This window comes from Furipterus horrens, unplaced genomic scaffold (genome assembly GCF_987537825.1).
Source record: "Furipterus horrens unplaced genomic scaffold, mFurHor1.1.pri manual_scaffold_13, whole genome shotgun sequence".
In the NCBI taxonomy this organism is placed as follows: domain Eukaryota; kingdom Metazoa; phylum Chordata; class Mammalia; order Chiroptera; family Furipteridae; genus Furipterus; species Furipterus horrens.
Genome location: NW_028327183.1, coordinates 56,014,148 through 56,146,313, shown reverse-complemented (window position 1 = coordinate 56,146,313; position 132,166 = coordinate 56,014,148). Strand labels below are relative to the sequence as shown.

Sequence of the window (132,166 nt, the reverse complement as noted above, 5' to 3'; positions counted from 1 at the left end):
CAACTCCCACGAGGCTCCGGGAGGGTAATAGTGTCACTCCCATCAGTCCCCGGGAAACAAAAGCTCAATTTCTATGTGCCCTTGGAAGGACGAGAGCCCTCTGGGAAGCCGAACTCCCATTGAGTGGGCGTGATAGCACCTGCAGCCACAGCAATACCTGGAGTAGCCCCAGGACTACAATTCCCATGAGCACCTGGGGCCACAGCAGCTTTCTACCTGGGAAACCCACCCCAGCATCTGATGGGTGTTGGAGCCAGTTCATCCTGGAGACTGTGTGGTGGTGGTGGGGGGGGGGGGGGGGGGCAGCGGGGCTGTCCCTCTCCAGCAGCCCAGCTGTCCCTTGGGTCACCAGAGTCCAGACAAAGGTCTATTGTCTGAAGCCTGGAGAGCTGGACCCCACCCCCACCCTTCCTGGGGGGTAATTGACTTTGAGATAGGGACTCCAAACTCCTAAGGAGTCCCATTGTTGGGGGGTCCACTCATAGGGCTCAAAGTCACGCTGGGGGCCGAGGGGGCCTCCAGTGCTTCAGAGCAGAGGTTGGGAGGAGGCAGGAGTCCGGGACCCCCATTGCCTTAGCAAATGGGGGAATCTGCTCTTAGCAAGTTGGGTCTGGCTGAGTGCTTCCACATTATCCAGGATAGAGTGTCTCCTGCAGTTGGGCTGTTCTCAGCCTCTGTCCCCACTCAGGGGTGGCTCAGACTTGGCAGTCCTGTTGCTGGGGCACATTCGACCCTCAGCATCACGCCAGGGAACAATGAGGGTTCAGTGTGTTCAGGGGGTGTCCCTGTGCAGTGGGGAAGGGACTGGGCCTTCAGTGGCCCAGCCAAAAGACCTCAAATTTCGGCAGGCCCCTCCAGGCCTTGCTTCCAGAAGGGTCCCACCCGAGGAACTTGGGGAGGGCACATGGGAGGGCCGGGTGTCTATAAATACCTACAAATATTTCTTGTTCTCGTAGACGTCATGAAGCTTGAGGACGTGTGGGTGTTCAATGAGCTTCAGGATGGCGATCTCCCGTTCCACCTGGGGGGTGGGGGTGGTGATGGCAATGGTAACAGAGGAATTGAGGTCAGAAAGGTCTCCCTCCCTCCCATCCCATTCCCGAAGGGCCCCCCACCCGAAACACACACACACACACACACACCTTCATCAGCACCGATTCTGACAGCTTCTCCCGGTTCACGATCTTGATGGCGACCTTCTGGCCCGTGATGCAGTGGACCCCAAGTTTAACCAGCCCTAGGGAGCAGAAATAAAAATGTGGGGTGTGCCCTGATGGTGCGGCTCAGTGGGTCAAGTGCCGACTCGTGAACCCTAGGGTCACCGGTTGGATTTGCAGTCAGGGCACATGCCTGGGTTGCGGGCCACGTCCCCAGCCGGGGGGGTGGGGGTGTGTGCCAGAGGCAACCCTGTCTTTCTCCCTCCTTTTTCCTTTCTCTAAAAATATAAATAAAATCTTTTTTAAACTGTGGGGTGTGCTCCCAGAGCACCCTCCCCTGTTCTGGCCGCTGAGACCCGCTTGCCACCTCCTTCCCTTCTCCTTCCCCTGCCAGCTGTTTCCCAGTGGCCCTGATCACCCTGACCTGAAGTCCTGGGGCCAAAAGCCGCCCTGCCCACAGCGCAGCGCTTGCCCCAGTCCCTGGCGCCCAACTCCGTTCCTCCACCCACAGCCGCCCTTGAGTCTCACCCTGATTCCCTGTACGTTCATCTGTCCACCATGTCTGTACAGTTCGGTCTCCCTCATCCGCCTCCCCAGCCCTCTGTCTCTCCTTCAACCCGTCAGTTCCTTGAATTTCATGTTTGTGCCCCTTTCCAAACCATCCTCTCCACTTTCTCCCAAACCCTGACCTTCCAATCCCCTTCTTTGATCTGCTGCTCATTGCAGCTGTAGCTGGGAGCCTGCAAACCGTGAGGGTGTACCCACTCTCCAGGGAAACCCCAAAGCCCCAAACCCAGGAGTCCAGGCCCCAGCTCCCCCTCCCTGGGACCCAGGGGTCCAGGCCCCCAGCCCCTCCCCCCTCAGACCCAGGGGTCGAGGCCCCCAGCCCCTCCCGCCTCACACCCAGGGGTCCTGGTTTCTGGCCCCCTCCCGTCAGACCCCAAGCCCATGGCCCCTTCTCCCCCATCACTCTGGAATTCAGGTCAGGAACCCCTTCACACTCTCATAACCAGGATCTGGAGGTCTGCCTCTCTCCCCACCTACCTCACACCCTGGCCCTCAGTTTCATAGACACCCTGGACCCATCCCCAGGACACAGGTGTTCAGCCACCACCACCCCCCCCCCGGAGGAAAGAGGCCGTGGCTGGTGGCCAGTGTTCAGCCACAGCAAAGGATGACCCCTCCACAGCCACTGCTGGGGGACCTGCCTCTCACTTCCACCTCCCGCCTCTCTTCCCGGTCCCCACACTGAGCCAGCAGGCTGGAGAAGGGGGAGGATTCTGAAGACGCTGTGGCCCCAGCCTCACTCCCTGTGACCCCACGGCCTTGGGAGGCCAGGGGGCAGCGCAGAGGGGAGAGCTTCCCGGGCAGCACCCCGTCCCTCCAGCGTGTCACCCCAGCCTGCGGCTGTACTGCACCAACTCCCTCTGCTCCCAACACCTCCCAACGCCGCTGTCCCCGCTGCAGGCTGGCCTCCCTTCCCCACAGCGGCCACAGCCCTTCCAACCCCTGCCCCAACCAGGAGGGAGCCCGTGGGCCGCAGCACCCTCCAGGAGCCCAGGCCCCTAGCCCCTTGTCCCCAGGACCCCAGAGCCTGAGACCCCTCTCCACCCTCCATCCTGGGGACCAGGCAGTCTGGACCCCAAGTCCCGTCTGTGTGAGAGACCCAGGGGTCTGGGCAGCCATCCCCTGCCCTTTGAAGACCCGAGTCTGCCCTCTGCCCCCAGTCCCCCCTGCCCTCGCCCCAAGTGCCCCCCTCCCCTGGCTCACCTGTCTGTCCTTTGCCCAGCGTCTTCTCCAGCCGATAGGGGCCCACATACTGGGCGTGCTGGGGTGGGTGTGGGTGTGGGTGCGGGAGGTGGTAGGCGGGGGAGCCCCCGCCTCCCTCCTTGGCCCCGGACGACATGGTGCCCTTGGTCCCGGCCCGACCGGCCCCCCGGCCGCCCCCCCTACGGCCGGTCGCCCCGTCTCTCCGGTGGGGGCCGGCGACCGCTCCGTCCCGGCCCCCCCGGCTGCCCCCCACTTCTCCGGGGGTCCCCAGGGGGCTGGGCTGGCCCCCCCCCAGTCGGCGGGCCGCGGAGCTGGGGGAGGGGGGGCGGGCCCGGGGGGGTCAGGCCCCGGGAGTCAGCATGGCCCGGGGGGGCTGCGCGGCCCCCCCTCCCCAGCGCGTCCCTGGCTGGCCCCCCCTTCCTGCGCCTCCCCCCGTCGGGGGGGTCTGAGGTGCGGGCCGGCGGACGCTGCAGGCCGAGGTCCCCCCCGCCCCCCCACGCGCCCTCTCTCCTCCGCCTCCTCCTCCTCTCCGCCTCCCCCCGCCACCTCGTCCTTTCTCTCCGGCACGCTGACATCACCATCCGGGGACTCCGGGCCCTTCCCCAAAGTTAACCCTTTCGGTTGGGGGGGACGGGGCAGGGGGCGGGCCTGGGAGCGGAGGGAGGGCGCGGAGGCGGGAGGATGCAGGGATGGAGGGAGGGATGCAGGCGCGCAGGATGGAGAGATGCCGAGCGGGCGGACGGGCAGGGTGGTCACTGCGCACAAAGGGAGACGGAGCCCCGCGCGCAGACCGAGGCGGCAGCGACAGAGATGGGGCCGGGCCGGGCCGGGCCGGGCCGGGGCAGAACGGAGACGGGCAGAGATGGGCAGAAGCGGAGGAGAAGGAGGGCACGGAGGGCCGAGGAGCAAGAGGATGGGGAGCGGGAGGAAAGCAGTCAGAGGCAGGGAGAGACGGAGAGGCGTGAAAAAAGCCAGCCCGAGTGGGGCCAGAAAAACCGGGAGAGGTTCCGAAAAATGGCCGGAGAGGAACAGGGAGGTGTAGAAAGAGCCGTGGAGAGAGAGGAACAAAGACAGGAATGGAGGGCCAGATGCCGGGGAAGATGGGGCTGGACCGAGGGGCAGAGGCAGAGGGGAGGAAGGCATGTGGAGAGCGGCTGACCGGACGCACCTCTGTCTCCCAGGCCCCCGAGCCCACCCGCCAGGGTCCCCTTTCTGACCCAAATCCACCCACAGCCCAGGGCAGGTGCTTTCAGCTCAGCTTGGTTCCAGACCTCCATTGAGGATCCTCTGTGTTCCTACAGAGAATCTTCCAGAACCCCTTGAGGATAGTCCTGTGTATTTTTTTCAGACCCATGTGTATTGTCCGTGCCCACCACAGGGTCCCCTAGAGAGCACATCCACGGATCTGCTCTGCTAGATTTACACGCCATTCAGGACTCCCCTATAATAGGTACCCAAAGGTGTGAGGCACCCATTTAACACCCCCAGCCCCCTACAGAGTGTACCCAGGAGCCTCCAGTCTCCTAGTCAAGCACCTTCCTTCCATGAGCCACCCCTGGGGGCCAAGTCTGAGCGAGGCGAGTTTGCAAGGGGTGAGCGCCAACAAAGACCCCTGCCCTGTGGCGCTCCCATTCTAAGGCACGAGGAAAATGAGAAAACAAGATAAACAGGGAAAATATATGGTCGTTAGATAGTCGCGATCAGCGCCAAAGAGGGGACTGAAGCAGGGAAGGGGGACAGGAAGTGCTCGCTGAGTGCGGTATTTTAGGTACAGTGCTAACAGGAAACAGGACGTGTGAAGGTTCTGGGTGGGATTGTACTTGGTGGGAACACTGAAGGGGTCAGTGTGGCTGAAGGGGAGTGGGAGTAGGGAGTGAGAGCAGAAGAGGAAGGAAACATGTTGTACGACCTCAGAAGTCCTGCTTTACTCCTGGTGTTCTGTAACTATTAATAGGATCCATTTTCTGTCTTTCTTCCTTCCTTTCTTTTTTCTTTTTAGATTTTATTTATTTATTGTTAGAGACAGGGGCAGGGAGGGAGAAAGAGAGCAAGCAAGAGAGAAACATCAATGTGTTGCTGCCTCTTGTACGCCCCCAACTGGGAACTTGACCTGTCAACCAGGCATGTGCCCTGACTGGGAATCGAACCATCAACCCTTTGGGTCGCTGGCCAGCGCTCAATCCACTGAGCCACACCAGCCAGGGCGGGTCCATCTTCATTCTCAAGTATCTTGCCATAACTGGAAAATTATATGATCACCGTACTTGGAGGTCGTTGTAAAGGCTATGGCTTTATTTTACTTATTTTTAAAGATTTTATTTATTTTGAGAGAGAGAGGAAGGGAGGAAGAAAGAGAGGGAGAGAAACATCAATTGGTTGCCTCTCGCATGCTCCTAACTGGGGACCTGGCCCACAACCCAGGCATGTGCCCTGACCAGGAATCGAACTGGTGCCCTTCCAGTTCACAGGATGATGACCAACCCACTGAACCACACCCATCAGGGGCATAAAGGCTATGGATTTTATACAGTACCTAGGACCATCATTGAGGCCACCATCGTCGTCGGCAGCCGTCCGTCTCGAGAGACGATGGTGTAGCTTCTTAAGAGTCTATCTGCACCGCCGAGAATGGCTGTGCAGTCCGACTCGGGAGTGACACGGTATCTGTCTCCTCCCGTGTTGAATCGACATCTTACGATGACGCTGGAGTGTCCTCTCCAGTGAAGCTGAAGCTACAGAGCCTGGGCAGGGTGATATGGAGGGTCTGCTGTTGCCCATGCAGCAGACCCCCCCTCTCTTCGCAGCTGAAGGGTCCAAGGGAAAGACGGAGTCAATACAACTTGGCTTCAGGTGCGCCGCAGGAGTTGCCGGTGTTGACTACAACGTCAAACCGCCTTAGGGACTCCGGCTCCGGATTTTCTGTCGGGGTTTACTCCCTTAGCCTTTCCCCTGAAGAGGTATGCCGCAAGGCAGCGGAGGTTTTTTGGAGTCAGAGTTTTCCTTCTCTGATGTGCCCTGACTGGAAGATCGAACCAGCGACACTTAGCTCGCAGGCCGACGCTCAATCCACTGAGCCAAACCAGCCAGGGCCACCATCGTACTATACCTATATTCATATATATAATGTTATATTACAGTTACACATTACATGTGCATATATACTCTATAGTATTATGTCAAATTTTATATGTACATAAATATATATTATAGAGTCATGCATAGGTGTATGTAGGTATGGTAGACTGAATAAGGGCCTTCAAAGATGTCACATCCACATTCCCAGAACCTGTGGATATGTCACCTTACATGGCAAAAGAGACTTTGCAGGTGTGATTTGAGCAGAGATGGTCCTGGTTTGCTGAGTGGGCCCTAGATGTAATCACAAGAGTCCGTAGGAGAGGGAGGTAGGAGGTTCCGAGTCAGAAGACGTGTAACTACAGAAGCAGAAGCCAGGATGACATTGGCCACAGTCTAAGCAATGAATGCAGGTGGTCTCTACAAGCTGGACAAGGCGAGAAAAGAGATTCTCTCCTGGGACCTCCGGAAGGAACACAGTCCTGCCGACACCTTGCTTTTAGGCCAGTACAAGTCTACAGGCCCAAATCCCATTTAGGACTTCTGTCCTCCAGAACTGTAAGATAATACATCTGCATTGTTTTAAGCCATTGTTTTTTTTTTTTGTTTTTTTTTTTTGTCATTTGTTGATGGCAGACATAGAAAATTAATACAATAGGGTACCCAAGGGCCCAGTTAATCCTGCACAGTACTAAAAAAACATACACCCAAACACAGGGCCTGTGTCTGTCTTCCCATCTCTGCCCAGGACATTGCCCTGCACACCCCAGGCCCAGCAGCTTAATACAGCTGAAACAGTGGGCCCCAACTAAAGCTGACTACAACCTTTTCCTGGAGGGGGGGTGCTCTTTTAGAATTTTTAAAAAAGATTTAATTAATTTACTTTTAGAGAGAGGGAGGCAGAAAGAGGAAGAGAAACATCTGTGTATGGTTGCCTCTTGCACGCCCCCATCTGGGGACCTGGCTCAGAACCCAGGCATGTGTCCTGACTGGGAATCGAGCCCACAGCCCGCTGGTTTGCAGGCAATATATGTAAATATACATTATAGATAGATAGGAAACCACGGTTTTCTTAAGCCCAGCCCGAAGGAAACACCTCAGCAGACCAGACCTGCAGGGACACAGTCCCAGCCCCGAGCTCCGAACCGGGTGCGCGGAGACTGTGAGCTTCCCAAACAACCTTGCCCGGGCATTTTGCTTCAAAAATCCCCCTCCTCTGCACCTGGTGGGACCCAAGGAAGATTCTACGAGACCGAGGGGGTGATGAAAGGGGTCTGCCACGTGGAGAACGGGTAAATGGGGAAGCCGAGGACAAGGCTGGGAAAGTCAGAGATGAGGAGTGGGAACCCAGCGCTCCAGTGAACGAAGGGGAAGAGGCCGGCAGGTGCGGGACCAGCTAGCACACGCTGCAATGACAGGGTGGGTGGGACCAGGAAAGGGGCGGGGCCCTGGCGGGGAGGGGGCGGGGCCTAACCGGGAGCGGCCGGCGCGCGGGCACGGGGGCGGGGCTTAGTTGGGAGAGGCCGAAAGACCTAGAACAGGGGCGGAGCCTGAAGTGGCGGGAAGGGGCAGAGTATAGAAGAGGGCGGGGGAACATGGCTGTGGGCGGGGTCCGTTGGAACCGGAGCCGGACCTGGGAGGGAAGAGGCGCACGTGAGAGGCGGGGCCGAGCGCGGTGGGAAGGGCTTAAGAGCCGGGCAAACGCTATAGCCCCAGGTACGAAGTTGGGTGGGTGCGCCGGAAGTTTCCGGAAGAGACATGCGCATTTCCGGTCAAGATGGCGGCGCCCACTAGAGTCAGGTGCGGGCGACTCTGTCATCAGTAACTGCGGCGACTGGAGGCCTGGGGAGGTGAGATCCGCCCGGCTCTCGCTCCCTTCTTCGAAGAGGAGGGAGGAGATTCGTTGATGTGACGACCCAAGGAGGGGCTAGTTGCTTTGGAGACGGGACAGTGGTGTTGCTAAGAGACGGAGATGCAAACACTGGAGATAGGGGAGGGGGTTGCTAGGGAGAGTGGGTGGGGCCTGTTGCTAGGGAGGAAGGCGGGGCTTGTGGCTTTGGGGAAGGGTCCGGTTGGTTTGAGAGAAGGAAAGAGGGACATGGTTAAGGTGGGTGTGGGCAGAGTGGCTAGGTACCATGGCGGGGCGCCGAACTCCCCTAAAACGTCACCTTCTCAGCAGACCCTCAGGAGTCGACCCGGCAGGACGCCAGAGCTACTTCCGCGGTGACCACCTCCTACCCCCGTCACATTCTCCCCTTCTTCACAAACAGCCCATGGCGGACCACGGCTCGGGGGGCAGCCGCCTTCCGCTGGCGCTGCCCGCAGCCCCCCAGGGTTGCGCGTCAGGGGGCAGCGGCTCCTCGGCGGGGGGCTCGGGCAATCCCCCGCCTCCGCGCAACCTCCAAGGTCTGCTGCAGATGGCCATCACGGCAGGCTCTGAAGATCCAGACCCCCCTCCAGAACCCATGAGCGACGAGGTAAAGGGCGGGGCGCACGAAGCTGGGTGAGGGGTGTGAGGACAGCTACATCTTGGGAAGCCCGGTTTGGGGAACTAGAAGTCGGAGTTGTCCTAGGTGGGGGGCGGGAGTCCGGGTGTGAGGGTCCGTATGCTATCATTTGTGCCACTTGGGGTTATTGTAGAGTGAATGGAGGTCAGACCTCGGAACTGTCTGAGGGGGCAGATCCCTGGGTCCCGGGCTGGGAAGCATAATAGCCTCGTGGTAGAAAGAAATGCAAGGGCCCTCCAGAGCTAGACGAAACTGAATTCCACATTGTCCCACTGTGTGACCTTGGCTGTATCACTGGGTCTTTCTGAGCCTCAGGCTCCCCATTTGCAAGTTGATGATAAGGAGAATAACGGCACTGCCCAGGGCAGGTCTCAGGATCTAGTGTAAGTAGGGCTCCACGCAGTGTCCGGCACATAGGCAGCTGGGTGTTCATTTTCATGACGAGCACAGACTCTGTGGACAGACTGCTTAGGTCTCACAACAGGCTTTGCGGATGGCTGACGGTGTGGGGTTGGGTAAGGCACAACCTTCTGGTGCTTCAGATGTCACCTCTGTGAAGTGGGGATAATAATTCTGCATAGGGTGGTTTTGGAGATTCATAGCAATATTTGCTATAAATGACCTTTCGTTAATGATCATGATGACCCTTATAGGCACACCTCGTTTTCCTGTGCTTCACGGATGTTGCCTTCTTTACAGACTGAAGGCAAGACCCTCCAGCAGCAAAAAGATTAGGACCCACTTTATTGTGATACTTGCTCTGTTGCCGTGGTCTGGATCCAAACCCGCAATCTCTGAGGTCTGCCTGTATATGAAAACAGGCATAGAAAAATTAGCCTCTTGCCCAAATTTATCCAGGACTGTGAGTCCAGAGCCCTCAGGCGAGCAGTTAACACAGGGACTGGCAAAAAAAAAGAATGAAAGAAAGAAAAAAAATTGCAGCAGCCAGTCCTTAGCTCTTACTATATCTGATGGAATAACAGCATGTGGTTACTGTCCCCTCCTTGATCTCTTTCTTCATTTGGCTGCTAGAGCGGCACAGTGTCTTGGTCTTCGTCCTACTCGTGGGCCCCTCCTTGTTCCCCAGCCTCTGCGTGAGGGAGGCACCCATACTGTGCCCTTTTTTGCTCTCCCTTCCTGTGCTGTCTCATGTCCTGTTGGGCCTTCACTCTGGGGATTTGCAAATGTGTATCTCTAGGCCAGTGGTTCTCCACCGGGGGTGGTTTTATCCACCAGGGGACATTGGGCAGGGTGTGGAGACCTTCTTGATTGTTACAAATGGGAGTGGGCGTGGTCAGTGCTACTGGCATTTAGCAGATGGCAGTCAGGGATGCTGCTCAACCTCTGACAGGGCCCGGGACAGCCCCCACCACAGACTGGTCCCGCACAATGTGTCAATAGAGCCGAGACCAAGAAGGTCAGATCTCAGAACTGCCTGAGAGGGCAGATCCCTGGGTCCCAGGTGTAGGCCGGCCCTCCTCTCAGAGCTTCAGGCTGCCTGAAGTCCACATTTGACCTCGGGTGTATAATAGATCCCTCAATCATAACACGTTAAAAAACGAGTACTCGTCTCCTGCTGCCCCACACCTGCTTCTCCGCCATCGTCCTCCCCAACTCCTTCTAGTGACAAAAACGGAGGAGTCGCCCTGGCTGGTGTGGCTCAGTGGATTGAGCGCCAGCCTGCGAACCAAAAGGTCTCTGGTTTGGTACCCAGTGAGGGCACAGGCCTGGGTTGCGGGCCTGGTCCCTGGGTGGTGGCATGCGAGAGGCAACCGATTGATGTATGTCTCACCCTCTTCTTCCCTCCCTCCCCCTTTCTCTAAAAATAAATCTGAAAAAACAAACAAACAAAAAAATAACAAAAATAAACGAGGAGTCCTGCTCTCTCCCCGTCCCCCACCCCACAGCCTGGCTTCCCGTAGACCTGGTGACTAGACAAGAGCCTGTCAGTAGAAGTGAAGCTCAGCAGATCATGTGTTGACTGAAGGAACAGTCAGCTCTCAGATATTGGCAGTTATTATTAATGACTATTTAAAAAAAAAGGAAACAAAACACTGGCTTATCCACGAGTTAGGCACTAAGTTAATGGATGCATCTGCCGCACCTTGTCCCCCAGAGGCGCCAATGGCTGCAGGAGGCCATGTCGGCCGCCTGCCGGGGCCAGCGGGAGGAGGTGGAGCAGATGAAGAGCTGCCTCCGCGTGCTGTCGCAGCCCAGGCCCTCCCCGGCCGGCGAGGCCGACCTGGCCATGGACCAGCAGGAGCGCGAGGGGGCCCTGGAGCTCCTGGCCGACCTGTGCGAGAACATGGACAACGCCGCAGGTAGCGCCGGGCGCCCCCGGGGCCTGCCCCTTCTGCCCCTGCCTCCCTCTCTCCGGCCGCCTTCTCAGCCCACGTCCTGCGTGGCTCTCTCTCATCCTTCGCCTTGGCGTCCTCTCCAGCCTCCTCTCCCCCAGTAAGGCTCCAACTCCAGCCCCAGGTGGGACGGCCCTGTCCTTCCCTGTTTGGTCCCCTTGCCATCAGGAGCACAGCCAGCCTGGGGACAGGCTCAGTCCACTGCCTCCCTGATACACCCGCAAACGGGCCGTGTTGCCCTGGGCTGCTGGGAGTCCACTGTCACGGCCTGGAGCTGGAGAGAAGAGGCCTCCCTGAGGGGTGACGTTTGATCGGAGACCCGAAGGGAGGACCTGCGTTGTGGGATTAGCTCTGGCGGGAGCAGCCAGTGCAGAGGCCCCGAGGCAGGCACGTATCTGGCATGTGCAGGAGCAGCAGCGAGGCCAGCCTGGCAGCGCGGACTGCGTGAGGGCACTGGGTGGGAAGTCCATGTCGTAGCCTCGATCGGACTTCCTTCCTTCCTGCATCCAGCTCTCTGCTGTGTGGGTGGGGTGCACACTGCGTGCCATTCACCAGCTGACAGGCATCTGGGCCGCATCCCCTTTTGCCTTGTTCTGAAGAGCGCTGCTCTGAACACAGGTGCACAGGTGTGTCTGCCTGAGTCCCCGCTTCCGATGCTTCTGGGTCACTGAGTGACTCTGCGTTTAACTCTGTCACCAGTGCCAACAGGCGGTGGGCTGGGGTTTGCTGGCCATGGGCTAGTGTGAGGTTCTCCCACAGGGGAAGTGTTGATTGTCACAAAGACTGGGAGGTTCATGCTGGCATTTCATGGGCTGGAGCCTGGGACCTGAACCCCCCAAGTGCTGACATTGTTGAGACACACGGACCTTGGAGGGACCCCTGGCTGGGTGCTGGAGAGAGCCAGCACTTGCCTGCCCCTCCGGCCCTCCTGATGTATTTATTAGCCTGCTCTCGCTGCCATAACAAAGGACCACAGACTGGGCAGCTTCAACAACAGACACTGATGTTCTCACGGTCCTGGAGGCTGGAAGTCTGGGATGAAGGTGTCAGCAGGGCTGCTTGCTTCTGAGGCCGCTCTCCTTGGCTTTCACATGGCTGTCCCCTCCCTGGGTCCTCACATGGTCACCTCTGTATGTATCTGTGTCCTGATCGCCTCTTCTTATAAGGGCACCAGCCATATTGGGGCCAATCCTATCATGTCATATGTCACCTTAATTCCCTATTTTAAGGCCCCATCTCCAGATCCAGTACATTCTGGGGCACCGAAGGGTTAGGGCTTCAATCTGTGAATTTGGGGGCACACAGCTCAGCCCATAACAGTGGCTCTCCCCCTCTCTGCGGCACAGACTTCTGCCAGCTGTCGGGCATGCACCTGCTGGTGGGCCAGTACCTGGAGGCGGGGCCCGCGGAACTGCGGTGGCGGGCAGCGCAGCTCATCGGCACCTGCAGCCAGAACGTGGCGGCCATCCAGGAGCAGGTACTGGGCCTGGGCGCCCTGCGCAAGCTGCTGCGGCTGCTTGACCGGGACCCCTGCGACACGGTGCGCGTCAAGGCCCTCTTCGCCATCTCCTGTGAGTGTCCCAGGGGCCGGAGCGGGCGACGGAGGAGGGCCCTGTCGGGATCTGCTAGGGGGCAGAGGGAGAGGGTCTTCGTTTGTTCATTCACCTCCCGCTCCTGTCGGGGGTCCCTGCGGGGGGCTGAGCTCGCCCACACCTTGCTCCTCGGAGAGCCAGATCTTGGTGACACAGGAATGACTCAGCTCACGTGCTCTGCGTCCAGCAGGGCTCTCAGCCTCGGCCCTGTTGACATTCCTGGTTGTGGGGAGGCCAGGTCATTGAGCGGCATCCCGGCCTCCACCCATGAGAGATACTAGTAGCTCACACCCATGCTGCCTCCTGGGACTCGGGTGCCAGGTGGGGCCACGGATGGTGGCAGCATCTGCGGGCATTCACTCAGGGCCAGGCCTTGTGCAGGGGTCAACTTTCTGGGCCCATGTACAGGAGAGGCCAGGCCAGGGGGCCTCAGTGACAGCCCCTGGCACCCTGCCAGCACATGCGGAGCTGGGGTTAGAGCCAAGTCATGCTCCCCATGTGCTGGGCCCTCTTACCTGCGTGTGCCGTGCTGGGGGCCCCATTTTAGTGTCCCTTTGCTTTCCTCTTAAGATTTTATTTATTTTTAGAAAGAGGGAAAGAGAGGGAGAGAAACATCAATGTGTGGCTGCCTCTCACACGCCCCCAATTGGGGACCTGGCCCACAACCCAGGCGTGTGCCCTGACTGGGAATCGAACCAGCAACCCTGTGATTCACAGGCTGGTGTGCAATACACTGAGCCATGTGAGCCAGGGATCCCTTTTTATAAAAATTAAAATTTTTTTTTCCTAACAGCTTTATTGAAATATAATTCACAGACCATACGATTTATCCTTTTTAAGTGTACGATTTAGTACTTTTTATATATTTACAAGGTTATGGAGCCATCACCACTGCCTGATTCCAGAACATTTCATCAGCCCCCAAAGAAACCCTGTCTCTATTCATAGTCCTTCCCCATGCCTTCCCCCAGCCCCTGGGAACCACCAATCTGCTTATTATCTCTGTGGATTTGACTGTTCTGGATGTTTCCCTAAAATGAAATGACCAAATGTGTGTCCTGTGTGCCTGGCTTCTCTCACTCAGCCTCAGTTTTCAAGGCTCATCCACGTGGATAGCAGGTGTCAGTGCTTCGTTCCTTTTTGTGGCCGAATCGTATTCCATTTGTGGATGGACCACATGTAGTTTGTGTTGGATTTTCGGGCACGGCTGGATGTCAGGGTTGTTTCTACCCTTTGGCCACCATAAGTAATGCTGCTGTGAACATGTAAGGACAGGTTTTGGTGTGGACATGTGTTCTTATTTTCTTGGGTGTATACACCTAGGGGTGGATGGCTGGGCCATGTGGCAGCTCTGTATTTGTCTGAAGTTTAAGGAAGCCCATCTCCTCCCCTCAGAGCACTGTGACGCCAGCCATGTGGCGGTGTCCCACAGCTTGGTGTCCTGCAATTGCATTTTGTCACTATCCCGAGTTGGCGCACACCTCTCAGGCTGAGGTCTGTCCCATGAGACTGCACCTGCCTCAGATGCCCATCGCAAGGCTGGGCCTCCCGTACTTGGGAGCGACCCACAACCCTCCTCCTCGCGTTCCATCGTTTGCTAGAATGACTCGCAGAGGTCTGGGCGATCGTGACTTGCGTTAGTGGTTTATTATAAAGGACGTGATAAAGGACCCAGATGAATAGCAGAGGAAGAGGTACCTAGGGCCAGGCCTGGAAGGCTCCTAGGCATAGGAGCACGGAGTTCAGGTGCCTCACCCTCCTGGTACCTGGATGTGTTCACCAACCTGGAAGCTCTTCGGGCCCCGTCGTTTAGGGATTTTGTGGTGGCTTCATCACGTAGGCAGGATGGATCTTTAATTCCATTTCCAACCCGTCTCCCTTCTCTGGAGGATGGGGGCCGGGGATGAACATTTTTCGTTTCTAATCATGGATTGGTCTTTCTGGTGACTACTCTCCATCCAGGAGCCCACCCAGAGTCACGTCATTAGAAGAAAAGATGATCCTATCACCAGAAAGTCCCAAGGGATTTAGGAACTCAGTACCAGGAGTGGAGGACAGAAACAAAATATTATGTCACCTGGGAGAAGAATGGGGAAGGGTTGGATAAGAGGAGATTCTGGGAGGGAGGAGGGAATTCTGGGAAAGGTGAGGGAAGGAGTCTTGGAGGACAAGGCATTTGGAAAGTCACATCCAGAACTGGGGAGACAGATGGACAGACAAACCCAGGGCAACCTGGCCACAAAGGGCAGACTAAGGGAGCTGGTGCCCCAGAGGTACCAAGAGCCAGAGCTGGGTGGGGGAGGGATGGGTCAGAGTTTTCTTCAAATAGCTTGCATTAATTGTATCTCAATAAAAATATACTTAAGCCCTGGCTGGTGTGGCTCAGTGGACTGAGTGCCAGACTGCAAACGAGAGGGTCGCCAGTTTGATTCCCGGTTGGAGCACATGCCTGGGTTGTGGACCAGATCCTCAGTTGGAGGGCATGAGAGAGGCTACCACACATTGATGTTTCTCTCCCTCTTTCTCCCTCCCTTCCCCCTCTCTCTAAAAATAAATAAAATATTAAAAAAAAAAAAAACACTTAAAAAAAGATAATACACCCTGGCTGGTGTGGCTCAGTGGATTGAGTGCTGGCCTGCAGCCCAAAAGCTTGCTGGTTAGATTCCCCATCAGGTCAGATGCCTGGGTTACGGTCAGACCCCCAGTTGGGGGCATGTGAGAGGCAGCTGATCAACATTTCTCTCACACGTTGATGTTTCACTCCCCCCTCTTCCTCCCTCCTCTCCCCTCTCTCTAAAAATAAGTCTTAAAAAAGAAAAAAGAATGCCTGTGAAGCATAGGTCCATAAATATTGATGATGATGATGATGATGGGAATGCTGGTGGTGATGATGATGGTGGTGATGGTTGTGGGGGTGACAGTGATGATGATGAAGGTGACCATGACCTTTAGCCCGTCCTCTCTCCCCTCCCCAGGCCTGGTCCGGGAGCAGGAGGCTGGGTTGCTGCAGTTCCTCCGGTTGGACGGCTTCTCTGTGTTGATGCGGGCCATGCAGCAGCAGGTGCAGAAGCTCAAGGTCAAGTCAGCGTTCCTGCTGCAGAACCTGCTGGTGGGCCATCCAGAACACAAAGGTGGGGCGGCCGGGACAGAGGACTTGGGGTGGTCCTGGAGGGTGGGTGGTGGGGGAAGGGAGTACACAGAGGAGGGATGGGGCTGCCCTGTGACCCCTGAGGCTCTTCCCACAGAGACCCTGTGCTCCATGGGGATGGTCCAGCAGCTGGTGGCCCTCGTCCGGACGGAACACAGCTCCTTCCATGAGCATGTGCTGGGAGCCCTGTGCAGGTGTGCGGGCCCCAAGAGAACACATTCTGGGGTGGGAATGCCACCATTAGGCTCCAGCCCCATCTTACCTGGGACCCAGGAGTCTGGGATCCCCTCCTGTGAAACACTGGCCCGTTCTGAGCCTCAGCTCACCTGTCAGGGGAGTGACACAGCAGCCGCCGACGGGGGAGGGGGAGGGGTGCTCTTCCACACCCGCCCCAGTATAAGCAGATCAACGTGTGGAACGATGACAGGATGGAGCAGCCAAGTGAATGGGAAGCAGCCCCTGCACAGGCCAGGCACTGTGCTAAGTGCCCTGTTTTGTACAAGTCCATGTTGCAGATGGGGACACTGAAACCCGGGGTGGGAGACTGTCTTTCCTTGGCTCCCTGGTAGCACGATGGGGGGGGTGTTGTGTGGAGGCAGGTCCCAAGGACTGCTCTCCTGTCCCGGCAGCCTGGTGACAGACTTCCCCCAGGGCGTGCGGGAGTGCCGAGCTCCGGAGCTGGGCCTGGAGGAGCTCCTTCGGCACCGCTGCCAGCTGCTGCAGCAGCATGAGGAGTACCAGGTGAGGCTTGGGGGGACGCGCACTGGGACCGGCAGGCAGGCTCCCCGGCCCTGCGCACCTCTGTGCCTCTTCTCCACGCTGTGTGTTTCATTCATGTGTGCCTCTCAGCACCTACTCGGCAAACAGGACTGCCACCTCCCATGTGCTGTCGGCAGGGAGGAGGAGGGACTCTGAGTTTCTTAAAGGGTTAGTGAACTCATTTATTATCCAGATTATTTACATCATATTCAAATATTTACGAATTAAATATTAGACCAGTAACAAGCATATGAATAGCAACCAGCTAAATATTTAATGAAATAAATACATGATAAATAACTCATTTGATATTTAGATAAGTAACAATGATAAAACTCACTAGCTGGTGGAAAAGAACAAATCTGTCATAACTCATTAGACATTTAAGTATATAGATATTAAGTAACAAATAAGTGAAAAATAGCTGAGATATTCAAAATGATAACGAGCCAGAAATGAGTGATAAACAGCCTGTCCCTAGCCACCTAGTACCCCTCCCAGTTCGCGTGGCTTTTCTCAGTCTGCACAGACGAGCACATGCGCCAACAAATTTTGTTCCTCTTCCTCACTGTGTTCTGCCAAATAGCCTGTCCTGACCCCCGCTGTGCTTCCTTCCGCATCCCCTTTCCTAGCATGTCCGGAGCATGGGGGTGCATGTTCTGTCCTCTTTCCTCGTGTGGGTACACGGCGGGGAGAGCCTCGCATGTCACTGCCCTTCTTGATGGACACGCAGGCTGTTTCCTCGCTCGGGTACTCAGAACACTGCTAAAAGGATAACCTTTCACATGTTTCTCTATATGTGTGAGTACGTCTATGGAACGAGTTTCTAGAATGGGAAAGGCCGAGTTAAAGTACGATAAAGGTGAAGTCCCAGGGTTAAGGGCCATTTCGTTACCTGCTGCCCAGTTGCGCCCCCCGGAGGGTGAACTGGTCTGTAGTGCAGCAGCCACAGCGGTGCCCAGCCTCCCGGCCAGGACAGGGCGGCCTCAAATCATGTGACTTCTTTTCAGGCTGATCGCTGGATCCACTTTATTTTCGCATAAATGAAGTTGGGCATTCTCCCCCCTTTCTTGCTAACCGCTCATTGATACCCTTTGCCCCGGTATCTGTTGGGTGGGAGTTTCTGCCATTTGACTTAAGCATTAACCATTGTCATCCTTGTGTGACGAGTCACAATCATTTTTTTCCACCAACTTGTTTTTCTCTCATTTGTGCTCCTGGCATCTTTTTGCCCCGCAGATGCCTTCTGTATTTGTACGGCCCCACCCATCAGGGCTTGCTTTCCGTTTCCGGAGTGTGTAGCCATGGAAGGGGTTTTAAGGAGGGGTCAGCCATGTCTGGGAGTCAGGAAGAGCCCAAGGGAGCTGATGTGAGGACACACCAGTGGGTGTGACTAGAGGCTGGGACACCCCGGGGTCTAGTTCAGTAGTCCAGACGCGGGTGGCCAGTCATGGGTCTGAGCAGAGGTCGGAGAACCCTGGGAGGCCTCTGGGGCTGTTGGCAGGTGTCGGAGAGGGAAGAGGCGCGGTCTCCGGGCGCAGGCCGTGCTGGAGGCAGGGCCAGCCTCCGCGCTCAGGGTTCCCACTCTTGCCCTGTCCAGGAGGAGCTGGAGTTCTGCGAAAAGCTGCTCCAGACCTGTTTCTCCAGCCCGACGGACGACAGCATGGATCGGTGAACCCCGCTGGCTGCTGGCCCCTCTGTGGGAGCCCCAGGCCTCCTGCCTCCCCCTCAGCCACGAGGCCGTCGCCCAAGGCCGAGCGGAGCTTTGTTGGGGCTGGCCGGGGCGTGCCAGCCCGTCTGCTCGGCTCCCGGGGGCTGCGGAGAAAGGCACCGGCCCTTGGCCCACACCTCATGTCTCACTCCGTCCCTGTATGTGTCCACACTGTCTCCAATAAAGGTGTTTCTGCTCCTCTTCCGCTGTGGCCTTCGTCGCCTCCGGAGGGTGCCTGGGGACGGGAGGAGGGGCTCGGTCTTAGGGGGCCTAGGAGCCCCTGGAGGGGACGGCAGCGGGCGGCAGCTGAGGACAATAAAGAGTGTTGCGCTCCAAAACCCAGCGCCCTCGTCGCCTTTCATCTTCCCGCCTCTCAGGAGGCAGTGTGGGGCAGCCCCACTCCTCTTAGCCGCCCATCCTCTCGAGTTTTCCTGTTACTTGCCCTAGGGTGGAAGCCATCTTCTTTCCCAGCCTCCTGTGCGGGGCGTGTCACGTGGCCTCAGCCCCGCCAATCAGAGCTCGCCGCGCAGCCTGCTGGGGCTGCTGACGGCAGGTGCGAGCAAGGGCACGGGGGCTGACGGCGCTGCGCAGATGGCGGCCGCGGCGGAGGCTGTCGGCGCTGTCCAGGTGGTGGCTCTGCCCAGATGGTGGCGCTGACCCGATGGTGGCGCTTCGCAGATGGCGGCGGCACTGGAGGCTGTGGGTGCTGCCCAGGAGGTGGCTCTGCCCAGATGGTGGCGCTGACCCGATGGTGGCGCTGCCCAGGTGGCGGCGCTGCGCAGATGGCGGCCGCACCGGAGGCTGTCGGTACTGTCCAGGTGGTGGCGCTGACCCGATGGTGGCGCAGCCCAGATGGTGGCGTTTCGCAGATGGCGGCGGCACCGGAGGCTGTCAGCGCTGCCCAGGTGGTGGCTCTGCCCAGATGGTGGCGCTGACCCGATGGAGGCGCTACCCAAATGGTGGCACGGCCCAGATGGTGGTCGCACTGGAGGCTGTCGGTGCTGCCCAGGTGGTGACTCTGCCCAAATGGTGGCGCTGACCCGATGGTGGCGCAGCCCAGATGGTGGCGTTTCGCAGATGGCGGCGGCACCGGAGGCTGTCAGCGCTGCCCAGGTGGTGGCTCTGCCCAGATGGTGGCACTGACCCGATGGAGGCGCTACCCAAATGGTGGCACGGCCCAGATGGTGGCGGCACCAGAGGCTGTCAGCGCTGCCCAGATGGTGGCAGTTGGTTTGTAGTTGGTGTGGGTTCATTCCCAACAGGAACGTGCTGAGCCTTCTCAGAGATTGGGGGGGGGCAGGGGCGGTGGGGAGAGGGACTCCTGCACCTCCTTTAATAAATTGCTTTTCAGATTAGGTAAAGGAGGTTTTGCTGTTTGCAACCAAAGAGTCCTGGCTGTTGTTTTTCAGACAAGGAAGCTGAGCCCAGGGTGGTTAATCCGCAAGTTCACAGAGCCAGGATTCAGACCTGAGCTAATTCCAAAGCCGCTGTGACCCCCACCCCCACCCCTTATCCTGTTTTCCTAGCTCTGTTGTATGTTGGACTGATTCCTCTGATGTATTTGTATTCCTGGGATTTTGGAAGGACCGATTACTTTCACCCCTCTTCCAAAATTCAGGATAAATGGAAAGTAGTTACAGGATCCAAAAAAGGGAGGTCAAATGCTACCTTTATTACTCTTAAAGCAAGTCAGAGAAAGTGGCTATAGTCTTGCTGCTCCTTTAACCCAGCGTTAGACACTCTTGTCCATATGGTCACAGACAGCACTGGGCATGCACCGACCTCTGCTTGCCAACCCTCTTCACACCTGCAGCTCCAATCTGAACATGACACATATCACTGAGGTTGTGGTTGTCTGTCACTCAGCAGTCACCACCTGCTAAAAGGACCAGGAAAACATCACATGCCACGAACTTCCGGCCAAGATGGAGGCCTAGACAGACACGCTGCGTCTCCCTCCACAACTAAGAAGGAATACAACCCCTCAAACCTGTAGAAACCATAAGTTCCAGCAAATCGAGCTGCATAGAAGTCCAACAAACAAAGATATAAAGAAGAAATACTCATCCAGACAGGTAAGAGGGGCGGACCAGGGTGGAGATGACGCAGTGGGGTGGCAGCGGCGGCGGCGGCAGTGGCCGGCCAGAAAAAGCAGTCAAAATTTTAAAACGTAGGGAGGGAAACTTGGGGAGCGCACCCAGCACCAGACCAGACCGCACAGCTCATGGTTCCAGCGCCGGGGAAGATAAAGCCCAAGTGCTTCTGATTGCGCAAACCAGTGGGGGCTGGGGCGGAGGAAGAAACTGCGGTCTCTCAGCAGAGTCCGCTTGTTTAAAGGGCCCCCATGGTCCTAGAACGTCCGCAGACCCATCCACTCTGGGAATGATGGTCAGGACAACAGCTAGAGAGGCGCCAGTCCCATACGAAGTGGGAGAGGTGCCTGGAAAAGGGGCGAGTGCTGAGCAAGCGCCATTGTTCCCTCTCAGACCCCTCCCCCACACACAGCGCCACAGCGTGGTGAAACGCCTCGCCCTGTACTGACGAATCCCTAAAGCCCCGCCCCTTACAACGTCACAGATGCAAGAGTTCTACCTACGACACAGAGGCAAACAAACACAGGAGCCTGTCAAGATGAGACAGAGAAGTATGGCCCAAAAGAGGGAATGAATGAAGCTTCCAGTGGGAGGACTAAGAGACAAGGAGATAGCTAACCTCACAGATGAGATGGCCAACCTAACAAACAAGGAGATAGCCAACCTAATAGACCCAGAATTCCAAACACTGGTGATAAAGATGCACACAGGCTTGACAGATATGCTTGAGTAGGGCAAACGCATAAGGGAAGAAGTGAAGGCTATGCTAAGTGAAATGAAGGAAAATCTACACAAAACCAATGGTGAAAGGAAGGAAACTGGGGTTTAAATCAATGATTTGGAACATAAGGTAGAAAAAAACAGTCAACCAGTACAGAATGAGGAAACAAGAATTGAAAGAAATGAGGAGAGGCTTAGGAACCTCTGGGACAACTTTAAACGGGCCAACATCCAAACCATAGGGGTGACAGAAGAAGAGGAAGAGCATGAAAGTGAAAGCTTATGTAAAAAAATAATAAAGGGAAACGCCCCAAGTTTGGTGAAGGAAATAGACATACAAGTCCAGGAAGCACAGAAAGTCCCAAACAAGCTAGACCCAAAGGGAACCACACCAAGACACATCATAATTAAAATGCCAAAGTTGAAAGATAAAGAGAGAATCTTAAAAGCAGCAAAAGGAAAGCAGAGAGTTACCTACAAAGGGGTTCCTATAAGACTATAAGCTGATTTCTCAAAAGAACCTTTGCGGGCAAGAAGGGACTGGCAAGAAGTATTCAATGTGATGAAAAGCTAGGACCTACAGCCAAGATTACTCAATCCAGCAAAGCTATCATTTAGAATGGAAGGGCAGATGAAGTGCTTCCCAGGCAAGATAAAGCTAAAGGAGTTCATCATCACCAAGCCATTACTATATGAAATGTTAAAGGGACTTGTTTAAGAAAAAGATCAACACTGAACATTAAAATGACAACAAACTCACAACTATCAACAGCTGAATCTAAAAAATAAAAACAAAAACAAACTAAGCAAACAACCAGAATAGGAACAGAATCATAGGTGTGGGGATCATTTGGAGGGTTATCGGCTGGGAAAGGAAAGGGGGAAAAAATAGGGAAACGGTGCAGAGATTAAGCATAATTGGTTGGTACAAAATAGACAGGGGGGGGAGTTAAGAATAATATAGGAAAGAGTGAACTAAAGAACTTATATGCACGACCCATGGACATGAACTAAGCGGGGTGGGATTGTTAGAGGGAAGAAGGGAGCAAAGGGAAAAGAAATTGGGACAACTGTAACAACATAATCAGTAAAACATACTTAAAAAAAGATCCCATGCAACAAATAACACTGTAAATAGCAAGGACCAGACGAGATGCGGGTGAAAAATCAAATCAGCGACTGCAAGAGGAAATGACAAAGATTAAGGTAATTAGAAGCTAACAGATGTGAAGGACAAATGCATTATGGCATCCTTGAAAGACAGAACCCCTAGAACAGGACGATATACTCAACCATGAGCCATTAAAATGTCCCTTTAATGAAAAAGGTAACGCTGCACGTTAAAAATAAAAAGTTGAGTCCTTGCCCAAATTTACTCGTCTTACCCTTAGAGTGGACCTGTAACGTGGGCAAGGGGTGGCTGTGAAAGTTGGGGAAACTGAGGCCAGTTGGGACCTTACTGAGTATTGATACAAGCTCTGGGAGAGCGTTCCCAGTCGCTGTTGTTAGGGGATTCTTTGTGCGGCGACTGGCAACAGCAAAGACAAGGCGTGGGCACAGTGCCCGCTGGGGGACTGAGTGCCGCCTGAAGCCAGAGAAGGCATCGGGAAAACCGGGCCGGACACAGGCGCCTGGCCCCGGTTGGAGAGAAATCCGGCAAGAATTCCGCAGGAGCTGGACCCTGGAGCCAGAAAAAGGAGCATGAATGGAGGAGGGTCCTGGCGCAGGGAATACCAGGGGTGCAGTGGCGCCTGCGCATTGGTTGCCTGGGTTTATTCGGGGAGAGACTGTTGGCACCGACCCGCGCGTGCGGATCGGAGCGGGAGGCGGTCTAGGTGGGCGGGGCCGCACGCGCACGCGCGCGCGGCCGTCACGCACCGAGACGACAGCGGGGGGGCGGGGTCTGCTGCGTGCCCCTGCGCGGGGGGGATTGTGGGATAGTGGCGGACGGGCTCGGGCGTCGGAGCCGCCGAAGCCGCTTGCGAAGCCGGGAGCCCCTCAGCTGAGGAGAAGGGGCGGTGGAGGAAGTGGGCCCCGGGCTCCGCCGGCCGCCGCTCAGCCCTGCGGCCTGCTCGGACCGCGGACGAGGACGTCGTCCCCGCCCGGCCTTGACTTTGCCGCGGGGTGCAGGACCGGGGTGACCGGGGCGGTTCCCCCGCCGAGGGCCTGCGCGGGCTTCGCGACCCCGCTGACCTCCCACAGCCTCCGGTCGAAGTCGCGTCCACCTCGCCGGCGGCCCACCGAAGTCAGGAACTCGGCGCGCGAGGGCCCCCCTGCCCCGAGGCTCGAGGACGCGTGCGCGGTTCCCGGCCCCGGCCGCAGCGCCTGCGTCCTCGGGAGACCCCGCCGCCCCCCGCCCCCACGTACCGGGCCCCCGGAGCAGGGCCGAAGCCGCTGGCGGCGGGGCGGGGGGGGGCGCCCCGATGAGCCCCGAGTGCGAGGAGCCGCCGCCCCCCTGCGCAGGTGAGCGGCCCCTCCCGGGGCCCTTCCGCAGGCCGGGCACCCCGAGTCCCGCGCCCCGTCCGTGGCAGCCGCGCCTGGTATCCTCGAGTCGCCTCCGCCGATATCCCTGGACCCTCCCTCTCGGGGCTTCCCGCACCCCGACCGGGCCCCCGCCCTGTCTGTGGCTGGGACTTGGGGCGGGGGGTTCTGCAGAGCAGCCGGCGCTGGGCCCCCTCCTGGCGGACAGGCCTGCGGAGGGCCCGGCCGGTAGCCTGGCGCCGCGTGCCGAGGGAGGGGCCGCCCCGGGGGACCTGGCAGAGCCGGACCCTCGCAGCGACCCGAGCGGAGGTCACGCAGGGCGCCACGGGAGGCCCCGGTGGCAGCTCGGCCCCGAGGGTGGGCTTCCCCGCCCGGGAAGGGGGAGTAGGTGGCAGGCGGGACAGCGCGCGAATGCGAGCAGGTGCGAAGCCGGAGCGGCCGTGTTGGCGGGAGGGGCCGGGCTGTCTCCGCGGCCGCCTGTCCAGGCGCCTGGAGGGTGACCTGCCTGGGGCTGTCCCTGCGGCGTGCCTGGGCCCCGGACGGCGGGCCGGAGAAGCAGGCGGTCTCCGCAGGGGAGGATGGGGCCGGGCTGGAGCGGTAAAGCCGCGTCAGGGGGCCCGCGTCGGCGCGCCCCTCCTGGGCGGCTTCTGGGGGCCTGGGTGCGCTCCTCGTGGGGGCCTGCAGCCAAAGGCAGGCTGCCGAGGTTGGCGGCTCCCGGGCCGGCTGTTTGGTCGGGCTCATCTACTGTAGTGGTTTCCAGCTGGAGGGGACTGGGGCCCCCGGGGGACAGGACGGTGGCTGCAGACCTTTTGGTTGTCGCCACGGACGGACGGCCGCGGGGCAAGGGGATGCTATTGCGGTCAGATGAGTCCGTCCGGGGACCCTGGTCCCCGTCCCGCAGCGCCCCGGGCAGAGCGTCCGTGGGCCCGTGGCTCCACGCTGCCCTCTCGCTCCGGGGGTGAGGTCGGTTTGGCCTGTCTGCCCCGCTGCTGCCGAGCGTGGCTGTGTGTTGTGTGGCCTGATGTGCCCTCCCGGTTCCGGTCATTTCTGTTGGGCTATTTCCTGTTGGTGTCCATCAGAGGAGAAGGCTTGTCCTGCCCCTCAGCCCCCACAACTGCGTTTCGGGCTCCGGGGCCTGGCGCCCTTCCGTTTTCATTCATTCGCCCAGTGGCTCCTCTGCTAGGTCCCGGGGCAGTGGGCAGGCAGGTGGCCCGACAGGCAGACGCCGTCCCAGGGCGCTCAGACGCTGTCACAGGGCGACCACGGAAGCTGTGGAAGTGTGGAGCGGGCCCCTCGCAGTCAGGGGAGGCTTCTTGGAGGAAGTGGTGTCTGCGCTGAAGCCTGAAGGACCCAGGAGGGGCTGCTCGGGCCCGAAGAGCTGGAGGAGAGCAGAGGCCGCCGCTGCGCCGGGGCCGAGGCGGGGGCTCAGAGCGGCGGCAGGCAGGTGTGGCGGCGGATCCGCGCGCCATGCGGGTGGGAGCCAGAGAGGAGGTGAGCGAGGCCTCCAGCGTGGGCCGGGCCGCGGAGCCTTCCGTGCTCCTCGTGGGCAGGCGGCGGCGGCTCTGGGGGCGGGGACACGCCCTCCTTTCACGGCCCAGCCCCGGTTTTCCCGTTGGACGCTGGCTTTAAGGGTCGGGCCCCCACCCTGAGGTGTCACAGGTGCGGAGCTGAGGCTCCGTGGCGTTAAGGCGGCGGCGGTTTCAGTTTGGACAGGCAGGGCTGGAACCCAGGTCTCTCTGACTGGGCCACCTTGGAACACTCACGGCCACTGTGTTTTCCAGGCCTATTTGTTTGTTTGTTTGTTTTTTCTCTTTGAACCCATGCTGGAGACTGTCCCTAAGTGTGAGCTTTCAGGCCTCTTCACGGTGCCCGGCCTGGTGGCCCTCCCAGTCTCTTCTGTTTCCCAGTTACTCCAGCCCCTGGCGTGGGACCAGCACACCTACCTCCCTAGGAGAGTCTGCTCTGGGGTCAGAGGCCGAGGCACCTGCCTGGGGACTCCCCAGGCTTTCCCGAGCCACAGCGGGGTTCCAGGCTGTCACCCCATGTGGCCTTGGCCAGGTCCCTCCCTGGCCTCTTCTCCCCGCTGGGCATCCCACTGCCTCACTTGCTGGGTCTGCCTCGGGTTCTGTGGCAGCACCCACACGGGGTCCGGCTGTTACCGTCTCCCCGTCCTTGGATCAGAAGTTCCCCACCCCCTTACTAGATTTGGCCGAGAGCTGACAGTGGGTTGGGGGCAATTAGAGGGGGGTGGTCTCGCTGCCCTCTGACCCGCTGGGCCTGGCAGGGGCTGGGGGCTGGCCGGCCCGCAGTGGGCTGTCCCCACCCGGGGCTCATCTCGCAGCTGGTGGCCTGTCATGGCCGAGGGTGCCGCGGTCAGCAGGTCTCAGATGGCCTCTCCGGCCACTGGAGCCTCTGCTGAGCCCCAGGGCAGCTCCAGTGGCTGCTCTGGGTGCCCTCCCAGAGGCCTCTGTCCCCTTGACCTCCACTTCCGGGTGCCGGGGCCCAGGGCAGGTAGAAGGGGGGTCAGATAAAGGATCTGCCCTCGGGCTTCCAGCAGGCGGAGCTGTGTTTGGACTCAGGTGGCCGTAGCAGTGACAGGGGGACAGGGGCACAGCTCTGGGAGCTGCAGCCAGGCCCTGGCTGAGCCCCGCAGGAGGCCTGAGAACCTCCCAGCAGCGCCAGCCGGAGGCGATGGTGCAGAGCCGGTTGAGGGTGCTTGTGTTTAATGGCTTCCTTTCCCTCGTACAGTTTCCCCTTCTGTTTGCAGCCAGTCTTGGTTTTCAAACGGTCGCTGTGAGCCGGTGGCAGTCACTTCCGTTTTCTTGAAGATGGCTGCAAGTTGGAAAGGGGGGGTGGCGGGGAGGGCGTGCAGCTCCCGCCAGTGTTTGAATGACCCGAGTCTCTCGGGCACAGGGCGTAGAGCCTCTCCAGCCCTGCTCCTGTTCTTAGCACGGTCACCCGGCCGTATCGCTGTCCTCTGCCCTCCTGCTCCAAGTGCCCGGCCTCAGCACAGCCCAGGGACAGACAGAAAGAAGCCAGCACCTGCCTGGCTCCTGCCTATCACCTGCCCGGCCTGGCTGTCCTCACAGCACAGCTCTGGCAGGGCCCCCATTTCATAGACAGGAAGCGAGGCTCCCAGATGCCAGGTGCCTGGCCCCCAGCTCACCCGTTAGAGTGAGGAGGCCCGCCTCTGCGGCCTGGGTCCCACGCCTTCCAGCAAGTTCCATTAAGGGAGAAGATGGGGTTGACCAGCACGACTTGGGCCTGGAATGAATTGAGTTTGTGACAGAGGAGGTTTTTTTTCCTCTCACTTTTTAATTTAAAAATATTTTTCCCCTTCTGTGTCCGCATGTTCATTCTGGGTAGAGCTAAGAAGTGATGTGTCCAGGGTCCCCACCTCCACTTGGCGGCATCTGGTGCTGGCAGCCTCCTGATTTTCCGAGGGGCCACCTGGGTTGTGAGGCCTCTGGAGCAGGTGGAGTGGGGACTTGGGGGTGGGGCTCTAGCCTGCACCCTCGAACCATGTGCTTTGGAAGTGGGTGGGCCTCTCGTTGGGACGGCGGGGCAGGCAGAGTGCCGAATCTGGGGTCCGCCTCCGGGGAGTGGCAGCCAGGGCTCCTCCCCGTGGGCCTGCGCCGCTGCTTCTGTCTAATGGGGATAAAAACAGGGCCCCACCTTGTCATCTCGGTGACATCGTACATGGTGCCCCACGTGTGGACATGGTTCTATGCAGGGTTGGTTGAGCCCCGCTCTGCCCCCCACCTGGAGGGGGTGGGAAGGCTACTTAGCTTGGGACCGTGGTGGCGAGGTGGGAAGTGGGGATGTGGCGGGCTCCCCAGGGCAGAGTCCTCATGTGCGTCAGCTCAGGGGGCAGCTGGCGCCCTGTCAGCTCGGGCGCCTGGGGAGGGAAGCGAGGGCTGGCGGGGTCCCTGCACGGCAGCACACACTCGGTGGCTCTGGCTTTGTTTGTTTTGGTAACGGCTTTTGTCGGGATGTAACTCCTACACCTTGAAATCCACCCGTTGATACTGCTCAGCGGCCTCTGGTACGGTCACAGGGCTGCGCAGCCGTCACCGCAGGGGATTCCTGTAGGGAGCTGTCATCAACAGGTGCGGTTGTACAGAGTGGCTTGTAGGGCGTCTGGGAGGCTTGTTTGACACCCTCTCCTAAAAGGAGACCCAGTACCCGTCAGCGGTCATCTCCCAGCTCCTGCAACGCACCGTCCGCTTTCAGCTCTGCGCGGAGCCCCACGGTGTGCGGTGCTTGGCGGCTGGTGGCCTCTGATCCCCTCATGCAACTCGGAAGTCTCCAAGGTGGAAACAGGCGGTCCTCTTACCACGTCAGGGTCCTTGCTTCTCGTGGCCCCAGGTGGTGGCTGCCCCTCGAGCCGTTTCTGGTCCCAGGTCCACCCAGCTCAGGTTTGCGAGCCAGGTTCTGTGCTGGGTGCTGCCCCCGGGTGCTGATGGCGGCCTGGTGAGGAAGGTTCTGTGCGGCTCTGTCACCGGTCAGGGCATGCGTGGTGCACAGGTGTTGTCACCGGGACGGTGGGTGTGCGGGGCAGGGCCCTCGGGGCCTGGAATGGAGACTGGAGAGGCCTGCGGGCGGCTCTGGGCCAGGAACCAACAGGGGACACTCAGATTTGTGTCTCCCAGAAGCGGCATGAGTGGGGGCGCGTCCCCGAGTGTCTCTGCACACAAAGCTGGTCTCCCTCCGCACCTTCAGGTGGGGTCGGCCCGGGCTGAGGAACAGACACAGGGCGCGCTGGGCTTGTTGCGGATTCAGAGCCCACGTGTTCCCAGCCCCAGCCAGGAGGTCACCTGGATGGCCGAGGTGACGGAGGCTCCTGTGGAGGCTGGAAAGGCGAGCTGGGTGTAACGATGTCCTGAGTGGACCGAGGCCTAGAAAGCTGTTACCTGCGCCCACGGGCCCCGCCTGGCCCAGCCCAGCTGCTCCTGAGTCAGCGTGGTGCTCCTCAGGCTGTGGCTAAGTCCCAGCCCAGGCGCCCCGGGGCCGAGAAGGCTTGGAGGGCGTCGTCGGAGAGGGACCGGCATCTGTGAGTCTGGAGGTGCCCAGGAGGGGCGTCTTGGGCTCTTGGTCTGTTCGCAGTAGGTGGACTTCCTGAGGCAGGTGACAGGTGGGAGCTTCAGTCAGCGCCCAGGCTGTGCTGTGGGGCCCCCAACTTAGCTGGGTGTGAGTGTGAGTGCCCACCATGCAATGGGGTGGTGGCAGCCTCTGGGACGGGGCCATGGGGACAGCGCCCGGTGCATGGGGGACTCCCAGAGGGAGGACAGCAGTGCGGGAGCCTGGCTGCGAGCTCGGGACAGGTCTGCAGCTGGTGGTCTGGCCCGAGGGGCCTGGAAGCTGCTCGGGGCGGCTGGGTCCCTGCGCAGGAGGTGCGCCCGGTGCCTGATGCTGTCAGCCACCTGTGCCACGTGGGCCGGGCACGCGGGGTCAGAGCCAGGGCGCCGTCCTCCGGGCGCTGGGAGCCAGCCTGTTCTTGCCGAGCCGGTTACCCCATCCGTCCTGCTTCCGTTGGGCCTGGCAGTGGCTGTTCTGGGAGCCCCCCCCCGCCATTTCCCTCTTCCCTGTCCTGGGTGGAGAGTGGTGGTGGTGTGTGTGTGTGTGTGTGTGTGTGGCATCCAGGCAACGGCACGGACTTCCCTCTGCCGCCTCCGCCCCGTGCCCTGCCCCACATGGCGGTGTGCTGGGCTGGACAGGCACTGTGTGCTGGCTGTCGGGGCCCCGTGCCTGTGTTCAGCAAATGCAGATGGAAGCCAGCCTGGTGGCCGGGGCTCCAGGATGACCCTAGCTGTGGCCCCGCCCCAGGGGCGCCTCCAGATGTGGAGACAGAGACTCAGGTCCTAGTGGGCGGGACTGTGGTCCCTGTTTGCACAGCCTCAGGGCTTTCCCTTGAGGGCCCTGGGTGGGGGGGGCAGGACAGGTGGCCTCAGGGCTCTGGAGAAGAGGGGGCGGGGCCGGCCTGGGGTCCGGCCTTGCCAGCTCAGCCTGTGACATCCCACCTGCAGGGCGCCATGTTTTGGAAGTTTGACCTGCACAGCAGCTCGCACCTGGACACACTGCTGGAGCGGGAGGACCTGAGCCTGCCTGAGCTGCTGGACGAGGAGGACGTCCTGCAGGAGTGCAAGGTTGTCAACCGCAAGCTGCTGGACTTCCTGCTGCGTCCGGCGCACCTGCAGGCCATGGTGGCCTGGCTCACCCAGGAGCCACCTGCCAGCGGCGAGGAGCGGCTGCGCTACAAGTGAGCCCGCCCGTTCTGTCCCCGGCTCCTGGCTCCCGGCTCCCACTCCCGGTGGGGACGAGGATGCTGGGTGCAGCCTGGGGCCCCGAGCACTCACACAGCTTTCTGAAAGCGTCTTCACTGTGGGGTTCTGCCGGCAGCCTCTGTGCAGGGACGCGCGGGCCCTTGGGGGCAGTGTCTGGTCAGTCTCATTTCAGGGGCCCCACCCCCACCCCCTCTTCCTTTCCCTGGTGCTTTTTTCGATTGGATTTTTGTCGCAATGCCTGGAGCACCACTGGCAGTTGTGAGAGAGAATAGAGGTCCCGTGCACTGCCGTGTGTCCCCCGCGGGTGACGTCTGCAAAAGGCAGCCGGTCCCAGCCAGAATGATTGCACAGGACACCCGCAGGCCCGAGTCCTCTAGTTCCAGGCAGTGTCATTGTACCTGTTGTTCCCTGGTAAATGTCCCTTTGTGGAGCGTGAGCGCGGTGAGTTCTCCCTGTACCCAGCACAGTGCCAGGGGCACAGGGCCTGGCTGTGAGCGGAGTTGGCATGGGCCCTGGTGGCCGCTGTCCCCTCCTGCGTGTTCCTCTGCCCTGCTCTCCCACCCCACCCCCCAGGCACTTTATGGGTGCTTAGAGCCCTGGGGTGTGCTGAGGGCCAGCCGCCAGGGCCCCATGGGGGGCACGGTTGGACTTGTCTCCGTAACTGGGGACTTCTGTCAGGCCTGGTTTGCATGCCCTTCTCGGGCCCTGCACAGCCATACCAGTCACTGGATCCCTTCCGGCCCATCCTCCCAGTTCCCTGGTGCTGCCCACAGTTTGCCCTTTGAAAAGCGGGGATTCAGTGAGGTGGTTGCCAGGACCTCTGGCAGGGTCAGCAGAGTCCTCCATACCTCCGGTGTCCATCTGTCAGCTACCCACTCCCATGTGTGTCTCTTTCCTCCTTTGCTCTGACCTCTGTGCACTGTCCCTCTCCTACCACCCCGTCCCTTAAGTGTGTCCAGTGGCCCCGAGGGCGGGGATCTGGCCCACAGAAGCAGGGAGATGCTGAGGGGGCCTCCATTTTGAGCCCCGTGCCATCCTGACCCCTGGGGTCCCTGCCCTGCTCCGAGGAGCCCGGGGAAAAGGCACACCGGCCCCCGCATTCCACAGGGCACCTCAAGCAGGTGGCAGTCAGCCAGGACCTTGGGTGGCCGCTGGGCAGGGTTCAGGGAGCCCACGTGGCAGACTGTGTCGCGGTGACCAGGGCGGGGCCGCGTCCCGGAGGTGGCAGGCTCGGTGCGGTCGGGAGGGAGGACTTGCGTTCCGCCTCGGGGTGGTGCTGACGGAGGCGAGCGCGGCCCCCCGGCTGTCCCCCTCACCTGCGCCCCTCTCTGGATGTGACAGCCCCTGCCCGCCCCTCCCAGGTACCCCAGCGTGGCCTGCGAGATCCTGACGTCGGACGTGCCCCAGATCAACGACGCCCTGGGCGCGGACGAGTCCCTGCTGAACCGGCTCTACGGCTTCCTGCAGAGCAGCGGCTGCCTCAACCCGCTGCTGGCCAGCTTCTTCAGCAAGGTCATGGGCATCCTCATCAACCGCAAGACGGACCAGGTGCCCGCCGTCCTGGGCGCCGGGCTGCCGGGGGGTGGGCGCGCCCGGGCCTGCCGTCTGACGCGCCCCTGCCCGCAGCTCGTGTCCTTCCTGCGGAAGAAGGACGACTTCGTGGACCTGCTGCTGCAGCACATCGGCACCTCGGCCATCATGGACCTGCTGCTGCGGCTCCTCACCTGCGTGGAGCGGCCCCAGCTGAGGCAGGAAGTGGTCAACGTGAGCTGGGAGGGGCGGGGCGGGCCGGGCCGGGCGGGGGCGGGGCGGGGCGGGGCCCTGAGCGAAGCCCCGCCTTCCTTCTCCCCAAGTGGCTCAACGAGGAGAAGATTGTCCAGCGGCTCATCGAGCAGATCCACTCATCCAAAGAGGACAACGTGAGTGTCCCGACGCGAGGCCCCGCCCCTTCGGGGAGGACCTGATGCGGAGGGAGGCGCCGGGGCCCCAGTGCGCTCCCCGCCCTCCCGCTGCGGTGACGGTGACGGGGCAGAGGAGGGCCTCGCGCATCTAGGATGCCCCCTGAGCCCGGAGGGCGGCCGTTCTCCCTTCAGGGTGCAGGGGGGGGGTCCCCTGACTCCAGGCTCTGTCCCCTGCACCCTGGCCGCTGCCTTCCAGGGGGGCCGCTTGCTCACCCCGCTTCCTCTGGCGCTGGCTCTGTGCCCGGACGAGCCCTGCTTGTCCTTCAGGGAACCCACCCAAGGCCCCGTCCTCACCAACGGCTCGTGGCGCCTCAGCTCTGCCTGGCCCACGCGCGCGTAGTCGGTCCCCGGTGCCCAGCCACCCATCCCAGGAGGGTGGTAGCCATCCGGGCCTTCGTGGCAGACGGGTGAGGGTGCCTCCTGTGAGCCTGCGTGGGTCTGGGGTCTGCCCGCGGGCCCTGTTGCGTTAGACTCCGCGCCCCGCTCTCACTTTCCCCTGGCAGCAGCTCTACCGAGGACAAGGTGTGTGCCCCGCGGCCTGTTCACCTGTAGCAGGGCTGCGGTGGCTTTAGTGCGCTCAGCGTCAGGCAGCCGTCCGCGTGTTCGCTCGGGGATGAGTCTTGTCACTTCAGAAAGGAAACTCTGCGCCCATGAGCTGTTGCTCCCGCACCCCCATGGTTCCCCAGCCCCTGGCAGCCACCAGTCTGCTGTCTGTCTCTCTGGGTTTGCCTCTTCTGGGCGTCTCGTACGTGTGGAATCACACGTGTGGTCCACGACGGGCCTCCCTGCCCCAGCACCATGCTCTGTGCACCGTGTGGCAGCGTGTCAGTGCCCCAATCCTCTCTGAGGCTGATGAACGTTCTGCTATGGACAGACCGTGGTCGCTTACCGTCCACTAGTCAGCGGCAGCTGTGGTTGGTGCAGGTTTCTGTGGAGTGTCTCCTTTCCCAGGAAGCCTTCTTTGGTTTCCCCTTTTTCTGCTGTCTCTCCCCTCCCAGTGCTTGGTGCCTCGAGCTTCCTCCCTCATTACTTGTGTTCCTGCGTCTGTGCCATTGTCCTCCCTGTCGCTAAGGGCTGGGGCCAAGTAGTCAATTCTTGGCGTCCCGACACCAGGCTGTGGAGGGTCTGGTGGCCAGGCTGAGGTCCTCAGCTCTCTCTCCGCCTCCGTAGCAACATTCCAATGCATCCCAGTCCCTGTGCGACATCATCCGCCTGAGCCGAGAGCAGATGATCCAAGTCCAGGACAGCCCGGAGCCTGACCAGCTGTTGGCCACCCTGGAGAAGTGGGTTTGCTGGCGGTGCCCTGGCCCAGGGAGGGAAGCTGGCCTGGGGGCTGGGGTCTCAGGTCCTTCACCACGAAACCCCCTCGTCCCAGGCAGGAGACGATCGAGCAGCTCCTGAGCAACATGCTGGAGGGGGAGCAGAGCCCCTCCGTCCTTGTCAGCGGGATCCAGGTGCTGCTGACCCTGCTGGAGCCCAGGAGGCCACGGTGAGGGGCGGCCTCCTGGGCGGCTCTGCTACTCCCTGGGGGCACGGCCTTCTTATCGGGCCTGGGGTCACGGGACATGGCCTCCACAGGCGGGGTCCACTTCACAGTGGTCACTGTTGCCCTAAAGGGGGGGTCTACCTGTTCCCATCTGACAGCTGAGGGAATGGAGGCCAAGTCAGCTGCCCACAGCTTCCAGCTGGCCATTGGCATCCAGGGAACACAGTGGGGCTTCTGCCCTGTGGCCTGGGGCCCGCCTGCGCCCCTCCCCTGCGTCCTGGCGGGAGCAGCTTCTCACACCTCTCCAGATGTGCTCAGTTCACACGCACGCGCACAGCCTGCCCGGGTGGCTCACTCTGCCCTCTGTCCCCTGAGGCAGGTCCGAGTCTGTGATCGTGAACAACTTCTTCAGCAGCGTGGACGGGCAGCTGGAGTTCCTGGCCCAGGCCACCCTGGACAGCACCGTGTCCTGCGTGGGCGCCCTGCATGCCCTGCGCCCTCGGCTCAGCCGCTTCCACCAGCTCCTGCTCGAGCCGCTGGAGGTGGGCTGGGCGGGCGGGGGAAGGGTGTCAGGGAAGGTGGCGCCTCAGTCACCAGCAGCAGCCAGGAGTCCAACCGCCTCTCTCTTTGCAGCTGGAGCCCCTTTGCACGACATGGGGCACCCTGACCCCGCCTCTGGGCAACACACGGCTGCACGTGGTCAAGCTGCTGGCCAGCGCCCTGAGTGCCAACGACGCGGCCCTGACCCAGGAGCTCCTGGCGCTGGGTGTGCCCAACACCATGCTGGTGCGGGGGTGGGCACAGGGCGGGGGAGGAGGTGGGGGTGGGGGCAGTGGGGTGGGCCTCAGGCCTCTCCGTGCCAGCCTGTACCCCCCTCCAGGACCTCTTCTTCCACTACGTGTTCAACAACTTTCTGCACACGCAAGTGGAGGCGTGCGTGAGCGCCATGCTGAGCGCTGGGCCCCCTGCCGACAGCAGCCTCGAGGCGCCCGCCCCGAACCCCGCTGTGAAACATGTGAGCCGGGGCTGCTGGGTGCCCCCTCTTTTCCAGGGTGGGCTCTGCCCAGTGTCTGTTCCTCATCTGTCCTAGAGCCAGGATTTGGTAGGGGACTTCCATCCTGGGGGTGGGGGCTGGGACTTGTCCTTAGATCACATCTGGAAGACACAGGGTGCTGTGCAGGGAGGTGAGTCGACATGGTGGCCTCAGGAGGAAATGTGAGGTGGGGAGGGCCCTCCCAGGGTGATGCTGCTGGGGTGGGTGGGGTACTGCCCCGGGGGCAGCCTGGGGCCCAGGAGGAGCGGCTTAGCTGGGCGCTCGGGGTTTGTTGTGGGGAACTGGACAGGCTGTGGATGTTTCCCGGGGAGCAGAGCGTGGTGCGCAGGGGCGGGGCAGGGGCGTGTGTGCACTGTTGGCAGGGGTGGGCTGCGTACTCAGAGGCCACGGGGAGGAGGTGCCCCTGTCCATCCCCGGTCTGTGGGTGACCCTGGCTGGGCTCCCCCACAGCTGCTGCAGCAGTGCTGCCTGGTGGAGCGCATCCTGACGTCCTGGGAGGAGAACGACCGCGTGCAGTGAGTGCCCTGCCTTCCTTCCAGAGTGGGGGCGGGGGTGGGGGCAGGCGGCCTGTGTCCATCTACGGCCCTCCCTCACCCAGGTCTGCAGGGGGCCCTCGGAAAGGCTACATGGGCCACCTGACGCGGATGGCCAATGCCCTGGTGCAGAACACGGAGAAGGGGCCCAACGCGGAGCAGCTGAGGCAGCTGCTGAAGGGTGAGGTGGGGAGCTCCCTGCGGCTGGGGAGGTGGGGGCCGAGGGCTGCTTCCCATGCTCATGCTCGTCCCCTCCCGGAGCAGAGCTGCCGGCGGAGCAGCAGGAGCGCTGGGAGGCTTTGGTGTCGGGACCCCTGGCCGAGACCAACAAGAAGAACACCGTGGACCTGGTGAGCCCCCTGTGGTCCGGTAGCCCCGACCACCCGCCCCCACGGCCGCGGCCCTCACGCCCGCCTCCCGCCCAGGTGAGCACCCAGCACCTGCACTCCTCCAGTGAGGATGAGGACGACCGGCTCAAGGAGCTCAGCTTCCCCGAGGAGGCCGTGCTGCAGCAGGTGGGTCTCGGGCGCAGGTCCCCGCCTGCCGCGCCCACCCGCGCCCGCCCTGACTCCCACCCCGGGCCCCACAGGCCTTCGTGGACTTCCAGATGCAGCGCATGACTGCCGCTTTCATCGACCACTTCGGCTTCAACGATGAGGAGTTTGGGGAGCAGGAGGAGAGCGTGAAGTGAGTGTGCCCCTCCCTGAGGCCGCCCGCCCGGGGCCCCGGATGGCCATGCGTCTGTGTCCTCCCCGGGCCCTGGGAGTGTGTGAGGCGGCTGGGCCCGAGGTTGGCGCCTGTCCCCCCCAGAGGCCGGGGCGGTGAGACGGGTTTCTCAGTGACCAGCTCTGCTCATCTGCATTTGTTGTGGCAGCACTTCAGTGAAGGGATAAGGATGCTCTTTATCTCCCGAGTCCTGCCACGGGTGTTGGTTGCTCTTACAGTCAGAAAAGTAGTTAAAACAGAGTGGCGTTCTGTACGTTGTACAAACAGCCTGTGACAGCACCCGGTAGTGCAGGGGACCCGCCAGGGCAGGGTGGCCATCCAGGGCTGGGGAGGGCGCAGGGTGGTTTCGCCGCCACCCACCCGCCCGCCTGCCCCGGGGCCTCCGTTCTGAGCCCAGTTCTGCCACCGTCAGCCCAGCTCAGGACAGGTCGTGTGTGGGGGTCTGGTCTCCTCGCGGGCCCCTTGTGCTGAGGGCCCGGGGTTCCCTGAGGGGAGAGCCCGGGAACGGCTCCGCGTGCCTCGTTCCTGCTGAGCGGGAGAGGCCGCCTTTGGGACAGGAGCCTGTTAAGGCCGAGGCGGGTGCTGGGGAAGCAGGGGAGGCCTGGCTGGCCCCCAGGGACAGGCAGGAGGGGACCGCTGAGACGGGCTGCTGTTCCACATGGTCCCCGGGGGCACCTGTGGGCCAGGGCTAGGGCAGGAGGGCAGGGCCTCGCTGGACCTCGGCCACAAGTGACGGGAGTGCTGGCTTGGGTTACAGGAGGGGTTAGCAAGCGGGGCAGTGGTGGGCAGCCTCCCTCACCACCCCTCCCCCGCGTCTCTCCCAGCGCGCCTTTCGACAAGACGGCTAACATCACCTTCTCCCTCAACGCCGACGACGAGAACGTGAGTACTGGCCAGTGTCCTGGGGGGTGGGTGCTGCCGGCAGTGCCCCCACCCCAGCTCCCACCCTGCCCCTGCAGCCCAACGCCAACCTGCTGGAGATGTGCTACAAGGACCGGATCCAGCAGTTTGATGACGACGAGGAGGAAGAGGAGGGCCAGGGCTCTGGGGAGTCCGACGGGGAGGACGGCTCCTGGCAGGGCCGCCCGTCAGCCAGGGGCGCCCGCCCGGGCCAGCCTGCCGGCGTGCGGTGAGTCCCGCTGCTGCCCCCTTCCCCCCGTCCTGGCTTGGTGGGGGCACGGGGCCCACGTGGACCACGTCCCCTCGGCTGGCGTGCGGGAGGGCCCCGCAGGCAGTGGACTGTGTGCGTTGGTTGGGCGCTTTGAGTCCTGGGTCACAGCCTGTGCGTGTCCGGGGCATGTGGGGGCGCCTTCGGCAGAACGGTGTGACCCCGGTGTGTCTGCGGCCAGTGTCTGCTCTCGGTGGGAGCTGGCCTTCAGCTGTGCCCTTCAGCTGTGCCCCCTCGTTACAGTGAGGTGGCAGGTGGGCGTCGCCCTCCTCACAGGCCGTGGCAGGAGGCTGTGACCAGCTCTGCGCCTGCCGCCGGCCTCTGAAGGGGGGGTTCGGGCGTGTTAGCTTTCCAGTGGGCGCGTGAGACGTGCACAGGCGAGTGTGTGCGCCCTGTGTGACCGCCACACGGAACCCCTTGGCCAGAGGAGGGGTGGGGCTTCCGTGCCCCCCCACCCCCACCCCCGCTGGCGCTGCCTGCCCTCCCGAGGGTGCCGCAGCCCTGGCCACTGGCGTGTCAGGTGGGCTTTGGCGCTCTTGCTCGTGAGGCCCTCCCTGTGGCCCGTGTGGTGTGGCCATGGGCCGTCCTTCGCGTGCCGCTGTGACCAGCCCTGTCCAAGGTCGGGATTCACCCTCACCTTCAGGTTTCATCGTTCTGAGCAGCGGGAGGGGCCCAGCTTCGTTCTCCCGAGTGTGGGGCCGCGGCTGCCCCTGCAGCTCTTGGGGGGACTGTCCTCTGCTCACTGCTGGCCTGGGCACCCTTGCTGGCAGCCCTTCGGCTGCGTGCACAGCATTTCCGTCCTCCCCTGGGTGCTGGCTCCCTGCGGTGCCAGGGTGAGTTCTGAAGTTGGGAGGTGTGGGCCCAGCGGTGCTGACTCCTGCGGCCAGCTTGTCAGGTCCCATGGGACAGCTGTTGCGGCGTCAGACCGGGGTGGCCTAGGCCCCCTCCTGGTGCCGGGCGAGCCGCCGCTCCGACAGGGTCTGTCTCCTGGTCCCTGAGCCCGGGACACGTCCCGGCAACGGCGGCTTCACCCTCCGTGCCGTTCGTTGTTTTCTGAGTGCACGTTTTTTGCTGCTTCTGTCAAATTCATTCCTGAAGTGTGTTTTTTAAATATGACTTTATTTTAATATGCCTGATTTGACTTCCACGGATTCTTTTTTTATTTAGTTTTTTATATTTGTTTTTTAAACAACTTTGTTTGTTTATTTTTAGAGAGAGGGGAAAGGAGAGAGGGAGGAAACATCCCTGTGTGATTGCCTCTCACTCGCGCCCCCAACTGGGGACCTGACGTGCAACCGAGTCATGTGCCCTGACCGGGAATCGAACCTGCGACACTTGGCTCGCAGGCCTGCGCTCAATCCACTGAGCCACAGCAGCCAGGGCTTTTTTTTTTTTTTTTTTTTTTTTCTTTTTGACGCGAGTGGACTTGTTCTTTCGGTCACTTGGTTGTCACACGTGTCTGGAAGCCCAGGCATCTGGTCCTGGCCTGTGTGCCATGTCCTGGCAGAGCCATGGCATGATGGCTCCTGCGGGCTGCCAAGCGTCCACATACGAGTCTGCGTGGGGTTTCCTGGCCGCCTCCCCTTGCTGGGTGCCCGCGGGCCGCCCTCGCCCTTGCCCAGGGCGACGCTGAGCAGCTGTGGGGGAACTGGGTGTGGTGCGTGTCCGGGGAGCTCCTCAGGCCCCCATCTGCCTAGTCGTTTATTTCCAACGCTAAGCAGGTGTGGTCAGTCCTCCCCTGGAGAACAGCAGCGCGTGGTCAGCATTTGCTCAGCGGCCCCGGCACTGGGCACGTTGGCCGCTGGGCCTGTGCCTGGGGTCTCGAGTCACGTGTCAGTCGGCACTCAGCGGAGGGCACAGCAGAGACGAGAGTGTCCTCCCTCAGCCTGTCGCTGAGGGAAGAGTGTCCCCTTGAGGGCAGGTAGCAGGACCGGGTCTGTGAGGGAGACGGGCGGGCCTCCCTCCATGGACAGGACCCCGCAGCCCCCACAGCCTGGGCCCTGCCTGCCTGCCCCTCCCCCCTTTTGCCGTCCGTCCGTGGCTTCCTTCACAGATGGCTGCCCGGGGGTGGGGACAGGGCACCTTCCCACTCCGTCCCTGCCCCGGCACAGTGCTGACGTCTGGTTTCTGGGGCAGGAGTGGAGGCAGCACAGACAGCGAGGATGAGGACGAGGAGGAGGACGAGGAGGAGGAGGACGACGAGGGCGGCCAAGGGGCCCATGATGGGGCCGGGCCCCCAGCACAGCCCAGCCTGAGCCCGCAGCCTCCCGGTGGGTGCTGTGCGGGGCGGGGAGTGGCTGGGCAGGTGCGGGCATCTGCTCGTGTGCTCACCACGGCCCTGCCCTTGCCCAGGCCCCAGCTGGACAGCCACCTTTGACCCAGTGCCTACAGACACCCCGACCAGCCCCCGGGACTCCCAGGAGAAGGAGCCCTGCTCGGGGCCCCATGACCCGCAGGGGTCCTTTGGTGTCCCTGCCCCGAGCCCAGTGGGCCCCACGGCCCCTGGGCCCCTGCAGCTCAGGTGAGGCGCCCGGCGCGGGGGGCTGCAGCCCAGGGCCTGGTTCCCCGAGGCTCCCCGGGCCGACTCCAGCCACCACCGCGGGCCGTTCTCTCCTCCCAGGTCCCAGGACCCCGCACCCTCCTCTGCACCTCAGGAAGCCTCAGACGGCGGTAAAGTGGTGGGGCCCTCAGGTGAGCGGCTGCCCGCGCTGCCCCTCCGCCACCCCGCCCCGTGCCCCGGCTGCAGGCCCGTGCTGAGCCGCCCTCTCCCACCTGCTTCTGCACAGCCCCCTGTCAGGCCCTGGTCAGCGTCAGGGACCTCCAGGCCGCCCTCGGAGGGACGGGCTCCAACCCCAGCTCCTTGGACAGGTGAGCGGCTGGGGAGCAGTGCCTGGGGCCCCGGGGGGTGGCCCCGCCCCCTCGGAGGGCCCCGAGGTCTGTGCCCGTACTCCCGAGTTTCGCATGGAGTCGGGCCGCCAGCCCAGCCCTGTGGGTGGGAGGGAGGCTCCCAGGGGCCCGGAGGAGACAGGGCCCCAGGAGCCCTGGAGTTCCTGCCTGGGTTGGTTCCGGGAGCCTGCAGGGTGGGTGCTCTCTCCCTACTCACACATGGGCTCCGCCAAGAGCGTCCAGCAGGGCTTGGTGACAGGAGCCCTGTTGACCCCCCTCCCCGCCCCCCAGTGCAACCAGAGACCCTGCTACCTCTGTCTCAGCCCCGGGGGCCCATCAGCACCCCCCGACCATGGAGGGAGAGAAGACCCCAGAGCCCTTGGGGCTCCCCGAAAGCCAGAGGTGAGCATGGGGTGGCCTTGTGTCTGGGGGTGGGCCTGTCACGGGGGGAGGTGCTGACCTCTCATGTCCTCCTTTCCCGACAGTGCTCAGGCCCTCCAGCCGCCTCCAGGGCCTGGCGTCTCCGCCCAGGGAGGGCCAGTGTCCCCAGGCTCCCAGTGAGTAGCAGGGGCTGGGGGCTGGGGGGGGCCGGTGGGCCAGCAGGCTCCTCACTCCTGTCTCCCTCTCGGTTCCCAGGTAACTGCCTGGTTCCGGTGGCGGCGGCCAAATCCTCGTCCTGTGCGTGGACCCTGCCCGGGCGGGGTCAGGGTGGGTCCCATGATGGCCTGTCGCCCGTTCACCGATCCCATCTCCACCCCAACCCCATGTCCTCCCTCTGGACTCCCAGGAGGCTGGTGCCAGGGAGACAGGCCCTACCCACCCCTGTTTGCACTGAGAAAAGAGATGATGGAGTTTTGTCCCCCAGAACAAAGATATAGAGTCGAGTAGAGAGAGAGAGAGAGAGAGAGACCTATATTATATATTATATATATACGTCCAGGGAGGAGCGGGGGTGGGAGGAGAGCCAGACACAAGCCGGGCTCCGGGGCACGGTGGGTCGGGCCTTCGCTCCGTCCTAGTGGGGCCACGTCGGGGTCCCCGCGGCGCCGTTCACCCCCCTTCCTGCCGCGCCCCTCGGTGCAGCTGCCACACCCACACTCCACACGCGGCCTTTCAGCTCAGGTCCACCTGGGGGCCCGAGTGGGGGCCGTGCCTTCGCCCAGCCCCACGCCCCGGACCCTGCACTTGCCCCAGGCTGGGAACTAAAGGACCCTCTGCCTGGCCTGGCGGCCCTGGGGGCTGAGGCCCTGGTCCAGGGGTCTCTCCGGTGACATTCCCATGAGGCCCCGACACACTCAAGACACCCCTGCGCCTCCCGCACACCCTGGGGTAGAGGTTCGGCGGGGGTCCGGCTGGGGTCCCCCGCTAGTGCCTGAGGGTCTGGGGTCTAGCCCAGCTGCCAAGTGCCCTTGTCCCAGCCCCGGTGTGAGGCCGGCGTGAGTGTGTGTCCGTGCAAGCTTGTTTCACGTGCAAAAACAGATGCAAACGAATAAAGGAAGAGTTAAGACTCCTGCGCCTCAACCTCGACTCCTGGGCTGTGGGGGGAGGGGCCCGAGCGTTGCCCCGCTTTGCTGTCACCTGGTCTTGAGAGCTGTCTCCCGGGGTCCCCTTAGTCTCCCCAGCCTCGTTGGCCCCGGCCACGGCCCCTGCACCCTGTACCCTTGGGGGGAGCAGCGGGCGGTTGGAGGTGGCCAGGGAAGCCAGTCTGGGCACCCAGTAGGTCTGCCCACCCCCACCCCCAGGGAAGTGAAAAGACAGACCAGAGCACCCCCAGACCCGAGTGGAGGCCTGGTCCTGGCCTTGTAGTGGCTGTGGACCCCAGGCGGGTGGCCTCGGATGAGTCGTCACTGGTGTTTGTTTGGTCAGGAAGTGTTTGTGGGGAGGCCATGGTGGGGGGAGGCCCCAGTGCTGGAGGGACCCCCAGCCTGTCATCCTGGCCTTCCCTCTGGCAGGGGTCCTCCCAGAGGCAGAGACGGTGGTGGCGCTCTGCTTCCCGGGGGAAGGAGGGCTGTGACTGGCTGGGCACAGGACTGCGAGGGCGTTTGCACCCACGGCCCACGGCCAAGGGGGTCAGAGCCGAGGCTGCGGGCGGGAGGGACCCCTGCCTCCCGGTGGACACCTTATCATCTGGTGCCAGGCTGGGCCATCCCGGGGCGGGGGCAGCATCTCCCTGCGCTGTTATCAGTCCCAGAGTCCACAGGACGCTCCTTGGGTTAACGTGTAACTACGCACCGTCCCCTCCACCCCCAAAAGCCATCGGTGCCCACACACAGGCCACTCGGGGGGGGCCACAGGCTGACATGGACACCCGGAAAGAGAGGCTGCCCCGAAGTGCTCGCTTCTCCGTCCAAGTGAGAGCCCCTGAGTCGGGGGGGGGGGGGGGGCTGGGTGTCCCTGGGCCCCTGGGTCCCTGAGCAGGGGGAAGGCAGAAGCCCCCAGACCTGCGCTGTGGCTGGGTGGGGGCTGACTGGGACCCTGAGGTCAGGTGGGTTGTGGAGCCTCATCTCAGGGGCTGAGGGCTGGACGGCCCCCTTGTCCCCGAAGCAGCCGCACCTGGGCCGCCTGAGCCCCTTCTTCCTCAGCTGCGCTGCCTACTTCCTCGTCTGGGTCCCGGAGGACCCGCCGTCCTGGGTCGGCGCTCTGCTCAAGGGCCTGCCGGTGCTGTCCCTGGCCGGCTTCCTGCGGGCGCACCCGGGCGGGCGCCGCGGCTCTCCCCGGCAGGCCGCCCTGCTCTTCTCGGCCCTCGGGGACGTCTGTCTCATCTGGCCCCAGGCCTTTCTCTACGGTAAGCCGGGAGAGCGGGCTCCAGCCTGCCTTTTGGACCCCAGGAGGCCGAGGGGTCCTGGGTGCAGGACGGCAGCTCCGGGGTGGCCTTCAGAGGCCCTGGGCTGTGGCGGTGCCCAACACACACCCAGACCCCCGCCCCCAGGGAGTGCAGCCTGACCTTAGCAGGCGCTGGTGGCCAGCCCGGCAGAAGCAGGGTGCGGGGCCCAGGGGGCGCTTTGCAGAGGAAGGGGCGTCTCGGTGGGGGGCGGGGTGCCGGAGGGACGGGACCAGCAGGTGCAGCGGCTCTGGGGTGCGAGTGTGCCCCGAGTTTGCACCCGAACAGGCCGGGGCCCTGAGGCCATGTGGGGAGCTGAGCCGGGGGTGGCATTGGGGCAGTTCTGAGCAGAGCAAGGGTGGACCCCGCACGGCCCAAAGGCAGGGGCGCATGTGCCCGCCAAAGGGACCGGGTGGGCAGCCCGAGGCCTGTGGGGAAGTGGCCCGCGCTTACCGGTGCCCCGCCCCGCGCCCTCCAGGTGTCCTCGCCTTCACTGCGGCCCAGCTGCTGTACATCTGGGCCTTCGGCCTCCGGCCGCTGCAGCCCGGCCTCCTCCTGCCCATCCTCCTGGCCTCCCTCCCGCTCTCCGGCCTCCTGCTGTTGCACCTCCCGCCTGACATGGTCCTGCCGCTGACGGCCTACGCCCTGACCCTGGCCACCATGCTGTGGCGCGGCCTGGCCAGGGGCGGGCAGGCCCGCTGGGGCGCCCTGCTCTTTGCCATCTCGGACACCGTGCTGGCCTGGAGCACCTTCATCCAGCCCCTGGCCCACGCCCGCCTGCTGGTCATGGCCACCTACTATGCTGCTCAGTTCCTCATCACCCTGTCGGCCTTCCAGGGCCCCAGGCCCAAGACCCACTGACCGAGGGCCCAGGCCAGCCTGCGTCCGCCCACAGTGCCTGGGGCCTCCCAGCCAGGCCCGGACGGGGACATGCCCCTGGCGACGAGCCAGGCGCCCGGATTCTCGGCTGCAGGCCTCTGGCCACCCCAACACCTGTGGGAACTGTCGGCAGAATTCCGAATCCATTGCCGCGTTTCAAACACCGCCCCTCAGTTCTGATTCCGGGATCCAGGCAGCTTCCAGCGGACCCTCCCCAGGCCCCGCCCACTCCTGTGACCCCAGGTGGCCTCTGCGTCTGCTGGCCCCCTTCCTCCTGGCCCTAAACCTGTCTGTTGCTGCCTCAGTAAAAGGGACGCAGAAATGACGTTGCCTTGGTTGGGGGGTGGGGCGGGGGTGACCACAACAGCAAAAGGGTTTTTGTTTCTGGTTTTCTTTACGAGGACAGCTCAGGGACATTCAGTGCATTTGCAGTGGCGTGCGCTGACTTTTTTTTTGCCTTGTGGTGCGCGTCCCCTGCAGGCTGCGTTTTTCTGTGTCCAGTGCCGCGTGGCCAGCTGTGCACACGGTGAACTCGCCCGGGGCCTGGAGCCCGGGGCTTAGGGAACGTGGCTTCCTCACTGTCCCGTGACTTTACAGAGAACAGCCCCGGGGGAGGCTGGTCCATGGGTTAGTCCTTGTGTCCGCTGTCACAAACCACCACAAACTGGGTGCCGTAGAACAGCAGACATTCAGCCTCCCACAGTTCTGGGGGCCGGACGTCAGCAGCCGAGGTGTGCGCAGGACCGTGTTCCGGCCCAGGCTCTGGGGACTGTCCTTCCTGCCTCTTCAGCTGCTGGTGGCCCCAGCCACCCCTGGCCTCCCTCCGATCGCTGCGTCTGCTTCCCCGTGGCGTTCTCTCTGCCTCCGTCTCCTTGTCCAAGGACACCAGTCGCTGGATTTAGGCTGGACCCTAACTCCAGGATGATCTCATCTCAAGGTCCTTCACTTGCATCTCCAGGCGTGTGTCTAAGTAACGTCACATCCACAGGGACCAGGGCCTGGAACTTGGACACCTGGAGAGGAGGAGAGAGGGTTGGGGAGGTGAGACGCGAAGAGAGGGGGTGCCTTTAGGAAGAGGTTGTGATGGGGTGGAAATAGAGTAATAAGGAAGAAAGAACCCAGGTGTGGCTCTCATCCTGGCTGTGACCTTGGCCGCCCACTGCCTCTCTCTGAGCCTCAGGGTCTGCTTTTGAGAACTTGAAGCAGTCAGAGCTGCTCTCCAAACCCTACCTGACTCTTATGATGTGCTTTAAGGGCCTCTTATAGCAGAGAGGAGACTTTTCCATCCATGACATGCTTTAAGGGACTCTTAGAACAGAGGGGAGACTTTTCCATCTGTGACATGCATTAGGGGACTTTTATAGCAGAGAGGAGACTTTACATCCATAATGTGCTTATACGGACCCCCCAGAACCCACCCATGGTTTTTAGTCCCTGTTCCACCTTCAGGCAGGATCCCCACTCACTACAGAGGAGTGAGGAGTCATCCGGCCTTGGCCTGATGAGTCACGGACACTGTGGAACAGGCTGGAGCGGTTTCTGTGCAGGGCACCCTGCTCTTCACAATCAGATGTCCTGTAGGCCTGGGAGGCCTTCTTTTAGCCCCTGCCCCACGCCCACCCGGTGGTCATGCCTGACTGCTGGGCTACCCTGGCTCCCCGCCCCCCCATGGTCTTGTCCGTCAAGAGTGGGAGGTTCATGACAGACTTAAGTCCCACCCCAGTGGAGAGTGCTGGGACATGCAGGCCACTTCTGAAGCCAGTGGCCAAGGTCAAGGTGGCGGCACGTGGTTCCTTCTGAGGCTGGAGGGGGAGGGACTTCATGCCTTCCCCCCCAGCCTCTGGTGGCCTGGCAGTCTCTGGCAGTCCTTGGTTTCACCAGGGCCCAGTCCTACAGAGCAGCCATCCCCTCCTGTAGGTCACAGCCCCTTAAAAACGTGGGCCTGTGGAATATTATTTGGCCATCAACAGGACTGAAGTTCTGTTCCAGGCTACAAAACACACCAACTTTGAAAACCTTACTACGAATGCCCTGGCCGGTGTGGCTCAGTGGGCTGGATTGTCGTCCTGCACATGGAAGAAAGGTGGCCGGCTTGATTCCCGGCCGCGGCATGTGCCTGGGTTGCAGGTTAGGTCCCCGGTCGAGGCACGTATGAGAAGGCAATCGATAGACGTTTTTCTCCCTCCATTCCCTCCCCTGTCTCTAAAATCAGTAAGTGCCCTGGCTGGTGTGGCTCAGTGGATTGAGCACCAGCCTCTGAACCAAAGGGTCACTGATTCGATTCTCAGTTGGGACACATGCCTGAGTTGTGGGCCAGGTCCCAGTTGGGGACATGCAAGAGGCAACCACACGTGGATGTTCCTCTCCCTCTCTTTGTCCCATCCTTCCCCTATTTCTAAAAATAAATAAAATCTTAAAAAAAAAAAAAAAAAAAGGAAGGAAATTCTTTTCTTAAAAAAGATTTTATTTATTGCCCCGGCTGGTGTGGCTCAGTGGATTGAGTGCTGGCCTGCCAGCCAAAGGGTCGCTGGTTCAATCCCAAGTGAGACCACAGGCCTGGGCTGCGGGCCGGGTCCCCAGCTGGGGGCGCACAGGAGGCAGCCACACATGGACGCTTCTCTCCCTCCCTTCCCCTCTCTCTAAAAATAAATAAATAAAATAATAATAATAAAAAGGAGTTTGTCCCAGCTCCTGACTCGAGCTCAGCTCCCTAGCACATCTGAATCAGGTCTCAATCACTCCTCCTAGAAGCCCTCCATGTTCCCCTGACGGAAGTCCCATCTCCCGTCACGCAGCAGCCGGAAGCGGGAGAAGAAATCCCCACGTTCTGCCTCCTGCCCAGTGAAGTCCGTTCATGTCCAGGTCTTCTGAGGACATCCCGGCTGAGTATTTTGCTGACGTCAGGAGAAAGGCAGCCATGGCTTTGCCAAGGATCTCTGGGTGTGGTGGCAGTTTGGGGAACCGCGCTGGGGTCCTTGAAGCCCCAGAAGCTCCCTTGCATGGGCTCCCCGAGTTCCGCTGCATTTCCCGCTTGCGACACTGAGGGAAGGGAGCCGGGTCCCCTGTGTCCCCCTACAATGTGACAAGGCAGCTCCGTTCTTCCCCGGGGGCCCCCGACCCTGGCTCCGCACCGCATGGCTGGGAAGGACAGCAGGTCAGGGAAGATGGGGCTGGAGTGGAACATGAGACCAAACTGTGACCGAGTTGCGGATGGTGGACTCAGGTAACATGATGCAGAGTCCCATCCGGACCCAGCAACGTGTCCTGACCCTCGCTCAGTGCCCACGGCTCAATGTGGGGTCCGTGTGGCAGAGGAACAGACGGGTCTCGACCCGCCAAGGAAAGGCCACAAGCAATATCCTTTTTTTTTTTTTTTTTTTTTTAATAAAGATTTTATTCCCTTATTTTTAGAGAGAGGGGAAGGGACGGAAAAAGGGAGAGAAACATCGATGTGTGGTTGCCTCTTGCACGCCCCCAGCTGAGGACCTGGCCTGCCACCCAGGCCAGTGCCCTGACTGGGAATTGAACCAGTGACCCTTTGGTTCCTAGGCAAGGGTTCGACCCACTGAGCCACGTGAGCCAGGGCAATGGTCTGAGTATTGTAATGAGATATTTGCTTAGGTAAGCTCACTCAGGAGGGAGTGGCCGAGTACCTGGGGTCAGCCAGAACTGGAAGAGGCCTTAGGCCCTGGCTGATGGGGAAAGAAGTTGCCAGAAGAGCACGTGCAAAGCCCCCTGTGTTTGAACAGCCAGGGGTACCCACAACGAAAATGAAGAACTTCTGTGAGGCGTAAGTGAAGCTAGGAGGCCGGTGGGTACCTGTTCTGTGCTTCCCACACCCGCGGGAAGCAAGGCGCTGACCCTGGGTTTCCCCCGGGACCAAGGAGGGTCCAGAGGCCATGACCCACGCAGAGCGACCAGGCGGGGCCGGGACTCTCCCTGCAGCCTGCACTTCCTCCTCCTCCTCCCTTCCCGACCTGACCTGTGGCCTCTTGGTCTTTGTCGCCGGCCCAGAAAGGGGAAATGCTGGCATTTAAAGTCCAGCAGGTGGAAGGTCTGAGACTTGGCTACCCGGGTCCCTCAGCGTGTCTGCAGACATGACCAGGCCCAGTGGGGGCCTCAGGGCCTGGGGGAGCCTGGTGCTGCTGGTGAGTGTTCCCCGCCAGCTGTGTGGGGTCTCGGGGGCGGGGCAGGAGGGAGCCCCTGCTGGGGCTGGGGGATGAGGGAACACGGTCCCCGAATTCTGCCCCTGAGGGAGTAAGGGCTGCCAGCTCCCGGCAAGAGAAAGCAGGCATCTAGGTTGGGGAGACTCTTGGGGAGTCTTAGACCTGGGCTCTCAGATGTGGCAGCGTCTGGGAGGAGAATAAGTTCTTGTTTACCAAGATTGAGGAGTCCAGGCCCCCTGCCCCTCCCCCCTCAGACCCAGGGGTCCAGGCCCCCTGCCCCTCCCCCCTCAGACCCGAGGGTCCAGGCCCCTTGCCCCTCCCCCCTCAGACCCGGGGGTCCCAGCCCGTGGCCTTCTCTGTCACACCCAGTGTCTGGCCTCTGGTCCCCAGCCTCAGTCTCTTTCCCATTCCCAGTTTACTTTCCTTACTTCTTTTTTCTTTTATTCTAGTATTATTTTTTTAATCAGCCACACGTTGCTTACTTTCCCGCTTCTAGCCTTCTAAGGCCATACTTTTTGGGAAGTGAAACCATTAAGTTTCTCTCCTGGCCTTATCGGTAGAGCCAAGGCCAGCTCCGGCTGCGTCAATCCTGACTCTGCACCGCCCCCAACACACACCCAGAAAGACAGCAGCTTGTTGGGGTGACCTTTGTCAGAGCTCGGCCTCGGGGAGGAGCCACGGGGCAGCAGCGGTGACTGGGTGGGGGCAGAGGCCGGGAGGTGCTGGCTGCTAGGTCTCACCTGGGCCGGGAAGCCCAGACCCGCGGCTGACTCAAACTCTGGGCTCTCCCCAGGGCCTGTGCAGCTGGTCAGGAGCCCGGGCCGCTGGTGAGTGGTCCCTGCTGGTTCCCACAAAGGGGTTGCACCTCGACTCCCATGGCCTTCTGGGGGGTTCTCCACGGAGGGCGCGAAGATCCAGCAGGTGCGGTGGCAGCTGGGCAGAGTGGGGGTGCACCCCACTGACATGGGCCCCCCCTTCCTTCGTCTCAGCCCCCGACCCCGTCAGGAACCTGAGCCTGACGGACCAGAGCACCAGCTCCATCAGCCTGCGCTGGGAGGCCCCCGCCGGCCCCGACCGCAACTACACCTACGGGGTCCGGTGGGCCGGCCGGGGTGCCAACAATGAGACCCGAAAGACCACAGACAACAGCTTCACCGCGGAGGGACTTGAGCCCGGGTCCTCCTATGAGTTTTTCGTGTGGGTGGAGGAAGGTGGACTGAGCAGCACCCTGGAGACCCTCAGAGCTGCCACAGGTGAGTGGCGCCCCGGTTCACTTGTTCGTTTTCTAAAGGGCGGTGGCTGGTGGTGCTTGAGCCCCGACAGGAGAATTTGGAATTCGGCAGGTGCTGTAGACGGAAAGAACTAGAACAGGGGCCACACTCAAGTTTTCTATAGGCCACATGGAAATAAGTAAAAGGAAACAAGTAACATTCATTATAAAGACGTAGTGTATTTAGCCCAGTGGATTCAAACTACCGTCACTCTGCCCCAGCCGGCATGGCTCAGTTGGTTGGAGCATCCTCCCGTAAACCAAGAAGTTACTGGTTTGATTCTGTCAGGGCACATGACTGGGTTGGGGATTCGGTCCCCAGTCAGAACGCATATGGGAGGCAACCCATGGATGTTTCTCCTCCACATCAACGTTTCTCTCCCTCCCTTCCCATATTTTTTTTAGAAGATTTTATTTATTTATTTTTAGAGAGGGGGAAGGGAGGGAAAAAGAGAGGGAGAGAAACATCAGTGTGTGGTTGCCTCCCACACACCCCCAACCAGGGACCTGGCCCTCAAACCAGGCATGTGCCCTGACTGGGAATCGAACCAGCGACCCTTTGGTTCCCAGGCCAGTGCTCAATCCACTAAACCACACCAGCCAGGGTCCTTCTCATATTCTAAAGTCAATAAGCATGTCCTTGGGTGAGGCTAAAAAAATAAATAGAAATAAAGAAATAAAGGGAGCAAGTCCGTCCATCCAACGACGTCAGTGTGGTTTGACAAAATGTGACCATTCTGCCGTGAACTCTATCTAAGACCACCGATGAGACGTCACAGCCTTAACTTCATACCCGTTCTTCCAACTCAGGGTGCACGTTACCAGCCACCCGTGATGGCTGCCAGGTTGGACTCTCGGGCCCAGCCACAGCCCCACATGTTCTGAGTCCTGTGACAAAGGACGGTGCGGAGAATGGAAACCAGGGACCTCCGCTGATTTTCCCTCCTGTCCCCTCCTCAGCCCCCAACCCCGTCAGGAACCTGAGCGTGGAGGCTCAGAGCAGCAGCTCCATCAGCCTGCGCTGGGAGGCCCCCGCCGGCCCCGACCCTGAGAACTACACCTACTGGGTCCAGTGGCCGGCGGACGGTGACGGAACCGAGACGCGGAGCACCGCAGAGGCCAGTTACAGAGTGGAAGGACTTTCAGCGGCGTCCCCGTATGAGTTTTCCGTGTGGGCGGAAAGGCACCGGGTCCCCAGCATCGCTGTGACCCATCGGGCATCCACAGGTCAGAGGGGCGCTGTGTCGTCCCTTGGGGGTGGTAGGTGACAGCTGAGATTCCCCTGGAGGAGGTGTCAGCAGATGGTGGCCACAAGTCCTCAGGCCTCAGCAGGCCCCACGGGGGGCTTTGGAGACCTTAATACTGGGGGGTATCTCTGCTTAGCAAGTAGAGCTGGGAAAGGGGCCAGACCAGGAACTTGGAGCGTTAGAAATGCCCACTGAGTGTCCCCCTCAACCTCTCCCCCGCTGACACGGGTCCTTCTTCCTATGTCTCAGCCCCCGACCCCGTCAGGAACCTGAGCCTGACGGACCAGAGCACCAGCTCCATCAGCCTGCGCTGGGAGGCCCCCGCCGGCCCCGACCGCAACTACACCTACGGGGTCCGGTGGGCCGGCCGGGGTGCCAACAATGAGACCCGAAAGACCACAGACAACAGCTTCACCGCGGAGGGACTTGAGCCCGGGTCCTCCTATGAGTTTTTCGTGTGGGTGGAGGAAGGTGGACTGAGCAGCACCCTGGAGACCCTCAGAGCTGCCACAGGTGAGTGGCGCCCCGGTTCACTTGTTCGTTTTCTAAAGGGCGGTGGCTGGCGGTGCTTGAGCCCCGACAGGAGAATTCAGAGTTTGGCAGGTGCTGTGGACAGAGAGAACTAGAACGAGGACCACACATGTGGACTCAAGTTTTCTTTCTTTATTTAAAAAGATTAAAAAACAAACAAACAATGTATGAGTGCCTCTCATGCACCCCCCTACTGGAGACCTGGCACACAACCCAGGTATGTGACCTGACTGGGATTCGAACCAGTGACCCTTTGGTTCTCAGACCAGCATTTAATCCACTGAGCCACACGAGCCAGGGCTTACTTTTTTATTTTTCTTTCTTTCTTTTTTTAGACTAAGGGAGGGGGGAAAGAGGGGGAGAGAAACATCAATGTTCAGGAGAAACATCCATCAGTTGCCTCTCACATGCCCCCAAATTAGGTCCTGGCCCGCAGCCCAGGTCTGTGCCCTGAGACACAATAGAACAGGCGACCTTTCAGTTCGCAGGCCGGCGCTCAGCACATGGAACTGCACCGGCCAGGGCTATACTCATGTTTTCTTCAGCACATTGAAGGGAGTAAAAGGAAGCAGGGGACATTTATTGAAAAGACTTAGCGTATTTAGCTCAGAAGATACAAAGTGTGAGGGCTCTGCCCCAGCCAATGTAGCTCAGCTGGTTGGAGCAGCCCCTTGTAAACCAAAAAGTTGTGGGTTTGATTCCCAGTCAGGGCACATGCTGGGTTGGGGGTTGGGTCCCCAGTGAGGGTGCATATGGGACGCAACCCATGGAGGTTTCTCCCCCACATTAATGTTCCCCTCACTCTCTCTCCCTGCCTTCCCGTTCTCTGAAGTCAATAAGCGTGTCCTCGAGAGAGAATAAAAAAATAAATAGAAATAAAGAAATAAAGGGAGTGAGTCCGTCCATCCAACGACGTCAGTGTGGTTTGACAAAATGTGACCATTCTGCCATGAACTCGATCTAAGACCACCGATGAGACGTCACAGCCTTAACTTCATACCCGTTCTTCCAGCTCAGGGTGCACGTTACCAGCCACCTGTGATGGCTGCCAGGTTGGATTCTCAGGCCCAGCCACAGCCCCACATGTTCTGAGTCCCGTGACAAAGGACGGTGCGGAGAATGGAAACCAGGGACCTCTGCTGATTTTCCCTCCTGTCCCCTCCTCAGCCCCCAACCCCGTCAGGAACCTGAGCGTGGAGGCTCAGAGCAGCAGCTCCATCAGCCTGCGCTGGGAGGCCCCCGCCGGCCCCGACCCTGAGAACTACACCTACTGGGTCCAGTGGCCGGCAGACGGTGACGGAACCGAGACGCGGAGCACCGCAGAGGCCAGTTACAGAGTGGAAGGACTTTCAGCGGCGTCCCCGTATGAGTTTTCCGTGTGGGCGGAAAGGCACCGGGTCCCCAGCATCGCTGTGACCCATCGGGCATCCACAGGTCAGAGGGGCGCTGTGTCGTCCCTTGGGGGTGGTAGGTGACAGCTGAGATTCCCCTGGAGGAGGTGTCAGCAGATGGTGGCCACAAGTCCTCAGGCCTCAGCGGGCCCCACGGGGGGGCTTTGGAGACCTTAATACTGGGGGGTATCTCTGCTTAGCAAGTAGAGCTGGGAAAGGGGCCAGACCAGGAACTTGGAGCGTTAGAAATGCCCACTGAGTGTCCCCCTCAACCTCTCCTCTGCTGACACGGGTCCTTCTTCCTATGTCTCAGCCCCCAACCCCGTCAGGAACCTGAGCCTGACGGACCAGAGCACCAGCTCCATCAGCCTGCGCTGGGAGGCCCCCGCCGGCCCCGACCGCAACTACACCTACGGGGTCCGGTGGGCCGGCCGGGGTGCCAACAATGAGACCCGAAAGACCACAGACAACAGCTTCACCGCGGAGGGACTTGAGCCCGGGTCCTCCTATGAGTTTTTCGTGTGGGTGGAGGAAGGTGGACTGAGCAGCTCCCTGGCGACCTTCGGAGCTGCCACAGGTGAGCGACTGCCCCCCGTTCACTTGTTCGTTTTCTAAAGGGCGGTGGCTGGCGGTGCTTGAGCCCCGACAGGAGAATTTGGAATTCAGCAGGTGCTGTAGACAGAGAGAACTAGAATGGGGGCCACGCGTGTGAACTGAAGCTTGCTTCTTTAAAAAAATATGTATTTAAAATTTTTTATTTTGTATTTATTTATTTTTAATCAATGTACGGTTGCCTCTCGCACACCCCAATGGGGACCTGGCCCACAACATAGGCATTTGCCCTGACTGGGAATCAAACCAGCGACCTTTTGGTTGGTAGGCTGGTGCTTAATCCGCTGAGCCACACCAGCCAGGGTCCTTCCCACATTCTAAAATTAATAAGCATGTCCTTGGTTGAGGATAAAATAAATAAATAAAAACAAAGAAATAAAGAAAGCAAGTCCAGTCCATCCAATGACGTCAGTGTGGTTTGAGAAAATGTGATCATTCTGCTGTGAACTCCACCACTGATGAGATGTCACAGCCTTAACTTCATACCCGTTTTTCAACTCAGGGTGCACGTTACCAGCCACCCGTCCTGGGCTCAGGGTCACCTGGAAGTCATGGCTGCCAGGGTGGACTCTTGGGCCCAGCCACCGCCCCACGTTCCCCGAGTCCTGTGGCGAAGGAAGGTCTAGAGATTGGAAACCAGGGACCTTCACTCATTTTCCCTCCTGTCCCCTCCTCAGCCCCCAACCCCGTCAGGAACCTGAGCGTGGAGGCTCAGAGCAGCAGCTCCATCAGCCTGCGCTGGGAGGCCCCCGCCGGCCCCGACCCTGAGAACCACACCTACTGGGTCTCATGGACCCAGGAGGGCAGCTCTGCTATCGCCACCCACAGCACCCCGGAGACCAGGGTCACACTGAAGGAAGTGGCCGCCGGGAGCCTGTGCACCGTCACCGTCTGGGCGGAGAGGAACAGGGTCCGCAGTTACCTCGAGACCATCACTGCGGCCACTGGTACGACACAGTATTTCTGGGGGCATCATGGTGGGATGGAGGAGAGAGATGGGGGGATGTTGGGAGGTTCCCGGGCGATGAACCCCACTTGGTAACTCCTGTCCCGCCTCCTGAGACCTTGAGCCCAATCTGCTTCCTAGGGAGTGTTTGTCCTCCGCAACCAGGGTTTTCCCGTGTGACGGTCTGTCCTTGGGGACAAGGGAGACCCGGACTGTCCAGCAACCCCTCTCAGGAGTCAATAAAATCACCCACTAGACAGCCAGCCACAGCTTGTCCTAGGGAAGTGGCTGAACCCACACAGCCCGCCTCCCAGCCAGCACGGGGAAGGTCCCGAGTGTGCGCGGGACCCTGTACCGGGGGGGCAGGGCAGGGAAGGTGGGCAGGCTCCGCAGGAGGGTCCTTGGGTGTCTGTCTCAATCCTCAGCTCCCACCAAGGTGACGGCTCTGAAGAAGGAAACTCAGACCAACAACTCAATCACCCTGCGGTGGGAGGCCCCCAAAGACCTCCGCCCTCACCTCTACGTATACGGGGTCCAGTGGGCCGGTGAGGAACACCCCCAGAGGGAACAAGAACCCCGAGGATATAGAGCCTACCAGACAGACAGGACCAACGAGACGTGGTATATGGTGAGGGCCCTGGAACCCGGGACCCTGTACAGCTTCAGCGTGTGGGCAGAGAGGAGCAACGTAGCCGGTTCCCCACAGAGCCTTCACACGTCCACAGGTGAGAGGGGGCTCCCTTTTACCTGGTGGGGGCTCAGGTTCGACCTTGTGGGCAATGAGAAGTGAGTGGACTGCAAATCCCTTCAGGCCATGAGGCCATGACTATATGCTACAGAGGGCTCATGGGAGCTGTAGTTTTTAGTCCATTGAGGGAAGACAGAAAACGAGGCATAAAGTATTTTGGTTTGGGGAAGTAAAGGATAGGCTTGTTGTCACAGAATTGGCCTCCCTGGTAGCAAAGTGGGGAAGGGATAGAAAATCACCTTGGATGGCACCCACTGACTCCTCTTGTCCCCTCCGCTCAGACCCGGACCCTGTCACCGTCACCTCCTGCGTCAGCACCTCTGGGGGCTATGGAGTCACCCTGACCTGGTCCTGCCCCCTGGGAGGCTATGAGGCCTTTGAGTTGCAGGTGGGCGGGCAGCTGAGCTCCCACGACAGAGCGTCCTGCGGAACAGGTGTCTCCGTGGGGGGTCTCCAGCCAGCTCAGTCCTACCAAGCCACCGTCGGGACCATCTGGGCCGGAATGAGGGCTCCCCTTGCCTCCGTGACCTGTCGCACCGAGAGTGCAGGTGAGCAGAGTCCCAGGGGCCAGAGACCCCATCAGCGTCCTGTTGCCAGCGAGTCTTACCCTCCCACGAGGTCCTCGGTGTTTGCTTGTGTTTTGTGTTTTGCTTTATAACAGTTTTATTGAGATAGAAGTCGCATAATATACAACTCACCCATTCAAATTTTATTTATTTCTAGAGAGAGGGGAAGGGAGAAAGAGAGGGAGAGAAACATCCATGTCCAGTTGCCTCTCACACGCCCCCAACTGGGGACCTGCAGGCCTGTGCCCTGACTGGGAATCGAACCGGCGACCCTTTGGTTCGCAGGCAGGCACTCAATCCGCTGAGTCACACCAGCCACGGCACAACTCACCCATTTAAAATGTACAGTCCAATGGCTTTTAGTATATCCACAGTATTGTGCAACCATCCTCAACCTCAATTTTAGAATATTTTCCTCACCCCATAAAGAAAAACCAACTTCTTGCCCTGGCTGGGCGGCTCAGCTAGTTGGAGTGACTTCCCATGTAAAATGTAGCGGGTTTGGTTCCCAGTTGGGGTGCATATAGAGGCAACTGATGGATGTTTCTCTCTCACATCAACATTCCTCTCTCTCTCTCTCTCTCTCTCTCTCTCTCTCTCTTCTGTTCTCTCTAAAATCAAGAAACCTATCCTTGGGTGAGAATTAAAACAATGCAATGAAAAATAAAGAGAAGCTGCAGCCTAGGGCCATCATGGCTGGTGGAGGTAGGCCGTGGGCTTGAGTCTACCCGGAGACCAGGTGTCTAAGGACAGATCCTGGGCACCGCCAGCCTCTCTGGGCCCCACTGCGCGGGAGCTGTGTTCCTAGCAGACAGGACGTCTGAGAAGATGAGCCTCCGTTCTGGGGGGGACCCACCAATGCCATCAACACCGGGCAGTGGGTCCTCAACCTCGGCACTGCTGATGCTGGGGCTGCATCACTCTGCTGGGGGGGGGGGGGGCGCCCTGTGCCTTGTGGGATGTAGAGCAGCCACCCTGGCCTCCACCTACTCCGTGCCAGTGGCACCGGCACCCCAGCTGTGACAAGCCACAATGTCTCCAGGCAGTACCCGATGTCACCAGCAGGGCGAAGTCGCCTTGGCTGAGAACTGTTAGCCTAGGGAAAGAGAGGGGTGTCACTCTAGCAACCAGGTCACCTGAGAAAATGGTGCATTTGAACCAGGCTCCTGGGGAAGGAGGGGAGAGACCGAGAGGACAGGTTGGGTGGAGGTGGGCTTTATCCAGAAGGTTTCTCCTTTCCCCTCTCTGCCCCAGCAGCGGCCCTGGGGGCCCTCCCTCACAGTCTGGGGGTAAGGACGGGGATGGGGGAGTAGGGGCATCAGGCATCAGAGCCTGGGCTCTAACAGCTCCCCATGCCTCCTGCCCCCAGGGGTCATTGCGGGGGCCATCGTTGGAGTCCTCCTGTTCCTTGTCCTGGGGGGCCTGCTGATCTTCTTCCTGAGGAAGAGGTGAGACTCAGCACAGGACGGACGGACTGCATGGAGGTGGAGGCCGGGGGAGGGGTCAGGACCTCTGGTTCCAGCGTCATTCCCTGAGCCTTTCATCTCAACACCCTTGTCCCCAGGTACGGAAAGAGCCGGAAGGTGTCAGCAGTCAGGTGAGCAGACGGTTTGGGGAGCGTCCAGGAGAATCCGTGTTGGGTCCAATCAAGGGGTGTCTGGTGGTCACTGCGTGGCTCAGAGGGCAGGGTCAGTGAGCCCACGCACACAAGCCTCAGAAGGGCCTGGCCTTCCTGCCCCGCCTTCCTGCCGCGTAGCAGCACCAGTGGCTTTGGAACCAGTTTAAAGATATTACTTAATTTTCGAGAGAGGAGAAGGGAGGGTGAAAGAGAGGGAGAGAAACATCAATGTGTGGTTGCCTTTCAACAACCATCCCCCAACCCCCAGCTGGGGACCTAGCCCGCCACCCAGGCCAGTGCCCTGACTGGGAATCGAACAGGAGACCCTTTGGTTCCTAGGCCAGCACTCAATCCACTGAGCCACACCAGCCAGGGCTGAATTTCCTTCCTTTAAAGGCTGAATAACATCTCACTGTACGGACGGACCATGTATTGCTTCTCTGTTCACCCAGAAACGGACACTTGGGCTGCTTCTAGCTTTTGGTCGCTGTGAACAATGCGTGTGCACCTATCGTTCCGGCATACCGCTTCCCATTCTTCTGGGTGTGAACCTAGGAGTGGAACTGATGAATAAAAAACACCTTTGTTTTGGTCCAGTAATTCCACTTTTGCATAGTTATCTGAAGGAAACAAAATCAACATGTCAAAAGGCTATATGCACCCCCACATTCATTGCACTATTACTCACGGAAGCCAAGACATGGGAACAAGCTAGGTGCCCATCGACAGGTGAGCGGATAAAGAAAGTATGGCGTAGACATGTACAGTGGAATGTTCTTTAGCCTTAAAAAGAAGGAAATCCAGCCATTTGGGACGACATGGATGGACCCCCAGGGCATTATGCTCAGTGAGGTAAGTCAGACAAGAAACACAAATATTGTGTGATCTCCCTTATATGTGGGATCTAAAAATAATTAACAAAACAAAAACAACATGAATCCATACCTACAGAGAACAGATTGCTGGTTGCCAAAGGCTGAAGCTGAAGTCGTGGGCAAAGTGGGCGAAGGTATCAAAGGTTAAAGCTTCCTCCCTGGCTGGTGGGGCTCAGTGGACTGAGCGCAGGTCTGCAAACTGAAAGGTCGCAGGTTCAATTCCCAGTCAGGGCACATGCCTGGGTTGCAGGCCAGGTCCCCAGCTGGGGTCATGCGAGAGGCAACCACACACCGATGTTTCTCTCCCTCTCTTTCTCTCTTCCTTCCCCTCTCTGTAAAAATAAATAAATAAAATCTAAAAAAAAAAAAAAAAAAGGAAGGAAATTCTTTATATAGATAAGTAAAATAAAACAAGAGCAGTTACAAGCTTCCAGTTCCAAGATAAGTAAGTTCTGGGGATGTGAACAGCAATAAAAACACTTTTTCTTTTATCCCAAGCGCACAGCATTAAAGGAGATTAACATCTTTGCCCCTCTCCCAGCTTCCCGGGGGACATCCCGGCAGATGGCTTCGCTGACCACGTCAGGAAGAATGAGAAGGACAGCAGCTATGGCTTTGCTGAGGAGTACCAGGTGGGTGAGAACAGAGGGGCAGAGGGGACACCCACGGACATCCTCAGGTGTGCCTGCGTCTCCGCATCAGCAGAATGAGACAGTATGACGGGTCCTTGGGTCGGTGCTGGAGGCGGCTTGCGTGCCCCTGTGGTCTGCGCTGTCCCCCAGATCACCCCAGTGCTCCACAGGGGTGGTGGCACACACACACATTCCATTTCTGTGGGGGCTACAGGTCTCCAGGGCACAAGGGTGAATGGGGGCTCTGAACAAGGCGAAGGGAGCAACGGGGGTGTCCTCCGGGGCTGGTGGTGGGATCCTGACATCGCTGCCCCCCTCCTCTGCCTCTGCCCCCAGCGTCTGGCCTGGGAGGGCAACGGCCAGTCTCAGACGGTGGCTTCAGCCCCAGAAAACTGCACTAAGAATCGTTACAGAAACGTGCTGCCTTGTGAGTCGTAAGCTTCTGCTGACTTTGTCCTGAGGCGGGACTTTGTCACCACCCTGTCCACGGTGTGAGACAGGGCCCTGCCCCTTCCCCCCCCCACTCCCCTCCCCCGCTGTCCTCGGCTGAGGCCCCCGCCCCTCTCAGAGCCCCCAGCATCTGTCTGCTCCACAACGTGACTTCTGTCCCCCGCTCTCTGCACCGCGGTGCTGGCCTCCTCCCCAGACGACTGGTCCTGTGTGCCCCTGAAGCCCCTCGCGGGGGACCCAGGCTCCAGCTACATCAACGCCAGCTTCATGCCTGTAGGTGTGGCCGGGAGCTGGGAGGCGGCTGAGAGAGCCTGAGAAGAGGGGCCCCAGGGGTTACGATGTGCCTGCTTCCCTGGACCAGGGTCTCTGGAGTCCCCGGGAGTTCATCGCGGCCCAGGGCCCCCTGCCCCAGACGGTGGGTGACTTCTGGCGCCTGGTGTGGGAGCAGCAAAGCCACACCCTGGTCATGCTCACCAACTGCGTGGAGTCTGGCCGGGTGAGCAGACGCCTTCCGGGGCCCAGGGGACTGACCCTGAGCTCCGTCCCGTGACTTTGCTCTGGACATGACCCCAGTGTTGCCCTGACCCCACACCTTGCTGAGTCCCTTCCGAAGGACCCCAACCTCCTCCACTGCCCCTGTCCATCCATTGTGCACCTGTGGGGTGAGCCTGACCCCGGTGACCTAGGGACGCAGGGGCCCCCTGACCGGGGTGACCTGTGGGTTTTCGGCTGAATACAAGGGTCACCTGCAGGGAGGCCCCAGGGCAGGCTCCCTGGCATCCTGCCCTCTGACCCTGCCTCCTCCTCCAGGTGAAGTGTGAGCATTATTGGCCACTGGACACCAAGCCCTGCACCTACGGGCACATCCAAGTGACCCTGGAGGGTGAGAAGGTGACGGAGAACTGGACTGTCCGAGACCTGAAGCTGTGGCATGTATGTCCCACCACCCCGCCAGCTCCTTGGGACGTTCCAGACAGTCTCCACCCCAGAGCTCCCCAGGAAGCCTGACCCACGTCACTCCCCTGAGGGGACCACAGCGTGCCCCAGGGAAGCCCCACCCGTGAGCAACCAGTCCCCGCATCCCCGGGTCTGAGCTCTTTCTCCCCCAACCCACCCTCGGTCTAGATGCAAGAGCAGAAGATGTTGTCCGTGCGACAGTTCCACTACGTGGCCTGGCCAGACCATGGTGTCCCCCACTCCCCAGACCCCTTGCTGGCCTTCTGGAAGATATTCAGGCAGTGGCTGGACCAGAACCCTGGGGGCGGCCCCCCCATTGTGCACTGCAGGTGAGGACCGCCCCCCCCACCCCCGGCCCTGTCCTTGTGAGAGACAACCCTTAGGGACTCAGGAAATGGGGATGATCTGGGTCCAAGGGAACTCTCAGAGGAGGTAGAAGAGAGAAGGTGATGGAGGGAGAGAGGTAAGGGGGCAGTGAGGCAGCTCGAGAGTGAGGGCCCAATGAACAGATGGCAAAGAAAGAGAAGGTATCCCTGGCTGGCGTGGCTCAGTGGATTGAGCGCCAGCCTGTGAACCAAAGGGTCGCCAGTTCAATTCCCAGTCAGGGCACGTGCCTGGGTTGCAGGCCAGGTCCCCAGTTGGGAGCATGTGAGAGGCAACCACCCATGGATGTTTCTCTCGCCCTCTTTCTCCCTCCCTTCCCCTCTCTCTAAAAATAAATAAATGATATCTTTAAAAAATAAAAAAATAAAATAAACACTGGCAATAAAAATTGACAGGTAAAAATTTAAAAAAGAAAGAAGAGAAGGTAAAGGAGGAGAAGGAGAAGGGAGGAGGGGGGAAGGACGGGAGGGAGAATCCGCCTAAGGCTTTGAGAAGTGTTTGAATCCCCTCGCTCGGCCCTGGGCTGGGCCTCACCTCTCCATGGCATTCCTGTTTGACGCTAAAGCCCCACTGAATGCAACTCCGAGGAGCTTGAGGACAGGGCATACTCGGGAGTGACAGTCAGCCTCTTTGGGGAGCTCTTAACCCTGCCAAACGCTGTCCTAACACCTGCCCTGTGCCAGGAGAGCGTCCCCTGGAGGGCCCCCAGAGGACTGTGTGTCCCTTCCCCCAGTGCAGAAGGGGGGAACCATAAACAGGCAGGAAGCCGGGATCGAAGCAGCGGCCAGGTGAGCCTCGGATACAGCCGGCTGCGTGAAAGCAGCCAGACTCAGAAGGTCACAGCGGATGACTCTGTTTACGTGAAATGTCCAGAACAGGCCCATCTGCCAGAAACCAGAGTGGTGGGGTGGTTGCCAGGGACTGAGGGAGAGGAGAATGGGGGGGGGGGGGGGTGAGTGCTTCACGGGGGTGGGGCCTCCTCTGGGGGAGCTGCGTGTTTGGAAACTGGACAGAGGTGGTTGATCACAATGTCGCGAATGTCATTAATGCCACTGAATTGTTTACTTTAAAATGGTGACTTTTATGTTTGAAAGTTTTTAATTTGTAACATTTTAAATGTTATCTTTCAATGACACTTGACATCCAACATTATTTTATGTTAGTTTCAGGTGCACAGCGTTTTGATGAGACAATCCTATACTTCACAAAGTGGCCCCCGCCCCCAATATTTCAAGTGCCCACCTGGCAACATATGTAGTTATTATGATATTATTGACTGTATTCTCTGTGCTGGACTTTACATCCCTGCTATGAACACAGGGGTGCAGAGGTTCTTCTGAATTGGGGTTTCAGGATTCTTCAGGTATAGTCCTAGCAGTGGAATCGCTGGTTCAAAAGGCAGTTCCATTTTTAGTTTTTTGAGGAAATTCCATACTGTTTCCCACAGTGGCTGCACCATCTGCATTCCACCAGCAGGGCACCAGGGTTCCCGTTTCTCCACATCCTCGCCAGCACTTGTTTGTTGATTTGTTGATGATGGTCATTCTGACTGGTGTGAAGTGGTATCTCACTGCGGTTTTTATTTGCATCTCTCTGATGGCTAGTGATGTTGAGCATCCTTTCCTATGCCTACAAGCCCTCTGTATGTCCTGCTTGGAGAGGTATCTGTTCAGGTCCTTTGCCCATTTTTTAATTGGGTTGTCTGTCTTCTTGGTGTTGAGTCCTGTAAGTTCTTTATATATTTTGGAGATCAATCCCCTGTCTGAGGCATCATTGGCAAATATGTTTTCCCATGTGACTGGTTTCCTTTTCATCTTGCTGATGTTTTCTTTTGCTGAGCAGAGACTTCAGTTTGATGTGGTCCCATTTGTTTATTCTTGAGCTTGCACGCATTTTCTCAATAGACGTTTTCAGGGCCCCTCTTGTTAACTAAAACGGACGAACTGCTCCTTATGGTAGCAAAAGGCGAAAAGGAATTTTTTAAAAAATTATCGTCTTGGAAGTTTGTCTTTCCTTGTGTGAGCCTCAGCTCTGTCACATACTAGCTGAGGGACCTGGACTAAGTGACTTTACCTGGCTCAGCCCCCATTTCCCCACCTGTAACAGGGGCCTGGCAGGCAGAAAGAAGTGCACACAATCCTAGGCCATTACTTTCCCTTTCAGTAACTACCCCCTCACACTGTGTCCCCCAACACCATGTCTTGCTGAGATAATACCCTAATCGCTGGGTGCTCCAAAACCAGACCCCAGCCATCTGTCTCAAAGCCCGCTCCTTGTCCCTGACCAGCGCTGGCGTGGGCCGCACGGGCACCCTCATCGCTCTGGACGTCCTGCTGCGGCAGCTGCAATGCGAGGGAGTCGTGGGGCCCTTCAACTACGTGAGGAAGATGCGGGAAAGCCGGCCTCTGATGGTGCAGACTGAGGTGACTGGGGACTCTAGGGGGCGGGGCAGGCAGAGGTGAGGCCCTGGGGGCGAGCAGACCAAGGCTCACCCCATGTCCCCTCCCCAGGCCCAGTATGTGTTCCTGCACCAGTGCATCCTCCGCTTCCTCCAGCAGTCAGCCCCAGCGCCAGCTGAGAATGGGGCCGAGTACCAGAACCTGATCTTTGAGAACAAGGCATTCACCTAAGCCCACTAGGGGTGCTGAGCTTCAGGGTGCTATGACCCCAGCCCAGATAGACTCAACCTGGGGACCCAGACTTCAGGCCAGATTCCCGGGCCCCTGGGAGAGCAGAGGGCTGGGGTCCCAGCCTCCTGGGCTGGGAGGAGGGGCTAGCAGCCCTGGGGGAGAGAAGTCAGGAGGGAGCCAGCATCCTAGTTCCTTGAAGGAGAGGAAGGATGGGGGCTAGAATGTCCTCATTCCTAAAGGAGAAGGCCGGAGGCCCAGGCTGCAGGGTCTCGTGAAAAGAAGCTGGATCCTGAGGAAGGAAGGAAGGGAGGAGTGAGAGTCTGGGATTCTGGCTACCCAAAGGGAGTGTTTCTTCTAGCATCTCAGGTTTCCTAGCACCCACTGTCTGTACATATTTTTCCTTCTATCCTGTAATTTATTAAATCAGAGATACTTTCCCCAGTGGGTTTCTGGGTCTGCAAATACTCTCGGGGTGGAGGTGGGATCCTGGGGATGGGGTGTTTAAATACTGAGGCAGAAGTCCTAGGGAGGTAACTAGAGGGACCCACAATTTTGCACCTTAAAAAAAATGGAGGTTTGCATGGTTGAGAAGGCTGGAGGCATAGCGTTCCATGTCCATGGCAATGTGGGCGCGGTTCCCCAGAGCCAGAAACATGGGGTCTTGTTTCCTGGGCCTGGAGAGAGGGGAACTTAAGAGGGTCGGGGGGATGTCTGGCCATAATATGCTAGAGACTTGCATGCTGAGTCTGGCGTCTGCTGAGAGGGTCTCCTGGATTCTAGGACTGGGTACCCTGGCTCCGGATTCTTTGGGCAATACAGGAGGTGGGGACGGGGGGGGGGGCGTGGATACCAGGGGGCTGGACTAGAAGGCAGAAAATCCTGGGAGCTCAGGATGTATATCCCGGTGGTTCCTGGCTGGGGGCGGGACTGGGCTCTCCACCTACCCAGTATGGAACACGCACGCGCGAGCTCTCCCCCGCCCCCGTCTCTCCACACACACACACACACACACACACACACACACACGCGCGCGCGCGCGCACGGTCATCTCCACCCAGCCGCACCCCCGCCCCACCGCCCTCCTCGATCAGCACCGAGGACAGCGCCACCCGCCCGCGTCAGTTAGGGCTGGCGCCTCCGTGTCTCCTGGGGAGGGTCTCGTGCATCTGCTGAGCAGGTAAGAAGCTGCGGGGACCCCCTCCCTAAGCACCATCTTCGTTCCCATTCCTAGACGGCCGGGGGTGGGGTGGGCATGGGGTTACCCTGGGAGAGACCAACAGAGGGAGTGGGAGGGCTGGCGCCTGAACCGGGGGACAGGTGTGGGGACAAAGAGCCGGAGGGAGAGAGGAGCAGGCAGGAGCAGGTAGAGGGAGAGAGCGAGCGACCCCGGGAGACAGAGACCAGACGACAGGCGAGGGCAAGGGATACACAAGGGGGAGCGGCGAGAGGCTGATGGGGGCACGGACAGGAGTAGGGAGACCAGAAGGAGGGGTGGGGGCCGCGGCGGTCTCGAGGACAGGTGTGAAGACAGAGCTCGGGATGCGCGGGAGGGAGGAACAGGCCGAGAGAGTGTGGGGCCCAGCACAGGCAGCAGGGCAGCCCCCAGACCCCCACATTCCCCCCAAGAATTGAAGAGGAAGAGACTCAGTCTCCGCCCCCAAGGGCCAGCTGTGGAGGAGGGGCCAGCTGTGGGCGCTGCGACCAAGAAGAAAGGCCGCCCCTCCCACCCTCGCTAGTGCTGGGATCCGGGTCTGGGGTCCCAGGCTGGACAGTGATCTGAGCCAGACCGCTCAGCGGGGGCTTGGCGTCGGTGCGTAAGCCCCGCCCGTAGTCGTGGCAACAGGCCGTTGCCAGGGCAACCAGCCGGGCTCCTACCCTGCCCCAGAGGAGCCAGGCATTGCTGTGGGCACCCGGGGGCGCTGGTTCCCACGCTCGCCTTCGGCCACTTCCGACTCAGACCCTAGAGAGGTGCAAGGAAAGGGTAAAAGTCAGCGGGATTCCTGCGGGGACCTCGGAGTAAGGAGTGTCCCTTTGGGATGGAACTAGATGATGGAATGCACCCGCAGCGCGCTCCCTCCGGCGCGGGGCGGCTGAAACTACAACCCCCAACATGCCTCGCGGCGGCTGGCCGTTTTCTGTACGACCGGTCGCCCAGGGCGCCTATGGGAATTGGAGTTCTTTGTTGTTGGGAGGGCTCAAGGGTTGCACGAGGTGGGCGTGTGGGACTAGAGCGCTTGGGTGCCTCCGCAGAAAGGATCATAGGACCCCGCCGCCATGTTTCCGGAGCCCCCAACCCCGGGGCCTCCAACGCCTGACACGCCTCCGGACTCGAGTCGCCTCAACCACGGCCCTGGTGAGCCAGACAAGGGGCTGGAGCAGAGGGAAAGGGAAAGCCCGGCCAGGATTTCCAGGGGCGGGTTTTGGACGGGTGTACTCGGCTGGCGGGCTGGAAAACCCGGGTGGAATCGCAGTCAGAGTCCAGGACTGGAATCTCAATGAAATAGGAAAAGAACGGGTTTGCAACAAAAAACAAGAACCAGACCATGGGGCTTGGAATGGAATGGGATCTTGGATTGGTGACTTGGACAGTCCACCTGTCCCTTCTTTTAAAGAAATGGAAATAGGCCCCGGGGGGTGGGGGGTATTAAGGGTTCTAGGAACATCAGGAGTTGAGTAGAAAACTTAGAATGGTGGTGGAAGTGATAGGTAAAAAAAAATCTGAGGGTGTCTGGCTGGATTAGGGCATCGGATCGCTTTATAGGTGAGATGAGTTGGAAGGAAAACACGGGAATAAAACGGAATGGAAATGGCTGGAGGGAAAACAAGGCCAGGATTCCAGCTTCCGCGTGTCACCGGGGCTGAACCGGCCGGCTTGCTTTCCAGGGCCTCAATGTCTGTTGTGCTCATGTCCTCTGCAGTGCCCCCCTGGGCCCTGGCCACAATCCTGCTGGTCTCAGGCCTCCTCGTCTTGAGCTGCTGCGTTTGCCTGTACCGGAAGCGTTGTCGGAGGCGGCTGGGCAAGAAGAGCCAGGCCCAAGCCCAGGTCCACCTTCAGGAAGTGAAGGAGCTGGGCCGGAGCTACATAGACAAGGTGTGGCCTGGCCCAGCCCCACCGCCCTGCCCTTTCCGGTATCCCTGCTCCTCTCCATGACCCAGCAGCCTCAGTCCTTGCTCCCGTCCCTCTTGTGCCCACCATATCGCCTATCTCCTCTGCGTGTCTAGCCCAAAACTGGACCCTGGGGATCTGAGATGGACCAGACCTAGTCACTGTTCACAAGAACCTTCCTGTTTGGTGGGAAAGTCAGACACTCACAACTCACACTTCACAATGCAGGGTGGTATGTGCCACATCAGAGACCGTACCCGGCATATGGGAGCACAGAGGAAATACCTGACGGCCTAGGAGGTTACAGAAGGCCTCCCAGCAGAGGTGACTTCTGCGCTGAGATCCAGGGGACACATAGAGCCAACTGATAGCAGAGAGAAGGACATTGTAGCTCAAAGGAGGAGCATATGCTGAGGCCTGGAATCCAGGTTCTCAGGCGTATTTGAGGAACAAAGTAACTTTCACAGTGGGTGGGGCATATACTGTGTTCTGAAGTGAGGCAACTGGAGGGCCAGCAGTGTCCACGTTAGGAGGGGGATCGGGAGCCATGGAGGTTTTAAGCAGGACAGGGACAGGGTCAGATGGGTGTCAGGATGAACCCCCTGGAATCCATGTGGAGGATGGACCTGGGGCAAGGAGACCAGGGAGGAGGTCGTATGGCAGCCTGAGCAGATGAAGGAACCATGAGTTGGAAGAAACCACTGGAGTGGAAAATGAAAAGCTACAGGGGCAAGGACCTGAGTGAGCCTTAGGTCTCTGAATGCAGTGATGCTCACCTGGGAGCCAGAGAGCCCAGGTTTCCAACCAGCTGTGTGGCCTTGGGAAATTCACTGTCCCTCTCGGAGCCTCGAGTCTGTGGTCCATAACTGTATTGGACCTCCTCCCTTTTCAACAAGTAGCTGTTATCATTCTTACTCGTAGTGATGCCCTTTCGCGTTCTGGTAGCCAGTTTCCACCCCTATCCCTTAAGCCAGTGACTTCCAAAGCCCAGTGCACCAACCTCACCCTCGGTGCCTGTCGAAACGCAAATTCTGCATCTGGCACCAAACCTGCTGAGTCCGAATCTCTGACGTGAAGGCATTTTTCCAAACTAATCAGGGGAAGTCTGACTCGCGTTGAATTTTGAAAATTGGTGGCTTAGGTGAAGGAGAAATCTTCTGATTTGGCTGTTCTAGTTTAGAATGGCAACTACACAGTACACGTGCCATTTTGCCTCCATATTTTGCCATGCCACAACAGTGCAGCAATTGGCACAACCCCAACACACCCGTTAGCATGTGAAATAAAATCTCCCGCCTTGTTCCTGAAGGCAGTGAGGCACGATTACACTTGTTCTCTCGGCTGCCTGGCCCCAGTCACAGCAGACATCACTAATCAAACACTGAAAAACACGACACCGTCTGTTGCTGTGGTTAGTCCCTGCCTGTGGCAGACGTCACTAATCGAACACTGACTGCTTAGCCTGCGAGTGCTCAGGTGTAACCTAGAGAAAGCGTGAGTCTCCTTGGGCTTTGGGGCCTGGAGGATGACACTCTCAGGGGGAGAGTTCACCTGCTCTTGCCTCTGGCTCCCTTAGGTGCAACCGGAAGTGGAAGAGCTGGAGCCGGCGCTGTCCGGGCCAGGGCAGCTGGTGGCAGAGAAGCACGAGCTAGGACGACTGCAGTACTCACTGGATTATGATTTCCAGACTGGCCAAGTGGGTGTGGAGGAGGGGGAGGCTTTGAAGGGGAGGGTCCCAGCAGGGTCCAAAAAGGGAAGCTAAGACTAGGGGCCCCTTCTCACTGTACAGCTGCTGGTGGGCGTCCTGAAAGCAGAGGGCTTGGCAGCCTTGGATCTGGGGGGCTCTTCGGACCCCTATGTGCGGGTTTACCTGCTGCCAGACAAGCGGAGGCGGCATGAGACCAAGGTGCATCGGCAGACACTGAACCCACACTTTGAGGAGACGTTTGCCTTCAAGGTGAGCCCCTGGCCTCAGGGCCCCGCACTCGGCAGCCTGCCCCCAGTCCCATGGACCCCCTCAACTATCCCCTGGGCCCCTCGTTGCCTCCTTGTCGCCTTCCACCCTGATGTGCTGTGCCCGCTTCCGTCCTGATTTCTCCTCCCCACCTGTGCTTTCTCCGCGCTTCCCCACCCAGGTGCCCTACGTGGAGCTGGGAGGCAGGGTACTGGTCATGGCGGTGTACGACTTCGACCGCTTCTCCCGCAACGATGCCATCGGGGAGGTCCGGGTCCCCATGAGCTCCGTGGACTTGGGGAGACCAGTGCTCGCCTGGCGGGAGCTGCAGGCGGCTCCACGGGAGGAGGTGAGCACGGGCGGCCACGCCCTCCGCGGCCAGGCCCTCCCACCGCAAGCACGAGCCAATCAAATCACAGGCCGTCCGGACACCCCGCCCCCTTCCACCTGCTGCAGAGAAATGCCTCCAAGGACTCGACGGGCGCTCCCTTTGGATCTTTCCATTCCAAAACGAGAGGGAGGAAAGAAGCCGCAGAGAGGTGAATGTGCAGTCGGGGCTCGGGTAATAGGTTCCTCTTTGTCCTTCAGCAGGAGAAACTGGGGGACATCTGCTTCTCCCTCCGCTACGTCCCCACTGCCGGGAAGCTCACCGTCATCGTCCTGGAGGCTAAAAACCTGAAGAAAATGGACGTCGGAGGGCTGTCAGGTGTGTGGGAAGCAAGGAGATGGTGGCGGTGGTGCAGGGGGTCCCTGTGGCTAAGGTCAACAGTCTTTGGGGAGAGGGAAGTCCAGGCTGCCGTGGGAGACTATAGATCCGATTTGGGCACAGAGAGAGGAGACCTGAGAGGTGCATCTCTGTGTTGTTCTAAAGAAATCTCATACACCCTCCTCAATCGGATTCCCCCACTAAGCAGTGGGGGGCTCTAAGGCTCCTCCCCTCTCTCCCCAGATCCGTATGTCAAGGTCCACCTACTGCAGGGAGGAAAAAAGGTGCGGAAAAAGAAAACGACCATCAAGAAGAACACTCTGAATCCCTATTACAATGAGGCCTTCAGCTTCGAGGTGCCCTGTGACCAGGTCCAGGTGAGCTAGATCTGCCCTGAGCCCCTCCAGAACAGCCCCGGGCCCTTATAAACCCCGTTGCTACAGGAAGGGAGAGTCTTCAGCAACCTCCAGAAACCAAGGTATCAGGTTGTGCTTCCCATTTCTTTCTAGGAGGTGCAGGTTACCCAGCCCCATAGGCAAGACCAGGATGCCCCACCCCCTCAGGAGCCTTGCTTACTAAGAAAAAGAGACTTCTCCACAACCCCTGATGGACAGGTCCCTCTACTCATTTAAGAGTCCTGGGGGTGTGTCCCTCTTAGGAGGCTGCTACCTAAGGAAGCTCCTACCAATCCCTTAGCAGTGGGGTCCTGAGGGTTTCTTGCCTGTGGAATCTGATCATCGAGGAAGAAAGACTGCAGAGCCTCCATCTGACCACAAGGCTCTCCCCCTTCACTTCCCACACCCTCCCAGGGCCCTAACAGGGCCGCCGGTACTCTTTGAGGGAGGGGCTGTCTGTAGCCATGCTACCCAAGTCCCTTCTGGTGCCTCTGTCCCCCACTCTCCTGTCTCCTCTTCCTCTTCTGCCCACCCCAGAAGGTCCAGGTGGAGCTGACCGTGCTGGACTACGACAAGCTTAGCAAGAACGAGGCCATCGGGAGGGTGGCTGTAGGGGCAGAGGTTGGCGGGGCTGGCCTTCGGCACTGGGCGGACATGCTAGCCAACCCGCGGCGGCCCATTGCCCAGTGGCACTCGCTGCGGCCCCCTGACCGAGTGAGGCCACTGCCTGCGTCCTGATCCCACCCTAAAGCCCCTGACCCCAGACTTCTGGCCAAAGCCACGCCCAGACCCACCTTTAAGCCTTCTCTGAGCACGAATCCTCACCCCCATGCCTCCACCCCAACCGTTGGGCCCATTCCTGCATTCTCACCCCCATTATATGCCAATAATGACAACTTGCCAACTTCCCCACCACACATACCCAGAAGCCCCAGGGACCCCTGGGGGCGGGGAGCAGTTTGGCCTTTCCCCAACCCACCCAGGGTCCCACCTTCTGCTTAGACAATCAGTGATCTCATCTCAATGTCCTCTTAACCCTAACAGGGTCACCATCCTGTCCCCAGTCTCATTCCTGCACTGCTCCTAGGGACAAATAAATACTCAGAAACTTTGGTGGCCTGGCTGGGTGCTGCTTGTTGGGACTGGGCAGGGGCCAGGGTCAGGGCCCAAGAGGTAGCCTCACTTCCAGGGGTGTGGTCACATAAGAGCAGGGATAGGGCTGTCCCTCTACAAAACATACTGAAGGAAACTCACCCTCCCATCCACCCACCCACCTATCCATTCATTTCTTCATTTATTTGTTCACTCACCCCTCTGAGTACTGTGAGTAAGCAATGGGAATTTGCTCACTTATTCGGGAGTTTATCATGACTTGTCTAAGGTCATGGGGAGGAGAGGAGGCAGAGAGCCCAGGCTTCTTGGGTGCTGCACCCTGTGTGGGATGTTGGAGCTGACCTGACCTTGTGGAACTCACAGACAGGTTCTTACCTGGTCAAGGCCTCCCGGCCATCAAGTGACAGGACAACATCTAAACCCAGGCATGTCTGACACCAAAAGCCACGTTGTCAAGCGTCCTGCTGTCTGGTCCCTCAAATGTAAAGGAGCAGGAGTCATACGGTGGACTATTGTGGCGATTCAGCTGGGAAGGCAGGAGCAGACCTTAGAGGACAATCCCCAGCTGGGATTGAAAGGATGAGCTGGATTCTTCTAGAGGGGAATGGGGGAGGATGTTAGTGGGAGCAAAGCAAAGAATGCAGTCCTGGAGGCTGGGGAGGACTTGAGTGTTTCCCGTGTTGTACTGTTACCAGTTTGGTGTAGTTTGCCCATTTCTATGGTGTAAATACTCCCACTGTGGCTTGTTTCAAGCCCCAATGTGAAGTCATCAAATATGGAATCGAGAAGAGATGTCCACTATCACACCAACATATAGAATTTACCAGGGTCAGGACAGGGATCCCAAAATTGAAGGCAAAGCCAAAAAATCAACCAACCAAACAAACAAACTAACAAAAAACAAAGGAAACCCGAAATGGTAGTCAAGACAAATGTTTTAATGCCATATTTTAAAAAAAATAATGAAATCCACAATGCACAACATATAAAAAATATTTAAACACGGGATCTGATCTTACACTTGGACCATTGTGCCTCATTCAAATCCCAGCCCTGGTTTTAATAGAACTTTATTTACAACAATAGCTTGTGCTCTCAATTTACCAATTTGATTTTTTAAAAGATTATTTATTTATTTTCAGAGAGAGGGGGAGGGAGAGAGAAAGAGTGGAGAGAAACATCAATCTGTGGTTGCCTTTCACACTCCCGCAGCTGGGCACCTGGCCTGCAACCCAGGCATGTCCCCTACTGGGAATTGAACCCATGACCCTTCGGTTCACAGGCCGGCACTCAATCCACTGAGCCACACCAGCCAGGGCCCAATTTTATTTTTTTAAACTATTGTATTAAAATAGTATTTCCTTCATACAGGTACGACAGATGTAAATAATCTTAAGACGTAATAGTAAAATATAGTCAAACAAGTGATTAGTTTTGAGTATTACATTTAATGCAATGCACTTAATTAAAATTTAATTTTTAGTAATTTATTTAAGACATTATACCCAGGTCACAAAAGTCCTGGATATTTACCAACCAGGGGCCAGTGCTGGCTGGCGGGAACGCCTAGCTGTGCTTCCTACCAGAAGAAAAGCCGTGTGCGGTAGAGGCGGGGTGTGAGGGGCAAACGTCTGTTGTTTAAGGTCCAGGCCGCTTCACTTTAACTTGGATTGATCAAGATTCCCTTCAGTTTTCTAATTTGAAACAGCCCAGGTTTCACCCTTCCCAGAAATTTGGACTTCCCCAGGCTCTGCCCCAGCCTCTTCCAGCACCGTCGTCATGACAACCGCGTCCTCACGCCCTCCTTTCTCACAAGCGTGGACAGTTGCTCCTCAGCGCTTCCATTGGCCAAAAGTTTGAAGTAGGCGGGTTCCTCTCGTTGGCATTGGTGAATTGATAGAGTCGGTGCCCGCCCCTATACTCCCATTGGCTGATGGATAAAAAGGGCGGGGACTATGGGCAGCGGTTGTGGAGCAGGAGCAACACTACTACAAAGCACCGGAGGAGGAGGGAGGGGAAGTCCCGGGATATTTGGAAGGATAAAGGTGAGGGGTGTCACCTAGATAGAGGAAAGGGGTGAGAAGTCAGGCACGGTGAGAAGAGAATGGATGGAGGACGCAGAGACGAGAGACGATATCTGGGGATTCCCTGGATGTCTGTCCCGCAGGGCGATGACCACACCAGCAGGCTCGGGCTTGGGTTTCGGCTCCGTGTCCTGGTGGGGCCTGTCCCCGGCGCTGGACCTGCAGGCTGAGAGTGAGTCTCCCATCCCAGGACCACATCTGTCGCAGCGGCTACCTTCATAGCCTGGCAGACGATGCGCTAACGTTCTCCGAGCCTCCAAAGGCGGGAGGCACCCCTAAGTGGGCAGCCCAGCTGGCCTTTCTGAGGACTACGTGTCCCAGAATGCTTAGAGGCACAACTCCCTTTGAAACCTGGGCCGGCGGTGCAAGTCCTGCTGGAAGTTGTAGTCCATAGTGCTGCGGGCGGCTGCAGAGGGCGCTCTTCGGGCCACAAATCTCAGCCCGCTGTCGTCTTGCCAGGTCCTCCTATGGCCCCAGATTCGCAGGCCAATACAGAGCCCAGGACCCCCGAGCTAGATGTGCTGCTGCTGGGTTCCGTGGATGGGCGCCATCTGCTACGGACACTGGCCCAGGCGACGCTCTGGCCTCGCAGGAGGTTCCAGGTGAGCTGGGATGATTCTGGGGTGTGGAAGGAGGAGGATGAAGATGAGAGTCCAGATACCTGAGTCCTTGAGAGAGGGGGGAGCTGGAGGCCTGGACCCCTAGGTCTGAGAGAGGTGGAAGCTGGGAGCCTTCACTCGTGTGTCGTAAGGAAGGAAGTGTCTGGGGTTGGGAATTCTTCCGTTCAAGTGAGTGGAAGAACCTATGTTGGGGAGGAGGGTTCTGAGAGCCCACTTTTTTGTTTGACGTGTGTTTGTGTGTGTGGGGGGGTTGGTGTACAGAACTCTTGGTCCTGTCTCCCACTCCTGAGTCTCCTAGGAGCCAGAGACACAGATCTCAGACTCATTTTGCCCTGACCATCCTTCCAGTTCTATGTGCTGGAGAATAATCTGGAAGCTGTGGCCCGACACATGCTGTTCTTCAGCTTAGCTCTGGAGGACCCCAAGAACATGGGGCTGCAAGGTGAGTTGCAAGAACCAGGGCATTCTGGTCCCCAATCCCTTCCTCATCCCTGCAGGGATTTTGTCTTTTCAATGGTATAATTAAAAACTTTGGACATTGTTCCTTATTTTTCCATTTGCTCACTCATTTGAGAGAATTCCAAGAGAAAACACACAAAACTCTCAGAATAGTGCATGGCACACAGCGTAAGCATTCAAAACTTCCTACAGCAGGAGAATCCCAAAGAGATCAGGGACTTCCTGAGAGCTAGTGAGTCCCCAGATGTCAGGCGGTTTGGCTGAGCTGAGGTCAGTCCTGCCCCAAGCCTCCCACAGTGAGAGGTGTGAATCCCAGGAAGCCAGCCTGGTGGAAGCAGCCTCAGAAATTAGACTAAAAGGAGAAGGGAGAGAAGAAGGATGGGTGGAGTGGCAGAAAGTGATTATTTCTCAGTAACAATTTTAGCTTAGTATGTTGAACAAAGTCTGGACTCAGATAAGCTGTCTTCAAGTTCTGGCTCTGCTTGCTTTGTGACATTGGGCTATCATCAACCCCTTTCTGGGCCTCAGTTTCTATGTTTATAAAATGGGGATCCTAAAAGTTTTTGCTCCACAGAACTTTGGGTACTTTTCAAGAATTCGGTGAAAGAAAAAAAAAAAAAAGCATAGCTCTCGACTTCTGATATAGACTCAGTACATCTTAGCGATTATTGTTATCATTATTTAGAACGCCGGCTGCCATTAATAGCCCAGGATAGTCACAATACATTGCACACAATTTACCATGCACTTTGAATAGAGCTCTTGACCAAATAAAACTAAACTAACCTTTCGTATACAGTGATCCCTCACTTATTGCGGGTATCACGTTCTAGATCCCCCCGCGATAGGTGAAAATCTGCGAAGTAGGAACGTTACATTTATTTTAGTATTTACTGTACAGTACCGCAAAATCCCGCGATATAGCAAAAAATCCGCGATAAATAATTATAATATTTTTTAAAGTCCCGCGATACAGTGAGGCCGCAATAAGTGAACCGCGATATAGAGAGGGACTACTGTACATCTAACTAAAGGTACAGAGTTGTCTTTTATAAGGTTCTTAAACAAATAAGATGAAACCGTTTATAGAGATATATTGATATAGATATATATGTATATAACTAAAGGTATATAGATTTCTCTTATAAGAACCTTAACTAAAATAAAACAATTTGTACTATAACATTTTAACACACAGGTATTGGCACCTTTATCTCTAATCTTTTCTTTTTTAAAGCAAGGGAAATGTAAATGTGAAACTCAGGATCGGGGTTACCTGGGAGGGGGAAAGGAATAAGCGAGGAGACCTAGGTGAGATGTAAATTATTCTTCGCATTCTAGTTATTGGGGTAGGTGAAGAGTTTGCTGGGTTTGTTGTGCTTATTATATGACTAACAATAAGATTCTATGAAAAAAGTATGTGTCATATAGAATGGGTCATTCTATAAACAGGGTATGAGACACTGGTCTCATTTCTGGGCTCACTCTTCTGCTTCCCCCACTACTTTTCTCCCCTCTCCCCACAGAGAGGAGCGAGGCCTTCTTGGAAGTGTGGGGGAACTCGCTGCTGCGCCCCTCGGTGGCCGCCTTTGTGCGCGCCCAGGCTGAACGCCTTGCACACCTGGTTCCGGAGCCTGACCGTCTGGCGGAGCAGCTGCCCTGGCTCAGCCTGGGCGCCCTGAAGGTGCCTCCTCACCGCCTCGACCTCCTTGGCCTCCGTTTATCGCAGCCTGGGATCTGGGTGGCCACGGGAAGGATGGAGATGGGGGGTCCGAAGGGTTTGCGTTGATGGAGCAGCCTGGAGGTGCGAGAATTTGAACCCCAGCTCTTCAGTTCCCATGTAGGATTTGCTCTAGGGGGTGGCTTCTACAATCCGAGCCTCAATTTCTTCACTTGAGAATCGGGAGAACCGTGCCCACACCCTGGGATGGAAGGGAGGGTCAAGCAGAAAAGACTGCCCTCCCTGCAGCCCCTCTCCCTCGCTCTCTCCCCACGCGTGCCTGGGTGCGCAGTTCCGTGAGCGTGATGCCCTGGAAGCCGTGTTCCGCTTCTGGGCCAGCGGGGAGAAGGGGCCCGAGACCTTTCCCATGAGCCGCTTGTGGGACGTGAGGGTGCGCCACTACCTGGGCTCCCGCTACGACGCCCGGCGCGGTGTCAGCGACTGGGACCTGCACATGAAGCTTCATGACCGCGGGGTGAGCAGGCTGGGACCTCCAGTCCTGGGTGTGAAGAGGAAGGGCCGGGGACCCCTATACCGGATTCACTGAGGCCTCCTCTTCTTCCCACCCCTTTCCCAGGCCCGAGTCATCCACATCCGCGACTTCAGGCGCTGGAGGGACACAGGCGTCGCCTTTGAACTCAGAGACTCCAGCGCCTACCAGGTGCCCAACCGGACTCTGGCGTCTGGTCGCCTTCTGAGCCACGTGCGTGTCCATTCCCTGTCCTGAGCCACTCCTTCTTTGGGGGGAACCCAGGAGCTCGGGTCCCCAACGTCGCCCTCACCCACCTCCTCTCTCCCTGCTTTTCCAGCGTGGGGAGCGCGTGGCAGCGCGCGGGTACTGGGGGGACATCGCCACGGGGCCATTCGTAGCCTTCGGCATTGAAACCGACGATGAGAGCCTCCTGCGGACCACCAACGGGCAGCCGGTCAAGGTGTGTGGCCCCAGGATGGGTACACAAGGCCCCGCCCTCTGCATCCCAGGCCCCGCCCACACACTCCTGGGCTCGGCCTGCACCCGCTAGGCCCCACTCCGGGAATCCAGGCTTGCCCCCCTGAGGCGAGCTCTGGGGATGGGGGCATGGAAGGGGTCGCGTACTACCGGCACCACCACCTGGGTTTTAACCCAGCGCCTGGCCACGCCCCGTCCTCACAGACTGCGGGCGAAATCACGCAGCACAACGTGACGGAGCTGTTCCAAGCGATGGCCGCCTGGGGGCATCCGAGCGCCGCCCAAGGAGACCCCGAGCGGGTGCCAGGCGACGCTAATGGAACACCGGAGCCTGGTAAGCGAGGGACTCAGCTCCGCCCCATTGAGATGCAGGCCATGCTCGCGTAATAAAACGGACACCTCATCTCCCGGGGCGAGTGGGACCCAGACCCGGTGCCGGGCTTCAGGTGCTTCAAGTATCAGCGCGGACTGATTTGGTTCCCACTGCCTGGCCCAGTGAGCGCCCTTCCCGACAGTCGGTCTCTCTTTCTCCCTTCTCTTTGTAAATCTCTCCCTTTCCTAAGTCCTGACACCATGGTTAGCGTTCTTAGTTCCAGTGGTAGAATTCTGACCCTACCTGCAGAAGGCTGAGAGGCTGAGGACATTCTAACACCGTGCTGGGTCCCAGGTCCCTTTTGGAAAGACACCCCTCTTCCCAAATCTGGCCGTGCCTCTTTCTAACCACCCCCAAACCTGCCCATCCCCCTCCCCCGTGTCTGGGTGCTCTCTCTTGAGTCTCAGTTGCCTGGTCTGTAAAATGGGCTTCTGCCTTACCTGGGTGACCATCCCAGAATCTCCTGGGAATCCACCTAAGAGAAAGGATGAGAAGGGGCCGAGCAGTGTTACGTACGAGCTTTGCGAGCCGGCCTGACTCACTGTGCTGGTCTCCGCAGCCGCCGCCAGCCCGGAATCCTTCACCGTCCACTTCCTGCCCCTCGGGTCCGCCCCGGCCCTCCACCACAAGAGCTGCTACAAGGGTCGGTTCCAGCTTCTCTACGTGGCCTGCGGGTAAGAGGTCCTGGGGCGGCCTAGGCTTCCCCTCCCCAGCTCCGCGCCCCTCAAGACCTTGAGTCTGCGTCTCAACCCTCCCGTTTTCGTGTTCTCTCTGCAGGATGGTTCATCTTCTCAGTCCCGAGCTCGGGGCCTGCGTGGTCCCCGGAGGACACCTGGTTGTGGAATTAGCCCGGTGAGCCAGCGGAGCACAGGGCAGGGAACCAGGCTGGGGACCGAAAGCCGGGTCCCCTAACGCACCGCTTCTGGATTTCAGGTACCTTGTGGACGTGAGGCAGGAGCAGCTTCAGGAGTTCTCGGACCGGGTTGGGGAACTGGCTCGGGCAGCTGGATTCGCCCCACAGCCCGGGGCAGGGCCATCGGAGACCTTTGCACGCTTCTACAAGTCTGGGGACTCTGCTCTCGTAGACCCAGCGATGGAATCCGGGCTTCTGCCCACTGAAGTCCCGGCCCCGCCCCCTGAGTTATTGGCCCCGCCCCCTGAGGCAACAAGTCCTCCCTCTGAGGACCTGACCCAACCCCTCCAAGGTCAAATTCCACTCTCTGAACCCCTCAAACTGCCCTCAGAGCCTCAGGCTTCCCTTGAGGCTTTAGCTCCGCCCACAGGGAGTCAGACCCCCCAAACCGGAGAGTCTGCACGGATCTTCGGAGACCATGTCCCCCATCTCTAACTTCTGAAGTCAGGTCCTGGTATTAGAACCCGCCCCTAGAACACTCAGTCGACACGCTCCACATTCTCACGCAGCCCCAGCGGTGTCGCTCGATTTTTAGATTCCATTTCTGAGATTCTCTATTCTGTCCCTAGAATTCTGGACTGTTTTCTCAGATTTCTACACTCCACTCCCAAGACTCTAAATGCAGACTAGAGTTCCGGCCCAGGTCTCAGGTCCTCTGCGTGGTCCCCAAGCGTCCCGTTCCTCACTGGGTGTTGGGGACGCCTCCTCTCCCGGGGCTTGTCGGCACCCCTGTGGTCCAAACAAAGATAGCAAAATCTTCTCCCTGAGTCCTTGTGGGCAGTCTCCAAGGCTGGGAGTCGGGAGGGGCCAGGAGAGGTCAAGAGAGGAGAGCCAAGGCCAGATTTCTGGTTTTCCAAGTGGACTAGGAGTGGATCTCCCAGAGCTGTTGCCTGAGTGACCAAGCACCACACACCTGGATCTTCAAATAAATCAACAACGTTTATTGAGTGGCTAACTGATTTGGGGCATTGAAACTCACCATAAGATGACGAAAAAGACAGGCAAAGGTCCAGCCCTCATAGAGATTGCAGTTTAGTGAGGGCATGGGGCCCAGACTCCTGGTTCTGGGGACCTGGACTCCCAAGTCTGAGGGTGGAGGGGCTGGGGGCCTGGACCCCTGGGTCTGAGGCGTAAGGGGCTGGGGGCCTGGACGCTGGGTCTGAGTGAAGGGGCCGCATTCCCAGGCCGCCTCTTTAGAAGGGTGATCCAACTGGAGCAACGCCCGCCCCACCCCTCACGCGCCCCGTTATCTCGCCTCCTGGGCACAGAGAGGAGGGGGCAGCAGTATATTTAGTCTCTGCCGTCGTCCTTTATCAGTGTCCTCAGTGAGTCTTCAGCAGCCCGGACCAAGCCGAAGTCCCTGGGGCTTTCAAGGTCACCCTGGACGCCCCCTCATTGACTCTCTGAGTTTCTTGTCCCTTCTCTGCCTCCCGTCCGTAGTCTCAGCATGGCGGACGAGTGAGTGAAGCTGGTAACCCAGTCTCCTGGGGCCCAAGGCAGTGGGAGGTGGGAGGATTTCCCGGAGGGGTGAAAGCTGTGAGGCTGGACCCCTGTCCTGAGAAAGGAGGCGGGCAGGACTCCTGGGTGTCGGAATGGCGTAAGGGTTTGGAATCAGACTCCTAGGACCCGAGACGGGGAAGCTGGCGGCCCGACCTCGTGGTCAGAGGGGCTTCTGGGGTCCCTTTCCAGACGGACTGGAAAGGCCACAGGCCTAGCATTAACCCCCTTTCCTGGTTTCTCTCCCCCCAGGAGCGGCGATGCGGTGAGAGCGGGCGTGGGCCGGGCCGCCGGGCAGGGAGGGCGCTGCAGGGAGGGCTCTGGGGCGGGAGGCTGCATCCCTAGAAGAGCGCAGGCACAGGGGCTGAGGGTCCCGGTGGTGACGCGGCTCCGTTCCCCCGACCCCAGGAGGGGGAACCGCGCCCAGCTACGGCCCAGGTTCGACGCCGCTCCTCCGCCAACTACCGCGCCTATGCCACCGAGCCGCAGGTCAAGGTGAGGATGGGGCCAGCGCCGTGGGCAGGGCCGGGCGTGGCCTAGATTCAGAGTCCTAGGAGGTTACCCCACCCCTTGGGGAAAAGAGGCGGAGCCATGTCCTTAATGAAGGCGGGGCTTTGATCATGGGCGGAGCCCAAGTGGGTGAGGGGCGTTAAAGGGCGGGGTTTCACTCCGGGCCAGGCTCGGATTGGTGAGAGCTTCCTAGGCTCCGAGTCCCGTTTGTCAAGAGAACTGCGATTGCTTAGGAGGTGGTGGGCGGTGCCTAGTCAGAGCCAGGGGCTCAGATTGGTGGAGGGGACTGGGGGCGTGGTCTCCCGTACACCGAGGTATGGAGTTGGAGGCGGGCTCAAATCTGGACCCGGCTTAAGGGGGCGGGTTCTGAAGCTTCTCCCACTGCCCACCTGTGGATTCCCCCACCTTTCTGTCCCTTCCTCTCTTCCCCTCATCCCGGCAGAAGAAGTCTAAGATCTCTGCCTCGAGAAAACTGCAGCTGAAGGTGAGGACGGGTCTGGAGAGGGAGCCTAGGTGTCCTTGGGGGGCGGAGCTTGAAAGTGGGGGTGAGGCTTTGGTTGTGCCAGTGGGTGAGGCTTGGAGTGTTGGTTTTGGTCGCGTGGCTTTGCGTGGGCTGGTTGGGGGGCTGGGGCGGAGCCCCGCAACGGCAGGGCGGGGCCTTGGAACGGTGGACCTTGAAGGGGCGGGACTCTGGAAGACCGAAGACGAGGCCTGGGAATAGGGGGCGGCCCCGGCGGGACGCAGCCTCCTATCAGGTCTTCATCCAGCTCCTTAACCTCCATCCTGGACTGCGTCCGGCCTCCCCTCCGCAGACCCTGATGCTGCAGAATGCGAAGCAGGAGCTGGAGCGGGAGGCAGAGGAGCGACGCGGAGAGAAGGGGCGCGCTCTGAGCACGCGGTGCCAGCCCCTGGAGTTGGCCGGGCTGGGCTTCGAGGAGCTGCAGGTATGGCTCTAATCAGGGCCCCCTGCCCAGCCGGGGGTCCTGGGTTCCTGTGTCCGCTCTTGCATCCTTGGGTCTCAGGTACAGTCACTATCCTTCCCCTTCTGCTCAGGACTTTGGAATCCAACCTCCCAGTTTTTACCCTCATGAGTTCAGAAATATTCCTTGCAAACTGCTTACAGTCTCGAATCCCAGAGGTCGGTTTCTCCGTTTCTAATTCTGTAGATTCTCAGGATTCCTGGCTCTGGAGTTCTGCTTTGCTCGCAGTTCCCCCGAGCCTGGCTCCAGTCTACTTCAGGACCAGCTACCCAGGTCCCCAGCTCCTCCTCCCTCAGACCCGTGGGTCCCGTCCCCAGCTTTCCCCTACCACATACACCATGTTTCCGTCCCAGGACTTGTGCCGACAGCTCCATGCCCGCATCGACAAGGTGGATGAGGAGAGATACGACGTGGAGGCGAAAGTTACCAAGAACATTGCAGAGGTGGGAGGCAGGGGACATTCTGGGTCCCTGCAGGGTAGGATGCAAGGCCAGGGGCTGTGATCTCAGCCTGGCGCCTTGCAGTTGCTTGTGGTTGAAGATGCCAGGGGACCCAGTTCCACTCCGTGAGTCTGTCGGGAAGCAGGCGGAAGGATGACTACCATATGGCCTGGCAAGGCTGTCCCAGGCAGAGGGAGTGGGGCAGCAGGAAATATGTTTGTGAAAACGAGTGGCTGGGGCGTCAAGTGTTTGTAAATGAGCTCAGGCATGGACCCGGAGCCGTGAAATGCAGGTAGCTGGACTGGGATGTGTCAGTGGTTTTCAGAGAGGTGAGTCTGGGCAGATTGAGGAGGGTTTGCAGCTCAGGATGAGGAGCTAGGATTTTGTCCCAAAGGCAGTGGGAGCCGGAGGTGGGAAAAGCCCAGATGAGGCCTGGAGTGGAAGAGGAGGGCAGTGGAGGGTGGAAGAGTGGGGCAAGGGGGAAGTGGAGGGAGAGGACTCCACCTCCCCTCACCCCACCCCCCACCCCAGATAGCAGATCTGACCCAGAAGATCTTTGACCTCCGAGGCAAGTTCAAGCGGCCCACCCTGCGGAGGGTGCGGATCTCTGCAGATGCCATGATGCAGGCGCTGCTGGGGACCAGGGCTAAGGAGTCCTTAGACCTGCGGGCCCACCTCAAGCAGGTGAAGAAGGAGGACACGGAGAAGGTAAGTGTGGCTGGGCCAGGAAAGGGGGTGCCTAGAGGAGAGGGCATGGGGGCAACATTACCAGGGCCTGGCCTCAGGGCAGATGAATACTGGAATTTGGGGGAGAAGAATCTGGTAAGAAGTCCTCAAAGGGAAGTACGGGATGGGGGCACAGGAAGTGCAACAGGAAGATAGGACGTAGAAGGGGAAGACTAGAAATGCATTAGGAGAAAGGAAGTAGTGTGGAGTCGGGATGTGCGTGAGGGTTACAGGAGGTGCATGAGAGAAATGAGACAGGAATTGCAGGCGGGAGACAGGAAGTGCATGGGGCAGATTGGACGGCATTGTTGTTGGACAAAAAGCATTCCAGGACCAGATCCTTGGGCAGACATCCAGAACAGAGCAGCCCAGCAGGCTGGAAGGCAGGTGGAGGATATTTAAGGGAAGACACTCTGACCTCTGCCCCCATTTCCCCAGGAAATCCGGGAGGTGGGAGACTGGCGCAAGAACATCGACGCGCTGAGCGGCATGGAGGGCCGCAAGAAAAAGTTTGAGGGCTGAGCTGGCCTGCTTGCGCCCTGAGGAATAAACTTCTGTCATTGCTGGGAGTGGCCGCGTGTTTACTAACTGGGGGCTTAGGTGCCAGAGAAAGGGTTGAGGGCGGGGGTCCCCCAAAGCCATATTGCACATCAGGATCAGAGCTGGGTCTCTATAAAGGGAATTCTTGGCTCCTCTTCTTCATGGGGGGGGGGCACAGAAATTCTGAGACAGAGACACGGACAGAGGCTGAGTCAGAGACCCAGGGAGAGAGACACACAAAGACCCAGAGGGAGAGGGGAAAAGACAGATTCATGGGAAGAAGTGCAAAGAAAGCAGAACCGGAGAGAGAGATACCCACAGCGAGACAGACGGCAACAGAGATAGAAACGAGGACTCACGGAGGGATTACTGCAGAGACACAAAGAGAGAACCAGAAAGAGCTAAAAAGGCAGAGACTCAGACGCAGAACCAAAGAGAGACACGGGGTCACAGGCACACGGGAGACCCGAAGACACAGGCCCCAAGAGAGGCAGATGCACAGAGACACGCACAGAAATGCAGACAAGAAAGGCGGAGAGATGGGCTGAGTGAGAACACAGAGATGCAGAGAGAGACCCAAACAGAGACCCAAACGGAAACCCAGAGAAATGCATAGAAACAGAAACAGAGAGACTGCAGATAGTGAAACAGAGACCAAATGAGGGATACCAAAGGCACAGAGGGGTGAGGAATTCCTCCCAGGGGCTGGCTGCCCTGGAGGTCAAGGTCGTGGTTTGGCAGGGAAGGAAGGAGAGAGATTCCAAAAAAAGGTCCGTGGCAGATGGAGGTGTGTGTGTGTGTGTGGGGGGGTAAGGTCACGAAGGCCTGACACCTCCCCCCTCCCTCTGCGCACACCTGCTTCCCTGCTTTAGCGCCTGTTGTCACCAGGGTGGAATCCTGGTGGCAGACAAAGGGAGGGGGTGGGGAGAGAGTGACGGAAAGATGGACAGAGAAAGGCACACGCAGAGACACACAATGGAGAGTTACAGACACAAAGGAGAGACAGAGAAACGCTATAAGAGAGGGATGCCCAGACAGACACAGGAAGGGGGATGAGAGCCTTGGAAAGAGAAAACATCTCTTGTTCCCCTGTCATCAATATGCATTATCTGAGGACCTCTGTCTGCTAAGCCCAGGTACTTCAAAGCATAGAGTGCCACGTGCTATAGGGAGTGGGGAGCATGGGGGGTGCTGGTGGCGTGGAGAAGGGGTCGCAGCTGCCAGGAGGTGCCTGGATCATTAACATGGAGCCAAAGTAAGGGCGGGGCTTTCTGCTCCCGGACCAATGTTTGGGGAAAGGAATTCTCCCCCTCCCTTCCTCTTCGCTGGGGCGGGGCCACGCTCCATTATAAACTAGGGGCTTCAGCTGCCCAGCACGTTTGTGCCTCTGCTGACCCAGCCTTAGGTAAGGGCTGTGATCTCCTGGGTGGGAGGGTGGGAGACAGGACAGGTATGGAGAAGAGGTATGGATGTGGAAAGGGTATGGATGTGAGGGTTTGGGGGTTACTGAAAATGGGGGTGCCTGGACTTGGATGTTCCAGAATATAACCTTAGGACCTCAGAAGTCTGAGAATCAGGGAATCTCAGAAATTGGGGGAGGGTGTCTGGGCTTGGATGTCCAATAGTCTGGGAGTCAGGGCTGGGGGATTAGAATTGGGGGGGTCTGGGAATCGAGGACTCAGGATCTCTGGTCTTGTGATTCGAGGTTTTAGAACTTGTAGGGTCATAATTTGGGGTACCATGAATTGGACCTCAGAGTTTGGGCATCTGATTTGGGGGCCTCATTATCTTGAGGTTTCAGAATTTAGGGGGTATCAGGTTTCAGAATTTAGGGGGTGTCAAGACCTGGGGTCTCAACTCGTGTCTCAGAATCTGGACATGAGGACTCGCTGATGCATCTTAAATTGAGGGATCTCAGGATCTTTGGGTATTGGGATTTGGGGGGTACCTTGGGGCCTGGGGAATGCCAGATATTGGGGGGTCTATTGAGGGTGAGGATGAGGCTGGTGGACAGACGTTGCTCTTGAGGTGGCCTGCCTCCCCCCTGGCTGTGGGTGAAGGTGAAAGGAGAGAGGTGGGAAGATACCCAGCCAGAAGGGAGGGGTGGTTTCTGGGGGCAGGAGAGGGGAACAGGTGTGGCTAATTCTCCCAAAAGCTGCCCTCCTCCTCGAGTCCCATTTTAGATGTCCTCTGTTTTATTGTCGGTGACATCCCCCCAAAATAGCCTGTGGGGCAGCTATTGTCTTCAAGCCACTGTCCCGTCCCAAATACCTTCTCCTAATCTGACTCGGATCAGGTTCCCATGGACATGTCATAAGACAAAAGAGGACAGCTGGCGGGGTGTGTGCATGTGTGTGCAGGAGCCCCAGCTTTGGGGCTGTGCCTGGACCGCACCTCCCAAAGCCTGTCCTCACATGCCTTAGGAGTTGGACTCTGTCCCGGCTCAGACCCAGGAGTCCGGGCCCCCAGCCCCTCCCCCCTCAGACCCAGGGGTCCAGCCCCCAGCCCTTCCCCCCTCAGAGCCAGGGGTCCAGGCCCGCAGCCCCTCCCCCCTCAGACCCCTTCCACCCAGACCCAGGGGTTCAGGCCCCAGCCCCTCCCCCCTCAGACCCAGGGGTCCAGCCCCTCCCCCCTCAGACCCAGGGGTCCGGGCCCCCAGCCCTTCCCCGCTCAGACCCAGGAGTCCAGGCCCCCAGCCCTTCCTCTTGGGGCCTACACTCCACACCCTTCGTTCTCTGTGGCCCTCAGGTCGCACCACGATGTCGGACGCCGAGGAGCAAGAATGCGAGGAGTGAGTGTCGCTTGCGTGGGGACTGGGGGCTGGAGAAGCGGAGACATGCCCCCTTCTCCCACGTCTGACTCTTCCCCTTCCTCTTTCTCTCGCACCTTGTCCTCAGGGAGCAGCCCGAAGGTGAGTGGGGAGTGCGCTCCCTTGGGGGGTGGGGACCCCACGTGGATCTCTTGGGAGGGGCCCGTGCAGAGAGGCGGGTGGGCACCCGCGTCCCGACTCCCACCCCCTGGGTTTCCGGGCCGTGTTTCCAGCGCGATCTCCGCACAGCCGTCGCGAAAAGCTCACTGTGCCGGTCTGCAGCTGCGATCCAGGGGGGGCCCCGCCCCGCTGAGACTCGCACCCTGGTCTCTGCGCCCACTCCACCCCATCCCGGGCCCCCTGGGCTCCTAACGGCTTCTTTTCTCTGCCCCGATTCCTTCCAGAAGAGGAGGCTGCCGTGGAGGAGGAGGGGGAAGCTGTGGACTCCGCAGGTTGGAGCTGGACGCGGGAACGGCCTGGGGTGCAAGCCATGGCCCAGGGGTGGAGGCCGGGCTGGGGCTCCCGACGGCCTGGCTTTCAGCTCCTTTAACAGCCTCTCCACTCTCTTCCCTCTCTCCTCTCTCTTCTCCCGCACCCGGGCGTGGCCGCTCCCCCCTTCCCGCATCTCTCCCCAAATGCGCGCTTCTCCCCAGAACCCCCCCCAGCCCCCGAAGAACCGGAGCCGGTGGCAGAGCGAGGTAACCGCGGCTGCTTCGCTTCCCGAGAACGATTTCGGGGCTTTCCCGTCCCGATATCCTCGGGACCCTGACCTCCACGGGGACTCCCTTCAGTCCGCACACCCCAATCCCTGGCCTGGTCTTTGAAGCCCCGGAGAGCCCGCGTGGCCACGAAGGGAAATTGCCTCGCAGCGACGTTAACGTTTTCCCTTCTTAAAGGGACTGACACCCACGCAAGCCTTCTTCTCCCGCCTGGAAGAATAATTAATAGAAGGGTTGCATGTTTGCCCCAACCCTGTCTGTTACTTTTTTCCTCCATATACATTCAAAGGTTGGGGCCTGGGTCGCAGAAGGGGCTGGCACTGGAAGTCTGGGATTCCCGTGTCCCCCAGGGGAGTGGGCTGAGGTCAGAACTCCTGAATCACTGAATGAAGAAAGGGCTTGGGGACCCCTTGCACTTCTAGGTCTTGATGGAAGAGGTCTGGGTATGTTGAAGGGGGTGTCTGGGGTTTGCACCCCTGGGTTCCCAGAGAAGTGGGAGGAGGTTCCCACACCAGTTCTGAATGTATATCTGATGCGGCCACCCTAATTTCCCTTCTCCTTCCTTTCTCCCCCTGCCACCCCCCACCCCCCAGAGCGGCTGGAGGAGGGAAATGGGCTCCTGAGAGCCAAGACTGGGGGGGGGTTGTCATCAGCCCCCCATGAACTAACTATCTCTTTGTATCCCCCCACCAGAAGAGGAACGCCCCAAACCAAGGTGAGACCCTAGGAGGGTGGGGGATCCAAACAACACCATCCCAAGTACGTCCCCCACATCCAGAGATGGGGTGCAAGGAAGGCAGAGGAAGAGAGTGGGGAACTTGAAACAGAGGAAAGGACAGTTTGCTCCTGTAGCAAACATTTCTGGAGAACTTTCCATGGTGTTTGGGGGACAGACCCATCTACCCTGTTAGTGCAAGAGACCCAGATACAGTTATGGTAGCAGCCAGGGTTCTAGAGTAGCCCAGGTCAGTGCTCTACGTTTGCCCTAGGCAATCAAGGAGGGCTTCTTGGGGGAGGTGGTGCTTGTCTACCTGAAGGAAGTGGAAGGGGGATTGTAGGTGAGAAAGTGGTGTGGTGTACGTTAGGTCCAATGGCTGATCTAGGTCAGTCTTTCAGGGAGCAGACGCAGACACAGGTCATCCTGAGGAGGGGGAGCCTAAACTAGGGGTGGCATGGGGGGCTCATGGCAGGGAGAGGGTCCTGTAGGAGGTGACATTGTGGCCAAAGCTAGGAGGTGCAAGGAGGCAGCAATCTGAGTGTGAGAGAAAACCTAGAAGCAGAAATTCTCGGGCCTTGTGTGGGCAGTGCCGTGAATTTCAAGGTGGCTTGACTCTAGGGTACAATAAGAGGCAGGGCTGTGAAAGCCAGGGCACTAGGGAGCCACAGAATCGTTTGGAGCAGAGGAGGCATAGGGTCAGATCTGGGTGAGGAGCACAGATGTGACACAGGGTCAGGGAAGGCTTGGTGGAGGAGGAAAGGTCTCAGGGATAAAGTGTGTCAGGGGAAGGGCATTGTCAGCAGGTGAAATAGCACGTGCAAAGGCCCTGGGGCGCAAGAGCATGGGACATGGCCAAGGAGGCCAGGGAACAATGAAACGTGCTGTGTGTCTGAGTGAGGAGACAAGAGCTTAGGAGGGAGTCTGGGGCTTCAGACAGAGTTGAGGAGTCCTGAGTAATTGATAATAATTGAAGTTGAAGTCACAGGGCGAATGATATTGATCATGAGACTGTCCTATGGATGAATACAATGGCTCACTGGGGGACAAGGAGACAGATGGGACAGCCAGAGGAGTAGGAAGCAAGGCAGGAGGAGGCATTTGATGCCTCAGAAACCAAAGAGAGAAATAAGACAGAGGGCTCACCTACCCCAGCAGCCTCGCTGAATACAAATACAACAGGTGCAACTTCAAATTTTTGTAGCCAAATTAAAAAAAGACAAAACACATGCCCTGGCTGGTGTGGCTCAGTGGACTGAGTGCCGGCCTGTGAACCAAACGGTCACCGGTTCGGTTCCCAGTCAGGGCACAGGCGAGGGTTATGGGCCAGGTCCCCAGTTGGGGGTGCGCGAGAGGCAACCACACATTGATATTTCTCTCCCTTCGTTCCCCCTCTCTAAAAATAAATAAGTAAAATAATTTTAAAAAAAGACAAAACATGTAGAACTAATCTTAATATCATATTTTGTTCAATTGGTGATATCTGAAATTTCATCCGTTCAACTTGTAATTGACATAAAACGTGAGATATTTTAGATTATTTTGTTTGTAGTTAAATGCGGGTTCCACTGACAGTCCCTCTCCATTGGGACCAAGCACGTCGCAGGTGCTGAGAACCGTGTGGCCGGTGGCCGCCACGCTAGCGCGGCTGGGATTGTCAGGGACCTCACGCTGCTCGCTGTCTTTCTCTTCTGTCCATCAGCCGCCCCATGGCTCCACTGATGCCCCCAAAGATCCCAGAAGGGGAACGCGTGGACTTCGATGTAAGTAACAGGAGAGGTGGATTAAGGTCGGTTGAGGCCCCGGGCACAGAAGAAAATATTGGGCCCTTAAAAAAAAGAGAGACTGGGAAAATAAAAAGACATTTTAAATTATGCATATTTTATGCAGCGTAGTAATGAAACCAGACTTGGTGTCATTAGAAAAAAGTGTAAAGTTGGGGTTTTGCGGGGCCCTTCAGAAGTCGGGGCCCAGGGCGCGCGCCGGTGCGCCCGCCGTTAAATCCGCCTCTGAGTGACAGACATCCCGCCCCCAGCAGCGAGCAGCTGCGAGCCCTTCGTGCAAATTAGGAAAAGGTGCGTCTCATTCTGCCCCCATCGGGAAAGACGTCCTAAAGTCAAGTAGGGTCAGAACATGGTGCTTTGCTGCCACCTGCTGGACATTTCTTTCTTTCTTTAAAAAAACGATTTATTTGTTTATTTTATTTTTAGAGAGAGAGGAAGGGAAGGAGAAAGAGAAGGAGAGAGACATCACTGTGTGGTTGCCTCTCACTCACGCCCCCAACCGGGGACCTGACGTGCAACCTAGTCATGTGCCCTGACTGGGAATCGAACCAGCGACACTTGGCTCGCAGGGCAACGCTCAATCCACTGAGCCACAGCAGCCAGGGCTTTGGACATTTCTTAACAGTCAGACCCATCGATTTCCCCGGGAAAGGGCGCCCTCCCGCCCCGAGCGCCCCCAGGCGCTGCGCGGGGAGTGACCAGGCTCCCACCGTCTGTCCTGCAGGACATCCACCGGAAGCGCCAGGAGAAGGACCTCTTGGAGCTGCAGACGCTCATCGACGTGCACTTCGAGCAGCGCAAGAAGGAGGAAGAGGAGCTCATTGCACTGAAAGAGCGCATTGTGAGTCGAGGGAGGGGGGCTCCCCAAATTCTTCCCTCACCCCATGCCATCCTCTGAGTCTGGGGCATAACGGAGAGTCGTTCCCGTTCAAATCAGACCCGAGGCTGAAGCTTTAGGAAAAGGACCCAAGCCTGGCCACACTCAAAGTCGTGCATTCTTTGCTCTGGACATCATCTGGCGAGGGGTAGCGGGTGAGTGGGTGGTGGTCCTGCACCCCTAATTCTTCTCCGCTCCTCAGGAGCGGCGCCGGGCGGAGAGAGCTCAACAGCAACGCTGCAGAACCGAGAAAGAGCGCGAGCGTCAGGCCAAGCTAGCGGTGGGTGCCTTTCTCCTCTATTTTCCACGCATGATATTCTTTGTGATCCCCAAAAAGTCCCCGTGCTGTGTTGTTCAAGGATCTTTCTGTTGAAAGGAACTGAAACCGCCACCCAAGCTGGATTCAGCAGAAAGAGAATTTTATTGTCTCATCCAAAACTAAAAGTCTAGGGTGTGCTTGCTTCAGGCATGGCTGGATCAAGGGACTCAAATAACATCACAAAGACTCAGCTTTTCTCTTACCATCCCTTGGCCCATTTTCTCTGGACATTGTGGTGACCAACTCATCTCTGTTTGCCTGGGACTTTCCTGGTCTGGCTTTAGGCCTTGGAAACGTGACCTGTGGTGGCATCAAGGAAGTGCCCACCTGAACCACTTAAGGAACAGCAGTAGGGGGGCGGGGTAGGCAGGATAAGGGTCTCCCTGAGATGTTTATGTCCCCATTCCTGGAGTCTGTGATTACAGTACCTTATATAGCAAAAGAGAGTTTGTAAATGTGGTTAAGGATCCGGAGATGGGAGATGACCTTGAATTATTCTGGGGGACTCAGTGTTATCACCAGGTTCCATGTAAGAGGGAGTCAAGGGGGTCAGAGATCTTTGAAGATGGAGGAAGGGGCCACGAGCAAAGGGATGCAGGCAACCCCTAGAATGTGGAGGAGGTAAGGACATGGATCCTCACTGGAGCCTCCAAAAGGAACCAGCCCAGTTCACACCTTGGTTCTACCCAGAACCCTGTGTCAGACTTCTGACCTGCACAACTGTAAGGAAATAAATTTGTGTTGTTAAAAAAAAAAAGTCCAATCACAGCTGACATTCAATGTTATCTTAGATTCAGGTGTACAGCATAGTGGTCAGACATTTATGTCATTTACGAAGTGACGCCCTCCCCCCCCAAGTCTAGTACCTATGTGGTAGATTTGCTGTTTTAAGCCACTAAGTGTGTAAAGTACAGTGATCCCTCACTTATCGCGGATATTACGTTCTAGAACACCCCGCGATAGGTGAAAATCCGCGAGGTAGGAACTTTACATTTATTTTAGTATTTGCTGTACAGTACCTCAAGATCCCACAATATAGCGAAAAATCCGCAATAAATAATTAAATATAATATTTTTAAAAAACCCGCGATACAGTGAGGCCATGATAAGTCAAGCACAATATAGAGAGGGACTACTATATAGCAGCCATGAGAAAGTAACTCAGCCCTGGCTGGTGCGGCTCAGTGGATTGAGCACTGACCTGTGACCCAAGGGGTCGCTGGTTCGATTCCCAGTCAGGGCACAGGTCCCCAGTTGGGGGCGTGTGAGAGGCAACTGATCAATGAATCTCTCACACATTGAGGTTTCTCTCCCTCCCTTCCCCTCTCTCTAAGGAAAAAAATATATATATATATATATATATATTTAAATAAAGTAACTCAGGTGAGGAATGCTGGATGTGCAAAAACCATCAAGCCCACCTCACTGGCCCTTCCAGAGGGGAAGGCCTTCGTCTGGACAAGCTGCTGTGTCTGAAACATGCAGGGTACACGTTCTGGCTGTGACAACACCTTTGCTAGACATTCTGGAACCCCCAGAACCCCTTCTGAGGCTCAAGGCCATCAGGCTCCTTAGTGTCCCAGGCCCCCCACTGCCATCACCAGGTACCTCCTTGACCCTCTGAGGACAGTCATTCTTGTGTCATGAGACTAAGGGCGACTAAGGCCCAGAGAGGGTGAGTGTGTGCTGAGGTCACACAGCCAAGTTCACCATTGGCCACTTCATCCTGGAGGGATGCAGGACAAGCAGGCTCATCCCTCCCCCATTTACATGTTTGCTGGGTGGGGTTGCTGGGTGGGGGTGGGGGGTTACCAAGGCCCAGAGAGAAGGAGAGACCTACAGGTGGCCATACAGCAAGGCCAGGAAGGGCTGGGGTGACATCTACATGTTTGCCTGTTCCCATATTCCTAGTCTCTTATCACTCGATCTGAGCCCCTCTTCCCATCCCCATCTCAGGCCCCCTCCCCCCACAGTGGGGGGCAGGCCTTGGGGGTGAACCATTTCTCCCCCCACCCCCCAGGAGGAGAGAATGCGAAAGGAAGAGGAAGAGGCCAAGAAACGGGCTGAGGATGATGCCAAAAAGAAGAAGGTTCTGTCCAACATGGGTGGCCATTATGGGGGTTACCTGGTCAAGGTGAGTTCAGCTGGCTGGGGCCTGAGGTCTGGGTTCCCAAGGAGGAGACAGCCTAGAGCACGGACTTCTGGCTCCTGAGGGTAGGGGATGGGGGCCCGGACTCCCAGTCCGAGGGAGGAGGGCTGGGGATCTGGACTCTTGGGTCTGAGGGGGTGTCAAGGGGGTCTAGATGCCTGAGGTCCTGAGAGAGACGGTGGCTTGGATCATGGACCTCTGTGTCCTGATGTAGGGAGCCATCTGGAGGATTTGTGCTCCAACTCCAGATGCCCCCCTCCCAACCTCCAGGCAGAACAAAGGCGGGGTAAGCGCCAGACAGGGCGGGAGATGAAGCTTCGTATCCTGTCTGATCGTAAGAAGCCTCTGAACATCGACAGCATGGGAGAGGACCAGCTCCGGTAGGTGGGCGCGGGCCTGGGTGTGAGACAGGGAGATGAAGGGACCCTCATCCAGATCTGGGGGGAGGGGGTAGAAACCCTGGTGCTGTGTGACTTGGGGCAAGTGTCTCCCCCTCTCTGAGCCCCTGTAGCCTCCTTTGTGAAACATGTCACTGATATAGGACCCACTCTTGGTGGGTGCTGAGACGCAGGAGTTAAGTTCAGCTAGATAATAGCATTTCACGTTCATCGTCACATTCAACAACAGCTCAGACAGCTCAGGGCAGTAGATTTTTGTCAGGGAAGAGTAAGTTTGGTGCCTTGGCCGGTGTGGCTCAGCTAGTTGGGTGTCATCCCACAAAGTGAAAGGTCACCAGTTTGATTCCCGGTCAGGGCACAGGCTAGGTTGGAGGTTTGGTCCCTGGTTGGGACACATACAAGAGGCAAATACACATCGGTGTTTCTCTCCCTCTTTTTCTCCCTCCCTTCCCCCTCTCTTTAAAAATTAATGAATAAAATCTTAAAAAAGAAAAGAAACCTGTAGTCCAGTGTTGGTATGGAAACTACAAAACCATTACAGATAGACTCCCATTTTTCTGCTCCAGCACGTTTAGCACAATATTTCCACACTCAAAGTCACCTCGTGATCCCAAATGGCTGCGGGAGCTCCGGCCATCACATCCGAGCGATAGAAACAAGTTGCAAGGGAAGGGCCACAAAAACATCCTTGGAAGCCCCATCCACTGACCACCCCTACCTGCAAGGGAGTTGGGAAGAGTGGCTTTTCAAAAAAAATTAGATTTTATGTATTTATTTTGAGAGAGAGAGAGAGGGAGGGAGGGAGGAAGAGAGGGAGAGCAGCATCGATGTGAGAGAGACAGCAATCCGTGGCCTGAGCCACACCTGTCAGGGCGAGGAGAGTGTTTAACTGGGCCTATTACAAAGAGTTCTGTTTCTGAGGAAGAAAGGGATAAGGGATATTGGGTGGACACCCAGCCATCTCTTCCACAGTTTTAGTTCTACTTTTTTTTTGGAGAGGGAAACAGGATCCAAGTCACGCGGCCATAGTCACCAGTCAGAGAATGGGAGAGCTGGGACTTGAACCAGGGCTTTCTGAGCCTGGAGTCTGGAGTCTGGGTCCTTAGCCATGACTTCATTCTGATTTAGGGGAATATGAATCTCCATTGTCGGTAGGGAGAGAGTGAACAGAGGTTTTAAAAGCCTTTGCTTCAATTCCCATGGAATATTTCCGCCTCAAGTATTAACCAAATCGTACCAATGACACCAAATCCAGAGCCGTGCTGTGTGGCTTTGGCCGGTGCCTGCGACCTCTCTGGGCATAGGGCGTGGCCAGCCCCGTCCATGACAGGCTGTCTGTCCTGCCAGGGACAAGGCCCAGGAACTGTGGGACTGGATCCACCAGCTGGAGTCCGAGAAGTTTGACCTGATGGAGAAGATGAAGCAGCAGAAATATGACGTGAGGCCCAGCTCTGGGGGGGGTGGGGCCCGGGCTGGGCTGGGACGGGGCAGGGCAGGGTGGACAGGCCTGTCCCCCAGCTGTCTCAGCATCTCCCTCCCGCCTCCCTCCACAGATCAACGTGCTCTACAATCGCATCAGCCACGCCCAGAAGTTGTAAGTGTCACTGACTGGGCTCCACACCCTCCCTCTGACTCCCGGGGTCTCTCCCTTCTCCATCCGCTTCCCTCCCTCTTGGTGTCTGTCCCTTTCTCTTTGCCCCTCATTCTGTCATTCTTCTCTGCCCTCCATTTCTATTCTGGGGTCTCAGTCACCCCCTCCATGTCCCTCTAAGTCACTGGTTCTTAAGGTTGGGGGGGGGGGTGATCTTGCCTCCCAGGGGACATCGGGCAAAGTCCAGAACATTTTTGGTTGTCATAGCTGAGAGGCGCTCCTGGCATCTCGTGGTGGGAGGGAGGGGGGAGGCCAGGGATGCCGCTCAGCACCCTACAGTGCCCAGGACAGCGCCTCAGAACGAAGAGTGATCCGACCCAAATGTCAGCAGTGCCAGCCCCCAGTCATGAACGTGACCCATGTCACCACCCACGTGAACACCTGAACTCAGCCCAGACACCAGCCCCGCATGTGCCTGGGGTCCTTGACCCTGAACCTCACCACCTCAGTCAGTGAACCTGACTGAGAACGCATTTGCCTGGCTGTCCCTCTGGGCATGGAGGAGAGCGCGCATTTTGTGGGGGCTGGGGCAGGGGTCCCATCTCAAAGGGCCAGGAAGCCCTCTTTCCTGACCGCCCCCCACTTCTTCCACAGCCGCAAGGGGGCAGGGAAGGGCCGCGTTGGAGGCCGCTGGAAGTGAGGCGGAGGTGGTGGCCCGCCCTGAAGCACCGGAGCCCTGGGAGTGCTCGCTCCATCTGTTTCTTGAAATAAACCTTCCACTTGTGGTCACCTGGCGAGGTTGTTATTATTATCGTGAACGTGCAGCCAGCTTCTCAGAGTTAATGCAATTACTATCACCCACTCCTGTTGTTTGGAGAATCCTCATGTTATATAAAGGTAAACCCTCACACATGGCTGGAGGGAAGGCCAGAGGGGACGGCGCTTTGGAAAACTGTCGGGTCCTTAAAACGTTAAACACAGAGTTACTGGCCCAGCAATTCCACTCCTCGGCGTCTGCTCAAGAGAACTGAACACTTGGTCCTCCCGAGAACTTGCACATGAATGTGGCAGCTGCGTTATTCACAGTGGCCAATAGGGGGAGACAGCCCAAGTGTCCATCACTGATGAACAGATACAGTGGAATATTACTCAGCCATGAAAAGGAACGAAGCACTGATATGCGCCACTACATGGATGAACCTCAAAAACATGATGTTGAGTGAGAGAAGCCAGACGTGAAAGGTCACAGAGTGTATGATTCCATTTCCATAAAAATTCCAGAAGGCAAAGTCATAGAGACAGAAAGTTAGACTGGTGCTTTCCAGGGACTGGGGGGAGAAAGGGATGGGGAGGGGTGGGCTAAAGAGGGCATTTGTGAAAATGTTGTGGAATTAGTGATAGTTACACGACCTTGTGAATACACCGAAGAACCACTGAATTGGACATTGAAATGGTGAAGTTTTCAGTACGTGCATTGTATCTGATTTTAGAAATGCAAAACCAGAGCCTGCCCTAGCCCGTCGGCTCAGCTGGTCGGAGCGTCATCCCACAGACCAAAAGGTTGCAGGCTTGATCCCCAGTCAGGGCACATACAGGAGGCAAACCAATTGATGTTTCCCTCTCTCCTTTTCTTTCTCTCTAAAATTAATAATAATAATAATAGGTATGGCAGCCGTCCGTCTCGAGAGACGATGGTGTAGCTTCTTAAGAGTCTATCTGCACCGCCGAGAATGGCTGTGCAGTCCGACTCGGGAGTGACACGGTATCTGTCTCCCCCCGTGTCGAATCGACATCTTGCGATGACGCTGGAGTGTCCTCTCCAGTGAAGCTGAAGCTACAGAGCCTGGGCAGGGTGATATGGAGGGTCTGCTGTTGCCCATGGAGCAGACCCCCCCTCTCTTCGCAGCTGAAGGGTCCAAGGGAAAGACGGAGTCAATACAGCTTGGCTTCAGGTGCGCCGCAGGAGTTGCCGGTGTTGACGACAACGTCGAACCGCCTTAGGGACTCCGGCTCCAGATTTTCTGTCGGGGTTTACTCCCTTAGCCTTTCCCCTGAAGAGGTATGCCGCAAGGCAGCGGAGGTTTTTTGGAGTCAGAGTTTTCCTTCTCTGAATAATAATAATAATAGTAATAATAATAATAAAAACACATCCTTGGGTGAGGATTAAAAAAAAAAAAAGCCTAACTAAATAATTTACAAAGTTGCCCAGGGGAGAATCAGTTGAGTGACAAATTAATGTCCATCCCTTCCCAGGCTGTCTTTGTGACTTTCCAAATGGGACTTACATTAATGAGCAAGTTGGTCTGGTGACCAGGTCCCAAATCCTGAATAACAGTGGATTGAGTGAGACAGTCTATTTCTCTGACACATAAGAGTCTGAACTGAGATGGGGCTGTTTTGTGAAGTTGTCTGGGATGAGGCACCATCATTTGTGATTCTCTGTCTCTAGGGTGTCGCCTTTGTCTGAGGGGTAAGCGCTATGGACCACAGGTTTGTGTCCCCCCAAAACCACATGTTGAAGCCCTGCCCTCCAATGCAATGGGGTGCTGGGAGGTGGAGCCTTTGGGATGTGATTAGGGTTAGAGGAGGTCCTGAGAGCGGGGCCCCCATGGTGGGATTTGGGTTCTTAGAAGTAGTGGAAGAGCCCTGGCTGGTGTGGCTCAGTGGATTGAGCACTGGCCTATGAACCATAGGGCCGCCGGTTCGATTCCCAGTCAGGGCACATGCCTGGGTTGCAGGCCGGGTCCACAGTTGGGGGTGTGCGAGAGGGAACCACACATTGATGTTTCCCTCGCGGTCTTTCTCCCTCCCTTCCCCTCTCTCTGGGAATAAATAAATAATAAATACATAAATAAAATCTGAAAGAGAAAAAAGTAGAGCAAGAGACCAGCGTTTTCTCTCTCCATCAAGTGAGGACACAGAGAGAAGGTGCTTGTCTACAAGCCAGGAAGAGGGCTGTTACCAGAACCCCAGCACACTGGCACCCCCATCACAGACTTCCGGCCTTCAGAACGGAGATAATGGCTGTTGTTTGAGCCTCTGGTGTTTCTGGCATAGCAGCCCGCGTTGCCTAAGACAGAAAGTGTTCCACCAGCCTCCACAAGCAGGTCAGCCACGGGTGCCTTTCACAATATACTTTCCTCTTAAGTGTAAAATGCTTTTTCTGTGCAAATAAGTCTTGCGGGGACAGTGTTTAAATAATAGAAACTGGGACTGAGTTATAATGCCCTCAGCTCTGTTTCTACACTGGACAGGAGCATGAACTGGGTACTCTGTGAACATTCTCAGTTCATCCCTTTATCAGAACCATCTTTTAAAAACTTTTTTTAAGAAAAGATTTATTCATTTATTTTTAAAGAGAGGGAAAGGGAGGGAGAGAAACATTAACGTGTGGTTGCCTCTCACACGCCCCCACCTGGAGACCTGGCCCACAAGTCAGGCATGTGCCCTACTGGGAATCGAACTGGCAACCTATGGCGTAAAATCCACTGAACCACCCTAGCCAGGGCTGAACCATCTTTATGATGCAGACCAGCGTCTATTTTCCTGCCTATTGCAGGGGAAGAGAGAACATTTTTAAAAAAATCATTCTGAGGTTATTTTCACCAGCAGTAAGGAGGGCGAGCAGCTCCAAGGTCAAGAATCAAAATTCCAGCGCTAGCACCGAGAGAAAGCAGGACTGAAAAGTGAAGAAACCTCCCCCATGGAAAAGAAAAGAGGTGAAGAGAATTTTAACAAGTGGAATATGAAAACGTCTGGACACAGCCAGTGTCTTCTACCTACTCTATATCTGCTGTCTCAACAACTCCAGAGGTGAAGAGACTGGCCCAAGGTCCCAGAGCTAGAAAGGGGGCAGAGACGAGATTCAAACCCAGGACTGCCTAAACCACAGTTGGAATCCTTAACCATTGCAATAGAGTAGAATTTTAAAAATAGAGTAGTTAAAATCAATGCGACCATTGCTAGTAGAGCTTACGGTGGGAGCACAATCCATGGTTCCTTCTGTGGGTTGAAGAGATACCCCAAATTGCGTCTCACACACACACACACACACACACACACACACATACAAAACCAATCACAATCACAAAAATACAGGTGTATTTACACCAAAGCTTACAGACGCCATAAACAGAACCCATAAACAGCACACACCCAGCCAGACAAACTCAAAATCCACACAATTACAATGTGTCACAGTACACATAGGCACGGAAACACACACAACGATATACGGATGATTTACTGCCTACTTTCTAAGCTCCCTGGAGAGTTGCATGGGGAGGGTGGGATTGAGGACTACATGTCCCAGGTGCCACCAGGCCTGCTAGCCCCTTTGTATCTAAGGCCCGTGCTCCCAAGGCCTTGTGGGATTCGTAGTTTACTTCTTTGCACTGGCCCAAGAACTTGAGTGGGCCAGTGGAGTCTGTTGCTTCTGCTTCTGTCCGGATTTCAGCCCCTTTCTGGGGGACCTTTAAGGGTCTTTATTCTGGTGTCAAAGTGCCTGCATCTCTCTCAGTTTGGACTTAGGCGAAGGATACTTAAGGTGAGGATTGTTTTGTGCTTCATAGTGCTACGTAGAATACCACTGGCCCTCCAAGTCTATTCAAATGCCTCTCCCTGGATTACAAGTCCCAGCATGGCTTGCGGGATGTGAGGGATGGACTACATTTCCCAACGTGCTCCACGACCCTGGGTGAGACCAAGGGAAGGACTAGCCGGAAGGTTCTGCGGGCGTTCATTGTGGACCTCTCCTCATGGGTTCCTTTTCCGATGTGATCCAAGAGTTATCATCAGGGACTCTGGACTTCTCATGCCATTGGGTCTAATTTCTTAGGGTGCTCTGGGGATCTGCTTAGGACCAACTGAGCCTTTAGGGGCGTGGTCCTGCGGACTATATTTCCCAGCATGCCCCGAGGCTGTTGGCCGATTGCCGAGAACTTTGTACCGCAAACTCAATTTCCCAGCATGCGCCGGGCGGCCACCTGAGGCGACTTGGACGTGAATTGTTTTGGATGATTTAGGAGTTCTGGACTCAATTTCCCAGGGTGCCCTGGCGTTTCCCACGACCCAGGGAATTCACTCATTCATTCATTCAAAACTTTTCGATCGCGTACTATTAGGCTCAGTTCTAGACTCTGGGAACAAGGAGTGCACGCAGAAGACAAGTTCGCTGTCCTCCTGCAGCTTATTTCTCGTTGAAGGAATCAGGCAGCCCGTAATAAATAAGTTAGATTATGTGAGGAAAGCTGATGAGGCGTATGGAAAAATTTGTTCTCTATGTTTTAGGATTCCCGGGCTGTAGAGTCCCTTTCCTACCAGGTTTCGGCCCCCAGATACTATCAACTACATTTCCCAGCTTGCCCTGGGGGGGCACACCTCCAGGCTACAGCCCCATTTCCTGTCGTTCCCCGGGGCATCCCCTCAACCAGAACTCCATTTGACTCCTGAGAGCGCCGGACTTCCCCGTACGCCTGGGGCCAGATACAGGCTGGAATATCGCCATTAGCAACTTCCGCTTTATAGAGACTCCACTTCCCAGCGCTCCCCGCGGTTCTCCATGGACTGCATTTCCCAGCGAGCCCCGGGGCGACGTGGTGGCGTCAACGCCGGGCGGAGCCCGGTAGATCTTACAGCGGGCGGCGGGAGGAGGGCGGCAGTTCCCTGCGGCCCCGGGGCGGGCGGCGGCGGCGGCGGCGGCTGGGACTCGGCGCTCGCTCGCTCGCTCGCTCACGGAGCGGGCGGGCGGCGCGATGTCGGGCGAGGACGGCTCGGGGGCGGGCCCGGGGGCCGCGGCGGCGGCAGCCCGCGAGCGGCGACAGGAGCAGCTGCGGCAGTGGGGGGCGCGGGCGGGCGCGGAGCCTGGCCCCGGGGAGCGGCGCGTCCGCACCGTGCGTTTCGAGCGCGCCGCCGAGTTCCTGGCGGCCTGCGCGTGCGGCGACCTGGACGAGGCGCGCCTGATGCTGCGCGCGGCGGACCCGGGCCCCGCCGCCGAGCTCGACCCCGCCGCCCCGCCGCCCGCCCGCGCCGTGCTCGACTCCACCAACGCCGACGGCATCAGCGCCCTGCACCAGGTCAGCGCCCCCGCCCCCCGGCGGCCTCGGCCGCCCCGCTCTGCGCCGCCGCCCTCTCCCATCCAGGGCTGCGCGGCGATGCCGGCCCCGTCCCTGCCATCCTGAGCTGACCCCGTGACCGGGCCCCCCGCCCCACGTCCCATGCCACGCAGCTCGAGCCCCCCTCCCCGGGCCTGAGCCACTGGCCCTGGCCTTGGCCACGGAGCCCCGCCCTTCCCCGGACCCCGCCGTGGCTGACGGCCGCAGCCCGGTCCGCACACTGGCCCTGCTTTCGGCACGTCGCGCTGTCCTCGCCCGACCCCGGGCGCCCTTTCCCCGTGCCGACTGTGACGCCCCCGCGGGTGCCACCTCCACCCTGCCGTCCAGTGCGGCCACGTTTTCCTGAGTCCGTGCCACCTCTTGTGCCACCCCAGTGCCCCCGCGGGCCCTCTGTTGCCCGCTTCCAGGCAGGTGCCACTTCCCCGGGGGAGCCTCCGCGCTCGGGCCTGTGCTTCCTCCGCCTCTGGTGCCCGCCCTGGGCCACCTCTGGGACCCGGCCCAGACCCTTTGGAGCCTTCCAGGTAGCACTCCCTCCGTCCGTGCCGTCTGTGGCGGATCTAAGGATGCGGCTTTCTGAATGAAGGTTCGCGCTGCCCGCCAGGCTCTGCCCCTTTGGAGTGGGCGCTTCCCCGTTGGGGTCCCCCGCCGCCCCCCACTCCCGCGCCCTCCTCCTCATTCTCCCGCGGGCCCGGGCCCCTCCTGTCCCCACAGGACGCCTTCTCCCAGGGATGTCTCTCCTGCGGCCCCTCCTCCCCTGCCCCCTCTCCCTTTGCCCGGGTGAGGCCCAGCATCGTCGCATTTTCTGGGTGTCCTCAAAGCGCCCACCTCTTTCTGGCTCTGGGCCACCTCCTCTCCCCCTGCTCATCTCGCTCTCTCTGCCGGACGTCCTCTCCTTCTGCAGATCCGCCTGCTTCTCCCTGCCACAGACGGTGTCATCCCCGGGCCTCCTGTCGCGTTACCTTCCTGCGGGTTGTCAGTCCACTCCCTCCTGACCTGGGCCCTTGGGCGCTTCTGAGACGGTCTGGTAGCTGCCTCCAGTGCCCCTGGGTCCCCACACCTGGGTCCCCACACCTGGCCACTTATGCTCAGGGGCCTCTCTGGTTCTGGGCGACTTTTATCTGTTTGCCCCCGCCCTCCACAGTGGGACCCCAGGGCCAGAACTGGCCTCAGGGGAGCCTCCACCCCTCCCCCACCCTTGCGGGGGTCTCCTTCCTAGGCTTGGCTGCTGATGGAGCCAGAGAGGACCCTGGAAGGCAGGTGGGCCCCGCGATGGGGGTCTGCGTGGGGAGGTTCCCCCCCTCAGGAGGAGGTGCGGCTCAGGAAATGGAATGGCCCTGAGTTCTGATGATCTTGGCGCCTGGGTGCTGGGACCTTGACTTCGTGTCTTTTCTCTCCCTGCCTCAGTTTTCTCATCTGTAAAACGGGGCCAGGTGTCAGGCCCTCCCGGCCAGGCGCTGGTGAAGGAGGGAGGTAGTGTGTGCGCCAGCTGCGTTCAGGAAGCTGCCCCTGGTCTGAGTGTTGCTTCTCGCCCCTTCTTTCCCCACCCCCGGGGCATGTCCCCTGCAGAGACCCTAGTGCCACCTGGAACATTTTTTTCCACCCAGAGGGGAATCCCGCTTCCCTGAGGCCATGTAGGGTCTCAGAGGTCAGCCAGCCCAGGAGTGGGTCCTCAGGCTTCCGTGTCCCCCTTCCTCTGCCACTCTCCCTGCTCCTGGCTCCCCTAGACCTGCCCTAAGGGGCTCCTGGCCCTGCTCTTCAGGCCGAGCCCTGCTACCCAGTGCCACCCTCGGCCTGGACCCTGCAAAAGGCCCCTCCAGCCTTGCCTGGCACGCTGCCTGCCGTTCAGGTGGGACCCCTCTTCCTCTTCAGGCCAGCACCTGATAAACTCGCTGCCAGGGCTCTTAGGTGGCCTGAGGGATTTAGGGCATCCCAGGTTTGGGGAACGGACATTCCCATCCCAGGCCTCGCGGCCAGCCTGTGGGAAAGCTTGGTGTGGCTCAGGTCTGGGTCTGGGCCCACCAAGTCATGCTGGTGTGCCTGAGGGGGCCTGGTTTCAGCACTGAACGCCCCAGGGCCCTAGAAGCCGCAGTCCCAGGCAGACCGGGATGGCTGCCCCCATCTGGGTGAGCCCTGGGGCCATGGCTTCTGTTCTGAATCCTCCCCGAGTTGGTCCCCAGGCGTCAGCCCGCACCCTGCTAGCGTCCCTGGGAGTTCTCAAGCCTCAGCGTGGGCTACTCTCCTCCTCGTAACTTTGTGGCTAGGAGTGTGGGCTAGCAGGAGGGCCTGGGAGCCAGGGTTCTCAGGTCTGCACAGGGGTTGCTGGGGACCTGGTCCCCTGGGTCTGAGGGAGGTGGGGCCGCGGCCTGGCTTCTTGGGTCCCTGGTGCCCAGGCCTCAGGCATCTTTCGCACGGATGCCTGTGCTGGGCCAGGTCCTTGAAAGGGAAAGGCCCATCTCCCTCCTTGCCCCCCTCCCCCATCACCATGACAACCGGGTGGAAATAAACGGAGCCCAGAGTTCATCCCGTTCCCAGGGCACGTGTGGCCCCCCTCTCACAGCCTGAGTTTCCATGACTTAATGTTCTTGGCCCTTGCAGCTTCCTCCCCCTCTCCAGATGGGCAGTTTGGGGGGAGGGGGCTAACTGACCCGGAGGACCCAGGGGTCCGGTCCTCCACTTCCCTCAGGCCCACCTGGTGTTTGTGGCCGTCCGGGGGCTTTCATGTCTGGAGCCTTGATTCTTCCTTCCTGAAGCGGAACCCTGGTGGCAGGAGGGGCAGGCCCATGCCCCCCGAGCCCCCTGGGCGCAGCTCCCTGTGCACAGTGGGTCTTCTGTGCGTGGGACCTGCAGCTCCTTGGGCCCCGGGCCCCCTGTGGGAGTCCTGCCCCAGCTACACTCGGGTTCCAGGGGCCTGCAGCAGCCTCGGGCTGCAGGGGCCCAGGGTCTCCGCTCAGGGCACAAGGCAGGCTGCGGTCGGCTCCTGGAGAGCACCTGCTGGGTCTGAGGCAGGGGGGGTGGGGCTCTCCCCTCGGCCCATCGCTGAAGCCCCGTCCTGCTGGTGGTGACTGTGGGGATGTCCCGTCTAACAGGCAGCAGTCAGGACTCCTGCACGTGGATTAGAAGCATCCTCTCTTCTCTATCCAGTTCCGACCTGCGGGGACCTGGGACACCCCCACCCCCATGGTCTCCACCGAGCTCCGCATGCCCAGCCCACCTAACCTGCGGGAAGCTGGGGTGTTGCCGACAGCTGGGCGGCTGGAGGGGACTCCAGGGTCCGGGCTGGTGCCTTTTGGGGCTGTCCCAGGGCCACTGGGGTCTGTTCCTTGAGTTTTACGGCCACACGGCCCCTGGGCCTGCCCAGAGGCCCCTGTGGGGAGCCCTGCCTGACTGGGAGTGTGAGTCTGGGTGAGCGGAGCGCTGACAGCCCTGACCCCTGCCCCGCCCCCCAGGCCTGCATCGATGAGAACCTGGAGGTGGCGCGCTTCCTGGTGGAGCAGGGCGCCACGGTGAACCAGGCGGACAACGAGGGCTGGACGCCGCTGCACGTGGCGGCCTCCTGCGGCTACCTGGACATCGCCAGGTGAGGCGGGGGACGAGGGGCGGGGCCGCACGGCGGGCTCACGGCTGGGACCCCTCAGCCTGAGCTCCTCCCACCCCCAGGTACCTCCTGAGCCACGGGGCCAACATTGCCGCTGTCAACAGCGATGGGGACCTGCCCCTGGACCTGGCCGAGTCCGACGCCATGGAGGGACTCCTGAAGGCGGAGATCGCCCACCGAGGTGGGCCCTGGCTGCTGCTGGGGGGCGGCGCGTGGGGGGGCTCCTCCTCCCCGTGGCCTCAAGGTGCAGGTCTTGGGAGTCAGACCATCGGGATTCAGAGGCCGCCCTTCTTCCATTTCCTGGGGCCCTCTGACTGCCCCCGTGCCTCAGTTTCCTTATCTGTGAAATGGGGTCGTAAGTACCTACTCCTGAGGTTGCCTGGCGCCTGAAGTGGGTGACCATGTAAAGGGTCTGTGGCACCCCTGGGCACGGGATTGGACCCGCATGCATTTTGCCCTCTGAGTACCTGAGGACGTGGCGGGGGTGGGGGTGAGGGGGCAGCGGCTGCTCCAGAGCTCTGTGAGGTGAGACGGATTGCGGGCCCCCCAGTGCAGGTGTTCTCGGGGTGTTTGCTGAGGGGGGTAGGATGCGGGGTTCCCTGTGGGACTGGTTCACTGTGCTCAGGATCACGGAGCCCCACGGGTCCTTAGTGTGGGATCCAGGACCGCTCCCCCGCCGCCCCCCGTGTGGCTGGCATGTTCATTTTTCTCAGGAGAGCACGTACCGCTTTTAGCAGGTTCTCTCGCACGTACACCTAAAAATAGCCGTCTAGCAGGAGTTGACCCACGGGCTCATGGGGCGGGCAGTGGCCTGGCCGCCTGGAAGGAACGGGTGCGGGGCAGGTGGGCTTGGGGACGCGGGGCTTGTGGCGCCCGCCCGTGGGGTCCCTGCAGGACCCCTTGGCTGCGCGTGCGGCTGCCGGTGTGCAGCTCCTTGGGTGGGCCTCCTTGCTGTGTGGATGCGCGACTGAGGACGGGCAGAGCCACCGGGGCTGGGGGGCAGACGGAGGGAGCCCGTGGGGTGCGTCCAGGCCTGCGAGCACGGCTGTGGTTGGCGTGGGGGAGTGAGGGTGCAGAGGCAGAGCTTTGAAAAACCCAACACCCAGAGAGCTGCTGCGACCTTCGCGGGGCCTCCCTGTGCTGCAGCGGGTCTGCGCGTATTCCATCGGGCCCCTAGATCAATCCGCCTTTTTTCCTCCCTCCCTCCCTGCTTCCTCCCCCCTTTCCTGAAGCATTTTGAGGTCATGCTGCTGACACTGTGGCCTCCCCCGGACACAGGAGCCAGTGTCTCCCAGAGCAAGGACACTCCCGGGGGCCGCGGGAGATGTAACATTGTTGCCCCGCGGCCGTGCCAGGACCGCGGTGATCTGCGGCGGGTAGGCTTCTCTGGCACGGGACCGCGGTCCCTCCGGGGACAGGTCCCGTCTGTCTGCCCTGCGACTGGTGAAGTTAACCTTGAACTTTGCCCAGGGTGTCCGGCCTGGTGGCCGTACTGTGAAGACATCTTCCTTTGTAATAGGAAGTGGTCTGCGGGGCGGGCCTTGCAGGTCGTTCTGTGGTCTCCACCTGCAATTCCCAGGCTGCCTGGGCGTCTGTGAACTCTCGGACGTTCTGGGTTTTCCTGCAGGAACTGCCCGTAGCGCGCACCAGCTTCTCGGAGAGCCCGCGCTCCCCTTCTGTGGGGCGAGGGGCAGGTGGGGAGGGTGGCTTACAGGACAGAGGTCAGTGGTACGGCCGGGAGGACCCTCGGTGCCCTGCGGCGGGTGGCACGCTGCTGCCTGAAACTGGAGTTCTCTGCCAACGGGACTCCACGACCCTCGCCTTCACACTGGCGCCTTAGCAGCCCTGGACTTCAGGCTGCACCCCAGCTGCAACGGGGGTGGCGGGCACACCTGGACAGTGGGGGTCCTCAGCGTGCTGCGCCTCCAGACAGAAGCCGGATGCCATCTAACCCTGGCAGCCATGCGCAGCGGGCTCAGGACAGACCACGGAGGTGGACAGAGGCCGACACTGGAAGGAAGGCGTGGGCAGTGGTGTGGACGCGGCCCGGAGCTCGGCCGCAGCTTCTTTCCCGAGTGCGGCCCTCCCCTCCGCTGTCCCGCCTCACCTGCTGCCTGCCCCTCGCCAAGGCTGCTGGTCACCGAGAGTCTGATCCGCTCGGCCAGTTTTCCTGAGCCCAGCTTGTCCGGTGCGAAGGCCTCTGGCGCAGCTGGCTCCTGGCTGAATTAGGCACGGCCCTTTGCAATAACCAGAAACCCACGCAGCCCGGCGCAGAGCACCCAGGGTCACAGCAGTGTGGGTGCAAACCTAGGGTCCGTCAACAGGTGGATGGACAGAGTGTGGGCTAGCTACACGGTGGGATGGTCCTCGGCCTGAAGAGGGGGGAAGCTCTGACACAGGCGACAGCGTGGACGAGCCTTATGGGACATTCTGCCGCGTGAAACAAGCCCGTCGCAGAAACGCAGAGAGTGCGGAGTTCCATTTATAGGAGGTTCCCAGGAGTCAGAGTCACAGAGACGAAGCAGGACGGTGGTGACCGGGGCGGGGAGGAGGGCATGGTTTAATGGGGCCAGCGCTCCATAAGAAGAGGAACCCTGGAGATGGATGGAGGGCAGGCTGCGTGGTTTTGGCTTCGTGGGCGTCCTGTCAAGTGCGGATCGCTCTCCCCTCCTGCTGTGGTGGGGGCGCAGCCGGGGACTGCGTACCGGTGTGTGAGCGTGGCTGTGTTCCACTGACACCGTTTACAGACAGGCAGGCCCGCGTGGCAGGAAGCGGATCGGTGTTGCCGGGGCTGGAGAGGGAGGCCGGGCAGTGCGCATGGCCTGGGCATGGGGCTCCGGAGCCAGGGAGCGCCTTGGGGGCGCACACTGTGGGTGACCCCGTGCTAGTGGGCTGGACACTGGCAGACAGCGCAGTGGGTACATCTGATGCTGTCCTCATTTTACCGCCGCCACACAAGACGGTGGCCTGTAGGTTGCCAGCCCGTGAAGAGCTCTCAGTAGACAGCTTGATGAATAAAGTCGGTGAGCCCGGCCTGTGCCCTCCCTGCAGTCTGGCACGTTTGGCTGTGATGGGATTGGCCTCAGGTGCTTCCCTTTAAGGAAGTGGCCGATGGGGACGGGGAGGGCGGGTGCCCGCGTCCCCAGCGCACGCCAGGCCTCTGCACTCCAGACTGGGCCTGGAGATGCGCCCTCACCAACCAGACATTCCTGGAATAGCTGCCACTGTCTGCCGCCTGCTGGGAGTCAAGGTGGTGCCTGTGGCCATTAGGGCCAGGTGCCACCAGGTGGCGCCAGCGCGAAGCCCGGCCTTGGACGGGTTTGGTCCTCAGCTGGGGATGGTGGTGGGGACCCAGTTCACAGCGCACAAGTTCGCAGCACTTGCAGTACAGTTATAGCAGAGTACACGTTCCTGAGAGCAAGGTCACAGGTACATTAAAAAAAGTAAAAAACAACAGGTGAACTTAAGTTTATTAGCAAATTCTTTAACCGAGTACATCAAAAACATCATTTCAACACGCGATCAATATAAAGAAAATTTTTCGTGAGTTACTGCACGTTGTGTTTCATACCCCAAACCTGGCATGTGTTTTTCCCATTGATGGCTCGTAGAAGCCTGGACTGGCCACATCTGGTTGCTCAGGGGCCACGTGCGGCCAGCAGCCGTCGTGCGGGACAGCCCAGCTCCACGTGGCACTTTGGCAAGTGTGGGAAGTCGCACAGCTGAAAAAGATAAGAGGCAGTAATAACGTTCCCAGGAAAAGGGTGGCTCATTCCTGAGGAGAGACCACGTCTGAGTCCTGTCTCCACAGTTTCACCGGCAAAAGCATGCAGGTTCTCAGTGACAGTCTGCAGCCTGCAGCAGGCTGTTCTGGTCCAGAATCAGCCTACATCGTAGCGGAAGTCATACCTTGCCTTTCGCACCCGTAAATGCGGCACGACTTTGCGTGAAGCTGATTGGCTGCGTGACACTGACTAACAAGGAAGCCAGATTGACTTAAGTGTTGGCATAGCTGGGAACAGGGGTCAGCACTGGGGAGGGTGACACGGACACTTTGTTTAGTGGCCATTTGCTTGGTTTGTGCTATTCATGAATGGTCAACGTGATCATGGTGACAAAGTGCGTGAAGTTGGTGGGCTAAGGATTGTATCAGCAGTGATAGAAATGGTTAGATGTAGCCCTGGCTGGTGTGGCTCAGTGGATTGAGTGTTGGCCTACGAACCTAAGGGTTGCAGGTTCAGTTCCCAGTCAGGGAACATGCTTGGGTTGTGGGCCAGGTCCCCAGTTGGGGGCATGTGAGAGGCAACTGTTCAATATACCTCTGGCACATTGATGTCTCTCTCCCTCTTTTCTCCCTCCCTCCCCTGTCTCTAAAAATAAATAAGTAAATATATTTTTTAAAAAAGAGATTTAGTCAGATACTGGAGTTGCTCAATAATCTTTAGGTTTTATACTTAAAAATAACGATAAAGGTGATGCTTTGATTGAAACTGGAAAATGCCTGCAATTTCCGTCCTCCCAGCCTGCAATAGAGACGTGGAGACCCTTAGGGGAGCCCTGGACTGCACAGAACATGGTTGGGGTGTTGCTGAGCAGGTCCAGGCCCTCCAAGTCCCAGAGGAGCACAGGGACAGGGAGGGATGGGGCAAGGCACAGGGTGAGCTCCTCTTCCTGGACCTTGGGGTGTGAGTCTCACCTGTCACCCCTTCTCACCCTCCTAGGCGTGGATGTGGAGGCAGCCAAACGGGCTGAAGAGGAATTGCTACTTCATGACACAAGGTGCTGGCTGAATGGGGGCGCCATGCCTGAGGCACGGCACCCCCGCACGGGGGCCTCTGCCCTGCACGTGGCCGCCGCTAAGGGCTACATCGAAGTGATGAGGTGAGCTGAGCCGGTGAGGACCCTCCCTTTTTCTGCTCCTTCGTTGGGGCCTGTCTCTTCCTCTTCACTGTCATACTCCTTCCTGTGGGTTTTGTCCGTTCCCATTCTTTCCTCACGTATGTACCTAAGGCTATGTGTGTGCCTCTGAATATAGCCTTAGCTGCATCCACAAGTCTTGACGTGTAGGCTTTTCATTGTCACCCAGATTAAAACATTTTCCAACGTGTAGTTTTTCTTTTGTGACCCATGGATTATTTAGAGGTACGTTCCTGATTTCCAAGTATGTGGGGTTTCCTAGCCATTGTTTCATTACCCGTGTCCTGGCTTAACTGCACTGTGGTCAGAGAGTGGGGTTCTGTTATTCCAGATTTCTGAAATCTGTCGAGGTTCGCTGTATTTCCCCCCAGTATAACTAAGGTGGAGAAGAACTGTGCTGCCAGGCACAGCGTCGTATGTAGGTTATTAGGTCAGCTTTGTAGTCATGCTTGCTGTTTAAGTCCATGTCCTTAGTGGTTCCTCCCGCCCATCTGCCTCTTCTGCTAATTAATGTAAGAGATGAGATAAAAAACAAACCTGTGATTGTGGATTTTGCCCGTTTGTCCTTCTGGTTCTATCAGTTTTTGTTACATATTTTGAGGCTAGGAGGTTTGGTGCATGTAGGGTTTACGTTGTTCCGGTGCACTCTCCCTTTCTGTCGGCCACCCTGGCCCCGCTCACACCCGGTGGCCCCGCCCCATGCTGTTGACCTCGTGGTCCCCAGTCCTCGTCGAGGCAGGTGGCAGCACGTGCAGGACCCGAGGCGGGTGCACCCTTGGGGACATAGCAGGACGCCCAGCAGGGCTGGAGCAGAGAGAGCCGGGGGGCCACACGGAAGACCTTCTTTCTGCTGAACAAGTTCTTTAGAGGCTGTCTCGTGTCTGGCTTCTCCCGCCTTGCTTTAGCTTGGCCTCACTGACGAGGACCCTCCCGCCAGTCCTCTAAAGCGGGCATGTCTGCCCTGGGCTGAGTTTGCCGGGTGGCTCTGGGCTCGTGACCCTGCCTTTGCCTGAGCCGCGTGGGCTAGGGGAGAAGCGTCTCCAGGAGAAGAGCATCTGAGCCGGGCTTTCTCTGCCTCGGCATCAGTGGCATTTGGACCAGACTGTCCCTTGTTGTGGGACCATCCTCTGCGCTGCAGGTGGTTTAGCAGCATCCCTGGCACCAACCTGCTCAATGCTGCTAGCCCCCACCCCCAAGCTGTGACAGCCAGAACCGTTCCCAGACGCCGCCAGCTGTCCCCCCGGGTGGCAGGGCCCTGGCCGGGGACCAGTGCTCCGAGCTGCTGGCTCCTAGGACATTGCTGTCCCTGCCGCCCTTTCTGGGGTCTCCTTTTCATAGGCTTGGGCCCCACCCCACCTGCAAATATAAGGAGCAGGGTACTAGAGGCCACCTGCTGGGCCAGGCGAGGGTCCAAGCTGTGGTACAGGGGTTGCCAGTGGGGAGGGGCTTGGGACAGTGTCCTTTTACCCCATGGCCCAGGGTGCTGTCAGCACTGTCACAGCTGGTCCTGCCACCCCAGCCCTCAGCCAGATCTCTCTCCTGGCCCCTGACCGTGAGTCTGTCTGGCCGGCAGGCTGCTCCTCCAGGCTGGCTACGACCCAGAGCTCCGGGATGGGGACGGTTGGACCCCCCTGCATGCGGCGGCCCACTGGGGCGTGGAGGACGCCTGCCGCCTGCTGGCCGAGCACGGTGGGGGCATGGACTCGCTGACCCACGCGGTGAGGCCCTTGCTCCCCCGGGGACAGGTGGGGGTGATGGGGAAGCCTCACACCCCCTTCACCACCTGCCCCTCCTTCCCTTCCTCACAGGGGCAGCGTCCCTGTGACCTCGCTGACGAGGAGGTGCTGAGCCTGTTGGAGGAGCTGGCCCAGAAGCAGGAGGACGTGAGTTTCAGAGACCCCTCCCCTCCCACCAGCACCTCCAGAGGTAGGGAGGGCAGGCCTCAGGTCCCCCGATTCCCCAGTGTCTCCTGCCCTGGGGACCTGCCCATTCCCACCAGTGGTCGAGACCCAGTGGAGGACAGGAGGAGGGCACAGCTGGAGGAGGCAGGCCTGGGGTCCAGGGCCCTTGGGATGCAGGTGGGTAGTCTGCCGGGCTCAGGCTGGGGCTCGTCACCCCTGGGGTGCCCCCAGCTAGCTCTGGGCTGGGCCTCGTTCCTGGATAAACAGGGAGTAAAGGGTGAGCGGGGTGGACTTGGGCTTGGACTCCAGCTGTCCTGAACTTGCTGTGTGAGCTCAGGGAGGAAACAAGCTGGCCGGCACGTGTCTGGGTGCTTGGGCGTCGGGAGAAGTTTGAGCTGGTCGTCCCTGGAAGGGAGGGAAGTTAGAGCTGGTCGCTCCTGGAAGGGAGCTGGTTGCCCCTCTGGGGACGAGAGCAGAGGCTGGGAAGCAGGAGGCCCAGTGGGAACAGGGTGACAGTGGGCGTCTCTGGTGCATGCGCACAGGGGACCCAGGGGTCTGCTATGGATGCTGCACGGCCAGCTGTCTGCAGGAAGACTCGAATGAGTCCCCGGTCCCTCCCTGCCTCCCGGGGCACCCGCGATGGCGCGGCCAGCACAGCTGTGCGGGGTGGACTTCTGCGCTGGGGATGTGGGACCCAGGAGGGACCTGTGTCCTGCCCTCCCCCCCCAGCAGCCCCCTTTCCCCGCAGCTGCGGAACCAGAAGGCAGCCTCCCAGACCCGGGGCCAGGAGCCCCAGCTGCCCTCCAGCAGCAAACACCGAAGGTACAGGTGTCTCCCTGGGGGCAGCTGGCTGGAGGTGCCCAGGGCTGGGACCCCGACACCCTCCCCTTCCCCCACAGGAGCTCCGTGTGTCGTCTGAGCAGCCGAGAGAAGATCTCCCTCCAGGACTTGTCCAAGGAGCGCCGGCCTGGTGGGGCAGGGGGGCCCCCCATCCGGGATGATGATGAGAGAGAGGAAGGCCCCACAGGTGAGGGGCTGGGGGTCTGAGGGAGGAGGCTCTGGTTCTCAGAGGCAGCTGGCATATTCTCACCGCAGGCCCCATTTCCTTACCCAGTAGAATCACCCCCTGCAGAAGCCAGAACCCTCAATGGAGTTTCCTCTCTGCCACCCTCTAGCCCTCAGGGCCCTGAGGTGAGTCTGGATGCCCTGGATGCTGTGCATCCCGAGGGCAGGGAGGGCTCCCATGAATCCCTCTCCTCTGGGTGGTTAGGGCGAAGACTACATTTCCCAGAATCCTCCAGTACAGCTGAGCACCTCTCCTGGTTGCACCTGCCCCAGAGGCTGGTGGGAATTGTAGTTTCTTATGGTCCTCCTGGGGGTAATATTTGAAATGTATGGGAAGAGGGACCCTTTCTCGATAGATTTCTCTTTCCCCAGACTCCCGAGGAGGCCCCCTTCTCTAGGCGCTTTGGCCTGCAGAAGACAGGGAGCTCTGGTGCCCTGGGCCCCACAGACAGGTCGGGCGCTGAGGGCGCCTCTGGGGCTGGGCTGCAGCGCTCAGCTTCCTCCTCCCGTCTGGAAGGGACCTCCACTCAGGTGAGTGGGGCGCGGGGCAGGGGACCAGGCCCTGCTGATCCGGGAGGATACTCCTCTCCTTCCTTCTCTCCACAGGCCAAGGAGCCCCGTCTTGCCAGAATTACCCCCACCCCTTCCCAGAAGGTGCCAGAGCCCCCTGTCCTGTGAGTACCTCGGGCTGGGTGCTGCTCAGGTGGGGGTGGGTCTGGCTGCTCGCCCTGTCGGCGTGACCCTGGGTCTGGCCCTGCCTCAGTTCCCTCTTGCGTCTCGTGAAACCTCACAGTGAAGTGTAGAGGGCCATGGTGGTCTGGCCTCCTGTTGCCTCCACCTGGCTTACACCTGTCCCTTCTCCGGCGCGACATGCTGCTGCCCCAGGGCCTTTGCTCAGCTCTCCCTCCCTCCGGCTGTGCGTCTGTCCTGTCGCCTTCCCCGGGAGGCCACCATGGGCCACCCCGTCCTCGCTGTGCTTCTCCTATCCAGCGTGCTTCCTTCCTGATATGTCCTGTGATGGACCCGCTTTTTTATGGTCGTTGGTTCATTTTGCATCCTGTCTGCTCCGATTTGCCTCACCCAGCAGAGGTCATTGGTGGCTTTTGCTCCCCGCTGTCTCGGGTGCCTGCCACCTAATGTGAGCTTGCGGCACCTTTGCTAAAGGCACGAGGCCACACAGGTGCGAGCACTCCACTCCTTCCTCCAGGGTGCCAGAGCCCGCGTCCCCAGGGAAGCCACCTGTCCCCGCAGCCCCCGCAGCGCCCACAGCACCCACGGTGGACTCCCGGGACCGCCGGAGGTAAAGAGGCCCTGGGTGGAGCTCCCAAGGGAGAGTTGGCCCAGGGGTCTGCTGGGAGTTGAAGTCCGTTTGCAGAACTTGCCTCCCCGTAAGGGTGTCAGCCGTGGGCCGGGCCGGGCCCCAGAGGAGCCTTCCCTGAGGTCAGGGGCCTTTTGTGCAGGTCCTACCAGATGCCTGTGCGTGACGAGGAGTCCGAGTCCCAGCGGAAAGCTCGCTCTCGCCTCATGCGCCAGTCTCGGAGGTCCACACAGGTGTGGGGGTGGGCTGAGGGGGCGGGGCTTCGGGCTAGGGGCGGGGATCCGGGCTGAGGGGGCGGGGCTTCGGGCTAGGGGCGGGGATCCGGGCTGAGGGGGCGTGGTGAGGGTCTAGGGGGCGGGGATCCGGGCTGAGGGGGCGGGGCTGTGGGGCTGTGCCCTGAGCCCGGGCTTTGACTGCCCCTGTCCCTGCAGGGCGTGACCCTGACAGACCTGAAGGAAGCTGAGCAGGTGGCAGGGAAGGCCCTAGAGCCAGAGAAGTCGTGCCCACAGCGCCTGGTGAGAGGCAGCGGGGTCGGAGGCCCGGCAGTGGGTGGTGCAAGAAGCCCTCGTCCTCTGACCCCGCCCCTCTCCCGCAGGACCCTTCCGGGCAGCCCCGAGTCCCTGGGGTTGAGAACTCTGATGGCCCTGCCCACAGAGGTGAGGTCTGGTCTCTGGGAGGTCACCCGATCCCTTCCGCTGCAGTCTTCCCTTTTCCTGGAGGCTTGGGCCCGGGACCCTGACACCGCACAGGGGGTTCCTGATTCTTGCCCCTCCCCCAGTAGAGGCGCCTGACGGGCAGGGACCGGGACCTCAGGCCGCCAAGGAGCCCCGCCGAGTTGGCAAGGAGCGGAGAGGGCCTGCGGAGGTGAGGGCTGGGCCCAGGTGGGGTGAGCTGGAGTTGTGGGTGGGCCTTGGCAGGAGCAGGGGCTGGGGGAGTACGGGCACAGCCCGTCGGGCATCCGGCTGACCCCCACCCTGCCCACAGGGGGAGGAGGCGGAACCAGCGGACCTCAGCCCAGAGTCCAGGTACAAGGAAGGCAGGGCGGGGTCTGGGCTGCCCCTTGGCTGCAGGGCATGCGCCAGAGGCGGATTTAACGGCGGCAGCATCGGGCGCGCGCGCCCTGGGCCCTGACTTCTGAAGGGCCCCGCAAGTTTACAACGTGTATGTAATTAAAATTACACATATGGAACCGAACTTGGTGTCATTAGAAAAAAGTGTAAAGTTGGGGTTTTGCAGGGCCCTTCAGAAGTCGGGGCCCAGGGCGCGCGCCTAGTGCGCCCGTGCCTGGTGCTCCTGCCGTTAAATCCAACTCTGCACGCCCACTGACGCTGTGCTCTGCCTCCGCCCCAGCACTCCGCGGGCCGGCTTGTCATCCCGCAGGCAGCGGGGCCTCAAGCCCGAACCCCAGCGCGAAGCGGATGAGCCGGACGGAGGCTTCAGGAAGGTTCGCCACCCCACTCCGTGGCCGGTGCGGTTAGCCACCCCCACAGGGCTGCCAGTCAGTCCCCGGGCCGCGTCCTCACTGCCCCACTTGACCTCACCTGTGCGCAGTCGGCCCCGCCCTGCAAACGTGCGCAGGCAGCTCGGGCCTGACCCCGTGTCCCTCCTCCCGGTGCCCCCAGCTCTACGCAGAGCTGCGCATTGAAAACGAGAGACTCCGTGAGGCCCTGACCGAGACCACACTGCGGCTGGCGCAGCTCAAGGTGGAGCTGGAGCGCACCACACAGGTGAGGGCGCCGAGGCCCTGCAGGTGGTGGGGCCTCACGACCTTGGAGTGGGGAACTGTATCAGCGAGGGGTGGGGTCTGAGTTGGGCTCCGCCTTCAGAGGGGTGGACCCTGAGCAAGGGGCGTGGACAGCGAGCTGATCTCTCCCTGGGGAAAGGCCCTGGGGGGCTGTGTGGTGGGGCCCCCCAGAATCCTGGATTTCCCTCCCCCTTTTCCTGGTGGTTTCCGCTTCCTGACTGTTGTGGTTTGGACATTTCTCTGATCTCTGAGTTTTCTCTGTTCCCATCAGAGGCAGGAGCGCTTTGCAGAGAGACCCGCCCTCCTGGAGCTGGAGAGATTCGTGAGTGGGGCAGCTGGGGTGGGTCCAGATGTGTCCCCAGCCTTACAAACCTATGCAGGTGTGTGTGGAGGGGCCACACGGATCTTCTAACCTGGCCCTTTGACCCTTGCCCACCCCTCTCAGCTCTACAACCTCTGGCCCTCCCCAGCCCCTTGCCCTCACCTTCCACCATTTATTGCAGGAGCGCAGGGCCCTGGAGAGAAAGGCCGCTGAGCTGGAAGAAGAGCTGAAGGTGAATAATCCTGGGGCACTGTGGGCCGTGGACTCAGCCTGCCTGGGGCCGCCAGCTGACCCCTCCCATCCCACAGGCCCTGTCCGACCTCCGGGCTGACAACCAGCGGCTCAAGGATGAGAATGCAGCCCTGATCCGCGTCATCAGCAAGCTCTCCAAGTGACTCCGGGGACTTGCCCCCGCACCCGCATCTATACAGCTGCTTCTGCCACACGCACCCCTTCCCCCGTGTGAACACGAGTGACAGGGCTCCTGGGGGAGTCTCTGAGCAGCCATAGCCTCCCCTCGGGACCTCCAGATGGGGAGGGGGAGACAGAATCCCCAGGAGGCAAGGGGGGGCCATCTGAGGCCAGGATGGAGGCGGGAGGCCGAGCCAGGTAGGGGGACGTCGCTAAGGGGGAACCAGGGCTGTAGGCGGGACCATGAAGGAACTGAGGACCAGCAAGTGCCAGGACCAGTAGCCAGGACCAGAGCGGTTGCCCGGAGAACCCCTCTCACGTGTGATGCCACCCAGTCACCCCTCCCGCTCCTGAACAGGGATCCGAGAATGTGCCAAGTGTCCTGCCGGCCTCGGCCCGGCGGGCCTGTATATAGGGTCCGCGTGCAATAGGGAGGGACGCCTTCTATTTTTTGCTGCCCCCTCCCCGCCACCGTCCGGGGCAGGGGGAGAAGGTATTTTCGAGACAAAGCACAGGCGCCACAAATAAAAGTCGTGAAGTTGCCACTCAGTGACTTCGACCCTGGCTGGAGGTGGGGCACTGCGGCTGTGCGTGTCAGTGACCACAACACAGGGGTGGGCGGCGCCGGTGGAAGTGGGGCATGCACGCTGGGTGGGAAGGGGCTCCAGGGAGAGCCCGTGGAGCAGAGGCCCCAGCCAGGGCTGACGCGGTCACAGGCAAGGTGGCTGTGTTGAGCTGGGGAACCTTGATCTTACTGCTTTTGAAACAAGTCAATTGCCAACATTTAAAATTTGGGTAATTCACGTAGAAAAGTATGGAATTTGATTTCTGAAAACACAAGAAGCTGGCACAGTGTGAGCTCTTCAGTCCTGCATGGTAGCAATTGGCTGGAAGTGAGTAGGAGCCATCTTCTTCTGAGGTGGGGCATTCATTCATCCATCCGTCCGTCCTTAGCCATATTCTACATGCCAGGCCTTGTTCTACCTGTTGCTAATACCGTGGTGAATGAAAAGCAAAGATCTGAAGTATCTTAGGTGGAGAGACAAAGCATTCAACAGTAAAATGAATGCATTTCAGGGGGTGGTGCTAGAGAACAAAAGCAGGGGAAGGGGATAGGGAGGCCGGTGTGTGTATGCTGAAGTACATGCATGTGCGTATTTTGTTCAGGGTGGTCAGAGTAGGCCTCACTGAGAAAGTGGCACAGGCAGATACTTGAAGGCATCAGAGAGTGAGCTCTGTCGGTATTGAGGAGAGTCTTCCGGATGTTGAGAACAGTGTGTGCAAAGGTCCTGTGGTAGAAGTGTGCCTGACATGAAGCACGTAAAGCTGGTGTGGCTGGAGAGAAGAAGTAGGGGATGGAGCTGGAGAGTAATTAGGGGCTGGCCAGGTAGGGATGTGGCGGTGTTAGGGACGGGCTGTGAGGTGGGACCTGCATTTGAACAGGGCACTCTGGCTGCTGCCTTGAGAACCATCTGGGGGGATGGTTGCGAGGGACAGAAACGGGGAGACGGGCCCAGTTTGCTCATGTGTGTCAGGCTTTGCCCCCCCCCCGCCCCCTATTCCTGTCACAATCCAACCTGTCCAGACGTCCTGGAGGTAGTCCCCCCAGTATTCCCAGAATCATTTAGTCAGCAGCCCAGAGGATGGCCGTGTGGGGGTTTATCGCAGAAGGAAAAACTGGTTGGATCCGCGTATACCTCTGGTTTCTCTGTTAGATATGAGGGTTGGGGCACCAGACAAGAGCTTGAAGGGTTAACCTTCCTGAGGGCTGAGGGTGTTTCTAGGAGGAAGGAATGGCCTGAACTGGGCCCGGCAGCAGGAAGAGGGAAGCAGAGTGCTGGGCCCAAGAAGCTGCTGTGATTCTGGCCAGCCACAGGCCATCTGGTGGCTCAGGAAGAAGCTGATCTCCACAGGGAGCAGCCAGCAGGAATTCTCTCGGGAGCAGGAGGCGGCACTGGCCTTCTTCCCAAAGCTGGAGAAATGTCCCACCTGAACCTGGCTGGCCGAAGGGGAAGGAGCTGGTGGTACTCATGGAGGTAGGAAGCTTCCACAGGATGGAGAGTGGCCAGGAAGCCTGTGGCGCCTTCAGGAGGAGGCTGCCACTTCTCCTTGGCTGGACCCCTGGCAGGAGGTGGGGGACAGTAGAGAGGTGGGTGCTGGGAGACTAACGTGGGTGGTGAGGGCAGGCTTCCCCGAATTGGGTAATTGATCTGGCCCTGGAAGACCAGATCACCAGGCAGAGAGGATTGCTGTTCCAGCAGCAGAAACCAGCAAATGCAAAACCCCAGTGGTTGAAGAGGTTTGGGGAATGTTTGAAAAGGGCAGGACCAGAATGCATGTAAGAATGAGGAAGAGATGAGGTTGAAGAGGTGGGCAGGGACTAAACCACTTGGGGCCTCGAACACCAGGCTAAGAGGACAACAGGGAGCCAGAGAAGGATTTTAAACAAGGGGTGGGCTGGGATATCGAGTGGTCAGAAGATCCCTCTCGAGTGAACTGCAGGGCTGGACGTCAGGAAGAAGCCTGCGTTGGGGCTCCAGGTAAGGATTCAGAGAAGGAAACCAAAGAAAGTGGGGACGTCTCCTAGATTTACTTTTCTCCTATGGAGCTGTCGCTGAGGTGAGGGGCAGGTTCCTGAGCCCCCTGGTAGCCGGGTAGAGAAGGGACAGTAGTTGACACGGCCTGAAGAGGAGGCTGTTTATAGACTGGGCAGCACATCACAAGGCGCAGGGCTGCCGGGGTGCCCCGTGAGCGCGGTCCCTACACGGTCTCCGTCCTGCCCCCCTCCCGCTCCCGGTCTGTTGGCCAGCGCTCGCTCAGAGGCGCAGGCAAGAATGGTTCATTTCGTCCACCGGGACAGGGAAAGACAGCGTCGTGATCTTTCGAGGGTATCCATCTCCCTTGGTGGGAGGTCTGCAGAGTCCGTTCTCCCACGGGGCGCGGGGAAACCCGCTGCCTGGACACTTAGCGGAGGGCCGGGTAGGGTCAAATGACCTCTGTTTGTATCTCTCCTTCCACCTTCTTCTTTTGCTTCTCCATCACCGCCTCCAGCTCTGACACTTTCTCTTTGTCCTGGAGGGCAGGGTGGAAGTCAGGTCTCAGGTGTCCGAGCCCTGGGTGCCCTCCCCGTCTGGGCTTAGGGACAGGCAGCCCGGCTCACCTCCAGCAGCGCGCGCTGCACCGTGACCTGGCTGTACACGCGGGCACCCTCCTCGGGGCTCACCGCTCGGAACTCGTCCTTCTGTAGCGAGAAGATCTGCGCGCCTGTCAGCACTCCCAGCGCATCCACAGTCCTGAGCAAGGGCAGTGGGGGCGTGGTCAGGCCTGCTGGCCCTACCAATCGCTTTATGCCTGGCTAACCGTTTGTCCAATCAGCAGCATTCTAGCTAAGCGGGGGTGGGGCTCACTAAAAGCTCCTGAATCCCCACCCACCAATCACAGTGTGCCACGGATGGGCGGGGCAATCACGTTTGAAAAAGGCGGGACTTCCCTGGAGACTCCAATTGGAGCCTTGGAAAACATGCCAATCATAATCTGTCATTCATTGTTGCAACCCAACGATCCTGGCTTGGGGCTAATCCCAGTTCCCCACAGTCCACCCCCGCCCCCCAGGCCAATCAGAAACACTCCACCTTTAGTGCCCAACAGAGTCTCTGGCCTCCAGATCCGTACCCGCCGCTTACCCAGAGCTAAAGCCCTTGGCCTGCAGCCAGGCGCGGACCTCCGAGGCGTTCGAGCGTGTGCCGAGCTGCGGCTCCGGGGCGCGGGGCCCCGGGGCTGCGCGGCTGGGGCCTGAGCGGCCCTGGGCCAGGCGCGCCTGCAGCTCCTCGTTGACACTGAACATCTGGCAGAATTTCTCTGCAGGAGGAAAACCGGAGGGAGGGTAGACTCAGGGAGAACGGTTCTTGTGATGGGCCGGAACCCACCTACTCTTTCTGAGCCTCGGTTTGCCTGCCTGGGAGGCAGAACAGGGACCACTCTCCTGAGGGGGTGCCCCCACCACTCACCCTTCTCGCTGGGGTCCAAGTTGTTGAGGCTGTCGCAGCTGTCCCGGTGGGGCCGAGCAGGGGCAGGAGCCACAGCTGGGGCTGGGGCCGGTGGAGGAGGGGGAGTGCTTATCTCCTAGAGGACCGAGGGGAGATCACCTGGGTCAGAGAGAGGACTCCGAGTCCCAGCTCCTCCTATGAAGATACATTTCTGAACCCGCAAGCCCCTCCTCTGCCAGGACCCTTGTCTTGACACTCGCCTCGTTCCTAGGACCCAGGATCCTCCCTCAAGACCCAGGAGTCTGCCCTGGCTCACCAGAATTCGGGCAGGGCTCGGGCTGCGACTCCCCTGGGGCCCCGGGTGTGGTGTCAAGATATTATAAGGTACGTATCCTTCCTGCCCACGCGGGTCCCGAACCTTCCACCACTTGCGCTGGTCATCCAGGACCTGGGGGAGGTGAGAGAGGACTGTTCAGGGCCTGCGCCTGCAGTTTGGGTTGGGTCCACTCCAGCTCCTCAGCCCCGCATCCATCTAACCTCCAATATGTCCCGATGCTTGACCGATAGTTCGCTGCTGTTGCGGGCCTGGAAGTCATAGTTACACAGGACCCACTTCCCTGCTGCCTCCGGTTCCGGCTGGGGCTCAGCTTCTGGCTCCGCATCTTGGTGACTGAAGAGAAGGGGAAGAGTTGAGGATAGGAGGCAGCCAGTCCCACTGCTCTGGGCTGTAGGGTGTTGGTGTGAGCTGGGGTTAGAGCCAAGCAGGGGCCAAGGCAGGAGGCCAAGTTAGTATTGTTAATAGAGACTTAACATTGAAATAACACCTTAAGTATCTTTTACTTCTTATGTGCCTGGCAATGTGCTGGAAGCACATGATAGGGGTACTAGCATCACCTCCATTTTACAGATGAGAACATTCAGGCTAAGAAAGATAAAACGTCCCAGATCACACAACTGGGAACAGATGGTATTTATTGAGCATCTCCTATGTACTGGCTTCATGCATACCAATAAGGCAGAGTCATAATAAAAACAACAGTTAATACTTATATAACACTTACTACGTGCCAGGCACTGTTCAAAGTGTTCCACACAGTAGCGGATACAATTTTCGCGATAACCCCTGGCAGTATCATGAATTCGGATCCCTGTTTCTCTTCCTCCCAGAGACCCTATTACTATTTTCACTTAACAGGTGAGGTAGCAGAAGAGCAGTGATGTAAAGTGACCCACTGATAAAAAGGTCTCAGAACAAGAAGAGGCACAGCTGGCCTGGGACCTAGGCAAACTGTCCCTGAGTCCATGTCCTGAGCCATTCTGCTGTCCTATGCATGCAGCTGGACGTGAACCTGAGCTCTGCCATGGCCTTGAGCTCTTAACTGGAAGCCTGTATGACCTCATGGACTTCCCACTCTTCCAAGAAACTTGAGGCTCAGAGGTGAGTTAAAAGCTGGGAGTATCTGGCCCTGGCTGGTGTGGCTCAGTGGATTGAGCACTGACCTGTGAACCAAAGGGTCGCTGGTTCAATTCCCAGTCAGGACACATGCCTGGGTTGTGGGCCAGGTCCCCAGATGGGGGTGTGTGAGAGGTAACTACACATTGATGTTTCTCTCCCTCTCTTTCTCCCTCCCTTCCACTCTCTCTAAAAATAAATAAATAAAATCTTTTTTAAAAAAAGAAAAAAGCTGGGAGTATCTGAAGCACCGCAAGACCAGGCAGCTGGGGGAAGGGAAGTGGGATTTGGGCTCTGACCCCCTGTAAGGAGGGACCTCAGCCAGGATCAGGCCTACCTGTGCAAGGGAGAGGGGGGTCTTCAGGGCCGCAGCGCCCCCTGTGTGGGGCCGGCAGCTCCCAGCACGCTGTCCCTGCTGAGATCCTCTGCCCAGGCCCTCACCCAGACCCCCCTTGTGCTCTTCCAGCCTTGCTGCTTGGTTTCTTCTCATCCCACGTGGCTTCCCTCCCATCTGTCCCCAACTCGCCCAGAGGCCCTAGAGTCCTGGGCCCTCTATCCCCTCCTTCCCCCAGGACCCAAGAGTCTGCACCCACATCGCTATCTGGAATCATAACTTGGACCCCCAGTTCTTTCCTCCCCCAGAGATCCAGGAGTCCAGGTCTTAAGCTGTAATTTCTTTGCCCTTTTAACCCTTAAAGGTCTGTAGTCTGACACCCCACAGGGACAGAGGCATTTGCTATAAAGCCTTGGGAAAGAGAGGGTCCAACCTCCCGACCTTTATCTCTCCCAGGGGCCCAGAGATACTTCCACTTCCTAACTTTCCCAGAGACTTGTTCCTCAGCCCTCCAAGCACCAAGCCTGCTTCTCTGGGTCTCCAAGGTCCCATGCACCAGACTTGAGCTCCTCTTCAAAACCTAAATGTTTCATTTCCAGCCTCTTCCCTCCAACACCCCAGGGATCTGTCCTGCTAGGGACCTAGGCAAGGAGCTTCCCAGATCCTGGGAAACCGAAGTGCCTTTGGGGTCTCAAGAGTTTACCCACACCCAGCCCCCTCCTCCCTCAGAACCTGGAATCTAGGTCTCCAGCCCCCACCTCCCTCAGACCCTAGAATCTAGGTCTCTGGCTCCCTCCTCCCTCAGACCCTGGAATCTGGGCCTCCATCTCCCTCTTCCCTCAGACCCAGAAGTCTGGGCCCGCCCCATCCCTCCCTGCTCCGCCCCCCTCTCCCAGCCCCGCCCCGGGCCTGGTCACCACCTCACCCACCTGCGATGAGCCGGGAAGACAGAAGGAAAAGACAGAAAAAAAAAAATGGGAGCAGTGTCAGCACCAGGAGCCCCCACGACGCACCCATCCTGGACCCCATCTGCCCGCCCAGGGGCTGACACTCACCCATTGACAGCGATCTGGGGGGCGCTTTGCTGCAGGAGATAAGAAAGCAGCTGGTTAGGGAGCGTGCGGCTTCCTCCCAGACTTCCCAATCCTGGCCCTCCCGGGCCACCTACGGGAGCCCGCTGCCCGCTCCGGGCCTTAGCCTCACCTGCCTGCGCCGCCTCTCGTGCTGTAGCTGTTTCTCTACTGGGTCCTCCCAGGGGCGGCCCTGGGGGTCAGTGGACGGGGGCTCCCAGCCGCTGTAGAACTCGGGGATGTATGGGGGTCCCTCCTCCAGGGGCAACTCCAGCCTGCAGCCAAGGACAAACCGAGGGCTCAGGGACCCTGGTCGGCTCGACGTAGCCCTGTTACTAACCTCACTTTTTCTCTTTCCCTAAAGCTCACTCTAACCCAGCTATTCTATCCTCCCTTCTTTTTGCCAAGCCCTGCCCCTGCCTCTAAGCTCCCCTCATGACATCAATTATTTCTAAATACACTGATTTCCGCTAATGCTCCCCCCCCCCCCCCCCCAGCCTCTGAATCCAAGCCGGGTTTCTAGCTACACAGATCCCTCCCTGGCTCTGCCCCGACCCGCTGGAGGCTCTCTGCCTGCGAACACAGACACCGCCCCCTTCCCAACCCAGAGGCCACCACCTTTCCTAAAGCCCGCCCCTTTGATATAGCCCCGCCTTGTAGTCCCGCCTTTTGTTCCACCTTTGTTATCTGATGCAGTCCCCACCCTCTCTTTCCCACGAATTTCTGGCCTTCCCTCCAATCGGATGCTGGTATTTGCCCTTGGTTCCACCCTTTCTTCATTGGCCACACCCTCTTATCGAAGCCCGACTCTAACCCTTCCTTCCCAGTCTCAGCTTTCCAATCACTATCTCCCAGCCTCTTCTGTCCTCCAATCACCACGCCCCTACCGCCCCGCCCCGCCCCTCAGTAACCACGCCCCTCACCCCGGGCGGGTCCAGGAGTCCCCCAGCGAGGTCCAGAGCACATTTTCACTGGAGGTGACATTGTCCCGCAGCAGTGCCACGGCATCGGACGTCAGGTACGGCCGCCGCACGCCGCTCGCGAGCTGGGGGCCGCCCGACATCTCCACAATCTGCCGGGGCGGGGCAGGAATGGGCACACCATCACACCCTCTAGAAGTGGAACCCCGATTCCTCCTGCCGCAGGGGGGACCGGAGGGCCGAGGGGGATGGTCTTACCACGTGCAGAGGCCCGAACAGGAAATGCAGCAGCTCTGGGGAGGAGGGGTTGGCGATGTTGCCACGCAGCCGTGCCTGCGGAGTCGGGGAGGGGTTGGCATTAGTGCATGGACAGGTCAGATTTGTCACACTCCCCCCGCCCACTCCCCGCCCCTGATGCCCCGCGCTGGACCCGTGCTCACCAGCAGGCTGAAGGCGTACTTGATTTTCTGAAGCACGTCCGTGTACTCAGCCTCGCTGGGCGGCTTAGCCCGCAGTGCCAGGAGACCCTCTGTGTGTGGGTAGGGGGGTAGCAAGGTGACAGGGGACACAGAGACAGCGTCAGACAGAGGGAGAACCCCAGAGAGCTCGCGATGGGGGGTCAGATTGGCAGGGGATGCGAGGGCAGACCCTAGGGAGAGGGAGGCTATTGGGGAGTGACCAGGGGAAGGGGGTGTCCCAGATCCCACCCGCTGGCGCCCCTCACCCCCGGCCTCCCGGCGCCGGGTTCTGCGGCCGCGCTCCCGGTGCTCCAGCACTCGGGCCGCCTCCGCAGACTTCTGAAGCTTCGCTACGAAGCTCTCCACGTCGTCGAACAGGTGGTTCAGGATGTCCTGGGGGACAGAGCAGGGGAAGGCGAGAGACCCCCGAGTCCCGTCAAGAGGCTTAGATAACCCCCCGCCCAGGCCACACCTTCTGATGCCTGGCCCTGCCCGAGTCGGTCACGCCCCCAGGAGTCTGACCGCGCCCCCAGACCTGGCCCCGCCTCCAAGGACTCACACCCCGCAGCCGGCACCGCCCCCATCCTGGCCACGCCCCTGGCCCCACCCACTCACCACGTCGCGTTCCGCCTGCTGGGTGGCTAGGTCCGAGCCGCGAGGACCCAGGTCCGGGGAGGCTGGGTCAGCGCTCCTGGAGGTCTCCGCGCGGCCTGGCCTCGGCGCCGCTTCGTCCTCAGGGATGGGCTCCGTCTGAGGCCTCCCGCGGCCCGTGGCCGACTCCGCCAGGCTGATCGCTGCGCGGACCGACGGGCGGCGCTGCAGGGGCGGCGTCTCAGGGGTGGGCGAGGGGCGGCGCTGCAGCTCCTCCTGCGTGGCCCTGCGAGGAATCAGGGAGCCTGAGACTTGGGTGCCCCGAAAACTCCATGGAGGGGGACATTTTCTGGACTTAAAACAGACACAGTTGCCCAAAGGGGTCGCACCTAAGCTCAGAGTGGTCGGGAGAAATCCAAGATGCGGGGCGGGGCAGGGGTAGGAAGCACCTCTTTGGAGGAAAACAGCTCGAGGGAGGAGAAAACGAAGACCAGAATCAGAAAAAGGGGGTCCTGCAGAGGGGCACCCCTGTCTGGGAGGTGCACGCAAGACGTGAAGAGGTTTTGTTTGACTCCATTCAGAATTCGTTCTGCCCATTTCTCGGATGGGAAGACTGAGAAATGGAGACCCCACCCGTCCCCTCTTCTCCCCAATTTCCAGCCCAGCCCCCTTACCTGAGCGCCGCTGCCCTGCGATCCCCTCGGCCAAAGCGGTAGCTGTGCAGAGCCCCCTGGATGTCCTCGTGGATCAGCTCCGCCTGCCAATCACGCCGTCAGGCCACGCCCCCCCCCCATCCGCTGCCGGCCCCGGGCCGCGCGCAGGACGGATTCCTGGGTTCGGTCCCCGACCACGTCCAGTCATCTTTCACGCAGGTGGACCCACGCAGGTTCACGCCCTAGACTCACACCTTCGCCTTAAATCTGTCCCTGACCTAGGCCACGCCCCCACCCACGAGGCCCCGTTCCTGTGGCTCCCTACCCCTAGGCCACATGCATCCCCATCTCAGTTCTGGCTGTCTTCCAGGCCCTGTCTCCGCCCGAGCCCTTGACCCTGAGTCCAACCTGCCCTCGAAACCCCCTCCCTTCTAAAATGTCCTTCTAGGCCACGCCCCTCACCTGGCCACGCCCCTTTCCAGCTCCGCCCCGGCATGCGCGGGGTCCCAGCCCTTTCCTCCCGGGTGGCTCCCGCCCCTGCCCGCGCTCACCCCAAGACGGAGGCCCTGGAAGAAGTGTACGTCGGGCTGCAAGCGCTCAGGCTCCTGGCACACTAGCAGCATTAGCGAGCGGGTCCGGCCCGGTGGCATCACCACGTCGCAGCGCACGATGGCGTCCAGTGGGTACGACTCCAGCTCCTCCTGCGGGGCGGGACGGTGGGTAAACTGACGCTCAGAACAGATGACACTACTACAGGGGGACGGCAGTGCTACCAGGTGCAGGCACTGTTCAGGGCAACCCCACGATAACACCCGTTTCGTGGGGCTCAAAAAGAAGGAGGGGGTCGGTCCCTTGCCAAAGTTCCCAGAGGAAGGACGCACAGAAACCAAGATGCACACTAAGGTCCCTGATAGCCCTAGGGCTAACCAAGCTCTCCAGGCCTGGCTGCTCAGTGCAGCCTCGCTTTCCACCCACGTGCCCCCTGGCACCTTGGAGACGGGGTCGAGCAGCGTGACGTGGTCGGGAGACACGCGCAGCAGCATCTCCTGGGCCCAGACGCGGCCTTGGCTGTCCATGACGGCCAGCCTCCGAGAGGCGTCCTCCACGGTGTGCACGCCATCCTCCTCGCCCAGGCAGAACGTCACCAGGTGCTGGCAGGGACCACGGAGAAAACAGTGAGTCTCAGGACAATGCTGGGGGTGAGTCTCAGAATCCCCTGGAAACAGCATTCTGGCTCCTGACTAACCACGCCTCCTTCAGGAAGCCTTCCCTGATCACTTGCTCCACCTGTGGGCGCCTCCACTCAGTACCCTTTGTTTCCCTTTCATCAGAGTGACTAGCACCTGAGTCTGTCTTCCCATCGAGCTTGGAGGCTCCTTGAAGGCAAGGAACGGTCTGGATTATATATAGTCCCTTCAATGCACTTGGCATGCTTTGCAGTACCTCTGGACCTTGTCTGACCCCCACTCATCCAGGATTGCGTCTGATTTGTGCCTATGGCCACACTGTCCAGCTCAAGAGCTGGTCCAGAGGAAAAGTCGGCAGATTGGAGTAGAACTGAGTTCCTCCACCGATACCCGTGTCTGAGGCAAGGCAGAGGAAGTCCACTTTGTAGGTGAACAAACTGAGTTTCCCAAGTTCTTTCTGGGTGGAAGCCCAACTGCTTTCAACACCCCCCTCTCCTTTTGTTCCCGAAGACTCCATTTGGCAGTGCAGACCACAGACTCACATTGACCAGATACTGGGAAACGTCCGCCATTACCATGGTGGAGTAACGCTTCCTCTGCTCTGTGGGGGAAGGAGGAAGATGGGTCAGAGACCTGGGTCCTCATTTCCCTCCTCCCTCAGACCCAGGACTCCAGGTCCTCAATTCTCTCCTACTTCAGACCATTTTTCTTGGCCTGGGGGTTCTTTGCACGTAAACTCACCATAAATGGACTTGGCACTTGGTTTGGAGGCAGTTTCTGGGCTGGTAAAGGAAAATAGGGGTGAGAGGGACTGTGGGAATTGGGGGCAGATCATGAGGGTTTCAAAAGCCAAGAAGAGCAGTGACTTCATTTCGGGGCACTGGGGAGCCACGGAGGGTTCTGAGCAGAGGAGCTGAGGGCAGAGCTGGACTTTAGTAAGACGGGTGAGGTGACGGTACTGGGCAGTGGTGTGGAGTCTCTACAGTCACAGAGACCTGGGTTCAAATCCCCTGTTAGCTTCTGCCTTGCCATAAGCCCCAGGGTAGGAGACTTCATTTCTCCTGCCTCAGTGTCCCTCTCTGTAAGATAGGGGTTAATTACCCTATACTTCCATCTGGTGGCGCTCTTGGGTGAATTCAATGAGATGGTCCAGTTGCAGTGTTCTGCAGCCTCAGTAATTGTTATTATTATTCTTACAATGCTAAGGGCTTAGCCCATAGTAGTTGCTTAATAAATGGGAATTTTTACAATAGCATTAGGGGAGATTGAGAGTTATCATCTTCCCCTTCCATCCGCATGGGCCAGGCTCTATCCAGCCAAATCCTTCTCTCTCTCCTGCCTTTGACCTCTTCTTCAAGGTCACCTCCTCTAAGAAGAATTCTTTTTCTTTAAAAATTGACTTTAGCGAGGGGGTAGGTAGGAAGAGAGAGAGGGGGAGAAACGTCAGTGTGAGAAAGAAACATCGATTGGTTGCCTCTTGCACGCACTTTGACTGGGGACTGAATCGGCAACCCAGTCATGTGCCCTGACCAGGAATAAAACCCGTGACCTTTCTGTTTATGGGACAGTGCTCCCGCCAACTGAGCCACACCAGTCAGGGCTCCATGAAGAATTCTGGAGTCCCCATTTCTGTAGGAATAACTGAAGCTCAGAACCCAGGTGGGATCAGGAATGAGTAATGAGAAACCCTTCAGTCAAACCTGTATTCCTTATCTTGCTGCTGTCAGTCAGATCTCCCCACCATTTGATTACCCTCTGGGCTGGAGAACTCACTACCTCACATTTTCCATGCAGCTATTCCCTTTCCCTCTCCCTCCAGGAGACTTGAGCCTTCGTTACGAACAGCCCTGACTTCTTAGCAAAGGCTCAATATTTAATAATAAGATAACAGAAGCAATAGCAGCAGTTTCTGTGAGTTGAGCCCCAGCTGTTAGTCGGGTTCTCTGCCAGGTCTTGTGTGTGCGTTATGCCATCAAGCCCTTAAAATTGGAGGGACTGAGGCTCAGAGAGGTGACTTCCTTTGGCCGGGGTCACATCACTGCTGAGTGCTAGTGTTCGAATTTGAACCCAGGTCTGTCTGCTCTGGCGTGGAGCTCTAACTACAGGTCAGACTGGTAGGGAAGGGACCCAGGCTTCCTTCTGAGTGTTCAGACCTCAGCTGCTGCAGGGGCCCTGTGGGTGTGGCTGAGCGGTCTGGGCGATGTGCCGGGATTGGGGGTCTGGTGGGAAGGGGATACTCACCTGGTGGTGGTACTCATGGTGCCAGAGTGGGCAGCTCTTGCCACCGGGAGGTGCCCTGGGAGCCAGCAAAGAGATGAGGGACGCTCCTGCCCTGCGGGACCTATCATTCCCAGCCCAGCCCCTCCCCCCTCAGACCCAGGAGTCCAGGCCCCCAGCCCCTCCCCCCTCAGACCCAGGAGTACAGGCCCCCAGCCCCTCCTCCCTCGGACTCGGTTGTCTAGGTTCCCAGCCCCTCCCCCCTCAGACCCAGGGGTCCAGGCCCCCAGCTCCTCCTCCCTCAGACCCAGGGGTCCAGCCCCCAGCCCCTCCTCTTTCATACCTAGTACCATTTCCCAAATCCTTCAGAAATCCATGCATTCAACTCCCTAATCTATGTGTACGCCACTTTCCTCCTCTACCCAGAGTCCAGTCTCCCAGCCTCATCCCCTCAGGGGCCAAGTCCAGGCTCTGAGGTGCTCACCCCTAAACACCCGGGGTCCCTTTGACCCCAGGTCTCCTTGGAGACCCACTCATTCACTTCCTCAGTCCCTAGGATCCTATATTCTTCCTTTAGTTATGGGGGGGATCACTTTCCAGCCCTTACCTCTTCAAGACTCAAGAGTTTGGGTCCCCCAGGCTTTCCTCAGCCCAGGCCCCTGCCCCTCCTGCCCTAGACCCAGGTGTGCCCCCTCCCAGCCCGTCCTGCGCCCTCTCCTCACCTGCCCGCTCAGGCTCCGACAGAGGAGAGGCCCGCTCTGCTCTCCTTCCCGACGCAGGGCCCCTCCTTCCCGCTCCCTCCCCGGCCTGTCCCGCCTCCACATACCTGAGCACTCACCTGGCACTGCCTGGCTGGGAGGGCCCCTGGGCGGGGCTGGCAGGAAGACCCAGGGCGGCGGGGACTGGATCGCCTCGGGAACCTTCTAACAACAGACCGATCACAACAACAGTCCTCCCGAGTCACCACCCATCCGCATCTCCAACACCCCCTTCAATTCTCCTAATACCCGTGGGCACTCAGAGGTTTGATTTCCACTTGTTTATGGTGCCAGAGAGGGGCCGTCAGGTGGAAGGGCGGGCTTTGAAGGGGCTGTGTTTCTATCCCTGGGGTTCGTGTCCGCCTGGTCTGTGCACACCTGTCCACGGTTCCCGTCTCCCCGATTCCCTCTACCCCCGCCCCTCCCCTTCCCTCCCCTGTGGGAAATTTCCATCATCCCTGCTGCTGATGGCCAAGACTTAACTTGCTCAGTGCCCCAGGTTGTCGGTCCCCCAGACTGCAGACATCAGAGCTCAGACCCCGGAGAGCAGGAGAGGCACATCCCCAGTCCGATTCTTTCTCATCACTGGTCCCCACCTGATTCCCACCACCATCCTCTCTCAGCTGGGCCTGCCTCCTAAGTGGTCTTCCTGCTCCCTTCCTTCTCTCCCCATCTGTCTAGTCCCGATGCAGAGACTTCACAGAAGCCTCAGCTACCCCCTCATTACCCAGACCCCATTCTGCCTCAGGGACTTTGCACTTGCTGTTCCTGGTTCCTGGAATGCTGTTCCCATAGCTAGCCTCATCTCCTTCAGGTTATACTCGAATGTCACCTTCTCAGACAGGTCCCTGGAACACCCTATTTAAAAGCACAGCACCTCTTACCCTCCTGTCCCTCATCATCTCTTCCCTCATTCCCTATTTAATTTTTTCTTCAGGGCATTCATCACCTTCTAACACACTCTATTATCTGTTCATTTAAAAAAATCCTCACCTGAGGATAGGATATGTTCATTGATGTTTTAGAGAGGGGTGGGAGAGAAACATCCATCCGTTGCCTCCTGTACACGCCCTGACTGGGGATCAAACCTGCAACTTAGGTATGTGCCCTGACTGGGGATCGAACCTGCAACCTTTTAGTGCATGGGACGATGCTGCAACCAGCTGTGCCACCCGGCCAAGGCTCATTGCATTATTGCTTCACTGTTTCATTTAACACATGTGGACCCCACAGCCTGTGCTGAGTGAGGCTGGAAACAGGAGAAAAAGGAGGTGAAAGGGCAGAAAGAAGAGAGACAATCCCAAGGGGGTGGTGGTGGTGGTGTAAAGGCAGAGCCCAGGGGTGTGGGTTTGAGTCCTGACTTAGCCATTTCATAATTTCAGTCATACTTTTTGTGTGCTTTTCGGAGTACATTATATGTGTGTATGGATAATCCCCACAACAATCTGTGAAGTGGGTCCTGTGAACCCCATTCACACATGAGGAAACGGAGGAACATACAAGTGAAGTAATTTGTCTACAACCACACAGCTAATACATGAGGGAGACGGGTTGGCTGAACCCGGGCGGTGCACTGTAGACCTAGACCCGTCATCTTTTGGTGCTGCCCTATCCTGGTCCCTTTCGGCTGTGTGACCCTGGGCAAATTACTTAACCTCTCTGTGCCCAGTCCCCCTAGAACGGGGATCACCGCACGGGGAGGATTAAATGAGATTATGACTTGTTCTCGGCACAGTAACTGGCAAAGAGGACACAACAGATGAGTGTTACAGTGACAGCGATGTGGCCTTTCCTTCTATGTGTGCTGGGCTGGAGGACGGGGAAGCCCAGAGAAGCCTGCTGAGAGGGGCAGGGCAGGCTTCCTGGAGGAGGAGGGGCGGCCAGCACTGAACCTGAAGGGCCAGTTTGGCAGCCCAAGGTGGCCGAGAGTACAGAGAAGGAGTGTTCCTGGCCAGAGAGCTCGAGGAGCCTCGGAGGGGAGGGCCGAGCGGCCAGGCTGCTCTGCGGCAGGGAGGGGGGGGGTGTCAGTGCCTCTTGTCTCCAGCTTCTGTCATTCTGTGTCCCTGTCATATCCATGTCACAAATGTTTTCTGAGCTCAGCTTTGCCTCCTGGGTTGGGGTTTGAGGGAAGGAGCAGAAGGGGTGGGTTGGGCACCCCATGGAGAGAGGAGCAGACAGGCTCAGAGCGGCCCAAGGCTGGAGACTCTGGGCTGGGATGCTAACAGATACCCGGCTGAGCCCAGGCTCCTATCTTCACTCGCGGTGGGGGGAAACCAGCTTCACAGGGGCCTGAGCTCCTGGTGCGAGGGAAGGGGGGCTGGAGACCTGGAACCCCGAGTCTGATGGGGGAGGGGCTGGGGGCCTGAACCCCTGGGTCTGAGGGGGGAGGGGCTGGGGGCCTGGACCCATGGCCCAAGGGAGAAGACTGTCCCTGAGCAGGCATTCCTAGGCACCCCCACCCCAGAAGTCTGGAGCAGCAGGTGAGACTGAAACCCCAAGTCTCCGCCCTACTTCCAGGGCCCAGAGACTCCTTCCTCATTCTCTGGCCGAAAGAGGGGCCCCTCCCTCTCTCCAAACCATAGCAAGTGGTTCCCAAATTCCAGTGAGGGCTCCCACCCTTGTACAGCCTGACTCAGTAAGTCCTGGGTGGAGCCAGTGAGTCCCCATCTTGGAGACTGTCCAGAGGGGAACCCACAGCTGATAACCGGCCCTCACCTTTCATTGAGTGAGCTTGGGCCACGCGTCTGTCCTCACCTCTGTCCCCGGACTTGTCTTTGGGGGCTGGGCTAGTATGTGTTCTCTGGGTTGGGGAGTCCAGGAACTAAACAGAGTTGTCCACTGGGGCTTCATAAGCTAAGAGCCTCTGTGTGTCATACCTGGAAGCCCTCCTGGTCTTCTTCCCTCTTCCTACTCTCCCACTGCGTGCCCCTCCCCCCACACAACCGTAGGATTGTACAAAATTCTTTTTGTCTATTAAAAAAAATCCTCACCTGAGAATATTTTAAAATCGATTCGAGAGAGGGAGAGAGAGAGAGAGAGAGAGAGAGAGAGAGAGAAACATTGATCAGCAACATTGATTGATTGCCTCCCGCACACGCCCTGACCAGGGATTGAATCCTCAGTGTTCTGTTGTATGGGATGATACTCCAACCAACTGAGCCACCTGGCCGGGGCCTAAACATTTTTTATTGATTGATTTTTAAAGAGAGAGAGGAAAACATCAATTTGTTGTTCTGCTCATTTGTGCATTCATTGGTTGTTTCTTGTATGTGCCCTGACCTGGGATTGAACGTGCTACTGAACTACCTGGCCTGGGTCTGTAGGATTTGCTGATGAGCTCATAGGATGAGGAAGGAGGTCTAACTCCCAGAAAATGGGAGGTTTTTCAGGTTGTCGCAGAGGGGTGCAAGTCAAATGGAAAGGGGGTGTCAGGGAGATACATTTAGTCACTTATTGCTAATTCTTTAAAAAAGTATTTTATTTTACAGAGAGGGGAAGGGAGGGAGAAAGAAAGGGAGAGAAACATTAATGTGTGGTTGTCTCGCCCTTGCCCCCCAACTGGGGACCTGGCCAGCAACCCAGGCCTGTGTCCTGACATGGAATCGAACCGGCCATCTTTTGGTTTGCAGGCCGGCACTCAGTCCACTGGGCCACACCAGCCAGGGCACTTATTGCTAACTTATTCATTCAATAAATGATTCCTGAGACCTAATTTGTGTTGCACCATTTACCCTCAAAAGAGAGTCCGATTAGGGAAATAGACCCTGCTGGTGTCCGCAGTCCCAGTTCCCAGTGCCATGTGCACTAACGGGGGTGGCACAGGGCAGTGTGGCCCCCAGAGGAGGCCTTTATTCCAGCTTCGTTGTGGGTGCACGAGGCAGTCAAAGAGGCCTTCCCTGCTTAAGTGATAACCAGATAGGGTTCTGAAGGATGAATAGGAGTTTGCCAAAGACGATGTGACAAGGAATGATATTCTAAGTATGAAGGGTGGCCTACGGGAAGTCCTGCAATCATGTAGCAGCAAATTCTTAAACACCCACTGCGTGCCGAGAGCATTCTAAGTGCGGGGCAGAGGACACCCCTGCCCTCGCGTTAGTGTCGCCCTAGTGGGTGTGGTGAAGAGTCCGCAAGTAAACAAGCAGGAGCACATACATGAAAAAGCCCTTCAGCTATGGAGGAAGTGAAGCAGAGGTCAAGAGGGGGACTGACCGAGGGACAGGAGGTGCGTCTCCTTAGGTGGGGTGGTCAGGGATGGCCTCTCTGAGGAGGTGGCAGGAGAGCTGTGACCTGAATTTCGAGACTGAGGGAGGGTTTCCGGCGGAGGGAATACCTTGGGGACGTTGGGCTGGGCTGGGCGGGGAAGGTCTGGAGGGGGTGTGGCTGCAGACGTAGCTGTGAGAACCGTCACGTCGTCAGTGCCCCCAGGGAGGGGGCGGGGCCGGGAACCCGCCTGGCGGGAGGCGGGGGTGCAGGGCGAGGCTGGGGGCCGGTTAGGCTTCTGGGAGGGATCCAGGGACGC

The 132,166-nt window shown here is 58.9% G+C and overlaps 11 protein-coding genes across 18 annotated transcripts in view; 9 read left to right on the top strand and 2 right to left on the bottom strand.

Annotated features, from left to right (window-relative positions):
• BRSK1 (BR serine/threonine kinase 1) overlaps positions 1-3,204 on the bottom strand; it is a 14,559-nt gene extending 11,355 nt beyond the window's left edge. The window contains exons 1-3 of one of the 2 annotated variants that reach the window (XM_090259433.1): positions 2,928-3,204; positions 1,143-1,237; positions 936-1,021 (exon numbers count right to left, since the gene is read on the bottom strand). In XM_090259433.1, coding sequence (XP_090115559.1) covers positions 936-1,021; positions 1,143-1,237; positions 2,928-3,063 — 317 coding nt within the window. In that variant the 5' untranslated portion in view covers positions 3,064-3,204. Of the gene's footprint in view, positions 1-931; positions 1,022-1,142; positions 1,238-2,927 lie in introns of those variants that run through there. The other variant, XM_090259434.1, reaches the window with a different exon arrangement.
• A 4,500-nt stretch (positions 3,205-7,704) lies between these two features.
• Positions 7,705-18,155, top strand: HSPBP1 (HSPA (Hsp70) binding protein 1). Of its 2 annotated transcripts, XM_090260031.1 has the most exons (8): positions 7,705-7,852; positions 8,273-8,479; positions 10,626-10,830; positions 12,210-12,434; positions 15,431-15,586; positions 15,701-15,797; positions 16,233-16,344; positions 17,963-18,155. In XM_090260031.1, the coding sequence occupies exons 2-8, from the start codon at positions 8,276-8,278 to the stop codon at positions 18,035-18,037; spliced, it is 1,074 nt and encodes a 357-aa protein (XP_090116157.1). In that variant the 5' UTR covers positions 7,705-7,852; positions 8,273-8,275; the 3' UTR covers positions 18,038-18,155. The 2 variants fall into 2 exon arrangements, with proteins under 2 accessions (XP_090116157.1, XP_090116156.1); XM_090260030.1 differs by lacking the exon at positions 7,705-7,852 and having other exon boundaries at positions 8,055-8,479.
• A 6,571-nt stretch (positions 18,156-24,726) lies between these two features.
• On the top strand, positions 24,727-40,026 carry PPP6R1 (protein phosphatase 6 regulatory subunit 1). The gene is made up of 23 exons (XM_090260355.1): positions 24,727-24,858; positions 29,394-29,626; positions 31,013-31,199; positions 31,278-31,415; positions 31,505-31,570; positions 32,783-32,895; positions 32,988-33,101; positions 33,478-33,640; positions 33,732-33,884; positions 33,979-34,113; positions 34,603-34,667; positions 34,751-34,866; positions 34,950-35,035; positions 35,111-35,200; positions 35,275-35,372; positions 36,236-36,293; positions 36,371-36,540; positions 38,716-38,849; positions 38,932-39,100; positions 39,200-39,270; positions 39,366-39,447; positions 39,757-39,867; positions 39,951-40,026. The coding sequence occupies exons 1-23, from the start codon at positions 24,835-24,837 to the stop codon at positions 40,024-40,026; spliced, it is 2,652 nt and encodes an 883-aa protein (XP_090116481.1). The 5' UTR covers positions 24,727-24,834.
• Positions 40,027-41,370: 1,344 nt separating this feature from the next.
• On the top strand, positions 41,371-43,490 carry TMEM86B (transmembrane protein 86B). 2 transcript variants are annotated; one of them, XM_090260354.1, is made up of 3 exons: positions 41,371-41,816; positions 42,013-42,250; positions 42,765-43,490. In XM_090260354.1, the coding sequence occupies exons 1-3, from the start codon at positions 41,766-41,768 to the stop codon at positions 43,145-43,147; spliced, it is 672 nt and encodes a 223-aa protein (XP_090116480.1). In that variant the 5' UTR covers positions 41,371-41,765; the 3' UTR covers positions 43,148-43,490. The 2 variants fall into 2 exon arrangements, with proteins under 2 accessions (XP_090116480.1, XP_090116478.1); XM_090260352.1 differs by having other exon boundaries at positions 41,372-41,816; positions 42,010-42,250.
• A 3,691-nt stretch (positions 43,491-47,181) lies between these two features.
• On the top strand, positions 47,182-62,532 carry PTPRH (protein tyrosine phosphatase receptor type H). Its single transcript, XM_090260186.1, has 20 exons — positions 47,182-47,313; positions 48,125-48,158; positions 48,321-48,584; positions 49,562-49,828; positions 50,098-50,361; positions 51,547-51,813; positions 52,084-52,347; positions 53,060-53,329; positions 53,754-54,053; positions 54,358-54,624; positions 56,012-56,090; positions 56,207-56,239; positions 57,677-57,767; positions 58,104-58,194; positions 58,414-58,490; positions 58,579-58,713; positions 59,028-59,150; positions 59,343-59,503; positions 61,846-61,981; positions 62,069-62,532. The coding sequence occupies exons 1-20, from the start codon at positions 47,263-47,265 to the stop codon at positions 62,186-62,188; spliced, it is 3,294 nt and encodes a 1,097-aa protein (XP_090116312.1). The 5' UTR covers positions 47,182-47,262; the 3' UTR covers positions 62,189-62,532.
• A 723-nt stretch (positions 62,533-63,255) lies between these two features.
• On the top strand, positions 63,256-69,461 carry SYT5 (synaptotagmin 5). 2 transcript variants are annotated; one of them, XM_090260384.1, is made up of 9 exons: positions 63,256-63,365; positions 64,439-64,541; positions 65,107-65,279; positions 66,871-66,990; positions 67,084-67,251; positions 67,430-67,597; positions 67,840-67,954; positions 68,198-68,331; positions 68,887-69,461. In XM_090260384.1, exons 2-9 carry the CDS (start codon positions 64,463-64,465, stop codon positions 69,085-69,087), a joined length of 1,158 nt encoding a protein of 385 aa, XP_090116510.1. In that variant the 5' UTR covers positions 63,256-63,365; positions 64,439-64,462; the 3' UTR covers positions 69,088-69,461. The 2 variants fall into 2 exon arrangements, with proteins under 2 accessions (XP_090116510.1, XP_090116509.1); XM_090260383.1 differs by having other exon boundaries at positions 67,837-67,954.
• A 2,149-nt stretch (positions 69,462-71,610) lies between these two features.
• DNAAF3 (dynein axonemal assembly factor 3) lies at positions 71,611-77,523 on the top strand. Its single transcript, XM_090260457.1, is given in 12 exon segments — positions 71,611-71,718; positions 72,006-72,148; positions 72,515-72,608; positions 74,152-74,309; positions 74,638-74,820; positions 74,923-75,048; positions 75,155-75,277; positions 75,499-75,628; positions 76,227-76,341; positions 76,445-76,519; positions 76,601-76,967; positions 76,969-77,523. Coding segments are annotated over 12 exon segments (1,653 nt in total). The 5' UTR covers positions 71,611-71,633; the 3' UTR covers positions 77,023-77,523.
• A 358-nt stretch (positions 77,524-77,881) lies between these two features.
• Positions 77,882-81,302, top strand: TNNI3 (troponin I3, cardiac type). Of its 2 annotated transcripts, none has more exons than XM_090260088.1 (8): positions 77,882-78,038; positions 78,330-78,342; positions 78,486-78,572; positions 79,033-79,071; positions 79,400-79,531; positions 79,921-80,010; positions 80,539-80,715; positions 81,172-81,302. In XM_090260088.1, exons 1-8 carry the CDS (start codon positions 78,028-78,030, stop codon positions 81,253-81,255), a joined length of 633 nt encoding a protein of 210 aa, XP_090116214.1. In that variant the 5' UTR covers positions 77,882-78,027; the 3' UTR covers positions 81,256-81,302. The 2 variants fall into 2 exon arrangements, with proteins under 2 accessions (XP_090116214.1, XP_090116213.1); XM_090260087.1 differs by having other exon boundaries at positions 79,030-79,071.
• Positions 81,303-82,629: 1,327 nt separating this feature from the next.
• TNNT1 (troponin T1, slow skeletal type) lies at positions 82,630-93,423 on the top strand. The gene is made up of 14 exons (XM_090259438.1): positions 82,630-82,678; positions 84,022-84,064; positions 84,171-84,184; positions 84,487-84,534; positions 84,736-84,780; positions 85,495-85,516; positions 87,219-87,279; positions 88,025-88,141; positions 88,380-88,457; positions 90,517-90,630; positions 90,916-91,025; positions 92,391-92,481; positions 92,597-92,637; positions 93,289-93,423. The coding sequence occupies exons 2-14, from the start codon at positions 84,033-84,035 to the stop codon at positions 93,332-93,334; spliced, it is 819 nt and encodes a 272-aa protein (XP_090115564.1). The 5' UTR covers positions 82,630-82,678; positions 84,022-84,032; the 3' UTR covers positions 93,335-93,423.
• A 4,904-nt stretch (positions 93,424-98,327) lies between these two features.
• PPP1R12C (protein phosphatase 1 regulatory subunit 12C) lies at positions 98,328-114,565 on the top strand. 3 transcript variants are annotated; one of them, XM_090260054.1, is made up of 22 exons: positions 98,328-98,708; positions 102,194-102,324; positions 102,405-102,523; positions 107,064-107,223; positions 108,833-108,977; positions 109,068-109,142; positions 109,909-109,982; positions 110,060-110,187; positions 110,275-110,351; positions 110,598-110,756; positions 110,832-110,899; positions 111,433-111,525; positions 111,686-111,776; positions 111,975-112,058; positions 112,139-112,199; positions 112,322-112,407; positions 112,528-112,568; positions 112,894-112,987; positions 113,166-113,270; positions 113,559-113,667; positions 113,791-113,841; positions 113,918-113,971. In XM_090260054.1, exons 1-21 carry the CDS (start codon positions 98,388-98,390, stop codon positions 113,820-113,822), a joined length of 2,253 nt encoding a protein of 750 aa, XP_090116180.1. In that variant the 5' UTR covers positions 98,328-98,387; the 3' UTR covers positions 113,823-113,841; positions 113,918-113,971. The 3 variants fall into 3 exon arrangements, with proteins under 3 accessions (XP_090116180.1, XP_090116179.1, XP_090116178.1); XM_090260053.1 differs by having other exon boundaries at positions 98,331-98,708; positions 112,325-112,407; positions 113,559-113,609; positions 113,918-114,565; XM_090260052.1 differs by having other exon boundaries at positions 98,331-98,708; positions 113,559-113,609; positions 113,918-114,565.
• Positions 114,566-116,703: 2,138 nt separating this feature from the next.
• EPS8L1 (EPS8 signaling adaptor L1) lies at positions 116,704-127,671 on the bottom strand. Its single transcript, XM_090260055.1, has 20 exons — positions 127,612-127,671; positions 126,914-126,968; positions 125,414-125,454; positions 125,215-125,273; positions 124,475-124,636; positions 124,037-124,186; positions 123,507-123,589; positions 122,857-123,118; positions 122,508-122,634; positions 122,224-122,312; positions 122,042-122,116; positions 121,787-121,935; positions 120,997-121,138; positions 120,849-120,877; positions 118,544-118,676; positions 118,323-118,454; positions 118,028-118,142; positions 117,704-117,878; positions 117,181-117,313; positions 116,704-117,092 (listed from the first exon to the last, which is right to left on the bottom strand). Exons 2-20 carry the CDS (start codon positions 126,928-126,930, stop codon positions 117,006-117,008), a joined length of 2,160 nt encoding a protein of 719 aa, XP_090116181.1. The 5' UTR covers positions 126,931-126,968; positions 127,612-127,671; the 3' UTR covers positions 116,704-117,005.
• Between the last annotated feature and the right edge of the window lie 4,495 nt (positions 127,672-132,166).

Coding starts and splice junctions, on each gene's coding strand:
- HSPBP1 (XM_090260030.1), top strand. CDS start 8,138: ATGGCGGGGCGCCGAACTCCCCTAAAACGTCACCTTCTCAGCAGACCC. Junction 12,435..15,430: donor GGCCCTCTTCGCCATCTCCT/GTGAGTGTCCCA, acceptor TCCCCTCCCCAG/GCCTGGTCCGGGAGCAGGAG. Junction 16,345..17,962: donor AGCAGCATGAGGAGTACCAG/GTGAGGCTTGGG, acceptor TGCCCTGTCCAG/GAGGAGCTGGAGTTCTGCGA.
- TNNT1 (XM_090259438.1), top strand. CDS start 84,033: ATGTCGGACGCCGAGGAGCAAGAATGCGAGGA. Junction 87,280..88,024: donor GGGAACGCGTGGACTTCGAT/GTAAGTAACAGG, acceptor TCTGTCCTGCAG/GACATCCACCGGAAGCGCCA. Junction 88,142..88,379: donor TTGCACTGAAAGAGCGCATT/GTGAGTCGAGGG, acceptor TCCGCTCCTCAG/GAGCGGCGCCGGGCGGAGAG.
- SYT5 (XM_090260383.1), top strand. CDS start 64,463: ATGTTTCCGGAGCCCCCAACCCCGGGGCCTCCAACGCCTGACACGCCT. Junction 66,991..67,083: donor ATGATTTCCAGACTGGCCAA/GTGGGTGTGGAG, acceptor CTCACTGTACAG/CTGCTGGTGGGCGTCCTGAA. Junction 67,598..67,836: donor AGGCGGCTCCACGGGAGGAG/GTGAGCACGGGC, acceptor TTTGTCCTTCAG/CAGGAGAAACTGGGGGACAT.
- TNNI3 (XM_090260087.1), top strand. Junction 79,532..79,920: donor TGGGCTTCGAGGAGCTGCAG/GTATGGCTCTAA, acceptor TTTCCGTCCCAG/GACTTGTGCCGACAGCTCCA. Junction 80,716..81,171: donor AGAAGGAGGACACGGAGAAG/GTAAGTGTGGCT, acceptor CCATTTCCCCAG/GAAATCCGGGAGGTGGGAGA.
- PPP6R1 (XM_090260355.1), top strand. CDS start 24,835: ATGCGGGTGGGAGCCAGAGAGGAG. Junction 33,641..33,731: donor TCCTGCTCGAGCCGCTGGAG/GTGGGCTGGGCG, acceptor CTCTCTTTGCAG/CTGGAGCCCCTTTGCACGAC. Junction 34,114..34,602: donor CGAACCCCGCTGTGAAACAT/GTGAGCCGGGGC, acceptor GCTCCCCCACAG/CTGCTGCAGCAGTGCTGCCT.
- TMEM86B (XM_090260352.1), top strand. CDS start 41,766: ATGGACACCCGGAAAGAGAGGCTGCCCCGAAGTGCTCGCTTCTCCGTC. Junction 41,817..42,009: donor GTGCTCGCTTCTCCGTCCAA/GTGAGAGCCCCT, acceptor TTGTCCCCGAAG/CAGCCGCACCTGGGCCGCCT. Junction 42,251..42,764: donor GCCCCAGGCCTTTCTCTACG/GTAAGCCGGGAG, acceptor CGCGCCCTCCAG/GTGTCCTCGCCTTCACTGCG.
- PTPRH (XM_090260186.1), top strand. CDS start 47,263: ATGACCAGGCCCAGTGGGGGCCTCAGGGCCTGGGGGAGCCTGGTGCTG. Junction 48,159..48,320: donor GTCAGGAGCCCGGGCCGCTG/GTGAGTGGTCCC, acceptor CCTTCGTCTCAG/CCCCCGACCCCGTCAGGAAC. Junction 54,054..54,357: donor GAGCCTTCACACGTCCACAG/GTGAGAGGGGGC, acceptor CCCTCCGCTCAG/ACCCGGACCCTGTCACCGTC.
- PPP1R12C (XM_090260052.1), top strand. CDS start 98,388: ATGTCGGGCGAGGACGGCTCGGGGGCGGGCCCGGGGGCCGCGGCGGCG. Junction 109,983..110,059: donor TCCAGCAGCAAACACCGAAG/GTACAGGTGTCT, acceptor CTTCCCCCACAG/GAGCTCCGTGTGTCGTCTGA. Junction 113,610..113,790: donor TCCTGGAGCTGGAGAGATTC/GTGAGTGGGGCA, acceptor CATTTATTGCAG/GAGCGCAGGGCCCTGGAGAG.
- EPS8L1 (XM_090260055.1), bottom strand. Junction 122,117..122,223: donor AGTACGCCTTCAGCCTGCTG/GTGAGCACGGGT, acceptor CCGACTCCGCAG/GCACGGCTGCGTGGCAACAT. Junction 117,093..117,180: donor TGCAGCGCGCGCTGCTGGAG/GTGAGCCGGGCT, acceptor CCTGCCCTCCAG/GACAAAGAGAAAGTGTCAGA.